The sequence below is a fragment of the Macaca fascicularis genome, chromosome 7, assembly GCF_037993035.2.
Source record: "Macaca fascicularis isolate 582-1 chromosome 7, T2T-MFA8v1.1".
Taxonomy (NCBI): Eukaryota; Metazoa; Chordata; class Mammalia; order Primates; family Cercopithecidae; genus Macaca; species Macaca fascicularis.
Genome location: NC_088381.1, coordinates 163,113,999 through 163,258,177, shown reverse-complemented (window position 1 = coordinate 163,258,177; position 144,179 = coordinate 163,113,999). Strand labels below are relative to the sequence as shown.

The following is a 144,179-nucleotide window of genomic DNA, read 5'->3' as shown; positions in this document are numbered from 1 at the left end:
TCCTCCAGTGAGATCTGGCCTTGTTGTCCGCAGATTGAGGGGCAACACAGCTGAGGCCACAATCTGTTATGGCCAGAAAGCTCTTGCAGGACAAAAGAAAGAGGACTGAGTGGGTGGTGGGGAGAGCCTGAGTTGCATCTCAGCCCCTCTGTTTAAAATGCTGGGCGCAGTGGCTCACGCCTGTAATCCCAGCACTTTGGGAGGCCAGGGCGGGCGGATCACAAGGTCAGAAGATAGAGACCATCCAGGCTAACACAGTGAAACCCCGTCTCTACTAAAAATACAAAAAATTAGCCGAGTGTGGTGGCACATGCCTGTAGTCCCAGCTGCTCCGGAGGTTGAGGCAGGAGAATCACTTGAACCCAGGAGGCGAAGGTTGCTGTGAGCCAAGACTGCACCATTGCACTCCAGCCTGGGTGACAGAGCGAGATTCTGTCTCAAAAATAATAATAATAATAAACTAAAATGATTAATTAGCGGGTTGCATCCTCCCTCCTGGCCTATTGGATGTGGCCTGTGAAAATACAAATATGGCGTTTTTTCTCGAATGCTTTCCTTCCAGCAATTGCCAAAAGCAGAGGGTGCACGTGTCCAGCACTTGTGATTGAAAGAGCCCTGGGTTGCAATGGTAGAATCAGGAGATCTAGATTTGATCTCCATCTTACATGGATCTCACTCTTGGTGAGAGCGTGGGCAGATGAGCTCTCTTGGGTACTATGTGGGAATGAAATCAACACCGTCTGCCTCACGTGGCTGCAGTCTGCTGCCTCCCCTCCCCAGCAAGCACTGCCCACTGATCCCAAGCCCACCTTGCAATTTGCTCCCAAGTGGAGCCCTTGCCTCAATCCGTGTGGGTGAGCGTAGGGAGAGGGTACAGCCCATTTGATGAGGAGCCCAAGGTGAGGTCTGGGAGTCTTGCCTCCTGGCAGAGAGGAGATGGGATGGAGCATTTCTCTGATACCTCGCCTTCCTTTAAAAAAAAAAAAAAAAAAAAGAGGCTGGGAGCAGTGGCTCACTCCTGTAATCCCTGTACTTTGGGAGGCCAAAGTGGGTGGATCACCTGAGGTCAAGAGTTCGAGACCAGCCTGGCCAACATGGAGAAACCCTGTCTCTAGTAAAAATACAAAAATTAGCCAGGCATGGTGGCAGGTGCCTGTAATCCCAGTTACTTGAAAGACTGAGGCAGAAAAATCACTTAAACTCGGGAGGCAGAGGTTGCAGTGAGCCGAGATCACACCACTGCACTCCAGCCTAGGAGACAAGAGCAAGACTCCATCTCAAAAAAATAAAAAAAAAGATATTTTCTTAGCCAAAGGGACTAGAAAATGGCAATTTTTTCTTCTGGTCTTGAAAAAATACATAAGCCCTCTGCTTGTTTCACCTTTCAGAAATGGTGGCATTTGACCATTGATGAGGGCAGCCTGTGAGACTATCATTTCAGATTGCTAAGCGCAGCTTTTCATTCCTGCATGGAGCTTTGTTCTCCTGGGGCACAATGGCCTGGCCACTCTAATGCTCTTATTCTGATACCTGTTGAACAGGTTCTTCCAGCCCCTGAAAGAATTCTTGAGAGGTGGCTCCAACAATGACCATGCTCCTGCATTTCACTCGGGAGCCTTGCTGACAGGTTTCAGAGTGCCTGGTGCATACAGAGGTCAAAGAATCTTCATTACCAGATACATGCTAGACATGTTGCACTACCATCCACCTTTGGCCAAAGGCACAGTGAAGATGGCATCCTGAAAACACTACACCTGCCTGTGTGCCTTTCCAAACCTATAGGCCACCTTTGCACCCTTTGGCCCACCTAGCTTCCGGGATTTATTCCTTTGTTTAAATGGATAATGATTGTGAAGGATTCAGCCACTGCTCACTGTAAGAGCCCTTCTCTTCCTCTCTCTTCCTTCCTTCTTTCTTTCTTTCTCTTTCTTTCTTTCTTTCTTTCTTTCTTTCTTTCTTTCTTTCTTTCTTTCTTTCCTTTCTTTTTTTTCCTCTCTCTCTTCTCTCCTTTTTTCTATCCTTCTTTATTTTTCTTCTTTCTTTTTCTTCTCCTTTCTTTCTTCTTCCTCCTCCTTCTTCCTTCTTCTTCTTCATCCTCCTCCTTCTTCTTTTCTTCTTCCTTCTTCTTCACAGGGTCTCACTCTGTCACCCAGGTTGGAGTGCAGTGGCATGATCTCAGCTCACTGCAACCTCTGCCTCCCAGGCCCAAGCAGTCCTCCCACCTCAGCCTCCCAAGTAGTTGGGACCACAGGCACCACCACACACAACTAATTAGAGACATGATTTATAGGAAATCCTGTGGAATAGTGGGACGTGGTTAATAATTATCGTACCCATTTCACCAACAAATAAACTGAGGCTCAAAAAGATAACATCAGTCACTCAGGGTCGCAGAGCTGACTCAGCCAGGATTTGAAATCAGATCTTGCTGACTCTAGAACCTGTATTGTTTTAACTCCATCAATTTGTAGAATTTGAATTCTGTACCGGGGTGGGAGTTGGGGTGGACTTGTCTCTCATGCAGGCTGTGCTGCAGGGGATTCATGAGGAGGATCAGGGAACAGGCAGAATTGGAAGGGACGCCCTGGCTGGGCCTGAGCAGAGCACTGCTGGGTGGTGTCACCTACTTTACACTGCACTATGACATACTGACTTGGATTTGGTTGTTCTTTCAGTCCCAGGAATCCCCAAACCCGGAAAACATAGCAAACCCCCTAGAAGGAAATGTAACGAAAGAATCAATCAGTAGTAAAAAAAAGGAAAAAAGGAAACATGTGGACCACGTAGAAAGTTCACTATTTGTAGCACCTGGAAGTATTCAATCCTCAGATGACCTAGAAGAAGACACTAGCGACCACTGCATTCCTTCCAGGTATTTTATTCATCTCTTTTCACGCTTAAGGTGGAGCTGGAGAGTTACAGAGTCATTTGCAGTTTCAGATTTGATGGGGTGGGAGGTGCAGGCATGGGATTGGACAGCAAGGGAAACACAGCTTCATGTACAGTCCTCATTCTCTACACCTGGGTTCCCCCACCCACCCTCACCATTACCAGACCTCATGAGGAGCAAAATGGGAAGGATGGGAAGCTTGCCTTCTCTCCTCACTCTTCAAACCTTTGAGTGGAAGCTGGCAGTGAGCAGTGGATGGCTGAACCATAGGTAGGCACTGGGGTGAACGCGGTAGACTTGGAGCCTCTGTTGGCTGCCTCTGGCCCCCAGACAACTGCAGTTGAGCAAACTTCACTTTATAAGCATCTCAGTGACTTCAAGCGTATCCACCTTTCCACAAAGGAGATCTGTGTCGTCTGGCACGTGGAAGCCGGACATCCTATTAACCTTATGGCTTCTTCCACAATTCCCGTTCCAAGGAAGTAGGGATGCTTGATCTAGCTTGGGAGAAGTAGGGAGCAGGGAGGATAATGAGATTTAACTGATCTACAGGAATCTCATAGCACGCCTCTGCTCTGTCACTCCAAGGCCACCAGATGAGCCAGATTCGTCCCTGGGAAAATGTGTAACTGCTGAAAATCAGAAGACCCTGGTCTCTCCCCTCTCTCATCATCACAATAGTCAGCCAGTGTTTATCAAGCCCTTACTGTGTCCAGGCACTTCACACTCATTTTCTCATTCATTCTCATGTCACCTATAGACACATTGGTGGGACTGTGCCTCATATGGCAGACAAAGAAGGTCTGGGGCCAGCTAACTTTCCCAGCTTAGGAGATGGCAGAGCTAGGGAGTCTTGGACTCAGATGTGTCCCACTCCACAGTACACATTCTTTTTGTGCCCTCTTGTTGCCTGTGATGATGTGAGTAATGCAAGCTGCAGCAGAACATTATTGAGATATGCATTTGGGGAGGGGCAGGGAGAAGCCCATACAGACAGAGCCAGAGGAGTTGCTGGCAGGTGCCTGGCTTTCCACCTCCCTCTGCCTTGCTTCTGTGCCTGGACCTTGGGGAAACAGAGGCAGGGGAAGGAGGGCCAAGGCACAACAGAAGGCTGCTGCCCATTTGGCCTTTGACTCCCAGCGTGCCTGTCCCTGCCCCTGGGTGTGACTGTCTAGCAGTCATCTATGATCTTCACATGTCGCTGGGCTCTGCTGTCAGTGCCGGTGAACGCTTTGGACAAACAGCCCAGGGGATCTGCCCAATTGTTCAGCTTCTCCCTAAACAGGTTAGTTCTCAAAGAATCCTTGAGCAGCCACTATGCAATGGAGTCTGCTAGGCCTGGGGACTTCAGGAGAGGGAGAAAGAGGTCAGCCACAGGGGTTGAAGGCAGGGCTCCATCCTTCAAGGAAATATGACGTCACCCTCCATTCTGCTAGGACTGGGTGGAACATGAAAAGTGCAAGGCAAGCATTCCCACTTGCACATTCTGGACCTCAGAGGCAGGTAGGGAGAGTCGGGGCAGCCTGGTCTAGGCCCAGGTCTGACTAATTATAGAGAACCTCTGGTGAGTCCCAACACATCGGGATGCTTGGGTTACTTACTGATCCAAATGCTATGATTTTTAAGACTATGTGGCTTGCTTTCTATTTAAAATCCTGACTTCATGTTTTCTTGTAGATGAGGGCCCAATGTGTGTGTCACTAATATCCATCCTATTCGTAAGCACTCTCCAACCCAAGTAGGGGTATTAGATAAAATCTCTCATTTCTGTCCCTGGGTGTGAAGTCGTCGCTCTTGCCCAAATCCATATGTGGAAGCCCCAGGATGGGGGTGACCGTACAACTGAGCCATGAAGAGCTCCAGGTGGTACCAATTGAAAACGTGTGTTTGTTTTTCAGGACTAGTCACAGTGACTCCAGCATTTACATTCGACGACATACTAATAGGTCTTCGGAATCGGTTAGTATGTGAATTTCTTCTTTTTCCGCACGGCCCCTGCTAATCAATTCCTTTCCATCCTTCCTCCTCCCCAGCCCAGAGCTTTGAAATTACTGACGTGCAACAGCTATACTTTTGGATAGAAGACAAGCAAATTGAAACCTTGTCATTAAGCACAGTCCAATCGGATGTCCGGTTTGGGCAATAAGGGATGTAAATAAAGTGATGATTTTAAAGCCCAAAGGCCTCTTTGTTACAAAAACGTATCCAAAACGCCCTGCCTGGACCCCCCCGCACCCCCTGCACACACACCCAGAAAGATCACATTCAAAGACAGAGGTGCAACATGAGTGGAGGTCCGATGAACACTCTCATGTGCTTAGTACCAGATGTGTTAGAACCCGGAGCAGCACACCCCAATTCGGGTTCCGGGTGGTGGGGATTCTCTTGTTCACAAGGGAGGGGCTTGGGGGAGGAAGTAGAGGAATGTATATTGTGTAGTGCTTTGATTTTGGATCTAGATGCTGACAGTATTGAGAAATGCACGGCATGCTCGGCTTTGTGTGTTTAAAATCGTTTTATTTTCTGTTTCAGAGATTTCATCTTTACTAATTGGGTTGCGGGGGTTTTGTTTATAAATTTCACTGTAGGATCATTTTAGCTATGTTCAGTTGAGGAACGCAGCAGATCTGGATGACAGAAGAAACCGAATGTTAACCAGGTTGGTGGCTTTACTTCGGGTTTTGTGGGGGTTGTAATAAAATGTTTCTCCATTCTGCAGCCTGCCTTACAGGGGTGGTTCTTCTCCCACTGCTTTGTTGATAACAGTATTAATAATTTGGGATAATGCAAGGAAATAACTATTCCAGAGAAAATGATGTAAATTGAATAGGAGTAGAAAGGAAAAGTAGATATTAATTAACACTGATGGGCAGGGCCCGGTTCTGAAAATGAGTCAGTTTAAAGACGGGTCTGGGTTCTGAGCCTGCTGCTTTGTTTACATGAGTGGTGTACGGTGTAGGGTGGTTTAGTGGTATAAGGTAGTTAGCAAAGGGAGGGTCAGGCAGGAGAAGAGGTGGTGGTCTCGTGAGGCTATGTCCCCTCCCCCGCAATGCTATAGTCCCTGACGCCTGTCTGTTCACTGTCGCCACTGCAGGTACAATACTCAGAAGCTCACTGAGCTGATTTTACAGTTTTATGGCATCAGAGCAGACATGAAGAGGGAAAGCAAACATGCCAGGAAGTCTATGAAAGTATTTCTTGCTGTCGGAGAACTGCTGGCCTAGCCTAATGTTGCTGAATTGCTGGAAACCTGCCCATTTAAAACATAGGGAACCAGAAAAACTTCTCAAACTCTTACAATTCTGAGACATCCCCATTCCTGTTGAAGTCATAGAATTGCTTTATGTTTCTATTTTTAAAAAGTTTTATTTACTCACCACAGATTTGAATTGGCTTGGAAGGATTTAGATTACTGGAATTGGAAGCCTCTGTCTGAATATTACCCAACACCCAAGAGTGTGGTCCTTAGAACCCCATCCCTCTGGCTGCTAAAAAAGAAGCAAGACAGCTCCTTTCCCCTGCCATGAAATGGAAATACTAATTCAAGTTTTCAACTAGGCTGGACGTGCTCATAGGAAAATAATCCTTTTTGCTCTTATGAGATAGAGATGTTGAAAATAGAACCTATAGAGTTGAGAAATGCAGGCATGTTTTCAGTTTTCTACATTGAGCATTTCTTACCTTTACAATAAAAAATATGGTTTAGGCTGCATGTGGTGGCTCATGCCTGTAATCCCAGCACTTTGGAGGCAAGGAGGGAGGACTGCTTGAGGCCAGGAGTTTGAGACCAGGAGTTTGAGACCAGTCTGGGCAACACAGAGAAACCCTGTCTCTATAAAAAGTATGTAGTTTAAATTGTTTCTGTGGACAGCTTTTTTAAAAATACCATCATGTGGGTATTTATCATTCAGTATGTAGATGGCGGCAGATGTTTAATCCCACTCTGCCCCTCACTCCTGCTATCAGGGGATAGTACTGGGACAAGTGGTTTTAGCCTCTCATAATCTCCATTACATGGCACGAAACCCCCTAAGAAGCTTACACTGCAGGCTTCTCTACATGCAGCTCCAAGCAGAGGCTCCAGCCCCAGCTCATGGTCCCCACCTCACCCTTTCCTCTGGAAACTCAGGTCTGGGGTTGGTTTCCGCCATCTTCTGTGCTTCATTATTATCCGCCAGGCAAAACCTTCTGGGCTTGCCTGTTGTCCACCAGGCAAAACCAAAATGGCATTTTAACACTACCGCCTATAAAATAAAAGCAGGAAGGTAAATCTGACTGAAATCAAATCTAGTAATTATTTTATTTTATTTTATTTTATTTGAGACGGAGTTTTGCTCTTTTTGCCCAGGCTGGAGTGCAATGGCACAATCTCAGCTCACTGCAACCTCCGCCTCCCGGGTTCAAGCGATTTTCCTGCCCCAGCCTCCCGAGTAGTTGGGATTACAGGCGTGCACCACCATGCCTGGCTAATTTTGTTTTGTTTTTTTTTTTAGTAGAGACGGGGTTTCTCCATGTTGGTCAGGCTGGTCTTGAACTCCCGACCTCAGGTGATCCCCAACCTCAGCCTCCCAAAGTGCTGGGGTTACAGGCATGAGCCACCGCACCCGGCCCCTAGTAATTATTTTAAAGGTAATATTCCAAAGCCAAAACAAAACTGTGGGGAATGGGAGAGGTCTTTGTTTCTTTCTTTCTGATAGATGATTTAAAATGATCTGCTATCAGGGATGCTTCATCCCTTAGATGACCCATGGGGTTCCCTCTGTTACTAACAAACAGCGGCGAACCATCAGTATCTAACTCCATGCCACTCTCTGAGAGCACTGTGGCATCAAGAAAGGTGTCCCAGGAGACCTGGCCTAGGTGCCAGCTCTGTCGCCAAGTAATCCCGTGGCCTTGGGCAAGTCACTCCACCCAAAAGCCTCAGTGTGTCCATCTGCAGAATGGCGCTGCTAGCTCCTCCCACCTGATGTTATGGAGATGAACAGAGTGTGTGCAAAAGCTTGAGGGGCTTCCTTGTTGGCCCAACCCACTGGCTTGGGTCAGCACACACAGGTGGGGCCTACCTGGACCTGGTGCTGGGGAGCCTTCAGGTCGTCAGGCAGGGAGTGGGGGCCGGGAAGAGACTGGGTGGGGTCCACCTTCCTGGGAACTTGCTTGGTAACTGCCTTTCCTCTGTGTTCCTTCTGTAGGAAGGCCAACAGCTCAGGAGAAGCCATGTCACTGGGGAGCCACAGCCCGCAGAGCGACTCTCTGACACAGCTTGTCCAGCAGCCGGATATGATGTATTTTATTCTCTTCCTGTGGCTCCTGGTGTACTGCTTGCTGCTGTTCCCACAACTGGATGTTAACAGACTCTGATACGTGTGTCTGGATAATAAAAAAGACAGGACCCTGACCGGGGCGGGGTACTTCATTTTATTTTGGGTTCTGGGTGGGGTACTTCTACAGACAGTTGAGGACCTCCGAGGAAACTTAGACGCCCTTTCTCACTATTGTGGTTTTTGTGTTTTTTTTTTTTTTTCCCAGGTTTCCTTTTTTTTCTGGACGACGTGAGCATGCTTTTTTCTTTGGCTGTGTACTCAAAACTCAGGCATGCAGCTGGATCCGTAGGTGGGGTTTTGTCCTTGGGTGCCTTGCTGGGTCGGATAGGAAGCATCATTGGTGATCATTAGCCTGCCTGGATCTTAGCGCACCCCACATGCAGGTTCACATCCTAGATGAACTAGGATTCAGATGAAGGGCTGCTTGATGAGAAAGAGGGTGGGTGCCCAGGCAGAGCCCCAGCTGGGAAGAAAGCTGCCACATTTTCCTCCAAGCATGGATGTTTGAGAGAAGGTACTGGGGTCCATGCCCCTGTTGCAGTCCAGTAACTGGTTGCATTCACTGGGGGAAATCTGAGCAACCGGCTCTGTGCAAGCACATCTGGGAATGGCAGAATCCAGGGAGCAAGGTGAAAGCTGTGTTGAGAGCCACAGTGTGCTCTTTTTCACCCTGGTTTTTTTTTGTTGTTGTTGTTGTTGCTGTTTTGTTTGTTTGAGGGGAGATGCATTTGAAATTCAGTTTTCCATTGATTGGATTGAGATAGAGCCATGATTTTCAAACCAGATCCTCAAGGCCCAGCGGGGCCCTGTAAAAGCCATGAGGAGTGGCTGGGCTGGAATCAGCTCCCACCGGTGCTGGAGCTGGGTGGTGCGGCAACTTCCTACCCGCCAAAGCTTTGGTGCACACCTCCCTCAGAATGCACGTCTTGGCACGGGCATCCTTTGTGGTCACTTGTAATGGGTTTCTTGAAGAGGCTTTCTGGACAGTACTCTGGGAGCAGGCCAGCACAGGAGGTTTGTGAAAGAAGGTAGGCATCTCTAGCACCCCTGCCCTCCGTCTTCTTCAGCCCCGGGCTCTCTCCACTCTCTCCTTCCTGCCAAGACTCTGGTCTGTGGCGAATCTCTGCATCAGTTCCTCCTCCTCTTGCTCTCGCGTTCAGAAAGCACGTACCAGGCAACCCTTATAAAATCACGAACGAGTCAGGAGGGGACTCAGAGAGCATCTTGTCTAGCTGAACCCAGGGAGACAGAGCAGCATGACCAAGATCATGCAGCTAACCGGGGGCAGACTTGCGGTGAGCACACGGGCACCTGATGTCCCCTTGTAGGAAACTTCCACCGGGCACCCCCGTGTCCTGAGAAAAAGATAAAATGACTAGATTAAAATGTCCACATTCAAACAAAACCAAAAATTTTAGACCAACTGTCGGCGTTTGTTTTGTTCTTGTATTTTTCCCATGAGGAAGTCTTATTCACCTTCAAGCTCATCCCCGATTCCTTCTGAAATACCCTTGACGGCTGCAACAGCTTGTCATTTGACATACCAGCGTCATTCTTACTCCAGGAATCACGTTTCTTTCTTTGCTAGCCAAGGACTTGCTCATTTCAAGCAGTGGGTTTCAAGTTCACAGAATTCCAGCATGGCCAGAAGAATTTACATAGCACATCTGAGTCGATGACAGCCCAAATCTGGCCTCTAAACCAGTCTGATTATAGTCTGTCTCCCCTCCTGAAAGAACTTCAGCCTTCCAAGCAGAAGGCTGTTGGGAGCTTGGAGCGATTCCATCTGGAAGGCCAAGAGCCCTGTGGAAAATGAGCTAATTAATGAGCTCCCTGGCATCAATGAAAGCACAAAGGTACAGATAATAAAGATTATGTGTGTGATAGTTTATAACCCTGGGCACCATGCAGTCCTCGCCTAAATTAGATGCTCAAAGAGCCCGGGAAGAGCCGACCAAAATGTGAATCATTTCATTTTATGGGTCTAGACCTTGTTCAGAAAAACCTCTGCAGGATTCTTTTCTCACCTATTACAACTTGTAATATTGTTTAAAACATCCACTGGCAAGATGCCTAAAAGTCGTTTGGTTCAGGTTGGCAGTCAACTGATTTTTTGAAAAGGAAAAAGAAATCTCATTTGAGTATGGGCTTCTATGGATGAAGGTGGATATAGAAAATGGATGTGGAAGTCTGCAGGACAAACCACCCCATTGCTTGTAATTTTTTTTTTAATTTAAAAGAAACGCAATAAGGCTTTTAACAAGAACTAGCAGTCCCCTAAGTCTTGCTGCTTAGAAGTAACCACTTTCACCTGTCTTATGTTTGCATTTCTACATAACGTGCTTACGCCTATGTTTTAATTAATTTAGAAACAGCTACTGGCTTGCTATCACAGTAGATGAGGATTTCACTCTTACCATACCGTATTTTGGTTTTCCAGTATAGCTAGATCACATCATTTCATACATTTCTATTAGGTGTTGACATTACCTGGAGCACTTAAGGATTGTTGACTCCCAAGCCCAGCAGTGTGTTATGGTTACATGTCCTCCTTTCTCCTCCAAATGTCCCCCTTAATTTGTTATTCTCTCTCTTTACTTTTCTTTTCTTTTCCTTTTTTTTTTTTTTTTTTTTTTGGTGTGGCACATTAATAACTTCCTGAGGAAGAGAACATGGGAAGTAAATATGGTTGTAAATATTTTGAGATTTTTGCATGACTTAAAATGTCTGTATTCTGCCCTTAACAGAAATGTGGCTGAGCATAGAATGACAGGTGGAAAATAATACTCTCTCCTAACGCCTCCCAAGCGTGCTGGTGTTGAGATTTCTGATACCATTCTGAGTCCCATACCTTTACATGTGACTTAGGTTTTTTATCCACCCTCCCTGGAAACATTTAAGATCTCTTTATTCTTGGTGTTCTGAACTGTCATGATGGTGTCATATCCTGGGTGTTAAACCTTGTGCTGGGGCTTCATGGGAAATTTCTTAAAGTTTATTGTGATTACTTACATTTTTTTCTTTCTGGACCACCTATTATTTCAATGTTGGACCCTCCCCTACCCCCAGGCTGATGCTGTAAGTTTTATCTTTTCTGTTTTTCATCTGTTTCCGATCTGCTTTCAGGAAGAATTATTCATTTTTATCTTCCCAATCTGAAGGTTGTATTGAAGTTTTATTTTCCAAATTAACAAAACCTTTGGTCATTGTTTTCTAGTGTCCCTTTCTTGATGTATGAATGCAGATTTTGTCTTTCTGTGGATGTTAATGATTGTGTTTTGAGGGGAAGTTCTTTTTCTGCTCCTGTGTTGCCCTCATTTCCTCTGAATTCCCTTTATTTTGGTTGATCTCAGTCTCTGTCTTTCACGTTGTAAATTTTTCTCAAATATCTGGTGATCCTGTGGATCTGTTCATGTTTAAGAGTGAGGCATCCTGGCTGGGCGCGGTGGCTCACGCCTGTAATCCCAGCACTTTGGGAAGCCAAGATGGGCAGATCATGAGGTCAGGAGATTGAGACCTTCCTGGCTAATACGGTGAAACCCTGTCTCTATTAAAAATACCAAAAAATTAGCCGGGCATGGTGGTGGGCGCCTATAGTCCCAGCTACTCAGGAGACTGAGGCAGGAGAATGGGATGAAGCCGGGAGGCAGAGCTTGCAGTGAGCCAAGATGGCGCCATTGCACTATAGCCTGGGCGACTGAGTGAGACTCCGTCTCAAAAAAAAAAAAAAAAAAAAAGTAGTGAGGGGCATCCAAAAGCTGATTGGAAGCTGTGTGTGACAACTGGTGAGCTTTTCCACTAGGGTCACCAGGTGGGCACCTGGACTCATCATTGGAGAACGCTGCATGTCAATATTTGCACGTGTTTTCTCTGGGGCTCATTCTGTTTCTTTAGAGATGTTCCCACTACTCTCTGGGAAACAGGGCCATACACAGGGCTGCTTTTAGCCTATGCTGAACCCTCATGTTGTTTCAAAAACAGTGTCCCATCTGGGCAGAAGCCCCCATGAGCACTTGGCTTGACTGGCAGAAGACACCTTTTGCCCCTTCCTCCAGACCTACCCAGCCCTGAGCTTGGACAATGCTTGAAGAACAATGAAAAGGCTAGATTTTTAACTCTTGATTGCCCCCTTTAGCCAGCTGCCTCTGTGCAATGCACAAACTGTAGGACCATATCCAGAGACCCTGGTCTATACTCAGTGTGCCCGAGTTCTGACTACTGAGCAGGCAGCCTCATTACCCGTGAATATTTAGACTTTCATTGAGTTGCTTCCACCTTTGCTGTGTCTGGTGTCCCTGAGTTGGAGCTGCTCTGATTTCTCCATAGAGTAGGAGCACAGTGGTCATCTGGCTGCATGGGAAGGACAGGGGACCTCTGAGCCAACAAATGCCCTGGTCTTCAGCCCCATGTCTCACCCCATCCCTCCCATTCCAATCCCCAAGCCTCTCCTGGAAGCCACAGGGCATCTCTGCTGACCACTCTGTGGCCTCCCCTCTGCAGGCATGTGGTTTTAGGATCCCCCGCCCTGCTCACTTCTCCATCAGTTCCATTCTTGCATCGATAGGTTGCTAGCTCTTGCTTACTGTTCTTTTCGGTATCCCTCTGTGTTCATGGTTGTATTAATATAACTTTCATTCCTTTGCTCCTGTTTTCATGGGGTTTCATGAGGGAAGAAGTGGGCTCATGCATTCAGTATACCACCTTGATCCATAAACCCCATTTGAGTTTTCTCACTGGTTGCTTGGGGAGCTTGCTGCTCTGACTGGTCTGTGAACGTGCCCTGAGTCCAGCTGGGACTATAGCAACATCCATCCTGTTGAGCTGTGGCCTGCTAAGTGATTTTGTGTAATGCTGTGCCAAGTGCAGGAGAGGGTTAAATAGCGTGGGTAAGCTCTGCTGGAATGCCATGATTAGTTATTACCTTCCTTCGTTCCCCCTGGTTTTGCTGCCTATTTTCAGTAAATGATCTTAGATCTCCTGCCTCCCCAAAGATACAGTCTATGTGGTCCTCTTTATCTTGCTTCATTTAAGAAACAGAAAACTAGCTAGGCACAGTAGTGGCTCACACCTATAATCCCAGCACTTTGGGAGGCCAAGGCAGGAGGATCGCTTGAGGCCAGGAATTCAAGACGAGCCTGCACAACATAGCAAGACTCCATCTCTACAAAAAGTTAAATTTAAATTAGCGGGGTGTGGTGGCATACACTTGTAGTCCCAGCTGCTCAGGAGGATGAGGCAGGAGAATTGTTCGAGCCCAGGACTTTGAGGTTACTATGAGCTATGATCCTGCTATTTCACTCCAGCCTGAGTGACACAGCAAGACCCTATCTCAAAAATAAAGAAATAAGTAGTCCACACAGGTGTTTGCCAGCAAACAAATAGCGTGGATTCTCTGTTGAGCGTGGCCAACATTTCCTCGTCAAAGTTTGTATCTTGCCATAGTTGTTGATTGGGCTGTCGGGGCTTCCTGGTCAGACCTGACCTTTGTGGGGAGATGTTCTCCCACCAAGGCTGGGAAGCAGGACACTCTTGCTGCCCCTTGGGCAGCCACCCAGAACATGGGCTTCTCCGTTTCTGTGGTTCAGCATAGTACCCCCCACCCTCTTCCCATGCAGTGCATGCCTGCTCTTTGTCAGGATGGAACAGAGGGAAGGCAGAGGCACTGGGGGCAGCCTGTGTAGTTGATCTCTGTAAGTCATAGGCTGTTCAGAAACCTCAGGAATTATGTAAGCGTTCAGTGCCTCATTTAAGAGATGAAAAACTGAAGATTAGAAAGAGGAAACGACTGGTCGCCCTGCTAGTTGATGACCTCCAGATAGCCATCTTCATTCCCAGTTAAGTTTACTACAAAACTGCAGCCTCAGCTGCTGCAGCTAACCTCCCCAACCCCCATCGCTAGGGACTCAGAACACCATGGAGGCTCTCCAACAAAAGTCAGAATTAGCAAGTACAGATGTGTCTTACGACAATGTCAGAATCCATCATGGCTGCTTTGGCGAGGAGCTGTTCTTCCGTGGTCATGCCATTGGAAGGCAGTTGTATGACAAGAATGCTTTCACATGAGCTCCAATTTTCTTAACTCTCCAAAAGAACTTCAGAAGCCTCTAGAGTTTTGAGACATGGCCTCTCTCTCCCTTCTGCTTGGAGACACCTTCCTGGGGGATCTCCACTGCATTCCCCGCCTATATTCCTCTGTGGAGCCTTGTACCCTCAGGTCCCAGAAATGGGCTGCGTGGGAGCTTCCAGTCAGCCTGGTATCTCGGGACCTTCTCAACCGGGAAATGAGACTGCACAAAACTCTGCGAGGCCCAGGTGTGTTATTTCTCTTTCCCTGACATTGCATAATCACTGCTGACACAGCATTTGGGGAAGATTTAACATCTTGGGCCAGCAATTGCCATCTGGAACTGTCCCCAAATAGCAGGTTGTTCTGTCCCATCCAACCATCCAACTGGTGAGGGGGCCACCCTAATGACAAGGTCCAGGATCTGGGTTCAGTGGTGGAAGGCTGGGAGCTGGCGTGGGCGTTATCGTTCTTCTTCGCTGAAAATTGCTATGGCTCTTTTCCCCTAACAGCCAGTGTGGGAGAGCCAAACATGAGATACAAGCATCCCCTTGAGCTCCACAGATCTTGTGCCTTGCTCTCATCAGGCATTTCCTTGGAGAATAGCAGTCAGCAGCTCATGAAAGTGAGCCCGGTGCACAGACTTTGCATGGACTCTGCACAGGTTCCATTTCCATCGTGTGCAGACACCTGTATCTTTGGGCTCCACGTGAGCATCTGCCCTCTTCACTCTGATTTTTTTTTAAGAGATGGCATCTTACTCTGTCACTGAGGCTGGAGTGCAGTGGTGTGATCACAGCTCACTGCAGCCTGAAACTCCTGGGCTCAGGCAATCCTTCTGCCTCAGCCTCCCAAGTAGCTGGTACTACAGGTGCATGCCACCACGCCCACCTAATTTTTTATCTTTTATAGATACAAGTCTCTGTTGCGCAGGCTGGTCTCAAACTCCTGGCCTCAAGTGATCCTCCTGCCTTGGCCTCCGAAAATGCTGAGATTATAGGCATGAGCCACTGTGCCTGGCCTTCACGCTGATTTTTTTAAGAGCCCTACAGTCACCTTCACATCTTGTCATTTCTCTACCATTGTGTGTGAGACGGGGCATGGAGTGAGCTTGGTCAGGTGTGGGTCAACAGCCTGGAGACCCAGAGCTGCTGGTTTCCCGAGAGCCCCAAAAGTTATCAGAGTTTCTGAGCTGAGTGTCTGCAGTTGCCAGCCCCCACAATGCTGGGAATACTGGCTTCTTTGTGTTTAGAACTTATTCTGAGAACCTTGATGAGAACACATCAAGCAAGCAGTTCCTCCCAGCCAGGGCTGGAGCAACATGCCAAAAAACATTCTTGTCTATGGGAAAAAGACAACCAGTATTTTGTGCTGTTTGACCAAGATGTTTTTAAATATACACATGCCTCAACAATCCCTGGCCTCAATCGCACTGCTAATTTGTTTAAATCCCTGACACTCAGATGTCAAGACTAGCTTCATCTAGCAGCATTCTCTTTAAAGGAACCGTGTTTTTTTTTTTTGTTTTCATTTTAATCACTGCCTTCTTCTCTGGGAGGTATTGTGGGCTGGAGAAAGAAGTCAGGTTTGGGAGTCAGACAGATTTAGATTGGAGTCCCAGCTGTCACCAGATCTCTGGGTGATCTTGGCGAACTAAATTCTGAGCTTCTGTGCATTATAGGCATTCAGCATATATTTGTTGAATCAAAAATACTTTTCTTGAAAGTTTATGAAGTTGTACAACGCCCAGCAGCCCCCTTTTCTCTTTCCTTCCTCTCGAAGCAAGCATTGACTATACCTCTTTCCCTAACCCTCAGTTTACCATAGCTTCTTCCAACCTCTCTCTAATCCATTACCTTTTTCTGACCTACCCTGTCTCAAATCTAACTCAGGCCTTTTTGCAAGAGGAAGTTTAAGCCATTGTTTACTCATTAACTCACTTGACCCTTAGAACAATTGTGGGAGGTGTTTATTTCAGAAAGAAAGCTAAAGCACAGGACAGAAAAATAACAAGGTCATAGTGCGAACTAGTAAGTAGCAGAACCGAGAGCATAGGACTCTTATTTTCAAACATTGGTTTGCACTCTAAAATTCACTGCAGTTGCAAATTCGCAACCAAAATGGCTGCCTGGAAAGGGTCTTTTGCAATAAAATCTCAGTGTCCAACATCAAAGACAGTTCTTCAGGGTTTTCAATTAACTGTACATCCTGCCCCCAGCTGCTCATCTCTGCACCTCTAACAGGTACTTCTCAGAGTAGGAAATTGGGCTTTCTCCTTCAAAAAGAAAAGTAGAGAAGGCCTGAGGACAGTGTAATTAAAATGGAGAGGTAGACACCACGAATTGCTTGGATGAATTCATAACTGATTGGTCTCTGAGGCAGGGATTATTATTGTATTTTAAGCTTAAAAGTAGTGATTTTTGCATTGTTACAAAAACCAAAATAGCAAAATATCATTTGATACTTGTATTCTGTTTGCAACAGCTACCACTTCCTTTAGCCCCAACAAAAATCAATAGGTGCGCATTCTCTACAAGTCCATGCTGTGAGAAAGAACAGTCCCAGAATGCCAGTATCGCTAAATGTCATGCAAGGATTTAGACACTTTTTAAAAGGAAACTCTGGGAGTGCCTGTTGTCTGGAGAGTTGACATTGTCCAAAGCAGGCCAACACTGGTGTGGGTATGGAGAACCCACGTCCCAGCTCTGGCTCACCTGCAGATGCCTTGAATTTACCTCTCTGGGTTGCAAGTGGGAAGACTTCTTTTAAAAGTCCTTTCTAGGTTTCAAAATCCAAAGGTTACCAAGGTAGTTTTTATTTGTCTCAATAAGTGGCCTATTTGCTTAAAGCAAGTGTACCTCTGTATATAACCCCAAAGCTTAGGGCAGTGCTTCTTGGCTTTAGTATCTGAGAAAGGTGCCTTTGGGAAGAGTTTGGTCAAACAGAAAGTAGTCTGAATCTTAAAGGTTTGGGATGAATGTTTGAAGTAGAATCTGGGAAATCTGCTTCCTAGGCCTGTTAGAACTACATTGGTCTCCTTAGATTACGTCAGCATCTGAGGCAGTTTCCTAAGGGGATTTCTTTTCAATTCAAAAGTTCAGCTGCAGGAATAGACAGCTGTACAGGACTAGATCTTCCCATCTCTCATCTTTTCCCCTTCCCCGAGTAACGACTCAGAAAGGCTCCCGAAATTCTACTCAGAATCGGAGCCGTTCGCATTCCAACAAGGATCCCTTAAGCCAAAGGCTGGCGTGTTTGTGTAGAATGTCCCTGGGGTAGGGGCGGTAGCTGGGGGGAGGGAATGTGGTGCAGGGGACACCTGCCCTCTGCCCTTGAAATTGCACCGTAAGATGCTGCCTGTGTCACTCACAGCGGTGCTGATACTACCCGCCAAAGACAAATTGTGAACACGGAAAAATGGTCGCTCCCTGCTGTACATCCTCAGGACAAACTACTAAACTTGGAGACAGGAGATTGTTGAGACCATATTGTACTGGTTGGTGATCGGTGTTTCATTTTGGGGGAGTCTGGTCTACTGAGCAGATTTAATGTTTCTGTATTGTCATGGCAGGGCTTAATTGACTATGTCTGAAAGCTTTTACTGAGAGTTCTAAGAAAACTATTGAGGAAAATGAAATGTTATTTTGTAGTAAAAGGATTATTTTTGTCTATTTAGTATATACATAGCTGTAGCTTTGTAAAAAAAAATCTTTGAAAAAATATATTAATGTGCCGTCTTATTTATTGATTACTGTAAATTAAGATACAAATGGCTATTTGCATAATTTATACCTGTGGGAAATTAACTGGAGTATTTGTTTTTTGACTGTTTTCTATTAAGGAATATTAGGCTTGGTGCTATGATGAATGATCTTGTAAAATTATATGTATTCTTAAGAAAATTTTTGAATATAATTTCTTGAACTGACCATTTCATTGATAATACTTAATTCCGTGTGTGTTTGTGCTTTTGACAACCAGAAATTACACTATTTTTTTCAACAAATAGTCGCAACAAATAACACTTTTGCCAGGGCTGAAACGAAGCCAGTTGGCTTTAGAGTGGTAGAGATTGTAGAGAAGGTGCCCTTTTTAAACTGCATTAATTGCCTTAAGCCTTTGTAATGCTCCGAGAAGTAGTAGTAATAGTAGTAGTAGTTGCTCTGCAGCTCTGGAGTGGGACTGCCTCGATCTGAATCCTAGATCTGTCTTTCACTAGTTCTGGGACCTCTAGGAAGTTACCATAGTAGCCAGGGGTCCTCAGAAGACAGAGCCTGAGCCAAAGCTGATACGATGATTGCGTCATTTGAGGGCAGAGGGGATGCAACCAAGGGCAGCAGGAGTGAGATGAGGACAGAGGGAGAGCAAATAAAAGGTGGTGCAACAAATATTTATGACACACTTACTTGGCATCAGCACTGTTCTGGTTGCTGCAAATGTAATAGGAAACCAAAACAAGGTTCTTATCCCCCCCGAGCTGACCGTCTAGTGAGAAAAGGCAGACAGAAGCAAAATGGTAAGATGCATAGTATGTCGTCCGTGCTATAAGAAAAAGCAGGGAGGGAAGGTAGATTGGGGATGGACAGTGAGGTGCTGCCAGGCTCATACAGCAGCCAGGAAAGACCTCTTTGAGCAACAGACATTTGACTAAAGACCTAAAAGAGCCTCAGGGACAGATCCTTCGAATGCCTGGGGCAAGAGTTTTCTAAGCAAAGGGAGCAGCCAGTGCAAAGGCACTGAGGCAGGATCATGGCTGGAGTTTTTAAGGGACAGCAAAGAGCCTGGTTTGGTGAATGCACAGTGAGTGAGAGGAGAGAGGCCAGGTAGGGCCTTGTAGGATGTGGTAAGGACTTTGGCCTTTACCAGGAGTGAGCTGGGATCTACTGGAGAGTTTTGAGCACGTGTCAGCTTACACTTGAGCAGGCTAACCCCGGCTGCCATAATGAGAATAAACTCCAGGGAACAAGGGCGGAACACAGAGGCCAGCCGGAAGTCCATTTCAACAGTCCAGGAGAGATGACAATGGCACAGGTGGGTGCAGCGGAAGTGGGGCACAGTGATTGCATTCTGAATGTATTTTGAAAGTGGACCCTCTGGATTTGCAAATGGATTGGCTATAGAGTGTAAGAGAAAAAGGACTGAGAAATGCTCCAAGGTTTTGGCCTGAGCATCTGGGAGAATAAAGATGCCATAGGCTGATGGGGAAATGGGGAGAAGCAGATTGTGGGGAAGACCCGGAATTCCTGAATCTGAGCATGTTAAGTTTGAGTTGCCCGTTCCTCATCTCCTTTCCTTCTCCCTGTCCAAGGGTACTCGGGCTGTGGCATTGAAGTGCCCTGAGGTGACTGTGCCTTTGTCCTCACTGGTAGGGCCCAGCCCCCATGGCCCCTTAGCTGCTCTGCTGCTGTGCCATGATTGCCTGGGCTTGGGCATCTCTGACCGGTTTTGGAATCTCAGGTCCAGTGTACCATGAGGCCATTCCCATGGCATCTGTGGAGCCCCCAGACTTATCTCTCCCCGACCAGTCCCACTCTGACATGCCACCCCGAAGTGGGTCTCCCGACCATTCTCCCTGCCGTATTTGCATTTTAAATCTTTTGGATACAGATACCAGGAGGCCCTTCACAAATCTTCCTGGATGTACAGAGCCTTCACCCTGCTTGAATGGAGAAAAAGAGAAAATACGGGGAGAAAATACATCAGACGATCTGGCCACATTAAAAAGGGAATGGCAGGCTGCATGACAGGAAGATAAATCCTGTACTGAAATTGCCAAAGCCTGTAAACAGCTGAGCATAATCATATTTCAACTTGGTGGTATATTACTTTGGAGGGAGTGGTTATGCCATAAAAAGCTCAAAGTGTGAAGATGGGGTGCTATTTTGTTTCCACTAATTGCTTCCACGTTTCAGATTAATTTCAGTGACATGTGACAGCCCAAAAAAGCAATGGTTTAAATACCAATAAATTTTATTTTTATCTTAAGAGACAGACAGTCCTGCTTGGCACAGCAGCACCCCTGTCCTTCTCACCACTCCCAGTGCTCTGGCTGTGCCATCCTTAGACAATCGTCCTTGTCTTTATGGTCCAAAATGGTGTCTGTACATCCAGACCACACATCCATATTCCCTGCTGCAGAATGGAAGAGAGGCAGCAGTGGGCGGCCCCTGCCTTCTCAGAGTTCCCAGAAGAACCCTCACAACACATGGGCTCTCATCTCCTTGTCCGAGCTAAGCCACTGACCACAGTTGCTATGGAGTAAGGAAATGTGTCCTTGGTCCAAACACATAGATCTTGCTTCTCTCCCATCTTCACCTTCTCCCAAGCACGTCCTTCCTCCGTTCCCAGCCTGGGCACTCCTTCAGCTCCAACCTCTGCTAAATGAATTACAAGTGAGAAGGGCTGTTGGTTGGGAGCAGGCATCCAGCAGCCTTGGTGACATTTGCCTAAGTCCTGGTTGTCAGGGGTTGGGCCAGATGTGGGCAGCTTGTTCCTTATACATACCTGTATGGAAGGCCTGCAGGGGGTCTGGGGCTTAGAAATGGGAATGAGATCAAATCCATCCTCTGAGGGAGTTCACCCTGAGCAACTACCATTTCTTTTTCTTTTTTCTTCTTCTTCTTTTTTTTTTTTGAGACAATGCCTCACCCTATTGCTCAGGCTGGAGTGTAATGGCATGATCATAGCTCATTGCAGCCTTCAACTCCTTAGCTCAAGGGAACCTCCTGCCTCAGCCTCCTGAGTAGCTGGGGCTACAGGTGTGCACTACCTGCCAGGCTCACAGCTACCCATTCCTGAGCACTCTCCCAGGCGCTAGGCTATGAACATACTACACTATCACAAGACTCCCACAGTGAGTTTTGTGGTGGGTGGTTGCATCCTATCCATGAGAAGATTGAGACTGGAAGGAAGGAATGAATGAAGACAGTGCAGACAGAGTTGGAATAGGAACTTGGGGCCACTGGAATCTTTCTGGCACACCATTCTTCCTTCTGTGTCCCCAGAAGTGGCCCCCAAGAGAATGTGACCTGGGCCATGGGATCTGCAGCTGCTTCTGGTGGGCAGCGCTCAGAGAGACCCACAGGGCAAAAATGACTGCCAGGGTTCCAGTCTGAGGCCTGTGTCCTGCCATGTGGAAGAAAGCTGGACAGGGGAGCTTCCTTTGCCACCCTGACTCAGGGGTTCATTCTTTTAGGACCTCTGAAAAGTCTCAACATTCCCAGCCCTCAGTTCCCTCAACACTGAATACAAATCATAACAGTCCCCCTAGGCAAAAGAACTCCATAGACATTTCTGGAAAAAAAAATGGCAAACAGGCATATGAAAAGTCCTCAATGTCAGTGATCATCAGAAAAATGCAAATGAAAACTATAATGAGATAACATCTCACCCCAGTTAAAATGGCTTTAATCCAAAAGACAGGCAATAAGGAACATGGGTGAGGATGCAGAGAAGAGGGAACCCTTGTATGCTGTTGGTGAGAATGTAAATTAGTACAGCCACTATGGAGAATGGTTTGGAGGTTCCTCAAAAAACTAACAATAGGACCGGGCATGGTGGCTCACGCCTGTAATCCCAGCACTTTGAGAGGCCGAGGCGGGTGGATCACTTGATCCAGCCTGGCCAACGAAGACAGACAATGAAAACCTGTCTCTACTAAAAATACAAAAGTTAGCCAAGTGTGGTGGCACACACCTGTAATCTCAGCCACTCAGGAGGCTAAGGTAGGAGAATCACTTGAACCTGGGAGGCGGAGGTTACAGTGAGCCAAGATTGCGCCATTGCACTCCAGCCTAGGCAACAGAGTGAGACTGTCTCAAAAAAAATTAAAAAAATAAAAAATAAACCTAACAATAGAGCTACCATATGATCCAGCAATCCCACTCCCAAGTATATACCTAAAAGAATATAAATCAATATACTGAAGAGATCTCTGCACTCCCGTGTTTATTACAGCACTGTTCACAACAGCCAAGATTTGGAGGCAACCTAAGTGTCCATCAACAGATGAATGGAGAAAGGAAATGTGGTACATATGCACAATGTAAAACTATTCCACCATAAAAAAAGAATGAGATCCTATCATTTGCAACAACATGGATGGAATTGGAGGACATTATGTGAAATAATCCAGGCATAGAAAGACAAACTTCTCATGTTCTCACTTATTTGTGGCGGCTAAAAATCAAAACAATTGAACTTATGGAGATAAAGACCAGAAAGATGGCTACCAGAGGCTGGGAAGGGTAATAGTGGAGGGCTTGGGGATGGTTAATGGGTACAAATATATAGTTAGATAGAATGAATAAGATCTAGTATTTGATAGCACAACAGGATGACTACAATAATTTATTGTATATTTAAAAAAAACAAAGAGTATAATTGGAAGGTTCATAACATTAAAAAAAATGCGTGAGGGGATGGATACCCCATTCACCCTGAGGTGATTATTATACATTATATGCCTGTGTCAAAATATCTCATGTACCCCATAAATATATACACTGACTAGTACCCATACACATTTAAAAATTTTAAGTAACCAAATTAAACATCTAGAGATTAAAGCTTAAAAGAAATAGTCCCCCTGCGAGGACTGAAACGAGCTACTGTCTATAAAAATACCCAATACATAGCGTAAGCACTAATGTTCATGGAATTAGAACAGCATCATCCTTTCATTCCCTCTTAAGTCCTAAAGCTCCAATTACCTTTTCTTAGAATTCCATCCCCTCCCCAATCCAATTTTCATCATTTGCAGACTTTTTTGGTGCCAGGGCCATAACCCTGGAAACGCCTGTGTAGCCTTGAATTTTCCAGACAGACAACATGTATCCACAGTGCAATCCTCCCTGGCCCAACTGCCGTAATGGGACATGAAGCCTTGGTGCAATGCATGCATGGGGGCTGCCTGCACCCACAGAGTAAGAACCTTATGTGAAGTCATCTATCCTGCCTGGGCTAAAGATTGGCCCATTTGTGGTGACCACAGAAAAAACTAGAGGCTGAATATAGTTGTTTGCCCAATCCTTATAGGTAAGTTGTATATTTTGGGGTGGGAGTATGGGATGGGGAAGGTTGGCTTTCAAATCACTTTGGTGCCATTTTGTGTGGAATTCTTTGCTAAAAAGTATTAGCTCAGTCCTTGGAGACTCTGGGAGGATCCCAGGTGATGCTTGCAAAGGACTCTCCATCCGAAGACAGAACTTGCCTAGGACTCTATTGGAACCATGACCATCTGGGGACAGAGTTTCTTAAAATTAAAAACAATTGAACTTAACGGAGATAGACAGTAGAATGATGGTTACTAGAGGTTGGGGAGATGAATGGAGGAGGGGAGGAAGTGAGGATGGTTAATGGGTACGAAAGTATAGTTAGATAGAATGGGGAAAAGTCTGATTTGGTTCAGTCCTGTCTAGCGCCTTGCCAATGCTGGATGATGCCAGCTCACTGAAGCCAGGCATTCACTGTCTGTCTAGAAAAGCTAGACATGGTACTGTTTGTCTAGAAAATTCAAAGCCCACAAGGAGAAACTCTAAAACAGGACCCCCTAAACTATGCAATGAAGGGCTTAAAAAAAAAAAAAGTGTTTCCAATCTGTCACAGACCAACACTTTGTAAAATACAACAAAATTTACCTGAAAATTTTGAAATTAAAAAATGACATAAAAATATGAGTCCCAAATCTTTATTTTTAGGTTCAGTGTACATGCAATGATACCCTTAACGTCCCCCAAAAGGGTCTAAATGCTTGGTTTCCTTTCCTTTCCATTTTTTTTTCTTTTTTGTGACAGTCTCGCTCTGTTGCCCAGGCTGGATTGCAATGGTGCAATTACGGCTCACTGCAGGCTTGACCTCCTGGGCTCAAGTGATTCTCCCACCTCAGCCTCCAGAGTAGCTGAGACTACAGGCACGCCTGGCTACTTTTTTTTTTTTTTTTTTTTTTTTTTGAGACGGAGTCTCGCTCTGTCCCCCAGGCTGGAGTGCAGTGGCACAATCTGGGCTCACTGCAAGCTCCACCTCCTGGGTTCACGCCATTCTCCTGCCTCAGCCTCCCGAGTAACTGGGACTACAGGTGCTCGCCACCACGCCTGGCTAGTTTTTTGTATTTTTAGTAGAGACAGGGTTTCACCGTGTTAGCCAGGATGGTCTCAATCTCCTGCCCTACTGATCTGCCCGCCTCAGCTTCTCAAAGTGCTGGGATTACAGGCGTGAGCCACTGCGCCCAGCCACGCCTGGCTATTTTTAAATTTTTTTTTGTAGAGACAGGGTCTCACTATGTTTGGTCTTGATCTTGTGGACTCAAGCAATCCTCCCACCTCAGCCTCCCAAAGTGCTGGGATTACAGGAGTGAGCCACCATGCCTGGCTCAGTGCCACTGCACCAATCTCAATTTTTGAACTTATCTTGTAGAAGCCCAAGGACCCACAGCAGCCCAGAGACCACATTTTAAGTGGCATTGCCTTGAACCACCTGTACTTTCTTCCTTCTAAAGGGAAAGACTAATCTTTGTTTTTTGTTTTAAGACAATCAGAATAATTGTTAATTATGTATTATGGACAAGTCACTACTTATCTAAACTTCTATCTCAGCTTATTGGTCTACTTTCTGATAATTCCCAGTTTTCTATCAAAGGATATGAGACACTTGCAAATATGTGGTCTAATTTTGTTTTGATAATATCCCTTTAAGGTTATAGAGGCATGTGATATTCCTGATTTTACTGATGGTACAACTGGACCAAGAAAGGTCATTTGACAATGATGATGGTAATGACAGTGATGACGATGGTGATGATAGTGATAATGATAGGGATGATGGCAATGATAGTGATGAAGATGGTAATGATGGAATGATGGCAGTGATGATATGATGATAATGATGGGGATGATGATAGTGATGATGGTGATGATAGTGATGAGGATGGTAATGGTGGTAATGGTAATGATAGGAATGATGGTGGTGATAGTGATGATGATGGTGATGATAGTGATGATGGTGATAATGATGGTGATGATAGTGATGATGATCATGATGGTGATGATAATCATGATGATGGTGGAGGTGATGGTGATTATAGTGATGATGATGATGGTGATGATAGTAATATGGTAATGATGGTGATGATGTTGGTGATGGTGATGACAGTGATAGTGATGATTGTGATCATTGTGATGGTGGTGGTGATAGTGATGATAGTGATGGTGATGATGGTGGTGATGATAGTGATGATGATGGTGATGATGGTGATAATAATTGTGATGATGGTGGAGGTGATGGTGATTATAGTGATGATGATGATGATGGTGATAGTGATATGGTAATGATGGTGATGATGTTGGTGATGGTGATGATAGTGATAGTGATGATTGTGATCATTGTGATGGTGGTGGTGATGATGATAGCGATGATGATGGTGATAGTGATAGTGATGATGATTGTGATAATTGTGATGGTGGTGATGATGATAGTGATGATGATGGTGATGGTGATGATGGTGGTATTGAATATGGGGAGGAGGATGCAAAGGAAGAGGCATTCTCACTACAGCCACTCTTGAGTTGGCTAGCAACAGGCCCCTTCCCACCTCATTTGACTTACCAAATGCCCTTGAAAGTGGCTAATGATTCACAGGAACTTTATCCCAAATAGCCTTAACCAGTTCAGCTGTGAGCCTCCTTCGCTGACCACAGCTCTGGCAAGCAGGCCAGTCTACCACTAGAGAAATTACTCCTGCTAGGCAAAGACACTGCCTAGGGTCTGTGACTTCTTGGAATACAGGATATTCTTCCCAATGCCACAGTGGATGCAGGCGAATGCCTGGCTTCAGTCAGCTGGCATCTTCCAGCATCATCAAGGCACCAGACAGTACTGAACCAAATTAGGCTTCTCCCCACATTTCAAACACTTGGGAGCCCTGGACACAAATTGGTGAGGGAGGGAATCCCTAAACGTCCTCCTGTGTGCAGCATGTGGAATGAGAACCGGCACTGCACTCCAAGGACCAATGAGACAGGTGCTTTGTACCTCACACCAGGGATGGACACCCCATCACACAGATGCTATGGGAAAATAGTTGGTTTTTCTAAATCCATCAAGAAATAAATGCTCACTTTTGCTGTCTGTGTGGTACATGGGATAAAAGTCCAGGCTGCCCTCCCACTCCTGCACATTATATTATTTGTATTTTAAAGTTATTATTAACAGCCAGGTCATCCCTGGATCTGTGGGCCTGGGAGACATAGTCTCTACCTCAGTCAGGGGTGACATTCAACTGCAAGTTACAGAAACCTGACTACACTGGCTTCTCCACATAGGGCTTAATTTTCTTATTTATTTATTTGGAGACAAGGTCTTTGTTGCCAAGGCTGGAGTGAAATTGCATGATCATGGCTCACTGCAGCCTCAAGCTCCCAGGCTTAAGTGATCTTCCCACCTCAGCCTTATAAGTAGCTGGGACCACAGGCTTGGACCACCACACCCAGCTAATTTTTTTCTTTATAATTTGTAGAGGCAGGGTCTCACTATGTTGCCCAGGCTGGTGTCGAACTTCTGGGCTCAAGCAATCCTCCCGCCATGGCCTCCCAAAGTAATGAAAACCTCCTCCTGGCTGGGCACTGTGGCTCACACCTATAATCCCATCAGTTTAGGAGGCCAAGGAGGTAGGATCAGGGGAATGTGGGCCCCTGCCAACTTTAATTTCCTCCAACAGGTGATTGAAGGTCCTGGGGACTCGTGTCACCAGTGTCTCAAGTTCTTCTGACTTCCGTCTTCTGCTTTCCTCCTCACGTTCTCTTCTGATCCAAAGACAGCTTCTGCACCCCAGCCCCACATTCCTGTGGCAGGGAAGCTACAAGAAGAATATAAAATAGAAAGTTGGTAGATCTTCATATGAGTCCCATTGGCCAGCGCTAGAGAACAGGGTCACCCCTTGGGCCGTGAGGGACGTAGGGAAATGCAGTTCTTTAAGTTCTCCCACTAAGAAACAAAAAGGCTCTCTGTTAATAAAACGGAAGGAGAGAATGAATAGTGGAGAAGCAGATAGTAGCTCCGGTCTCTCATTCATCTTGGGAAATGGAATTACCTCATTATTTTCCTGATAGAATGACCATTTATTAAGTGTTAGAAACCAGAACATTCATCAGATCTGTGATGTTCATTTTATTCTTCAATCTTTGCGATAACCCTGAAGACAGATTACCACCCCAATTTTACAGATGAAGAAATGGAGGCTGATGAACGTCTTGTCCAAGGCTACCCATAGGCAATAGGTTACAAGGTCTAAATTTTAACCCTGATCTCTCTGTCCCTAAAAATCTAACTTTCCACTATAACTCAACAGACATCTTGATTATCACCTCAGAGGAAGGTATCAACAAAAACAGTCAAACTTTGGAAAATATTTAAAGAGATTTATTCTGAGCCAAATAGAAATGACCTTGGCCCATGACACAGCACTTAGGAGATCCTGAGAACATGTGCCCAAGGCGGTCAGGGTGCAGCTTGGTTTTATAGACTTTAGGGAGACATGAGACTTCAATCAAATACATTTAAGTTAGCTGGGCATGGTGGCGGGCGCCTGTAATCCCAGCTACTTGGGAGGCTGAGGCAGGAGAATTGCTTGAACCCAGGAGGCAGAGGTTGCAGTGAGCTGAGATGGTGCCACTGTACTCCTGCCCGGGCAATAGAGCAATACTCCATCTCGAAAAATAAAAAATTAAACTAAAATAAAATAAACAAATATATTTAAGAAACACTTTAGTTTGATCAAGAAAGGTGGGACAACTTGAAGGCGAGGGGCTTCCAGGTTATAGGTAAATTTAAAGTTTTCCTAATCGGGAATTGGTTGAAAGAGTTATCAATAGAGACCAAAGTTTTATCATGGAGATGAAGCCTTCACATTAGCAGGCTTCCTGGAGAATGGTTGTAAATGTTTGCTGGAGAATAGATTGAACACGTTTCCAATCAGATTTAAGGTCTGTGTTGATGTTAATGCTGGAGAAGTATAATGAGGCATGTCGGACCCCAACTTCCCCTCATGAACCAGTATTTCGGGTAAAATGTTAAGAGTGCCCTGGCCTAGGAGGAAGTCCATTCAGAGGGCAGAACTACAGAACTGTGTTTCCCCACCTGCCTTGCAGCCCCAGGGTGGCCCTGTTCTCTGGCATTAACCAACAGGGCTTACATGAAAGTCTACCAGACTTTCTAATTCCTAAAGAATTTGTGTAAACCAAAAATATTTTTGGTTTACAAAGGGCTGATGCTGAGAGGTTTTCATGCTGAAAATTCTTCTTCCAAATCCAGCATCCTTTGTAATCGGATTGTGTTCCTCTGCTTTGTCTCGCGGGTGAACTCATGGATATAAACCATCTGGTATTCACACTCAGATGGCTGTCTGCTTTATTTTGGATTCTGCAGTTTTGTAGCAAAAGTTCTACAAACACAAGTGCTGGAAAGCTCACCTTTCTGTCTTTCTCGGGGTCCAGAGGGCTTGGCAGGGCTGAACGCTGCAGGCATTTTCTCATCAGATTTGGGTATTGTTCTTGAAGCGTTAGAATCTCAAATCTGGTCCTCCACCTCTTCCTGCCATTTTACAAGCAGCCCCATATCCTTTCATTTATTTAATTTTGGGGGAGGGGGAATTTATAGCATTTAATTATATAAATGGAATAAACAAACCAACCCCTGGCATTGTGATGATGGAAATGTTCTCCATTTTTATTGCATCAATGTCAAGTGTGATACTGCATTGCGATACTGCATGATAGTTTTATAAAATGTTACCTTTGGGGAAAAGTGAGTAAAGGGTACACAGAGTGTCTCTGTATTATTACTTACAACTACATGTAAATTTACAATTATCTCAAAATAAAAAGTTTAACTGTGAAAGACACTGTTAAGAGATCGATGAAAAGACAGGCCACAGACTAGGAGAAGGTATTTGAGAAAAACCGGATAAAGGACTTATATCCAAAATATACAAAGAGCTCTCAAACTCAGTAGGAAAACAACAACCCAATAAAAAGCAGGAAAAAGATCTGAAGAGACACTAACAAAGATCTGCAAATGAACAATAAAGACATGAAAAGATGGCCAACATTATATATCCACAGTGACTTGTCAATTCAAAACAACAATGAGATACCACTATGCACCTAGTGGAATGGCTAAAATCCAAAACGCTGACATCACCAAATCTTGTTGGGGATGTGGAGCAACAGAAACTCTGATTTATTGCTGGTAGGAATGCAAAATAGTACAACCACTTGGAAACCAGTTTGGTAATTTCTTACAAAACTAAACATACTCACCATATGATCTCACAATCATGCTCCTGGCATTTTCCCAAATGAATTGAAAACTGATGTCCACACAAAAATGTGTACTTGAATGCTTTTAGCAGCTTTATTTAATTGCCAAATTTGAAAGCAACCAAGATGTCCTTTGATAGTTGAATAGATAAGCAAACTATGGTATACTCATGCAATAAAATATTATCAGCAATAGAAATAAATGAACTATCAGGCCATGAAAATACAGGAAGGAACCTTAAATGCATACTGCTAAATGTAAAAAGCCAGTCTGAAAAGGCTACATATTGTCTCATTCCAACTATATGATATTCTGGAAAAGGCAAAACCATGGCCAGGCGCAGTGGCTGTCACCTATAATCCCAGTGCTTTGGGAGGCCAAGGTGGGAGGATCATTTGAGCCCAGGAGTTTTGAGGCTGCAGGGAACTGTGATACTGCCACTGCACTCTAGCCTGGGTAACAGAGCGACACCCTATCTCTTAAAAAAATTGTTTTTAAAAAAGGAAAAGGCAATACTAAAAAAAAAGGCAAGACAAAAAAAGGCAAGACTAAAAAAATCAGTGGTTGCCAAGGTTCACCAGGGAAGAATGAATAGGCGGAGCGTAGAGAATGTTTAGGGCAGTAAAAACTATTCTGTATGAAACTGTCATGGCAGATACGTCATTATGCATTGTCACAACCCCTAGAACCATGCAACACCAAGATTGAATCCTAATAAAAATTATGGACTTTAGTTAATAATATCTATGGACTTCAGTTAATAACATATCAATACTGATTCATCAATTGTAACAAATGTTCCACACTAATGCTAGATGTTAGTAACAGGCGAACTGTGAGTGGGGTCGCGGAGCATATTGGAACTCTCTGTACTTTGGTGCTCAATTTTTTGTAAACTGAAACTGTTCTAAAAAATGAAGTCAGGCCGGCTGCGGTGGCTCATGCCTATAATCCCAGCACTTTGGGAGGCCAAGGTGGGCAGATCACCTGAGGTCAGGAGTTCGAGACCAGCCTGGCCAACATGGTGAAACCCCATCTCTACTAAAACTACAAAACTTAGCCAGGCATGGTGGCAGGCACCTGTAATCCCAGCTACTTGGGAGGCTGAGGTAGGAGAATCGCTTGAACCTGGGAGGCGGAAGGTTGCAGTGAGCCGAGATTGCACCACTGCACTCCAGTCTGGGCTACAGAGCGAGACCTCATCTCAAAAAAAAAAAAAGTCTATTTTTTTTTCTAAGTTTAATTTCAAAAGAGAGAGAGAGAGAGTCATGACTATAATAGGAAGTTACTACAGAGTTATCTAAAGGGTTAGAGGGGTCCAGCTTTGCCTAGTGCGAGGATATGAACAGTCAAGTCACCTAAGAGAAAGTATAAATCATAAATAAATACAAGGGCTACAATGGCAACTAAAGAAATGTAAGTTACTTTACACATTTTTTAATTGACAAATTATAAAGTGAGGTACAACTTACACATGCAAAATTAGCATACAATTTCAGACACCAGCCACCTGGTGTTCACCAAGCTGTGAAGGACGCAATATGAAAATACCAACTGGTGGCATTCTACTTGATAAACTTGTCCACTCGTCAGTGCGGTGAGCGGGCGCCATGGAGGTGTTGATGCCTTTTGACCAGATCATTCTAGAAATCTAAAGATGTTTCCTGAAGACCTAATTCAATCAAAGTTTAAAATTTACTGTGGAACATTGTTCCCAAAATACGGTCTGTTGTCTCTAATACATTGATAATATTCTTTAAAGTGGATGGGAGGAGATGTTACAAAGCAAAAGAGACTTCTAAGACATCATAACCAGCCAAGTGTGGTGGCAGGCACTTGTGATCCCAGCTACTCAGGAGATTGAGATGGAAAGTTTGAGACCAGCCTGGGCAAAATAGTGAAGACCCCATTTCTAAAAAATAAAAAATAAACAACTTTAAAAGACAGAACCAAATGTAATTTATGGACTTTGGCCCCTGATTTGAATAACTATAAAAAGACATTTATTTAGACATATGGATAAATTTTAATATAGACTAGAAATTAGATGATATTAATGAATTATTAACTTTATGTGTGAAAATGGCAGATGATAAAGCAAAAAAGGGATTATCAGAGATGCATTTTGATGTATTCATGGGTAAGCTGGCATGCTAAAAATAATCCAAATTTTATGTTATGTATATTTCACAACAACTAAAGAAACCCAGGAAAAAAATATAGTGGGTGGGAAGTGAAGATGGGGGAGAGAGGAAACAGGATTGGCAAATGTTGGTAATGGTTGAAGACTTGTGATGGATAAACTAAAGTTCATTATACCTTTTTTTTGTATACTTGAAATTTTCCATAATAAAAAGTTTAAAAATATCCTGTGATGGCGGATTACTAGTTGTATCTTGTGAACTATGCTAGATATTTAGCTCAGCCCTAGTCTCCTGCAAAGACTATTTCCCAGTGTTTCTTGCAGCTCAGTGTGGCCATGTGACTAGGTTCTGACCAATAAGATGTTGAGTGAAAATGATGTGTCCTACTCATGAACCTTGCTGTTGAAATGACTGTACACATATTCCTTTGGTCTTTGCCATTTTCCCACATCTAATCTCCCAAGGTCAGAAACACTGGGAAAGGAACTATCGAACCCTGACCTTTTTGTTGCCCCGTAATCTCAGAAACTTATTCTTTACTACATATAAATTAGACTGAGAGATATTTCATCTCTCCTGTCCTACATTAGAACCAATTTCTATGACTACATCAAGTGGTCATTCATTCAAAAGACACTCACTGAATGCCCCATGCACATGGAGACTGTCAATAGCTTATTTTATGTCTGGTAAATCAGGATGAAATCCATGAACTTCACAGCCACAAGGTGAGAGCTTCTTTAGGAATTTATTTAGCCACTTGGTCACTTAATATAGATTATGGAGAAGCGGTATTCAGTGTCTACTATGTGCCAAGCACTGTGCTGGATCTGGGGGAAACATATGAATAAGATATTGTTTCCCTCTTTTTAAAGATCTTGTAGTCTGGTGTTTAATTTTTACCAAATTGAGGACAGAAATATATGTATTACTGATGGAAAAATAGCAGAGCAATACAAAACCAATGACAATTCTATTATTTCTGATTAGATGCAAAATTCTGAATCCCAACAAATTTTTACCTGCTTCCATCTAGCAAGGAAACTGAAAAGGATGAAGTAAATATTCTAAATTTTTTAACTGCCAAAACATTATAACAACAAAAATATTTTAAAGAAAAAAAAATTCACTAGTAATCATTTAACATATATATATATACACACACACACACAATTTTAATTTTTCCATTTAATTCAATCCTTGTTTTATCTATGTATAATTTTTAGAAAGTCTAACAGAGAATAGATACAAGATTATATTCTGAGTTCGGTCCAACTGAACTGAGGGAGTCCACTGAGGGGTCCGACTGAGGGAGCTCAGTCATAAGCATTTTTCCATATCTCTAAATAGATTGCATACATATTCTAATGGCTACAGGATGTCAAATGATTCTAATATTATATTTTACTTAGTCACTTAATATTTATTATTTAAGTTGTTTGAATATTTTACAATAAAAAAGGCTGTAACAAATGACCTCATGAATTTGACTTTTTCCTTTTACATTATTTCTTAACAAAAACAGAGCAGTTCAAAAGAAGGATTATCTTTATTTTTCCTACCAAGTTGATTTCCAAAAGACTAGCAATTATCATTACTATGAATGTTAACAGTTTCAACAGAACTTTATCAGATTTGGGCACTTACATTTTTGGTTAATTTAGAAAATATATTTTAGAAATACATTTGCAAAATAATAACCTTTTTTTTTTTTTTTTTTTTTTTGCCTTTTTAAAGATGACAAGTGGGAGGGTTGACCTCTCTATTTATAAGTTGGCTGCCCTTACAGGAAATATAAATGTCCTTTGCACGGTTCATCTATTGAGGTCTTGAAGATTTCATTGTATCTCTGGCTTCCAATGTCTTCAATTACTTATATCAATTGCTTTTAATAACAATACAATATTTAGGGAAACACTTTAATAACATTTTCTAGCAACTTATAGCTTACAGGAAAAAACAGGGCAAGTCTCATAGTTTTTAATATGCTTCTTCAAAAAGCATGACCTGATTAATTGCCAGAATGTTAATAATTTTGCATGATACATGAAATACAAGAGTGGACCACAGTGAAATAGATAGCTCCATCTACTGTAAATACTTTGAATTGGATAGCTCCAGCTTTTGTCTTTACGGACTTTCATAATGAATTCAGAAGTTTTGTAAGTGATGTCATGCTCAGAGCCTTTTGCTAGACTCTGAGGGATATACATATAATTAACATGAGGATGCTGCCCTCAAGGAGCTCCTAGGTGAGCAGTCTGAGGGCAGCCCCTAGTCCGGGCTGACGTTTGGTGATCTGCTGACTTTATGCTGACTCAGAAAAGCCAAGGTTTTAGAGTGTAAAAGAGTTACTCTGCTTTACCTAAAACTATAATCATTGGAGTGGGATACAATTAAGCGATGAGTGGGGGAAGGACGTTTGGAAAGTGTTAGAGAGATGGGCAGGAAAATGGAAACGCAGGGGAAAGGGCAAGGAGAGGCCAGTGGTGCTCCCATTTATCCCAGGCTGACCACCATTGGAAGGCAAGGAAAGGGCCTTCCGTTTCCTTGAAGGACCAGGTCATTTGTTTATAGCAGTTGTGCCTAGCACAGGCCAGATTTCATTTTCTGAACTAAGAGAACTTTCAAGGAACTTTTGTCTGGTAGATGAAATGGATACTCAAGAAAAACTATACCCTGTGATAAGTGTTAGAATAAAAGTATATGTAGTGTGCCTTGGAAGCAGAGAGAAGGAAGAAATTCTTTCTGCTGCAGGGAGTGGGGTCTGGAGCAAGTACGGTATCAGGTCACAGAAAGGGGCAACCTGCCAAAGGAGGAGACCAGTTGAGATAAACACTGAAGAACGGCAGGATTTCTAGGGCACAGAAAGAGGAAGGGCATTGTGGGCAAGGGGGAAAGCATGAACAACTGCATGGAGGTGCAAAATTTCGTCATGTGTAGGAAACAGTGCAGCCCGATGCAGCTAAATCTTAGTAAGGTGTTAGAAGGCTAACTTCTTAGCAATGCAAGAAGTTACATAAGCAGGAACCAGCATCTGAAAACTTTGAACTCGAGAGTAAAAAGTCTGCAGACACTGGGGAGCCATTGAGAGGTTTGATACAGGGCAGGGACAGGAGAGCAGTCACCTGGGGCAATAGCCTTTGCTTGCAACAAAGGAGAGGGTGGATGGTAGCAGGTTAGGACTGCAGGTTAGAGAGACGGAAAATGGAGAAATAGAGGACCAGAACCAGGCAATAACAATACAAAGAGGAGGAAACAGAATCACAAGAGAGAGTTCAAATTCACCCGTGGGATGCACCATACTGAGCCACGAACTGGACTTGGGCAGCACTTTTAACCAAGATATGAGATTCAGGAGAAGAAATGATCAAGTGATTACGATCCATCTGTTGATACAATATATGGCACATAAAAAGTGCCCTATCTGCTAGGTGTGGTGGCATACACCTATAGTCCCAGCTACTCAGGAGGCTGAAGCAGGAGGATTGCTTGAGTCCAGGAGTTCGAGGCTGTAGTACACGATTATCGTGCCTGTGAATAAGCACTGCACTCCAGCCCCGGCCACACAGTGAGACCCCATCTCTAAAGGAAAAAAAATGCTCTCTCCATGTTATTTATCATTACTGCATCACTACTATTATTATTTATCTCAAAAACTAAGTCATCTTTTGCTAATTTTTTTAAAATAGATAACGTTTAGGAAAGTTATATAATTAGATTTCTTTATATTAAGCAAACTACCAGAGATCACTAAAAAAAACTGGTTTACTGATTTTAAGATCATTAACCCTTAGAAAAAAGCCTTTGTAACTTGTGCCTAAGATTCTCTGAGAGACTAGAGTCACAATGGAGAATAAGTCCAAATGTGTGACCCTGGGAAGCTCACAGTCCAGTGGGAGGGCAGGGGACAGAGGTAAACTAGGGGTCATAACATCCTACCCTCCCACTGGACACACTAGGGCTTATGCTCCAGTATGTTCCCAGTCTCCTGGGCAGTCTTAGAGCATGACCAGTGCTCCAAAGATGTTTGTTGAAGAATGAAGGAATGAATTACTGGAACAAGAATAATTAAATATTCAAAAAGAGGCCGGGCGCGGTGGCTCAAGCCTGTAATCCCAGCACTTTGGGAGGCCGAGACGGGTGGATCACGAGGTCAGGAGATCGAGACCATCCTGGCTAACCTGGTGAAACCCCGTCTGTACTAAAAAATACAAAAAACCAGCCGGGCAAGGTGGCGGGCGCCTGTAGTCCCAGCTACTCGGGAGGCTGAGGCAGGAGAATGGCGTAAACCCAGGAGGCGGAGCTTGCAGTGAGCTGAGATCCGGCCACTGCACTCCAGCCTGGGTGACAGAGCAAGACTCCGTCTCAAAAAAAAAAAAAATAAATAAATAAATAAATAAATAAATAAATATTCAAAAAGAATCTTTCTTTTGAATTAAACATAATGAGTTTAATGTGACTCAGAAAGTGGCCAAATGATCCAGCCATGGGATAAGCAGAATGACTCTGACAGACACTTAGATACTAGAATCTACAATGAACAAGGGTGAGTCAGTATCCTACCCAGAGGCAGCTGAAGTGAAGCCACCGCACTCTCCCTCTCCTGAGTAGTTTTCTCAACTGTAGACTCATCAAAGAGATTTTGGTTGAAGGACAGTTTGGCTGAGTAGATGCTATAGGAAGTGTCAAAATTGAAGTTAACCTTAAAATGGTAAACATAGGTTCAAATGTTCATTCTGAAAGGTGAGCGTGAAAAGGTTATATAGGGACTGTGGGTTGAGTTTCATATTTTGCAAACCAGGAAGGCAGGCAGCCTTTCAGAAAGGGTATGAGACAATGCAAAGTCCAGGTTAGCCAGTGACCAGGTAAGGTGGAAGCTTGGTAATTACCTGCTTGCCTTGGCCAATCTTGAAAGATTAATGATAATTTACAAAGATAAAATATATCTTATAATGAACTCTTTTTCCTTATGGTTAATAGAAATAACAGGGTATCTCCTAATGTTTCGGATCATTTTGTACCTGCAGATAATCAAAGAGCAACCAAACTGATGATAAAATGTGTCCTTTACTGCATACACACAAGTTTCAAACTTTTGTGAACAACCCTCTAGTAAAAGATGTGTAAGGCAGAGATGCACAGGAAGGTTAAGTTGCAGGTAAGGTAGCACAAAAAACAAGCATTTTTAGTAGATTCAGGGTATCACCATGTTGGCCAGGCTGGTCTCGAACTCCTGACCTCAAGTGATCTGCCCACTTCGGCCTCCCAAAGTACTGGGATTGCAGGCATGAGCCACAGTGCCTGGGCAAGACTGTTAATCTTAATTATGATGAAGAAGGCCCTTGGTCAGATTTCCAAGCTCTAATGTTGTACCCTAGTTGCATCTTCTACTTTCTAGAAGATAAAGTCTTTGGGGCCTTGCAACCACAACTGTAAAAAAGGAGAGTAGGTCAGGTGCCCTGGCTCATGCCTATAATCCCAGCACTTTGGGAGGCTGAGGCAGGTGGATCACGAGGTCAGGAGATTGAGACCATCCTGGCTAACACGGTGAAACCCCATCTCTACTAAAAATACAAAAAATTAGCCGGGCGTGGTGGCGGGCACCTGTAGTCCCAGCTACTTGGGAGGCTGAGGCAGGAGAATCACTTGAACTCAGGAGGCGGAGCTTGCAGTGAGCCGAGATCGCACCACTGCACTCCAGCCTGGGCGACAGAGTGAGACTCCATCTCAGAAAAACAAAAGAGAGTAAACCATTCACACTTTTACTGCCCAAATGTCTCTGATTCAGCTATTTCTCTCTCCCATTAAGACTGTCCTCAAAGCTGCTACTACATCTTTTGCACCAGGAGTCCCCCACTTCTAGGTCATTGACTGTACCAGTCCATGGTCCGTTCAAAACTGAGTACAGCAGGAGCTGAGTGGCAAATGAGCAAACATTAATACCTGTATTAGTCAAGGTTCTTTAGAGGGACAGAACTAATAGGATATATATATATATACACACTAGTATTAACACATGGTTAGAAGGTCCCACAATAGGCTATCTGCAAGCTGAGGAGCAAGGAAGCCAGTCTGAGTCCCAAAGCTCAAGAACTTGGAGTCTGATGTTTGAGGGCAGGAAGCATCCATCATGGGAGAAAGATATAAGCGGGGAGGCAAAGCCAGTCTAGCCTTCTCACGTTTTTCTGCCTGCTTTTATATTCTGGCCATGCTGGCAGCTGATTAGATGGTGCCCACCCAGATTAAGGGTGGGTCTGCCTTTCCCAGCCCACTGACTCAAATGTTAATCTCATTTGGCAACACCCTCACAGACACAACCAGGATCAATACTTTGCCTCCTTCAATCCAATCAAGTTGACATTCAGTATCAATAACATCACTCTACTTGAGCTCCACTTCCTGTCAGATCAGCAGCGGCATTAGTTCTCATAGGAGCGTGAACCCTATGGTGAACTGCACACGTGACAGATCGAGGTTGCACGCCCCTTATGAGTAATACTTCATGATCTGAGGTGGAACAGTTTCATCTGGAAACCACACTCCCCTCCCCTGTGAAAAAACTGTCTTCCACAAAGTGGTCCCCGGTACCAAAAAGTTTGGGGATCGCTGTTTTACACTATTGCAAACACACACCTCAATTTTGTTCTCCTCTATTTTCTACAGTGGCTGGAATTAACTTGCAAAAATGTAAATCTGATCATTCTACCTTTTGCTTGAACACCTTTCAATGGCTTTTCAGATGAAACAGCAAATCCTTAACATGATACGAGTTCCTTTGTGTTTTGGTGACGTTTTCCTTTCTCTCTCTTATCTCTTGCGCTGTGTTGGGTAAATACTGGACTTCTTTTTCAGTTCTTTGAATAAGTCAGACTTCCTTGCTTTTGGACTTTGGGCATGCTGTTCCTTCTACCCGGAACACTCTGTGCCCTTTACCTGGCTACTAGTACTGTAGGTCTCAGTGCTACAGGTAGATTCTTTACTTAGGAAGACCTTCCTTGACCCTATGGACTACATTAGAGTCCCCTAATTATGTGGCCCCATATCCATCCATGTGCATTTGCTATCATAGCAATCATCAAACTTTATTGATACTGTCATTTTGCTCCTGCTGTACTGTGAATTCTATGAGCATACGGACCACATCTTATTTTTTCAACTTTGTAGCTCTAGCCCCTAAAATAATTTCTCACACAAAGGAAGTGCTCAATGAATATATATTGAACAAATCAGAAAAAATATTTTAACAGGTGACCCTCAGAATTCCCCCAGGAAAGGAACTCTCTTGGGGGAAGTATTCCCTTAAAGCTGATCAGGGTGGGTGAGGCCTTGCTAGTTTGGGATGTTAGCAGGCACTGACAACTGTCCAAGGAAGAGGGCACCCCTTAGTATTTGAATGAAAAGGCTGAATTTATTGTTTGCTTAAGAAGAAGATCTGTACTTACAAGGCACAGTATGTTAGTCCATTTTGCATCGTTATAAAGAAATACCCGAAGCTGGGCAATACATAAAGGAAAGAGGTTTAACTGGCTCACAGATCTGCAGGCTGTACAAACATGGCATCAGCATCTGCTTGGCTCTGGTGAGGCCTCAGGGAGCTTTCAGCCATGGTGGGAGATGACGAGGGAGCCAGTGTATCACACAGTGACAGCAGAATAAAGAGAGGGAGAAGAGGGATGTCTTCAACTCTTTTACACAACCAGATCTCATGTGAACTAAGAACTCAGTCATCACCAAAGGGATGGTGCTAAACCGTTTGTGAAGGATCCACCTCCATGATCCAATCACCTCCTACCAGGCCCCACCTCCAACATGCAGATTACATTTCAGCATGAGATTTGGAGAGGACATACATCCAAACTATATCATTCCACCCCTGAACCCCATAGTCTCATGTCCTTCTTACATTTAAAAATACAATCATGCCTTTGCAATAGCTCCCCAAAGTCTTACTTGTTCCAGCATTAACTCAAAAGTCCCTAGACCCAAGTCTCATCTGGAGAGCCATTCTTTCACCTATGAGTCTGTGAAATAAAAACCAAGTTATTTACTTCCAAGATACAATGGTGGTACCCAGATGCTGGTTAAATACTCCCATTCCAGAAAAGAGAACTCCGCTAAAAGAAAGGGGCTACAGGCCCCATCCAAGTCTAAAACCCAGCAGGGAAGTCATTAAATCTTAAAGCTTCAAAATAATCTCCTTTGACTCTGTGTCCCACATTCAGGGCACACGGGCACAAGGAGTGAGCTCCCAAGGCTTTGGGCAGTTCTACCCTGTGGCTTTGCAGGGTGCAGCCCCCATGGCTGCTCTCATGGATTGGAGTTGAGTGCCTGCAGCTTTTCCACACTGAGTTTGCAAGCTGCTGGTGCCTCTACCACTCTGGGGTCTGGAGGGCAACAGCCTACTTCCCACAGTTCCACTAGGCAGTTCCCTGGGGGGGACTCCATGTTCAGGCTCCAACCCCACATTTCCCTTTGGTGCTTCCTTATTAGAGGCTTTCCATGAGGGCTCTGGCCCTGCAGCAGGCTTTTGCCTGGGCACACCCAGGCTTTCTCATACATCTTCTGGCATCTAGGTGGAAGTTGCCAAGCCTCCTTCACTCCTGCATTCTGTCCACCTGCTGGCTTAACACCACGTGGAAGCCATCAAGGCTTATGGTGGCTTCTGCTCTCCAAAGCAATAACCCAAGCTATACCTGGAGCCCCTTGAGCTACAGCTGTAGCTGGAGTGGCCAGGATACCAGGAGTAGCGTCCTGAGGCTGTGCTGGGCAGAAGTGTCTTGGGCCTGGCCCCTGAAACCATTCCTTCCTCCTAGGTCTCTGGGCATTTGAAAGGGCTGCCTCGAAGATTTTTGGAAGGCTGCCGAGGCCTTTTCCCCATTGTCTTGGATATTAGCACTTGGCTCCCTTTTATTCATGCAAATCTCTCTAGCAAGTGGTTAGATTCATCTGCTAAAAACACTTTTCCCTTCTTTACCACATGACCAGGTTGCACATTTTCCAAATTTTTACACTCTGGTTTCCTTTTAAATCTAAGTTCCAACTTAAGTCATTTCTTTGCTCCCATATCTGATAGTAGGTTGTCAGAAGCAGTCACACCACTTCTTGGATGCTTTGCTGCTTAGAAATTTCTTCTGCCAAATAACCTAAGTCACCACTCTTAATTTCCACCTTCCACAGATTCCTAGGATGTGGACACAATGCAACCAAGCTCTTTGCTAGGATGTAACATAGAACATCTTCACTCCAATTCCCAATAACTTCCTCATTTCCATCTGAGACCTCCTCAGCCTGGCCTTCACTGTCCGTATCTCTATCAGCATTTTGGTCATAACCACTTTACCAGTCTCTACGAAGTTCCAAACTTTCCCTCATCTTTCTGTCTTCTTCTGAGCCTTCCAAACTCTTCCAACCTCTGCCTGTTACCCAGCTCCAAAGGTACTTCTACAATTTCAACTGTCTTTATAGTAATGCCCACTCCTTAGTACTGATCTTTTGTATTAGTCCATTTTTGCCTTGCTAAAAAGAAATACTTGAGGCTGGGTAATTTATAAAGAAAAAGGTTGGGAGTGGGGAGGGATGGCATTGGGAGTTATACCTGATGTAAATGATGAGCTGATGGGTGCTGACGAGTTGATGGGTGCAGCACACCAACATGGCACAAGTATACATATGTAACAAACCTGCACGTTGTGCACATGTACCCCAGAACTTAAAGTATAATAAAAAAAAAAAAAAAGAAAAAGAAAAAGGTTTAACTGGATCACAGTTCTGCAGGGTGTACAAGCATGATGCCAGCATCTAGTGGGCTTCTGGTGAGGCCTCAGAGAGCTTTCGATCAGTGCAGAAGGTGAAGGGAAGCCAGTGTATCACATGGTGAGAGTGGGAACAAGAGAGGGAGAAGGGGGAGGTCCCAAACTCTTTTAAACAACCAGATTTCACATGAACCAACTGAGAACTCACTCATCACCCAGGGAATGGGTAAACCATTCATGAGGAACCCACCCCCATGATCCAATCACCTCCCACCAAGCCCCACCTCCAACACTGGGAATCACATTTCAACATGAGATTGGGAGGGGACAAACATCCAAACTGTATCATACAGTCTTTCTAATTAAAGCTGCTGCATAGTGTCCCATTACATGGATGCACCACAAGTTGTTTTCCATTTGCCAACTGATAGATACTGGGGTTGTTTCCAGTTTTTGGCTTCATTTCTTTTAGGTAAATGTCTAGGAGGAGGAATGCTAGGTGTGATGGTTAATATTAGTCATCAACTTGACTGGATTGGGAATGCCTAGGTGACTGGTGACACACTGTTTCTGGGTGTGTCCACAACTCATGGTGTGTCCATGAGTTGTTTCCAGAGGAGACTGGCATGTCAGTCAGTGGACTGAAAGAGAAAGACCAGCCCTCAATGTGGGTGGGCACCATCCAATCACATTAGGATGTGCCTAGAATAAAGCAGGTGGGAGAAAAGGGACATTCAGCTTGCTTGGCTTTCCTTTTGTGCTCTCTCACGCTTCTGGAGCAAGAAGACTTTTCTTCTTCTCGTCCTTGGACATCAGACTCCAGGTTCTTCCACCTTTGGGCTCTGGGACTTACACTAGCAGCCTCCCAGGGACTCTCGGACCTTCAGCCTCAGAATGGGGGCTGTAAGTGTTGGCTTCCCTGGTTCTGAGGCTTTCACACTTGGACTGAGTTACACTATTGAGGGCTTCTCTCATTTTCCAGCTTGCCTGTGGGACTTCATCTTTGTGAACATGGAACCAATTCTCCCTAATAAATTCACTTTCATACACATACAAACACACTCATATATCTATATACACATATGTATATGTATATACACAAATATTGTATATCTATGTAGACATGTATATATGTATATCCACACACGTTCATGTGTATATCCACACATACACGTGTATGTGTATATCACACACAAGTGTCTGTGTACATCCACGCACACATGTATATATGTATATCTACATATATACATGTACATCTACATATATGTATATACATGTAGCTCTACATCTACGTATACACGTATACATGTAGATCTACATCTACATGCATGTGTATACATATATGTATATACATAGATGTAGATCTATGTATATGTGTATATATATATGAGTATCAGGGTTCTCCAGAGAGACAATATACTAGGTTATATGGAAAGTATATCTTAACTTGATAAGAAACCGCCAAACTGTTTTCCACAGTGGTTATAGCATCTGCATTCCCATCGGCAACGTATGTGAGTTCCAGCTGTACTATACCCTTGTCAGCACTTGATAAGGTTGTAACCATAATTGGTCCAGTGCCCAGTGCATTCGGCAAGTCAACATGTGGAGACACCAGGCTGCAGCAGAGAGGTTTAATCATTGGGTCACAGAACAAGGAGACAGGAGGGAACCTCAAATCCATCTCCCTAAGGAGCTTGGGGTAGGGTTTTTTAGGGTTTTGGAGTGGGCCGCAGGGCAGAGATCATTCCCTGGTTGAACAGTACAGGTTGAAGTCATAGGGCAGGAGATGAGGAAGCTGTCTTCTCATGCTGATCCTGCACTTCAAACTGCTTGTGGAATTCAAGGTCTGAAAAACATCTTAACTGATCCTTAAACAAACACCTTATGATTTTAATGTCAGAGATTCTGTCTTTAGGAACAATCGGGATGAAAATCAACTGTTAAATAGTCATGATCCTAAAGTTGAAAATCCTATCGGTAGGAACAACTGGGGAGGCAACTGGTCAGTAACTAGAGTGCTGTGTGGCTTTCAGCAACTGATAAATCAAAGGGCAGCCTGATTAATGCTAATTTTTTTTTTTTTTTGGTCATATGAATAAGATGATATCTACTAGATTCCTTTTTTGTAAAGTTCTTGTTTTTTAAATAAGAATTTCATGGGGAGATGCTTTGAACCTATGTAAGTATCTCATTCCTCATTCAATTATTCCCCACTAGATTTAGCAAACATTGATATTTCTTGTCTGATGATTGCCAAATGGTGATTTTCCAATTCTGTAACTAAGTACCCCCATTTTTCTAAGAGAAAGATAATTGTGTTTAAAAAAATTTTTTTTCTTGTCTCTTTTTCCCCTTTTCTCTACTTTCTACTTAGTTCCTTAGAAATGCAATTATAATCTTTACCTTCCCTTCACCAGACACTCCCTACAGGGCAAGCTTATCTAACCATGTGCTTACTCAGAAGCTTCTGAGCCAGAAATCTCTCCCACCAGGACACTGCCTAGAGAGACAACAGTCAATTTACAACCTAAAGTATGCCCGCTAGGAAACTCTGTCCCACTTGGAGAGCATCTTAGACAATGGCCACTTTACAGTCTAGTTCTGCCTGCCATGGTGCCAGCTCAAACACCCAGTAGATAAAGCTCCAGCGAGAGTCATATAGACCCTCACCTGCTTGCCCCCTCCCCTGCATGCCATTCATGCCAAGTCCCATCTTAAAAGCCCCTGCTTTCTGCCCCAAAAGCAAATCAGTACCCTCAAGGCAGGAACCTGCATATTTCTCCCTATGTTAAGCTTTGGAATAAAAAGTCACTTTCTTTATAGCAGACCTTACTCTTGTTAATGGCGCTCTGCAAGCAGTGGGCTACTGAACCTGACTGGGTTACAATTCCATTCTTTTTTCAAAATGTATTATTGAATTATATTCTAAAGAGGAGCTCTTTATTGCCATTTATTTTTTAAAGAAGTGTGGACTCATGGATTCCATTTGAACCCATGGGATATAATCTCCTGCTATTATGATTTTGATGTTCAAATTGTCCTAGATTTGGCCAACAGGAGCCTCTTCAAGCTGATTGCTTTGTCCTTTTGAACTGTCTCCACCATTTCTTGAGCATTTCCACACTTTCTAGCACAAGATGTTCCAGTCTCATACTGTACTTTGTCTGGCCCAATCCTAAAATCAGTCATTTCTCTAAAGAGCCCTGTTTCCTTTTCATGGAGAATGGTGTTTAGAGCTAGGTGTTAGGTGTTCTTTTGGCTAATGTGGTGTTGCTGCACCAAGGCCTTCCCACTGGTTAGGCCTAGGAAATATATGTACATACATTGATAAGCGTGTGTGTGTGTATGTGTGTGTGTGTATATATCTGACTGTGGAAAAATTACACACCCTATTCCCTCACTCTCAACAATTAACAAAGAAGACTTCGGTGACCAAATGTCGGGGGGTGTTTCCCCACACACCAAGCAAGCAATCGATTCTGTAGCAGACACCAACTGGGTGTCCTCCAATTCCCTTCTAACCTGGAGATAGCATCAGATCCTACAGGTTGAGGCTCACTCCCCAAGACACCCCCAACAACTGCCCCACTCTGTCTCTGGCCACTGACCAGTCCCAAGTCTGGGCCTCCAGAACTTCTGACAGGCTTCAAGTTGTTGTTCCCATGACCCCCTCTTAGGTTAGATTAATTTGCTAGAGCAGCTCACTGAACTCAGCGAGACACTTATGTTTACAAAGGATATTACAAACAATATAGAAGAAAAGATAAATAGGATGAGGTATGGGAGAAGGGGCTCAAACCTTTCATGCCTTCCCTGGGTGCACCACCCTCCCAGGAACCTCCTGGTGTTCAGCTATCTAGAAGCTCTCCAACCCTGTCTTTATGGGTTTTTATACAGGCTTCATTAGATAAGGCATGACTGATTAAACTGTTGGCCACTGGTGGTAACTTGACCTTCAACCCTTCTCCTCTCCAAGAAGTTGGGGAGAGGCTGAAGGTCTAACCCTCTGAGCCTGCCTTGGTCTTTCTGATGACCAACCCCATCCTAAAACTACCTAGGGGCTCCCAGCCACCAGCCAACTCACCAGCATACAAAAGACATCACTTTGGTGTTTGTAAGGAATTTAGGAGTTGTACACCAGAAAATGAGGTCAAAGACCAAATATATATTTCAAAATCTCATACACACAAAATATATACATACACACTTTTACATTTATATTTATTTTTATATCTACATGTATTAAGAACCATGATTTTACACGAATATCTCCAATTCCAATCCAATCACACAAACTTCTTGCTTTTCTTATCTCTGTACTTGTAACTCCCTTCTCCAACAGGGAGAAATCTGGCTCCCATTACCCTCAATATAGTTTTTCTTTGTGTAGTTCTCCTGTATGTAATCAGCTGTCTGGCCTTGCAGGGTTGCTGCCCCACCTTCCTTGTTTGGGCTTGGACTCCCCACTGAGCTGACAGCCCAGTCCAATATGGGAGTGGCTATATTCTCCCATGTAGATGGAAAAGCAGACAGAACAAGTTAGTAGAGATACATAGAAAACAATCACAGAGGAGGGGCACAGAGGAGGGCACCTTTTGGGTTCCTGGAAGCTTTCCAATGACTGGTTCTAGTTTTTGCTAAGATGTGGCTGTATTCCTATTCTTGGCTTTTGTGGGAAGCACCTACATCATTATGATAAATTCTCTCTTTTTGGTTGCACTAGTTCAGGTTGGTTTCTGTTACTTGCAAACAGAGAGTCTTAAAGGTATATTTAAATCCTGGCTTGTTCTACAAAAAATAAACCAAATTGTGGAAATAATCAGGGCTAAGGGAAAATAAAAATTAGCCCATAGAAAATGCATACCACATGGTACTATACTGTTGCTTAACATGGGCTGAAATATTGGCTCTAAGATTTCTAGTGATCCAAACAAAGTGTGAAACAATATCCCTTACAAGATTTTATGTCTCTGGATTTAAAACAAACCAGCAAGTGAAGCATGAATAGACCATTAGAACGGACACAGAGTCCAGAAGTGAACTGCTCAATAAATGACTGTGTAGCCACGTGGACAAAAAAATTAATTTGGATCCATACCTCACCCTATATATTAAATCGATTCCAAATGGATCAACATTTAATTCCAAAAGACTTAAAGTCTAAATGTCCATCAACAGAGAATTGCTAAATTATGGTATGGATATACCTGCAATAATATATTAAGGAGGTTGAAAAAAAACAGCAAGGAGCTCTGTATGTATCACTATAAACATGTCCTCTGGATACATTAAGTGAAAAACACAAGGTGGAGTAAATATGTACGGCATGCTGGCATTTTTCTAAACAAGGAACACAGAGAATATGTCTTGGCTTGTATACACATAAACATTTTGAAGAATGAGGAGGAAACAGTGGTCACCTATTTGTGACACTAGGACAGGTGTGAGGGAGGTCTTTTTCCACTGTGTATCTTTTATAGGCTTTCTGATAAATGAACAATATGGATGTACTACTTATTTTAAAAATACAAACTGAAATTGATAAAAATCAGATAAACCGGCCGGGCACGGTGGCTCATGCCTGTAATCCCAGCACTCTGGGAGGCCGAGGCAGGTCCGGAGTTTGGGACCAGCCTAGCCAACATGGTGAAACCCCATCTCTACTGAAAATACAAAAATTATCTGGGTGTGGGGGCATACGCCTGTAACCCAGCTACTCGGGAGGCGGAGGCAGAAGAATCGCTTAAACCCAGGAGGCAGAGGTGGCAGTGAGCCGAGATTGCACCATTGCCCTCCAGCCTGGGCGACAAGAGCGAAACTCTGCTTCAAAAAAAAAATAAAAATAAAAAGTCAAAAGTCAGGTAAACCTGCTGATGCAGCAAGCAGCCTGGCTAGTCTTGACAGATTGCAAGAGGACAACCAGAGGGGCTGAAGTTGTACCAGCCCACAAATTTCCACTGCCAGTAGAGGCCAGTGCCTACCCCCACACTGAGATGCTGTCCTTCTCATAAAGAATTATCTCCAGAAAGCCTTATATGTATGACTGGGGACTTAAAGGTATGACATGCTCACAGTGCTTGACATTTAAGAAACTATTTTTTTAATACATAGGTCTGCCAGGAGTATCCTACCTCCTAATTTTGCCCATGAATATGCTATCTTCAAGTGAAACTTTAAGCCAATTCATAGTAAATATATTATCAAAATTTTAGCACAGTAATGATTGAGCACACCAGCCTCAAAGCCAGACTACCTGGGTTCAAATCTCAGTTGTTCACTTACTGGCTACTTACTTGCTGGAAGTCATTCCACTACTTCATCTGTTAAAATAGGAAGCAGGCCGGGTACGGTGGCTCACGCCCCTAATCCCAGTACTTCGGGAGGCCAAGGCAGACCGATCACGAGGTCAAGAGATCCAGACCATCCTGGCCAACATGATGAAACCCCGTCTCTACTAAAAATAACAAAAATTAGCTGGGTGTGGTGACAGGCCCCTGTAATACTAGCTACTCAGGAGCCTTACGCAGGAGAATCACTTGAATCTGGGAGGCGGAGATTGCAGTGAGCCCATTGCAGTGAGCCCAGGTCCTGCCACTGCACTCCAGCCTGGCGACAGAGCGAGACTCTGTCTCAAAAGAAAAAAAAAAAAAAAAGGAAGCAGTTTCAGCACCTGTCTCTCACAATGTGCACACAGTTAAAGCACCTACCTTACAGGGTGCACGTGAGGATCACAGGCATGCAAGCCCTATATCAGCCTGTCCAATGGCAATATAATGCAGGCCACAGATGACATTTAAAATTCTGTAGGACCCACACTAAAAAATAAATAAAACTGATATTTTTATATATTTTGATATATTGATCTCAATATATCAAAAAACGTTTATCACTTCAACATGTAACAATTTTTTGAACATTATTTGGTAAAGAACGCATACACCTCGATTCGGACTAGCCATACTTTAAGTGCTCAGGAGCCATGCGGGGCTGGTGGCCCCAAACTGAACAGCACAGCCCAGGCAGCACCGGCGCAGAGTAGGTTCTGCTCACGCCCATGGGCTGAAAGCAACACGGTTGCAGTTGCTGTGAGCACACCTCACCTGGAGCAAACCGGCCTATCAGGGAGTCCACCGAACAGATGTCTACATTTGGGGATAAATTAAGACAATGTTCTTTAAGCCAGTCACTTATGTAACTCCCACCGATATTTTAACTCCTAGCTACGAGATGTGGTGGGTGGTTCCGACCTATGCAAATGATCAGTGTACATACAGAGGGCCACCGTCTATTTCTCATTATCTGGGGATCCCAGTTGGGGTGGGGGGGCGGAAGTGGGTGTTTGTTATTTCCCCAAATGCGAAGGCCCCTGCACCACTAACGCGGGGAAACGCAGGCGAGTGGGAAGGTACTTTAAAAAGGGGAGGGAGGTGCTCAGAGAGAAGCTAGGCTCTCTGGGGAACAATTACGGCCACGTTACGGTCTGTAGGTGCCAGAAGGGGCAACAATGGAGGCAGTCGAATTCCGAGAGCTGAGATAGTCAGCCAAACTTAGCCGGCCTCGGCCCGCGGGTTACCGAGGGCCCCAAAGACTCCAGGCCACTAGGGTCCAGTCTCGGCACTGGGCCGCAAACACCGCCTCGGCCTCGGCGCGCACACCCGCTGTCTCCCTGCTCCTGAATGGCTGGGGGGCCGGGATTAACCTTTCACCGCTGGGCCCTGTCCAATCACAGGCTCGCTCTCATGCCGCCACGGGGCGAGCGGAGCGTGGGGGCGCGGAGGGGCGGCGCGGGCGCCAGTGGGATTCTCCAAGCGGCTGTGCGCCGTTGCCGCGGGCCGTGCGCAGGCTGCGGGCCAGCCGGGCGCTGCGCAGTCTCCGCAGGGGCCGGCGGGAGGGGTCGAGGCGGAGGCGCGGCGCAGGCTGCTGCAGGCCCAGGTGAATGGAGTAACCTGACAGCGGGGACGAGGCAACGGCTAGCGCGAGGAAATGGCGGCGGGGGCGGCGGCGCCGGGCGGCTCCGGGAGGCCTGGGCTGTGACGCGCGCGCCGGAGCGGGGTCCGATGGTTCTCGAAGGCCCGCGGCGCCCCGTGCTGCAGGTGAGGCGGGCTCCCGCGGAGCAGCTTTGTGTCCGGGGCCGGGAGCGGCAAGCCCAGCCGCGCTCCCGCCTCCGCGCTGAGGCCCGCGTGCCGGCCATGGGCCCGGGCCGCGCGTCCGGGCCTGGCGGGTGCTGGTGGAGGGCGCGGCCTCGCTTGCCTCGTCGTCCCGCGCAGCGCGGCCTGTGGACCCGGTGTCTGCCCACCCCGGCGCCTCAGCGCGAGGCAGCCCTGGGAGACTCTCCGGACCTCCGTGGCGTGGTGGGGGACGCCGGCGCCTGCCCACTCCCCGGCCTGGCGAGGCCAGGGGGTTCTTGACAGGTCCCGTCACGCGCGCGAAAGTGGCGCAGGAACAGCGGAGGTGGAGACGCGCCCTGCCAGCCGGAGCACCCTGGGGCCCTCCTGTGATGGGGCCGCTGCGCCGCGCTCGGAGGGGACGAAGTCGGGCTCTAGGTCCCTCCCGGGAGGGTCCTGTGTGATTACTGTCAGGGGACCAGATCGGAGCCCGGGGGGGCGGGCGGGGCCGAGGCCATTCTTTTTCCTCTCCCCTCAGATGTTTTTGTGCCAACATGCCCAGACCCTGCGGAGGAGCCTTTCTTCAGGGTTTTTGATTTTGGGGAAATCAGAGTATGTTTTAAGTTAGCACATCAGATTTATGTAGATTGTCCAGAAAAGCTGAGTCGCCCTGATGGCTCTGCCTGGAGGTCAGAGCTAGCAAACCACTGAGTGTGTCCTTAGAATCCTGAAGATCTGCGGAAACGTGGAGATGAGTGGAGGGTCCTTGGTGTGTAGTGTTCACTCAGTGCTTTTGTGGAGAGAGTTGTGGTTAAAGGGACACGTTACTGGTCTACACGATAAGTAAGTGTTCTTAGGACTTTCAGATTTTAAAAACATTCATCTGATGAACGAGGATCACTTGGACGTCTATGCTTCTGTCTTCGAATATTCTGAATCTTTACAATCCTGATTGTCAGGTGTCTTCGTGGTGCTTGTCTTGAGTCAGTGGAAAAGGACTCAGGTTAGGAGTTAAGTAACTCGGAAAATATTGTTAAAAATGTGCTTTTAAAACAGGTTAGCTATGTTGAAAATGTATTGGTGTAAGCGTTAAGTTTTCTAAATAAAAATATACATCCTTACCAAAAAACTCAGTTTACTAAAAGATGGGTTCGGGATAAGCCAGGTCCTAAAGAATAGTAATTTTCGATATTATTGATATCTTTGGGAATTAGGTTCTGGAATAGCCGGTTTATTTTGCAAAGTCTACTTTAAGGCTACCTGTGGCACGTGTGTATTATATGTAATATGTGCTATATACATTCAAAACTTCATTTTAGGGCATATTCCATAAAACTCAATAGATTAAAAAAACAAAAAACTAAAGATTGCTTTTAACATGGTCACTGTAAACATTGATCATGGTAACATATGTTTATAGATTTACTCATGGCACCAAAATGCTGTTTTAAGAAAAGAACAGTTAGTCCATTTTTATGTGGGGAGAAAAGACATTTTCCTACAATCCTTTTTAGTGAGGGCCTGCTTTACTTTTTGTGCTTCCATCTCATGTTTGAAGGGTGAGCCCTGACTGCTGTATTTTGCCGGTGGCTCAGTGTGTGAGTTGGGTAACAGGGTGGTTTTGCTATTATTGAGCTTTATTGTCTTGGTTTTAGAAGACATTTTCTTTTGATGTGGCTCATGATTCTTATTTGACGGTGATTTTGTGGTGTCACATAGTGGGTTGTACAGTACTTGTAGTGCTACCTTCTATAGAGGGTGACTTGTGGCGTTGCGATGTTTTATTCTCTACCACTATCTGACATGTGAGGAGCTTGTTTCATTTGAGAAGGTAGGTATTTCGTAGACATTCTCTCACTTGCGACCCTACCATGTCGTGGTCACATTTCCACTTGCTCATGGCAAAGGAGATAAGGGAAACATGTTATTGAGTGCTTCCTTGTTATGTGCCAAGATGTTTCAGGTTCTACATACATTCTCTTCTAATCCTTACTGTGACCCTGCGATCAACTCAATATTGCCCTTGTTTTACAGGCGAGGAAACTAAAAGTCCCTGATTATTACTCCAAGTTAGGAATTTCGAAGTGGCAGAGCCGAGATCGAATCCTGGTTTGGTTTCAGAATCTTTGCAGGCACGCTCTTTGTATTGCATTACTGTTCCGAGTGGATTTCAGGGCTGCATCGCGTGTAGTGACTCCTCAGTTAAGACTTGCAGAATGAATGAAGCTGTGTCTAGCCTTAAATGTTCAGGTGAATGAATGGTTATTTGAATATTTCAGATAGTTGTTCTTTTTTTTATTTGGCATGGTAAAATATACATAACGTTGAACCATTTTAAGTGTACAGCTAGCTGGCATACAGTACATTCACATTGTTTTTAGTCATTACCAGCATCCATCTCCATACTTTTTCGTCTTTCCCAACTCAAACTGTTCTCATTAGCACTAACTCCTTTTTCCATCCTACCTTCAATGCCAGGGAACTACCATTCTATGTCCTGTCTCTGACTACTCGAGAAACCTCAAATAAGTGGAATCATACAGTATTTGTTCTTTTGTGTCTGGCTTTTTTCACCCAGCATAGTGTCTCCACAGCTCATCTGTGATGATTTAGATGTCAGAATTCCCTTCCTTGGAAAAGCTGAATGGTATTTCATTTTATGAATATACTGCATCTTGTTTATCCATTCATCTGTCCTTGGCCACCTGGGTGGCTTCCATCTTTTGGCTACTGTGAGTAATGGTGCTGTGAACATAGGTATACAAATAATTCATTGGGGTCCATGCTTTCTCTTCTTTTAGACATAACCTCAAAGTGGTCACATTGTTTCTTGATCATCAAAACACTAGACTAGACTCAGAATTTATTGCAGTATTAGTTTTCTCAGGGTTCCTTCAAACTGATAATTTCCTACAAAAAACGTCTCTCTGTCAGTAAAATCTAATCTCTCTGAAGCCCAGGATTTACTCCTTTTTATGATCTTAGTTCCTATCATAGTGTCTGGCAAGTGGGTATTCAAAAAACTGATCAAACGTGGAATGATGTGCTTTATTGAATGCCAGAGGAAGATATTGGTGAGATCTTTGTTTAATTTGTATAAAGAGAAAGTTGGAGCCAAGTGACTTGTTTTGTTTACCTTCTGCTGTGCTTTTTGGACATTCAAGAGCTTAGTTCATCCCAAAAGCCCAATGTATGTATTATACTAGCTCTTATTCACAGGTTTCTTTGCAATTTACCACTTGCCAAATGACTGTAGTCTTCTGAGGCAGCATTATTTTCTTGGTATTCCACCTCCTTAGCCTGTGGGGATTGGGCCTTTTGATTTTTTGATGGCTAGTTTTCAGTTCTTCCAAATTTCTGCTAAGACTCTAGTATTAGTACATTTATTTAATAGTTTATGATGTCTATTTTGAGAAAGGATTTGAAATGGTCTTATATTAGGAAAGTATTAGAGTACTATGAAAATGGTAAAGGTTGGTAGTATAGTATGTAGAGCAGAGAATCAGATGAATGATTGGGGCAAGGAAAGGTGAGTGCCTGCATGTAACTCACGTTGATTAATAAAAGGAAGCATACCAATTAGGAGAAGCAGATTTTTCTCTTGTATGAAGAGTAATCAGTCTTTTAAATTATTACATTAAATAGCATTAGCAATATATGGAGAAAATGTTTTACATTTTACAAATGATAGAGAAACATTTTTTCACATGCCATTTTAGAGAAACTGGATAAAAGCCTCAGGCATAATAGAAAAGCTTTAATAATACAGGTGTTCACTGTTCCAGTGGTTTGATTCATTAATTTCTTTCAGGTGGTGTCCCTCGAATATCAGTTGTCTCATTCAGGCTGTTGACAGATGCTGAATAACAATCCATTCAGGAATAAGCTCTCTGGACAACATGGGCAGTGAGGGTTTTCCAAGTAGGAATTCTCACCCAGTCTTTTTTTTTTTTTTTTTTTGAGACGGGGTCTCGCTGCATTGCCTAGGCTGGAGTGCAGTGGCGTGATCTCAGCTCACTGCAAGCTCCGCCTTCTGGGTTCTTGCCATTCTCCTGCCTCAGCCTCCGGAGTAGCTGGGACTACAGGCGCCCACCACCATGCCTGGCTAATTTTTTGTGTTTTTGGTAGAGATGGGGTTTCACCGTGTTTAGCCAGGGTGGTCTTGATCTCCTGACCTCGTGATCTGCCGGTCTTGGTCCCCCAAAGTGCTGGGATTACAGGCGTGAGCCACCGTACCTGGCCCTTTCACCCAGTTTTTAGGAACATGTGTTGATCTAAAAAGTAAGACTGCTTGTATCATGGTGTATACTTGATGAACTCATACAGAAAGAAAAACATTATTTTTGAGATGTAGCTGGTGAAATTGACATTTTCAGTTACGTAATAAAGCCTTTGTTAAAATAATTCTGAGTACAAAATGGCTTTCTCATCTAAAATTGTCAGTGAATTGTTGGTACTCCTTTAACACGCAGTGACCGCAATATACACTTTAAATAAGTGACTGAGAAGATGCCACAAAACATTGTCTGAGGATGTCAGCAAGACTGTTACTAGAAGTAAGACGTGACAGGCTTAAGTTTGGCCTTAGAGTTTTTTTTTTTTTTTTTTTGAGGCTTATAATAGCATTACATGTTCTTGACTGTGTTAAGGTTTATAGAATAGTAAGGATTATATTCTTCATGCATATTCATTACCAGACATGGTGCTTGGCATATAGGAGACACTCAGATTTGTTAAGTGAATAAGTTAATTTATAATACTTTTTGAAATATTTAGAAGCTAACACAGTTTTGTGGAGAATATTGCTTGCATATTAAGGCTTTTAAAAAGATTATTACTGTTATGTTTTTGGACAAATCTTGCTGCTTGGTCCTTTTTGCTTTGTGAGGTACGTATGATTGTGTGCACAGAAACGTTGCAGACTGAGGGAAGTGTTAAGAATCATAGGAGAAAATAGCTGTCAAAATTGGGAGTTTTACTGTATTGCAGACTTTCTCCTTGTTGGCGCAGACTACCTCTGTTGTGCTTGTTCTTTCTTTGACAGCTCAATGTATGCAATAAAGCAGGGATTTTAACAACACATTTGAACAATTCTTGAGGATTAGAAAATGAGGTCAGTTAACCAGTTCAGAATTAAAAAAAAAAACAAACCGTACTTAGAGAACTTGAATAATGAGAGAAGACTTTTAGTTTAAAAACTGATCTATGACATGATGTAGGAAGGTTCTTTGATTAAGAAGTTAGATAAATGACCCCGTTTGAAGGGAAAAAGAGAGGTAGTAGTCGTATTTAGTCCTCTGAGATATTTCGAGATTGCAGGATTTCTGTCTTTCCTCTTTTGGTAACATCCTGGGAGGTGAGATTAACATGATGAACGCACAGCCTGTCCTCCTCTTACGCATCCTGCTGCCCAGCCATCGCTGTCAGTTGCTCTGATTCATGATATTTTAAGCTCTTTCCACTTTGCAAAGTTGAATATTAGTGTTTTATCATAACTTTGTAGGGATACTTAAGAGCAAGTGTTTGGTGTCAGAGAGACCAGGGTTCAAATCCTGATTCTTCAACTTTATAACCAAGGAGCACTGGGCATATGGCACGTCTCTGAGTCTCAGCTTCCTTGTCTATAAACTGTCATAGTAGTGTTTGCCTCTTTTTTATTTTATTTATTTATTTTTTTTTTGAGAAGGAGTCTCGCGCTGTCGCCCAGGCTGGAATGCAGTGGCCGGATCTCAGCTCACTGCAAGCTCCGCCTCCCGGGTTTGCGCCATTCTCTTGCCTCAGCCTCCCGAGTAGCTGGGACTATAGGCGCCCGCCACCTCGCCCGGCTAGTTTTTGTTGTATTTTTTTAGTAGAGACGGGGTTTCACTGTGTTAGCCAGGATGGTCTTGATCTCCTGACCTCGTGATCCGCCCGTCTCCGCCTCCCGAAGTGCTGGGATTACAGGCTTGAGCCACCACGCCCGGCAGTGTTTGCCTCTTGAGGTTTTGAGGAAAAAAAAGGAGTTTCTTAAACTCTTATGATACACGACTGGCATTTGATAAAATTTAGGTGATATTTTTCTTTTAAGTGTGTGTATTAGAGAAAATTTTAACATGCAATAGTCTTAATGTGATTAGATTATATTGTGAGCCCCCAAATTATTAATATTGAAATGTGTGGTCTAGTAATACAATGGAGGATGAAGGAAAAGAGAGCTTGAGAACAATATTTTACAGACAAGTTTTCAAGGAGGATTATCTATACTGGTTCAGCTATCTTAATTGGTCTCTGTAGTAGTGATACCAAATGTAATAGTGCCTTAAATGTCTCTAACTTTCCATAAATAACACATTCTTCGTCTGCTATGCATGAATTAGCACATCATCTTTGAAACCATACTTCAATTCAGCATATAAAGCCAAGTGTTTTGTAAAAGAAACCTCAGGTTAGGTTTTATGTTTCCTTATGATTAGATTCAGGTTTTGGCACTGGGCATAGTGACTCACTCCTGTAATCTCAGCACTTTGGGAGGCCAAGGCAGGAGGATCTCTAGAACCTAGGAGTTTGAGGTAGCAGTGAGCTATGATCGTGCCACTGCACTCCAGTCTGGGCAACAGAGTGAGACTCTGTTCCCCTCTTTCCCTCAGCAAAAATAGATTCAAGTTTTGTACTTTTAGTAGGAAAACTACATGAGGTAGGTGTTGTCAGTTTGTCCCAATATTGGTGATCTTAGCTTTGTCACTTGGATTAAAGGGGTATCTATCAGGTTTTTCCACTGATAAAAATACCAGTCTTCATTTGTAATTAGTAGGTAATCTGCAGAAAAGCTTTCAGACTATGTAAATATTCTTTAGCAACTTTCACCCAGTGGTTTTAGCATCCATTAATGATTATTGCTTCAGTTACTAATGCGATGGTTAAAAATGGACTTTTCTGTCATTCCTTCTACATTTATTAGTTGACATTCAATAGAGTTTCACCTGAATTTTAAACCTAACAAAATACAATTTCTTTTTGTGTTGTTGTTGAGGCTGAGTCTTGCTCTGTCTCTCAGGCTGGAGGGCAGTGGCGTGATTGCACCTTACTGCAACCTCTGGCTCCTGGGTTCGAGCGATTCTCCTGCATCAGCCTCCTGAGTAGCTGGGACTACAGGTGCAAGCCACTACACCGGCTAATTTTTGTATATTTTTTAGTAGAGACAGGGTTTCATCATGTTGGCTAGGCTGATCTCGAACTCCTGACCTCAAGTGATTCAGCTGTCTCGGCCTCCCAAAGTGCCGGGATTACAGGCATGAGCCACTGTGCCCAGCCTACAAAATACAGTTTCTAAAATGAGAAACTAAAGTTGAGAAATAATATCTTGAGTTTTTGGGTTTTCCCAGTTAACACCTGTAACTTTAAAAACTTTAAAATTGTTTCTGAAACATCTTCAAGGTTAGAGTCAGATTAGTGTGCATTAATATGGAAGAGAATTTTATAGTGGTTGGAAGTGACCTAAGAAAACTAGGATGGGTATAGTCAGATAATATCGAAATTATCATTGTACTAACTGGTGCCTCTCTAGATTTGACAGTTTCTAGTTAGCCTTAAATTACTCGTTTGGGCTTGGGTGCCAAGGTCGAGGATATTAAGCTTGTTAAAATAATTTGGGTTGTTTAAAGTCTTTTAACTATAGAAAGTATCTAATTTGAGTGTTGTATTTGACTTATAAAAAGCTGCTTTAATTCAATAATTGTTAAGGTTAGATCAATAAAGCTTATTCTCAACTTTGAATTAATTAATAAAAAATTATTCATGGATACTTTCTTACATTCCAAACTATCTAGTCATTACAAATTTATAATAAGATGAAAATCAAACAAATCATAAACTATGTAATAGGAATGTAAGTATAGTATGAGATTATCTTTCAAAGATCTTAATACTCTTGAGGGAAATGGCAATAACAGCTGATACATGGGGCAGTAATATAATTAAGCCCATGATGATTTGGGTGGTATAGATAGCCCACGTGTGCTAAATGAGAGGGGAGGAAACTAAAGTGATAGAGGTTTTTAGGGAAAGTTGAGGGATGGGGTTTGTGAGAGGTGGCGAACTCTGTTGGTACACACTTGTTTTGGTGTTACAGGAAAGGCAGATAACATGAAATGTTGCACAGAAGCTATGATGATGGACTGCGTCACACTCTTGCCTAGACCTTTTAATATGTTTGCTTTCCTGTCTCAATAAACATCCATCTTAACTCTTATGTTCATTTTGTCTCTGGATTTGACCTCCCTTTAGTATTTAAGTATTCACGTTACGTATCTTAAAACAGCTTGACATAGAGAAAATTGTGGCTCCTTTTTCCCAATGGATGCTCTTTCTTGGTGTAAAGGCAGAGGATAGTCATGAATTGAATAAAATTCTAGCACTCGTTGCACAGCTTTAAGAGTAAAGTATGTGCCTGTAGTCCCAGCTACTCAGGAAGCTGAGATGGCAGGATCACTTGAGCCCAGGAGTTCGAGGCTGTAATGTGCTATGATGGTGCCTGTGAACAGCCACGGCACTCCAGCCTGGGCAACACAGTGAGACGCTGTCTCTAAAAAAAAAAAAAAGTGAAGTACAGAAACTTGGAATCAAATATCAGTCTTAAAACTCACCTTGAAAACTACTGATGTGTTAAGTATTTATGTCTCTTGAAACAAAACTGTAGGGCAAATGTCATTATAGGTAACTGGAGGGGAGGGGTGTGTATCTGCTGTTTTGATGTGTTGAAATGTCATCTTTCTGAGAAGTACTCCAAGCAGCAAGCGGACCTTTGGTTTACAGCCTAGAGACACTTCTTATATGGAGTTCTTTGGTGGGTGGAATTTGTTAAGATGGTATTTGACCTGTGTTCAGCTTCAATTTTGGACAAATCTAATTTTAGGCATGATTATGTTGAAATTTAAACATAATATATTTATGTTACAGATTTAGAGAAACCCAGAAGTTTATTTGGTTCAGATAGAGTAATGCATGAAAAGAAGGCTAATGAATTTGTGGTTTAAATTATAGATACTACGATACTGTAAAATATATATTTCGTCTGTCCTCTACCCTGTTCTTAGGCATACAAGGCCTGAAATCTTCAGAATCTCCAAAGTGATGTCTTTTTGTATGCTAATGTTTGACCTGTGGCTGGGAGCTCCGGGTAGCTTTAAAATCCCAGGGGCTGGTTACTGGAAAGACTAAGGCATGATTAGAGGTTTGGACTCAGACCCACCCTCCAACTTCTGGTGGAGAAGAGGGGTTGAAGGTTAATCATGCTCAGGTAATGAGTCTCCATAAAAACCCTAAGGGACAGAGTTTGGAGAGCTTCTGGAGAGTTGAACACATGGAGGTTCCTGGAGGGCAGTTTGTTCTGGGAGGGCTTGGAAGCTCTATACCCCTTCCCCATACCTCACCCTGTGCATGTCTTCATCTGGATCTTTGTAATATCCTTTACCTAATTAATTTATTTTTATTGAGATGGAGTCTCGCTGTGTTGACCAGGCTGGTCTCGAACTCTTGGCCTCAAGCGATTCTCCCATCTTAGGCTTCTGAAGTGCTGGGATTACAAGCGTGTGCCACTGCACCCAGCCTGTAATATCCTTTATAATAAACTGGTAAACATAAGTAAGTTTTTCCCCTAGGACTGTGAGCTGGTCTAGCAAGTTAAATCCTAGGAGGGCATTGTGGGAACCCCAGTTAATTGATTGGTCGGGAGCACTGGCAAAAAATAATCTGAGATTTGCAATTGACATGGAACGGTGGGGGAAGTCTTGAGGACTGGAGCCCTCAACCTGTGGGATCTGATGCTATCTCCAGGTAGATAATGTTGGAATTCAATTATCAGTAGAAGACACCCAGCTGGTGTCTGCTGCAGAATTGATTGCTTGCTTGTTGTTGGGGAGAAACCCCACACATATGGTCACAGAAATTTTATGTGTTGTGTGAGAACAGAGGAAAAACAGTTGGTGTGTGTTTTTTCCCACTGAGATACTCAGGTAAATGTTACCACATTTTGTGCCTTAACGGGGGAGGTTTTTACTTCATTCATTCATTCATTCATTCATTCTTGAGACAGGGTCTTACTCTGGAGTGCAGTGGTGTGATCATGGCTCACTGCAGCCTCCCCGGCTCAGGCGATTCCCCCACCTCAGCCTCCTGAGTAGTTGAGACTACAGGCAGACACCACCACACCTGGCTAATTTTTATATTTTTAGTAGAGATGGGGTTTTGCTATGTTTCCCAGGCTGGTCTCAGAATTCCTGGGCTCAAGTTATTTGCCCACCTTGGCCTCCCAAAGTGCTGGGTTTCTGGGTGTGAACCACTGCACACGGCTGGGAGGATGTTTTCATTACCTAAAACAGAATTGTATATCTCTAGCTTATCATCACACAAGTCATCCACAGTTTGAAAGTTTGTTTTCCAATTCCCAATTCTGCATGTTCAAATTGTAGGAAATTTAAAATGCTGAAAAGTTTAAAGGAAAAAATAAATTACTCATCCAAGTAATTCATCATTAATTTTTGGGTAAACTAACTTTCTCTCGCCTCTCCTTCCTGTCTTCCTTTTCTTTCTTATCCTCCCTCACTCCCTCCCTTTTTCCTTTCCTTTAGTTTTTAACTAAGACATAATCATAGTCTTACTGTAAATAAAAATGTTCTGCTTTTTCATTTAAAGCCATTGACACAGGATTTTTCTCAGTCACTTTACCAGCCAGAGACCTTTGGCTGGTGACACCCCCGTCCGGGCCTTGCTTGGCCACGCTACCCTCCCACTTGGCCTGCCTGGGCCACACCTGGCTTGCGCCCTGGCTCAGCTAGTGGCTAGGCCAGTCATGCCCCAGCCTACCTGTGTTACAGCTCATACCCACGTTCGGCGGTTCCTGAGTTCTTGTCCTGCATCCAGGAAGAATGAGGATATGCTGACAACTGAAGGGTGAAGAAGGCAGACATAAATTTTATTGAGCAATGAAACAGTTCTCAGCAGGAAGGGGATGTGGGGGTTGTTCTCCACCCGAAGTTGTGTAGTTTCTCCCCCAGTGTGGCTGGGTCCTGGGCTTTTACAGTCTCAGAATAGGGGAGTGCGTGCTGATTGGTTTGTAAGTATGCAAAAAAAAGTTAAATGCACCACTTGAAGGTGGGCATGACAGTGTAAAAAAACCAATTAGGGAAATGTAGGTCTATGTAAGATAGGTGAAGGGTGAGGATCAGTCAGAGGAAAGTGTGCCAAATGGGAAGACAGGTTCTCAATCCGGTCTCTGGATTTATCTGAGACTTGTAGTTCTCTTGAAAAACAAACAAAAAATATTGTGTGTCTTGACCTTCAGGCTTTAAACTGTCTTTGATTTGAAGGTGGGAGTTCACCGGGGACCCACCACTGTCTGCCTAGGCATTTGTCTGCCTGCTGCTGCTCTCACCGTAAGCATTTTTGTTCATTATAAACGTACCATTTTAAATGGCTGAATTGAATTTCACCATGTAAGATGAACCAGGGTTTACCAAACCATTCCCTCATTCATTGTTAGATACATAGATTGGTGGTGGGGAGTGTTTCTTAGCTCTTATAAATGGTAATGATGAAGGGAGCATTTCTATATGAAGTTTTTTTTTGTATGTGGTAATGACTAGGTTAATGTGCAGCGAATTTTAAGAATGACAAATGTAAAGTTCATACTCATAGTGTTAGGGTAAACTAAAAAATTACTTTTTAAAAAGACAAATGATAATTAAAAGTAAAAATATAAATAATTCTCTGTGTTTTGTATTTAAATATGTAAAGATACCAGTGTTTAAATTCTTGAAATTATTATTCATTTTTTTCTCTTTATTCTCTTAATCCTTGGTTTGACCTTAATCTTTTCATAGTCTATATTCACTAAATAGTAGTTGATAAAGCCTTGAAATACTTGTTTTATATACTGCGGATATGTTGGATATTTTCTTTTGATTTCTTTTTTATATTTTCAAAACCTCCATGATTGTTACTATTTCTTGTTTCTCTGTGGAACATTTTATTGCCGGAGAAACAATTCAGTGAAATAATGTTTTCAGTGATGTCTGTCCGCCCAGTAAATAGCACACAGTATCTTTTTTGTTTTTCAAGAGAACTAGTGAATACAAAATGTTTAAATTTACTTTACGTTATATACCATATTTTGTGATTTAATTGTGTTGATTTTCATCTTAATATAAATTCATAATGGCTAGCTTGTTTGGAATGTAGGGGAGGAAAACTTTTCCTCCACCCACTTAGGCTCTATTGCTGGGATCTGTGAATTAAACTAACAAAAGACATTAACAGGAGAAGAGGTCTATAGCTTGTATTGATGTTAAGATTTTTGTGTGCACAGGGGCTCAAAGAAAAGAAGTAAAATCCCAAAGAAACACTTAGATTTAGAGGCTCATGTACCGTCTTAACAAAGAGTGATAAATGGTGAAAGGACAAAGGAGGGGAAGTTTAGATTTCTAGGGTTGGTAAACTGGGGGAAGGTGATTAGACGGTGTACGGAGGAAACCAGTGGTCGAAAAGGGTTATTTATTAAGGTTTGTTTATGCACATTCATCTTGGTGCCATCTCTCTGTGCTGTGGTGACGATTGTTCTTGTTTTCTTCCTGGTGTAGAAGAAGGGGGAGTTTATGCCTTACTTTTAAGTAGAAAGAGGGAAGGTGTAGAACTTTTCCTGAATCTGTTGGTTCTTAATTGCCTTCAGCTCAAAATAATCAATATACCAAAGTGGCATAGTTGGGGGTAGCATCTCCTGATCCCCCCTATTCAGGAGTTTGTGGTTTTTCAGGTTAATCTGGCTATAAATTCTGTATAAAATCTTCTATGCATTATATGAGAATGCATTTTCTATGCCAAATCTTAGGGTTAATGAAACACTTTAGGTTTTCTTTAAGAGTTTCATAAAATTTTGAGAGTTTAATAATTATGCTTTAAAAAATGGATTCTAGGTAGAGGTACTATGGATTTTGTATGTTGCAAGCATTTTATTTTCTCTCTACCTAGTTTAAGATATTGTGTAATCCTCGTAATAGTCAGGTGTTTCTGTTTTACAGGCAAGGAAACAATGTTAGCAAGGTAGTGGAGTCTGGATTTAAACCTTGGTATTCTGACACTGAACTGCTTGCTGGCATTAAGATAATTTTTAAAAGAAAGATACGTACAAAGGAAAAAAAAAAAAGAGGCTGCTTCCTGTATCCCCAGTTGCCTTACTCAGTGCCTCCTGCATAGGTGGGTATACATGAGAACGGAGTGATAGTGTATAGATGTCACTGAAAACTCAGAATCAGTGTTTTGCGACAAATATGTACATTGAATACATGTTTATATGTATACGTAAGTATATATACAAATATAAATGTGTATATTAGTATTAAGAGGCAAGAGCATCAATTTGCTCATTAAGTTAGCTAAAAACATCTGAGACTTTTTCTCTTCTGCAACTTAGAAAAGGGAAGCAGGTAGGAGTTGTTTTCAGACAACTTGGATTCTATGTGTGAATTCATTTTCAGTGTGGCTGTTTGCCCACTTTCATTTTCATTTTTAAAAACTCCTCCAGGTAGTTGGACAACATATTTTAGGGCTTCTCCAGTATTTAAGTTCTAAGAAAGGGAATTTTATTATTTGGTATGAATACTATTTGAGAACTAGGCTATATTTAAAAAATAAAAAAGCTGGCCAGGCATGGTGACTGACGCCTGTAATCCCAGCACTTTGTGAGGCCGAGGCATGCAGATTGCAAGGTCAGGAGATCGAGACCATCCTGGCTAACATGGTGAAACCCCGTCTCTACTAAAAATACAAAAAATTAGCTGGGCGAGGTGGCGGACGCCTCTTAAGTCCCAGCTACTTGCGAGGCTGAGGCAGGAGAATGGTGTGAACCCGGGAGGTGGAGCTTGCAGTGAGCAGAGATTGCACCACTGCACTCCAGCCTGGGCGACAGAGTGAGACTCTATCTCAAAAAAAAATGAGTAAATAAATAAATAAAAATAAAATAAAAAATAAAAAAATTAAAATGCTAATGTTAGGGAAATACAATTAAAACCGAAATCTCCCAACCCAGAAAATTGCTCCACAAAGGTAGAAAAGAAAGAAAATAATGTTATTATCGAATGAACATTAAATCAGACTGCTGTGCACATCACAGGCAGTCACTAAAGGGATGGCAAAGACAGAAAGAAATCTTGCTGTTTTATATAACTAAATGGTTGCAATCCATTATATCCATATTTTCAAGATAAAATTGCTAATTTTTTTCACATTTTTATTACTAGAGGTAGGTTTTACACTTTGGAGTCAGGTGACAAATTAGGCCCATCTCCTCCTAGGAAACCAGGAGATTGAGTGTTATTTCCCTTGGTGATTACATTTCAGAGATGGCTTTCAGGTCCTTAGGAAACAGCCAAGTTAAAAGACTGGAGACTTAAATGCATATACATTGAAAGGGAGGGAGAAATAAATTCTGGAAAAGAAAAGGGGAAAGGGACCTCCTCCCTTTCCTTTGAATTAGCAGTATAAAATAAGTTGTTATTGTACTTGACATTCTACCTTTCTAATGTATGTATGGAATTGTCAATGGAAATAACTTGAATAACTTAGCAATAATTTTGTAATAGTTGAGTTACATTGAATTTTAAAGGATTATCAACTTAGTAATTTGATTATGGCATTTCTAGGAATGAGGTGAGTCTGAATTGGAAATCATCTCTAGAGGGTGACACAGGAGGACATGTTGGTGTGCATGGTGTTTGCATCCTGCTAGGTGGCGGTATAGAATGAAATTAAAAATTAAATGAAGTCTGAGGTAGCCTTAGAAAATAGAACCTTGGCTGGTTGCAGTGGCTCACACCTGTAATCTGCAGTGTTCAGTACAGCATGTTACTGTATTGAGTACTGTAGGCAGTTGTAACACAGTGGTATTTGGGTAATCTTACGGTACTACAGCACTTTGGGAGGCCGAGGTGGGAGGATCACTTGAGCCCAGGAGTTTGAGACCAACCTGGGAAACATGGGATACCTAGCTCTACAAAATAGAAGAAGAAAAATGAAAACACAAGCACTGCCATATTGGGAGGTAGGAAGATACACTCATATACAGCATGATACTGATTTATCATAGTGTTTAAGTATTTTTAAAGCCAAGTATTACTGAGGGAAAAGGTAATTTAATGCCAAGAGTTCTCTCTTCTGTCTAATTGAATTGTACTAACAAGTTTTTTTTCCTGTCTGTATTAGAACATAATATCCCAATTTTAAAGGGCAGTTCTTTTAGACATGCATTGTCTTATTGCCCAATAGATAAAGAATTTTATGAGGGATCTTAAAAAGTAGAACATTTCTTAAAGTTGGTTTTAAAAAATGAGTTGTCTCTTCTAAAATTTCTCTCTTGATTGTTTTTAGGTTACCTAGGGTATGAATTAATACAGACTTGGAAACTCTGAAAGAACTTAGAATCAGCATTTTGAGGTAAATATGTATATGCTAAAGTAGTGATAAGGTTGCCCCAGTGGGCTTTGTTGACTTCTTAGCAAAACAAATTTGTGTATGAAATGAGAAATTTAACCTCCATGAGAATGTCTTTTAGAGGACTGGAAGTAGTAAAAAGAGGCCACTGCCGATTTGTTTTTCCTGAGCTTATGGTAGTGGAGGCATTGCAGAAGGCTCAGACCTGAGAGCAAACCAAGTCTGGTGTCAAATCTAACAAAATCAGTATTTGTTGATCAAATTAAACTTTTTATATCTACATTTTATGCTTTCTAGTTTTCGATTTATGTCTTTTAGAGAGCCACCCCAAATTTAAATTTCTGCCCAACATTAGCATTCTTAACAGTGTTCTTGAATTTTTTTATTCATAAATGAATTCTATAAAAATGTATAGTGTAGATGTAACTGCTCTTCGAGTTTATATTTTTAATCTCATTTTGGGAAATTGGAATTGCTGATGAATTTCATACCTGTGTTAAAGAGTTACTACTGGGTTATTTGGATTTCTCAGCCAAGTCCTCTTCTGGTGACCTTCTTTATTTCTTTTGTATATGTGAATTTAGGAAATAGCAGCTAATTTTTTTCATTTTTCTATAAAGTACTATCTTTAGACTTTATTTATGAAATCTTTTTTTGAACTTTGCTCTAGCTTTGTATTTCTCCCAGATCTCTGGGAATTAGGCATGCTATTGTAGCTTATTCTCTTGTTCTTTGTTTTAGGGTAAGCCTTGGTATCCTAAAATAATCTAAATGCCTTTTGTTTAAAATTTAATTCAAAATAATGGCCTTTTATTCAACTCTTCATATCAATAGGGCTGTCTTGTAGATGTGTTTCTGTTCAGTTTACAGAAATCTTAAACTTGGCTATTTTTGCATTTATTTTTAGAGCAGAAGCTTGGGCATGCTGTGATTTTCCAATAAACTGCTATCACAATGTCAAAATGCAGTTCAGACAACAGCAACACAGAGATCTCAAACATTAAAACGGTAAATCTGTGATTCATCATGTGGAAAGAGGGAGAGAGTTTATTCTTGTCTTTCTTGTCTTTTGCTAAGTTACAGTCATGTATTGCTTAATGACTGGATATCTTCTGAGAAATGCATTGTTAGGTGATTTTGTCATTGTGTGAACATCATAGAGTGTACTTAATTAACATAAACCTACAGTATAGCCATTATACACCTAGGCTATATGGTATGACCTGTTTTTCCTAGGCTGCTAACCTATACAACGTGTTACTATATTGAGTACTGTAGGCAATTGTAACACAGTGGTATTTGTATATCTAAACATACCTAAGCATAGAAAAGGTACAGTAAAAATACAGTATCATAATTTTGTGGGACCACAGTCTTATATGGGGTCAGTCTCTAAAACATTGTTATTGGGTGCATGACTGTATTTCTAAGTGCATAATATGTGGAAACTGTGAAACAACCTCATTAGTTTCATGAGGGTAAGTTATTTGACCAGAAATTTAAAATTTGTAGTTGAAAAACAGTCATGTGGAGTTATTTTGGCTCTGCGAAAGCAGTTAATGGTAGCCAGTTTATCTGTGAAACTAGAACCTTTACCTGCCAGCAGGGATTCAGATCTTTTCATTAAGGCCAAGTTTAAAAAATCTGTTTAAACATGCCAAGAAAGTAAAAATTGGCAACATGATAGGTTTTCCTGTTTTTATATTACAGATTACCTATTGGATTTTTTAGTCTTGGATTTGTTTTCCCTAAATAGAAAGGGCGTTACTGGGGCCAGTTATTGTCCACTAAATGAATGAAAATTAATTTAAACATTGTAACCTTATGGAAAATGTAATTGGAAGGGTTAAATTGTTGTTCTTTATGTCCTTGTACATCCTCTCTCCTGCACTCATCTCTCAGGGCTGGTCGGAGTGGGATAGATGTGTGTTTCCAAACCGAATAGAAATATATCTTGATTTTGTTCTGTATATTGTTTTGTGGACATTCATGAGTCTCTAATTCAGTTTGTCAAATATTTACTTAAATGTATATACAAAATATTGTAGCAGGAAATTTAAGAGGTGCAAAGAATAAGACTCATGTCTTGTTCTTATGGAGCTGTGCTCCAGTAAAAGAATAATGTGTATGTTGTGTATGTGTGTCTGTGAATAGATGTAAAAATCTGTGATAGAAATTATGAAAGGCAAATAGAAGCTGTTTGAGGTTTTAGTGTCACTCAGGTGGACATTGTTTTCATTCTAACAACCTGCAGTTTTGTTTACCATGTCCTGGATGTGGTTCTGTACAGTGGGTAATACAGGTAAGGGTAAGATATGCAACTCCTGTATCCAAGGAAATTCTAGTCTAATTGGTTATATTTTAGTGAGAAAAGAGTTAAGAGAAATTATCTAAATAAGAATTCATATAAAATTACAGAAGTACATTTTATGGATTAAGACTATACCCCAAGCCTCTGTAATGTAACTGCTAGGATCACTTGGATTGAGCACATAGGATTGAAATACAGGATTAAACACTTACAGTTGGTCAGTCAGGGAGGATGCATAATATGCTGTAGGCTTTCAGCCAACAGGGATTACTCTTCTGTTGTGGAAGTTGCTGGTGAATGGTGGTGAGGCAGCAGTAGGATAGCATTCTAAGCCCGGTCAACAATCTGAACGTAAGGTTACAGGTGGCAGAGGTCAGGCAGTCATGAGTAGGGGACGGCACTTTTCAGAGTGCATTTGGGACTAGATATCACAGAGAGTAGTGCTTTGCTTAATTTCGTTTTTAAATATCAACTTTTTAATGAATTCCCTTCCAATAGTTTGTATTATTTTCTTACACATGGTTTTTTGTGAAAACTGATAGAAACCTTACTCTTTTCAGATATTTTTGGTTGCAGATGTTATTTCTGTATTTCTTTATTGTTTGATATTTATTTTTACCATGTAAGGTATCTATTTTCTCTTTACTTAGAGTCTAAATAATGATAAATGTATACCTTTCATTTCTCTGATTTTTTTTCACTTTTATTCTCAGATTGATTCTTAGAAACCAGCTACCTATCATTTTTTCTAAACCCTGTGAAAGTTGTGGGGTGGGGTGGGGCATTTATGAGAAATGTTGTGTTTGCTAAGAAAAAAAAAATCTCTGTCTTTTGAAATGCCAGGAACAGAGCCTGGACACTGAGTGAATTTGCAGCTTCTCCTTTGCCAAGCTCTTTACCTGCTGGTTTGTAGAAATAGGATTGACATACTTGAGTGAAGTTGGTGTCTTGAGGTGAAACCAGGCATGAGGAACCTTGGAGGTCCAGGGCTTATTTTCCAGATAGAATTTGTTGGTCTTGGGCCAGCTTCCCTGCCCTGCCTGTTTTCTCCTTTGTGGTTTTATGAAAGCGAAGGAGGAAACAGGCAGGCCAGGGAAGCGCTCTCTACCTCCCTCGCTCTCTTGTGCAGAGGGAGAACTGTTCAGATTTTTCCTCAATTTGTTTCTGAAACAAGCAGCTTTGCAGTTTCAAAAATAATTTACTGATAGCAGAAAGTGAAAAAAATACTCCTAAGGACAAGTAAGGTGAAAATTTTCGAAGTCTTAGAAGCTTCTTGGTAGAGCTCATCCCTGGTTTCTTGGTGTCTAAAGACCCTTGACTTTTACCTTACAAACAAAGCTTTTGACCTTGCTTGGGATCTGGCTGCAGTACTTGTTCATTATCTCAATATTTGTGGCCTGATGGCTTTCTGCTTTGGTCCCTGACTTTTTCCCTTTCCCTTTTCCTTCCCTTTCCCTTCCCCTTTTCCTTCCCCTTCTCCATTCCCTTCCCCTTTTTCTTTCCCTTTCCCCTTTCCTTCCCCTTTTCCTTCCCCATCCACATTCCCTTCTGCTGCTTCTTTCCCTTTCCCCTTTCCTTCCCCCTTTCCTTCCCCATCCCCATTCTCTTCCCCTTTTTCTTTAGCTTTCTGCTTCCCCTTTTTCCTTCCCCTTCCCCATTTCCTTCCCCTTTTTCTTTTTCTTTTCCCTTTCCCTTCCCCTTCCCATTTTCCTTTTTCTTTCCCCTTTCCCTTCACCTTCTTCCACTTTCCTTTCCCCTTCCCCTTCCTCTTTCCCTTTTCTTTCCTTTTCTCCTTTCCCTTCCTTTCCCTTTTTCCTTCCTTCCTTCTTCTTTCCCTTCTTTCCTTTTTTTTCTTTCTGTTCATATCTGTTCTTTGCTTTCCTCTTCTCTTTTCTACCTATACCTTTTATAGGAAGTGATAATAGTGATTTAGAGAGTGTCATTTGGTTTGCTTTTATCCCAGAATATTCAACTCAAGCTAGCTTGGACAGTTAAGGAATTTGTTGGCTCAGTTAATTGGAAAGTCCCTTGTTAGGCTGGGCTTTGAGATTGGTTGATCCAGCAGTTTATTGATGTCATCAGTGACCCAGGTTCTTTATTTTTGCCGTCTGCAGTACTGGTTTCATCCTAAGGCTGGGTGTTTTCATGGGTCTGCGTAGTGTAATTGCAGCAGCAAATGGGGCTAATAATTTCATGAGTCATATTTAGAGGGAAAGAAAGACAACTGCTTCTCTTCAACTATCAAATGAAAGTTCTAAATTTTTTGCTGTTGGATGAGCATGAACCAATTCCTCTGGCCAAGAGTAAGTTGTGTGCCCATCAGCTTAGGTTTGGGTGACTGGCAGATGGCAGAAAATAAGAAACTAGAGACTAGGCAGCATAGTGAGACCCTGTCTCTACAAAAAATTAAAAAATTAGCCAGTTGTGGTGATGCACACCTGTGGTCCCAGCTACTTGTGAGGTTGAAGCTGCAGTGAACCATCGTTGCACCTCTGTACTCAGCCTGAGTGATGAGTGAGTCTCAGTCTTGGTGAAAAAAAAAAAAAGAAAAAAAGAAACTGGATCCTTGAAGACTTCAGTGAGCCACTGTTTGATTGAGACCAAGCAGAGTTGAGCATGGCTATTACCTGTAGAGGAAATGGAGTATTTCCTCTAATCACCTGTCCTTGTGCTTTTGAATACATAAAGGAATGAAGTATTTATTTATATTTGAGCAGAAAATGAAAAAGATTTATATTGGAAGAATAGGACAAAAATATGTACTGTACCCATTTTACCTCCTTGCTTTATCAGCTCTGTGTGTGTGTGTGCGCGCGTGTCTGTGTATCTACATGTAGATTCTTTTCTGTACCATTTGAGAATAAGTTACATGTATCATAGGTCTTTACCCCTAAGTACTTCAGTGTATGTTTCCTAACAATAAGGGTATTGTCTTACATAGCCACAGTGAGTTATATCAACTTCAGGGAATTTTAACATTGCTGTTACCTCATTTTAAAAATGGATTCAATAATGTCCTTTATGAATGAGATCACTATTTATGTTCTTTGCAACATTATTCATAATAGCCAAAATATTGAAACAATATAAGTGTCCATCCACAGATGAATGGGTAAAGAAATTGGAATATACAAACACACATGGAGGAATATTATTCAGCGCTAAAAAGAAGGAAATCCTGCCATCTGCAATAATGCAGATGAACCTGGAGGACATAATACTAAGGATAATAAGCCAGGCACAGAAAACCAGATACTGCATGATGTCACATGGGAATTGACAAAAGTAGAATTCTTACAGAGTAAAAGAGAAGAGGTAGAATATGGGGAAAATGGGTAGATGTTGGTGAAAGGGTACAGAGTTTCAGTTACATGGAATGAGTAAGTTCTAGAGATCCAGCATACAGCATGGGATCCATAGTGGATAACAGTGTATGGAATACTTGAATTTGCTGAGAGAATAGATCTGAATAATTCTCACTACACCAAAAAATTGTAGCTATGTGAAGAGATGGATATGTTAGTTAGCTTGACTATAGTTTACTGCATATATGTGTGTCAAAACATCACAACAGTATACCTCCAATATTTTCCGTTTTCCATTTCTGGCGTTTTTCTCCTTCAGATAGGATCCAGTCTAAGTTCAGGTATTACATGTAGTTGTCATGTTTCTTTATAGTCTCTTTGTCTTTTAGATTCAGAGGGTATGTGTGTGTTTTTTTATTACACGGGTATATTGCATACTGGTAGGAATTGGACTTCTAGTGTACACGTTACCCAAATAGTGAACATTGTACCCAATGGATAGTTTTTCAGCCGTGTGCCCCTTTATCACCTTCCTCCCTTTGGAGTTCCCGCTGTCTGTTATTTCCATCTTTATGTCCATGTGTATCCATATAGTCTTGTTAATCTGGAACATTTTCGTAGTTTTTCTTTGTATTTTATGGCATTGATGTTTTTGAAGAATACCCTCCCCAGCTTTAAAACATAAAACATTCCTAATTTATTTTTAGACTATTTTTCTACAGTTATTTATTGTTATTACTAATGTTATCTATATGAGAAGAAATGGTGACAGTTGTAGGGAGGAGGGAGTGCTGCCGGTTCCTGGACATACCTGGTTTCTGGAAGTAGGAGAAGATGTGTTGGGTATTTACATCACGGCCCTCTTTTCTCCTTTGTTTTATATTTTCATCCACCATCAGGACTTAGACTTGTTTCTTGGTACCTTTTACTGTGTCTTTAATAAGTCTAGGATTAGCATTTGGGTTGGGTGAAAGTGAAGGGTCAGGTTTAAAGTCCTAGACAGTATGCAGTCTGTAGTCATGAAGGAGAATTGTAGAGGTATCACGAGAGTGGATTCCAGGTGGGAAGGTCAGTGATGGGACCCGCAGGTCTTAGCCTTGGGCCTTCAGAGTGGCCTCTTGATCTCAGACATTTTTGTAAAATAGACTTCCATATAGGGTTCTTGGCAGTTGTATTAAGAAAAAAGTTTAACTGATGAGCCTGCAAGTCCTGAGTTCTTGCTGAATTTGGGAAAGTGGGTACTAGGCTTGGGTACTAGGGTGAAAGAAATGGCTCTTGGGGCTTTGATTCAGCAGAGATTTAGCAGATTATTTTTCATGAAGAACATAGTTCTCTTTGATCCAGGGAAATTATGGGTTAATATTATCTCATAAAGTACTCTGTGGTGCTTTGCTTGTTCCCTTCTGGAAAGATGATGAGCATGATTGTGCTGTTAGGCCCACAGATGTGCTGTCTTACTGGGCTCTCAGCTCCTGCAGTGGGGTGCCCCTGCACTGCTTACTTGAGATAATACTTTATGGTCGCTGAATGTTGAATTCTTGTCAACAGAACTAATTTCTCAAATTAGAATTCAGTATTGTGCTTCTGTATAAGAGACCCCACACTTGAGACTTCTTGTTGAAATAGTTGCAACAACTTAAGTTGTGTGTTCTACTTAACACGTCCGGAGATTCAAAAGTTTTGGTTGTTAAGTAACAAAGAACTGAATTCTCTCTTCCAGTTTCATAGAGTAATAGCAATGAACACTCCAAAGCAGTGCAAGAGAGGAAATTTCCTTCTGTGGGGCGAGGAATTCCTGCTGACAGTAAAGCCAGTGGTAGGCTTTCACACAGATATTTGAATCCCTGACCCTCTGTTTGAAGGTTAGGAATTTTAAAGATTCAGTTTTTATCATTTTACATAGTCAAATTTATCTGTGGGAAAAACTATATGAAATATAGAAAATGCTTAGATACCATGAAAAAAATTTTATTTCACAGAGTGGTGTCATTTGTTTTAATTTATCTAGGATATGTATAATTTTAAAGATATATATTTAAATAGTTGGTCAGTTGTTCATTTATAATAGGTTGTCAATTGAGAAAAAGGCCTTCTGTGTTCATGGGCTATTGATAAAGTGACAATTTAGCAGGTGTCTAAATCTTTCCTCGTGCAGGCACGTGCTAAGTGCCTTCCATACATTATCATTTTATCAATAACGTCATAGAATATACAAAAATGTTCAAAATATATTTATATATTTACATATTTTATATATGTACATGTATTTAACAAGGCATCATACTTTACATATTTTAAAGGTTTATAATGGACATTGTTCTATGTCAGGAAATATAGATATGTGTTATAATTTTAATGGATTCAAAGTATTCAATTACAGAGTCATACCATAATTTATGTAGCTTATTTTTTACTAGTAGATTTTAAAGTTATTTCTTATTTTTAAGTAATAATGCAACAACAAATATTCATGTCCATCTCTTTGTGCAGTTGCCTGATTCATTCTTTAAGACAAGTTTCTAGATGTAGAATCACTGGGTAAGGTACAGAATGCTTGACTCCTAAAATGATCCTCTTAGATCAAGAAAAAGTTAAAACAATTATAGGAAGAATTTGAATGACTCGTAGGAATGATATTCTGATGTTTCTCTTGTTTCTGTGCTTTCTTGTGTTTTTAACCCTGCATGGTTGTGTAATGGTATTCTTTTTCCCTTTTGTAGTAAGCTGTGCTAGAACAAAAATGCAATGAAAGAAACACTGGATGAATGAAAAGCCCTGCTTTGCAACCCCTCAGCATGGCAGGCCTGCAGCTCATGACCCCTGCTTCCTCACCAATGGGTCCTTTCTTTGGACTGCCATGGCAACAAGAAGCAATTCATGATAACATTTATACGCCAAGAAAATATCAGGTACTAATGCGAACACTAATACTGGAGCATTCTTCACTAAAATGGAATAAATTAGCATATAGTTGACACAACTTATATAAAACTCATTTACCCTTTCAAGCCTCCCACTTCTGATTAATTTTCTCATTCAAAATACTTTTATTCTTAATAGTCCTTTTCTTTTCTAACATCTGCTGGGTAATTGGATTTGATAGTTGTATTTGTGAAGTTTCTTTTTTCCCCCTCTGAAAACCTCACTGTTCTTTAATATTCACTTGGATGTGTCTGTCCTAGTGAGCTGGGTAGAAACCTAGATTAGTTTGCAAATGTCCAGCCATGAACTGGCAGAACCACGATTACTCTAAGTTTAGTTATTCATGTTATTCTAGAGAATTATTCTGTGTATACAAAAATAATGCTTAAAGAAAGGGTAAATGCCATTTCAACACATATTTACACAATACAGCATATATAGCAGCAGGCATTTTATTCCTCTTGAGTTATTCTTGTATAAAGATGTAGACTGTGGGGTTTTTTTCGTAAATTTATTGGAGGAAGATTTTAGAGAATAGTGAAATTTCCTGATTTAAAATAAAATCCAATTTTATAAATTTTGTACTTAGGTAAGAAGTGCATAACTTTTTTTTCACCATGTTTCTAGGTTGAACTGCTCGAAGCAGCTCTGGATCATAATACCATCGTCTGTTTAAACACTGGCTCAGGGAAGACATTTATTGCAGTACTACTCACTAAAGAGCTGTCCTATCAGATCAGGGGAGACTTCAACAGAAATGGAAAAAGGACGGTGTTCTTGGTCAACTCTGGTAATAAAAAATTATTTCATCAAGTTGTGCAGGGGAAATTGGATGGGATTTTATGTTTAAACAGATTTTCTTTGTGTTTCTTAAGTTAAATTATTGAAGAAAGTTTGACAGATAATGTACTCATTTAATCTCTTCTGGCAGAAATTGTTTTGTCCTATGTCTTTTTGGTGTTTCTCTTAAATGTTCTGGTTCTGTATTTCGTTTGAATGGATTGCTTTTGGAACATAAACGTTGGAACATATGTACATTAGAACATAATCTAAGTTGTTACATTTATTTTTGCTCTTGATGTTTTAGCTTCACCAAGTATGTCAAAAGGTGCTTAATTATGGATAGTTAACTTTTGTACTTACGATTTTGCTATGTCAGTTGTATTAATAGAAAGAAAGTTACATGCTGCTTAGAAATTAGATATTCAGTTAAGAGTTTAAAATACTAATTTTTATATGCTTGGATTATATATAAAAATAAAAAATATAAAATGTGAACCTAAGCTGGTAGGGTCCTAATATATTCATGTGACTGCTCTTTTTTTTAGATTGTCTCAGTATAACGATATGCTTTAAATACATGTTAGACTGTCTTGTTTCCATCTGGTTTTATTGAAGAAAACAGGAGGGTGGCTTAGAGGAAGTCAGCTGTGAAGAAGAAAGGTGGTATAGGGTTCTCTGAAGCAAGTGACAAAAAGTGAAGTGGCAAGTCTAGTAGGTGCCATTTTTTTGGAGGATAACCTTGGAACTGTGGTTTTAAAGAGGCTATTAAAAACATTGTTGGTTGGGTCTAATATAATAATAAGGATTTCTGTAGACTGTTAATCATTAGTAGTCCAGAGAGCCAAGTAGACAATATTTCTCGTATTTACATGGAGTGTTATATTTGTAATTAGCAAACCAGGTTGCTCAACAAGTGTCAGCTGTCAGAACTCATTCAGATCTCAAGGTTGGGGAATACTCAAACCTAGAAGTAAATGCATCTTGGACAAAAGAGAGATGGAACCAAGAGTTTACTAAGCACCAGGTAAGACTTGTAGAGAAATTTCACTTTATAAATCCCTACAAGTTCTTGACTTGGTTTGTAAGATTATCTGTAGCCTTGGTTGTCTAATTTAGATTTGAAAACTAATTTCCTGTACTTAATCAACCTAGAAACTAGTCCTGATGTACTCTATCTTACTTTAAGTCTTACCTTAAAACCGAATAAAGGCTGGGCACGGTGGCTGCCACCTGTAATCCCAGTACTTTGGGAGGCTGAGGTGGGCGGATCACCAGAGATGAGGAGTTCAAGACGAGCCTAAGCAATATGGTGAAACCCCGTCTCTACTAAAAATACAAAAATTAGCTGGGCGTGGTGGTGTGCACCTGTAGTCCCAGCTACTCAGGAGGCTGAGACAGGAGAATTGCTTGAACCTGGAAGGTGGAGTTTGCAGTGAGCTGAGATCACGCCATGCACTCCAGCCCAGGTGACAGCGAGACTCTGTCTCAAAACAAACAAACAAACAAAACTAATAAATTACTAATTTTTATTGCTCTTAACTTTGTAGAAAAGAAATAGCTTTCAGTATGATCTGCTTGCTTGAAAAACACAAATTCCTATGACCTATTTCCAACTTGCTGATAATGCGCTTTCAAAAAATTTACTCTTGAGTTAAATGTCTTGAAACTGGAGAAGTTTGTTGCTTGAGGTGTTTAGGGCTTTGACAGAAACTCCCTCTAACTGAATGTTTGCGTGTGGCCAGCGTGTGCTGGAGACTCCTCTAACTTACATGTTTCCATGTAGCCAGCATGTACTGGGGCTTTTGGTGTATTAGTCATTGGGGGATACACAGTGATTAAGAGGCACTTCCTCACTGAACTGAAACAGCCCAGCCTACTAGTGTGCTTCACATATTGGGATAAGTCCTCATTAATAAAGCACTTAAATATCCACATAATGATAGGCTACAAAAATAACATTTAGTCTGGGTTTTCTTGCAGAAAACCAAGTCAGTTCAGCAGAAAAAAAAATAAAAAGTGTGAATTGTTTTGTGATTTGCCTAAATTGACATATCTCATCAGTCATAATATGGCTGTGGGGATCTAAGAACCTGAAGTAAATTTGGATTTGTCATCAAGACATACTTTCCATTATCAAGATATTTTTTCTCTACTCTTTTCCCATGTTTTCCTGATTTCCTTCTTAGTACTGATATAAACAATTATATATATTTAGTATATTAGTTTTAATTTTGACTAATGAATTCCTTAATTCTCACCTATGATACAATGGCTCTATGATCTGATTTTATGTAAGTATATCCAGGCAGTGAATGCCATGTTTGTTTATTGATGTTGATTTTATTTTAGGTTCTTATTATGACTTGCTATGTCGCCTTGAATGTTTTGAAAAATGGTTACTTATCACTGTCAGACATTAACCTTTTGGTGTTTGATGAGTGTCATCTTGCAATCCTAGACCACCCCTATCGAGAAATTATGAAGGTAAGTTTTAGACCTAAGTCTTAGTAATTCTTTTTAAACTATTTAGTATAGGCAGTTTTTTTTTCTTTTTAGATTTCAAAAGCAATAATATTATCAATATTGGGAGTTTGGCTCCAGCGTATGAATGAATGAATATTAAATTAATGTTCATTTAAATCTAAAATAAACTTTAACATCATAATAGTAAATTCTATATGATTTTCATAGTGTATCTAATTGAGCCTTTTTGAAAAACAGATCTTTTAAACAAACTACAGTAATACTATGAGTAATTTTATGTTGTTCTTGGTATAGTGGCATTTCCACCAAACAAATTCTTTTTTAGTATTTGTGAGTGATTTTGATATGTTTTAATATGTGATGTCTCTCTTGTTGTGGCCTTGCAAAATGAAGTCTTTACTGTCAGTATCTTTCATTACATTAGCTCTGTGAAAATTGTCCAGCATGTCCTCGCATATTGGGACTAACTGCTTCCATTTTAAATGGGAAATGTGATCCAGAGGAATTGGAAGAAAAGATTCAGAAACTAGAGAAAATTCTTAAGAGTAATGCTGAAACTGCAACGGACCTGGTGGTCTTAGACAGGTATGCACTTCCAATTGACACGGCTTTAATGAGATTAGTTGAAAAAATATTAAGTCTTTGGTGTTTTTTGTAGTACCTTGCAGATAGTACCTATTTAAGTGAACAAATGGCAGTAAAAAGGAATGGGCAAGAGTAAGAATTCTCTATAAGTATTGTTACCTGTGAGTTCAAGAATCTAACCTTGTTTCCACAGAGTAGCAGACAGGCATTTCTGCCTTAAGAGATTATGCGTCAGCTCTTCTTATTTGCTGATGTTGCCAAGGACTGGGAACTTTGACAGTAAATTTATATTTTTTTCTGTCAATATGTGTGCTTTGTTGTTCTGTCCTAAATGTCTTACATGATGCTTTCAAAGAACATTAATTTATTTAGATAATTCAGCAGTATACTTTAAAACATTTGGAAATACCCCATTGTTTTCAAAATGGGTTGTGGATTACAGAGAAAGTTGCTGTTTGTTTTTCTAGGTTTGACTCTTTTTGAGGGTGTTTTACTATTTTGAGTTTCATTGAAAAGTGCGCGCGCGCGCGCACACACACACACACACACACACACACACACACACACACACAACCTTCATAACTGAAGTTGGTGGAACGGAGCCTTTACAAATTAGGAAAATGGCTTTTCAAATGTAACGAATTTGATTTATGTCAAAATGGCCTTCCGTTCTTACTAGATGTAGTCTTAAATAAGGCTAAAGATTACCTAGTGGTAGTTCTCAGGACAGTTACAATAAATAGAGAAGACTGATTTCTCAAGTTGTGGAGTTGAGTCAGATGTGGGTTTGAATACTAGCTCCGCTAATTGTAAGCTGTGTGACCTTGAGTGAGTCACTTATTTCCTTGAACTTGTAAAATGGCATTGACAGTGGTTTCATGGGATTCTTTGATGATCGATTCCATTAACATATAGAAAAATCTTGCAGTGTGCCTGGCATTTAGTAAGTATTTAAGGAAAGTTTTCTTTGGAGAGTGAGAAGGAAAAGTAACATTTGGAATCCTATCAAACTTAGGTATCCAAATGCCATATGAAATGCAAATCTTGTGACCTCTCGAACGGGCTGTGTCTGACTTCCTTGAGCCAACACTGATGGAGAAGTAGAAGGCTGTGCTTGTGCTTTTGTCTGCCTGAGTTAGAGTGCTTCACTTGTATTGCCTAAAGGTTTTCTGAGAAGTAGAAGTAGTAGAGCATTTAAGTAAGACTGATAAGCAATCTATTGATAAGCATTACCTAATTCTCCAAATAATGACTCTTTGGTTGAGTATAAATTCTGTTTTGGGTAAATAAGAACTATAGTATACATGTCTGTGCTAGATTTATTTTTCTTATTACAGTTATCATACGTGCTTTTAGGGCATTATGTGCCATTCTGGTTGTCATTTTTTATGAAAGACCCAAGGAATGATATTAGAAATGAATGAAAGTTGGGGGAGTTTTCCTTATGAGGATTTAAAAATACGTTAAAAGCGATATTTGCAAATACTAAAAATTTCACACAGATATGGAAATGGATAAATTGAATGATAAAACTCCCCATGATCTGTCTTGTCATTCTTCTTTCCGCCTCTGAGAAGTGATTGAGTTTCATGAGTATTTTGAACACCTGTGTTCCTCATTCTGGCAGATGCCTAAGGGGGCAAAAGATGGAAGTTTAAACCTAAAAAACAAAAGAAAGCAAACTGTAATAATAATGAAATCTGTTGGCAAATTTATTTGAATATCAGCCCCATGTAGTCATTCCTTGAGACCTAACAGGCAAACATAGTACAGATTGAGCATCCCTAATCTGAAAACGTGAAATTCAGAATGCTCCAAAATCTGAAACCTTTTGAGCGCTGGCGTGATGCCACAAGTGGAACATTTCATATCTGACCTTGTGATGAATTGAAGCCAAAATGCGGCCAAAACCTGTTTCATTCACAATATTATTTTAAAATAAGGTATAAAATTACCTTGAAGCTATAAGGTGTATATGAAACATAAATGAATTTCGTGTTTAGACTTGGGTCCCATCCTCAAGATACTTCATTATTTATATGCAGATATTCCAAAATCTGAAAAATATTGGAAATCCAAAACAGTTCAGGTCCCAAGCCTTTCAGATAAGGGCACTCAGCCTGTGCAGATAAATGTGAGTACCACTTTAGGAAGGCGTGTTGTGAGGCTGCCTTTTATACTGATTAGATATACAGACTGAAACTAGGAAGCTTCTTTTTGGAGTTAGGCATGTAAATGGAGCATAATGCTGTAGCAAGTTGTTTAGAAATGAAACAGAAGGTGTTCAGGGAGGCAGTAGGGTTTGGCTGAAAGGGCCCTCAGAGGAGGGCAGTCCTGAGTTTTGTTTAGACAGAATCATGTAATGTCTTTGAACCTTCATTTCCTCCATCATCCTCACTGTGTGTGGATTAAGTCAGAAGGTATGTAAATTCCCAGCATAATGCTTTGGAATGCAGTGGATGCTCATTTGTATTATTTTCTTTCCCCTCTTCTCCCCTTGCCTTTGAAAACATCTTTTAAACAATACTTGACTGGTTTATAAAATATATTATTTACTGTTGAGAAATACAGTAATATAGAAAAATAATAATTAAACACACCTAAAATCTCACCCCAGTGCCAACATTCTGGCTTTTTTTTTTTTTTTTTGTATCTATTCCCCTTTTCTTTGCTTTTTGAAAAATTAAAGTTGCATTCTCACTACTGCAGTATTGATACCTTTTGTTTCTTACGTTAAAGGTATACTTCTCAGCCATGTGAGATTGTGGTGGATTGTGGACCATTTACTGACAGAAGTGGGCTTTATGAAAGACTGCTGATGGAATTAGAAGAAGCACTTAATTTTATCAATGATTGTAATATATCTGTACATTCAAAAGAAAGAGATTCTACTTTAATTTCAAAACAGGTAAGCATATACTAAGTAGGTATAGTGATTGTATTTTGAAAGCTTTATTTTTAATATTGAAATGAAAATACGCCTCTAATGAGGCTCTTTTTTTACATTTTAGTTTAAGGTCTTAATCTTTTTATCTCCTTAGACATTTTTCATTGAACATACCATATTAGGTTGAGTTCATTGTTACCCAATGCACATTTGTATTAAGTGTAGACTTCCCCTATCTGAACTAGCATTCATGTCATGGTTATTTAAGTATAAGGAGTGAGTCCAATTTTTGTTTCTTTTTGGTCAGATGAGTTAGTTCCTGCTCAAACCCTTGAACTAAACAAATTCTTCCACAGTTTCCTAGTGTGTGTAACTATATTGTCTCTGAGTGGTAATGCGTTGAAAAGAGATGCCTTAGGACAGTGATCCTTCCATTGTGGGCCCCACATCCTCATCAGCAGCATCTGGGTGGGGTCCTCAGGACTGAATTTTACGGTTTGCAGAGTCTTCAGTTTGGAATTTCGACAAGCCCTGCAGTAATCTGATTCGTTAAAGCTTGAGAACCACTGCCCTAGAACTTTGCAACCATTTGTGAATGTTAACACTGTATTAAATATGGGTCTTAGTTTCTCTCCTAATGATTTTTTTTTCTGGAGCAGCAGTGCCCACATTTTTCTCAACCTTTGAATTCTTTCTTCCTTTCCTTTTCCCTTCCCTTTTCTTTCCTCTTTTCTTTCTTCCTTTCCTGTCTTTTTTTCCTCTCGCTCTCTTCCTCTCCTCTCCTCTCTTCTTTCTGTACCTCCCATCCCTCCCCCTCCTCCCCCACTCCTTCCCCTCCTCCCCGCCCTCCCCTCCCTGTCCCCCCTCCCCTCCCTGTCCCCCCCACTCCCCGTACTCTCCCTCCCCCTACTCTCCATCCCCCTACTCTCCCTCACCCTTCTCCTCCCTCCTCCTCCCCCTTCTCCCTCCTCTTCCTCCTCCTCCCTCTCTTCCTCTCCCCTCCTCCTCCCCCTTCCACTTCTCCCTCCCTGCTGTCCCTCTCCCTCTCTCCCTCTCTCTCTCTCCCTCTCCCTCTCCCTCTCCCTCGATTCCTCAGTTACACCCTGGCCGTGGATTAACTTTCAGCTCTCAGAGTTGTAAGACACAGCACTCTGGGAGGGTCCAGGATCAGAGTCTGAATTTAGCTGAGATGTTAACGTTGAGGAGCCCTGACCTTGTGATGGTATTTTCATTGAAATCGGGTAACAGGGGCTTTTGGAGAACTGTGACAGAGTGTGTGGAGGCTGCCCCAGTGCAGCTGTCCTATCTCCTCCTCCACTTCCAACTAATAAAGGCCTTTACTACTGTTAAGAAAGAAAGAGAGAGAGAAAGAAAGAAATTATAATAGAGACAGCTGTGCAGTGTTTTTACAATTTCACCGTGGCATCCAGAGGTGCTGACTGTAGATCGACCAAAATTCATCCGCAGTTTCTAGTCAGTATAGTGAAGAACATATAATACTGGGGGATATTGTACATAGATAAAGTTCAAGGAAAACTGTATTGCTCTTCCTTGATGCCTAAAGTTAAATTACTGTGCTACATATATGCAATTTGGCAGGAAGTAAATGACTCAGGTATAGTTCTAACTAATTACAGATCTAAAAATAGGCTTCATTAACCTCATACAATTGCATCTTTTAATTTGTGTTTGGTTATTTTATTGAAAAAAGGAGATGGTTCTAGGCATATACATATGAAATGAGCTCAAAAAGACTATTGGCCTCTCCCCCCACCTTCAAGGACTTAAGCTAAGGCTGAGTTACATTTAAGGAGTCATTTGAGAACAACTGAAATCCCAGTTAAACCCCATATGAAAATGCTACATTATTATTGTTTGGCATTAGGTTTTTTCTTTTCTTTTTTTTTGTAGATACTATCAGACTGTCGTGCCGTATTGGTAGTTCTGGGACCCTGGTGTGCAGATAAAGTGGCTGGAATGATGGTAAGAGAACTACAGAAATACATCAAACATGAGCAAGAGGAGCTGCACAGGAAATTTTTATTGTTTACAGACACTTTCCTAAGGAAAATACATGCACTATGTGAAGAGCACTTCTCACCTGCCTCACTTGACCTGAAATTTGTAACTCCTAAAGTAATCAAACTGCTCGAAATTTTACGCAAATATAAACCATATGAGCGACAGCAGTTTGAAAGTGTTGAGTGGTATAATAATAGGAATCAGGATAATTATGTGTCATGGAGTGATTCTGAGGATGATGATGAGGATGAAGAAATTGAAGAAAAAGAGAAGCCAGAGACAAATTTTCCTTCTCCTTTTACCAATATTTTATGTGGAATTATTTTTGTGGAAAGAAGATACACAGCAGTTGTCTTAAACAGGTAAATCTCTAAGTTGACTCCTTTCACATGAGAACAGGGAGGCGTCCTGTGTTGTGATGTGATGCGCTGCAGCAGCTGTGAGAGCTAGCATGAGGGTTATGTAAGTGTCCTTGACTTGGCGCCATCATTGCTGATATGTCATGCTGTCCTGGGATTGACGGAGAGGATGTTTTCCCAGAAGGCTGCTTTTCACATGGCTGATACTTTTTTTTCTTAAAGGATGCTAATCCATTCTAATCTACCTAAAATAGAGGACAATTATGGTCTTTAAAAAAATCTGTGTGCATTTAAGTAAAGCATTGTTTTATATTCAGTTTTAGATTCAATTTAGGTATTTATTAATCCTTAACTGTGTGTTAGACATTGTGTTAAGCATTTCACACCAAGTGTTCCCCTCAGGTAGTCTTAGGATAAATTTTATCTGGGTATTGTGACTAATTTTTTAATGTTGATTTTTTTTCTCTTAAAAATATTGATTCAACTTTTCAAGGCCAGGTTGGGCATGATGGGTTGTGCCTGTAATTCCAGCACTTTGTGAGCCTGAGGCAGGTAGATTGTTTGAGTTCACAAGGGGCAACACGGCGAAACCCTGTCTCTAGAAAAATTACAAAAATTAGCCGGTGGTGGTGTATGCCTGTAGTCCCAGCTACTTGGGAGGCTGTGGTGGGAGGATGGGTTGAGTCTGGGAAGCAGAGGTTGCAGTGAGCTGAGATGGCACCACAGCACTCCAGCCTGGGCAACAGAGCCAGACCTTGTCTCAAAAAATAAAGTTTTCAAGGCCACAGTGAAGAAAGTTTAGAACAATTGAATTTATTTTGCGTTGGTTCATAGACTGCATATTAAAATTTTGTGAATCAAAAGAGAATAAGAATGTTAGGGAAAGTTCTAAGATTATTAGCAAAGGTGATAATGAATCCAAATTTTAGGCTGTGGATTCCTGCTCTTTCTCCCTTCTTCAATGAAAGATTTTTTTCTAATTTGGAACCAGCCAGGGAGCTGTACTTCAGATTTCTGTCAGATGGTCACTTAATGTATGGTCTTTTTGGTTTGTGGATACTCTTTTTTTTTTTCCTGCCAAAAAACGTCCTTATTTTGTACTTAAATCAATTTACTTTTCTATGAGGTCCATTAATTGGCCACAGTTGATCCCTAACTTTTCTGCAAGTAGTGATCTCGTAGGAAAAACTAAGCTTTGTTTCCTAAAGTAATTTGGGATTTTTTTTCTTTTTCTTTTTCTTCGCGCGCGTGTGTGTGTGTGTATATGTGCGCGCGCACGCGCTTGTGCTTGCGCTTAACTGCTTCTGAATGTTTAGGGGTTTTAAAAACTTTTTTGAATAACGAGAAATTGGACTCAAGGGTAGTCATCTGGCAGTTTTTAGTCTGGTAATTTTCATAGTCATTGAGCCTGATCCTTCTGATGAATACAAAGGAAAATAACTTTAGGGACCAAATTACATTTAAATCAGAAGTTGTAGTTGGAAGGGGACCTCACTGACTATATAATCCAACCCACTTATTTTTGTGAAAATGAGAAAGAGCCTCAGGAGAGAGAGAGAGATTTGCTATAAGTTAAATTGCTAGTCAATGGCAGAGACAATTCTAGAATCCTAATATCCTGACTCCTAGTGTCCAGTTCTTTCTATCATAGTAATGCCCCTGGGCGTCACAGAACACTAGAAACCGGTGCTTTACAAGAGGAAGATTGCCAGGAGACGGACCTGGGAGAGCGTGACTAAGGAGGGATTATTTCTTAGAGCAGGGTAAAGCATTTTGGGAGTCAAAAAAGTTTAATGCTGGCGCAGTTCTAAGCCTAGTTATGGACATACTCCCCGTCTCCATTTAGGATTGTATAAGGATTAAATAAATTTTCTGGGGCTTGGAGAGAAGAAATGGGGGTGTATTTTCCACCTTCCCCCTGTTTTCTACATGTATTTTTATGTAAAGATGTGCCAGTTTTTATTGAAGGAATATTAGCCTGAAAAGGTTTATCCAGAATCAGTCAAGTTACTTCCTATTGACTTTAAGGATCAGATTAATTGTGATCAACTTTCATAAAATGTGACTGGAATTTAGTGCTGTATGATGAATCAAGAGTGGTCTGAGGGTTGACTTTATGAGCAGCTAATTAAATATACAATAGACGTCTTGTTCCAGTAAGCTTTTTAATAAGCTTAGAAAAACTTCCTGAAATCCAGATTCTTTCCTTCCATCAGTTTAATGGGAGGAAAAACCCTTCTTTAGTGAATAGTTTCATGGGCATATAAGCTATTATAATGTACATGCAGTTTTCTGCTCTCCTAATTAAAAAAATAAATCACAGCCACTTCTATGTGTAGTGTAGGTATGTGCACAGTCTTATGTTTATGGGTTTCTTTGTACCTTATATTTACATAGGGGTTTGTAAGTTACTTTTATATATATTTAAGACGTATTCACAACACTCCATGGGGGAGGAAAGTAGATGTTCTTTCCATATTACAGATGAAGAAAACAAGCATCAGTGTGTGACCTTCCCCAAATTACACACATATCAAGTGGCAGAAAATGGCTTCCAGTCTCAAGTCTAGTATTCTTTTCACCGTGGAATATACTAGTATTGTGTGATATTGGCATTGGACAAACGTGGGTTCACATCCTGTCTCTACCCCCCTCCCTTTTTTCCTAATAACTTTATTTTGGAAGAATTTTAGATTTACAGAAAAGTTGGGAAAATGATACAGAGAGTTCTCATATGCCCCTCACTTAGTTTCCCCCATTGATGTTATCTCCTGTCACTGTCACAACTAAGAAAACTTAACATTGACCCATTACTATTAACTCCAGACTTTATTTGGATTTTGACAGTTTTTCTACTAATGTCCTCTTTTTTAAAAAAATTATTTTTATTTTTTTCTAACCACTAGACAGTATGGAATAATGTCTTCTTTAATCCAAGGTGTCATATCATATTTACTTGTCAGTATCTGCCCAGTTTCCTCTGGTCTGTCACAGTTTTCACAGTTTCTGTCTTGTTTTTGATGACCTCGACAGTCTTCAGGAGTACTGGTCAGGTGTTCGGTGAATGCCCCTCCATTTGGGTTTTTCTTATGTTCTTGAAGTTGGACTGGGGTGATCGGAGATGGAAGAATACCATGGAGGTGACCTGCCCTTCTAGTCACTTTATATCAGGGGCTGTCATGGTATCAACCATGAAACATCACTCATCAATGGATTGTGACAGTGTTTGTCTGCTTTCTCTACTGTAAAGTTACACTTTTTCCCTTTTCTTACTCTATTTGGAAGGAAGTCTCCAAGTCTAGCCCATCCTGGTATGGAGGGATTAATCTCCACTTGCTGGAGAGGGGTGTATCTATATATATTTAATGGAATTCTTCTGTAAGGAAAACTTGTCTAGTTTATCCTATTTATGTAACTGTCTACTTATATTTATTAATTGAATCATATATTTCAATTGGTGGTTTCATGTTTATTTTATAATTTGGGCCATAATCCAATACTATGTTATTTATTTGTTACTCAAATTGTTCCAACGGTGGCCACTGGGAGCTCTTTGAGGATAGCTCCCATGTTCCTTTGACATACCTTCATCCTTTGGTTTTTGAGCACTTTCTTTGTGATACCACGGGGTGCTCTGGGCTCTTGTATTTCTCCCTGCCTGGCCCTAGAATCAGCCATTTTGCCAAGGAGACTCGGTTTCTTTTCTACCCACTTTTTGGATGTATATTTTGTGAAAGTTATTTAACTTTTAAGTCTCAGTATGTTCATTCGTAAAATGGAAATAATACCTCCCTCTTTTACTGGCTTGTTTGTAAGAGACTTTGTATTAAAAATGGCAGTTTTATCACCTGGCACACAGTAGGTGCTAATTCTTCAGCTGCTTATGCATGCATATAGGGGGTGCAGTATCAGTATGCTATTATGTAACTGTCAGTGATCTTTTTTTAGTGAGATCATAGAGGAATTATATTTGGTTTTCTCACATTGACAAGAAAGTATAAGGTGTAAGGGACACTGTTAAAGGAATTGTTGATAATGTATTTCAAGAACCTGGCAGAAATTTCAAATGATGGGTTTATATCTTTGAATTTCTTTTCCTCCTATGGTTGTCAGCATTAGTTAGCATGTTTATTCAGATCACAATTTTCTGTAATACATCTGCTAGTTTTCTGAAACTACCATACATATTTCCTATTTTTGGTTATGTTATTTTCAGTCTAATTGGGGAGGCAATGTACATATACACACAAAGTGTAGGCTATGGACTGGTGCCAGACTTTACCTCTGTCATGAGTTAAGTACAGATTGAGAAGAAGCATTTATAAACTCTTAGAGCAGTTTGACAGTAATTTTATACCTGCTGAATACAATAAAATTGATGCTTGAATTTTAATGCTTTTTAAGTTTCATTTTCTTAGTCGTTCACTTTTATGAAATTCTACAAAACTGTTTGTCTCTGATGGATTGGAAATTTAAGAAGACAACCTGGTTCTCTGCTGCAGATCATTTCAGAAACACTGTGCATTAGGGAAGAGTATACTTGATCAAACAGCTTGCTGGTGAACAGCTTGTATAAACTCAGTGTAAAAACCAAAAGAAACAAATAATACTTTGTCTTATGTTTTCTGTGGTGTTGCGAGCTCTTTAAGCAGTTTGCAGTGTCCACTGTCCTCTGGGAGTTCACATGTGACTGCCTGGCTTTGTTTTCCCTGAAGCCTGTAACTTTGTCATGGGTACTGGTTACGCATGGCCGAGATTCACCAAGTAGAGAAATATATTTTTCTCTCTAAGCATTATTAGCATAGGTATATCCCATGTAATTATTGCTTACAAGAGATTTTATTTACTGTGCTTGTTGTCTCTTCTGTTCTCTGTGGTTTTGATGTGGGTTTCATTAAGGAAAAATGAATTGACTGTTGTTGCCTCTATTTCTTAGCTAATTGAAGTCTGCCAAATGGATAATTTATAATTTTGGCAAAGTAAAATACATTCTTTGCCTAATTAACAGTAACTTAAAATACATTCTAAATCTCCATTATATTCAAATTGATGCTTATTTATATAAAACTTGAAAGTATGTATTATTTCTAAGGTGATTTATTTTGTATTGTAGACTTTTGGGCATGCTATTTGTTTGCATGTAACACTGCTTTCTGTTACATCTTAAGTTTATTAAAATAATTGAACACACCTTGGAACATAATAAGGGAGCCTCTGATTCTGAGTATTTAAGTACTTGAACTGTAGAACTTGAACTACAAGCTGTAGTTTGTAGACTTCCAAACTAACCTAGACACGCAAGTGTTGTGCTTATTGGGATCAAGAGAGATTCTGGATGGCCACTTCCAGCTCTTTAATATTAGTCTGTTTCATGTATTTTTTTTAAAGAATGATTCAACTTAAAAATGCAATTTTCTATTTGGAATTTATACTATGTAGTATGACTTCAGAGAAACCATGTGGAATCGCTTATATCAGGTGTGGAACCATTTATCCCGTGTGCTGAGTTTTTGAATGTGGATATTTCCAAAATAGCTGTAATGGCAGCACTAACTGTTAACCTTCTGCACCCGTGTAATGTGATCCCGTCCTGTAGCTCTTTGCCATTTCTTAGCTAGAAGGCCAGCTTTCAGTCACAGGCACTCTGGGTTAATACAGAGGAGCAGGCAGGAAGAGAGAGCTCAGGAATCTCCTCTTTCATGACAGGGAAGGGTGGGGGATGCCTTGCCATTTCTGTGCCCCATCCTATGCTGTGCAGAATTTTGCTCAGTGGCCTGGGGACCACAAAGCATCAGGAATTGAGAGGATACAACATTTCTTTCCCATGGGCTCTTCTTCTAATGATATCAGGTGGTAGGATAAGAGGAAAAGAAATTGCAGCTGGAACTCTTTTGTTACATTTGTGGGGGGTGAAGGTTTCCTTTGGTGTTGGGCTCACTGGTCCTTTCTGTATAAGCACAGCAGGGCCTGTTGCTGAAGCTGTGCATGGTCTAGAGAAGGGTGTTGAGTTGGGAGAGGAGCGAGTGGAACTGGTAGAGGGATGAGTCGAGCTTTTTTCATTGGACGTCCTGTTCCGAGGCCAAGATCTGTGAGGATGCATGTTTCTCTCTGACTAGCTCAGTCTCATCCTGGGCCACATTTCTATTAAGTCACCATTGCCAAATCAGCTGTTGGAGGTAATGTGACCATTTCATTTGTCAGTACAAACCAATCTTGTATTTGGCATTATAAGTACTTGGTCAACAGATCTATGTGGTGAAGAGTGACAGTGATTTCTGTTTAAGCAAGTTGGGGAAAAAAGGACCAAGACCGTTTTGTTAGGTATGTTGACAAAAAATACATGTACTTCCATTTTAAAGGAGACTTTAAAAACAAAAGTTTATTTTCTCTCAGCAACGTTTAACTTCCAAATGTGTGTACTTTTTTTAGATTGATAAAGGAAGCTGGCAAACAAGATCCTGAGCTGGCTTATATCAGTAGCAATTTTATAACTGGACATGGCATTGGGAAGAATCAGCCTCGCAACAAGCAGATGGAAGCAGAATTCAGAAAACAGGAAGAGGTAACTTAAAATAAGTGTACAATAACAGTTTTCAGGACATATACAGACACAGTGCCCATAGGGTCTCCCTTTTTTCAGAGTTCCCCAGAATTATTATTATTTTTTGTATTAGGGAATACTTCTTCATATATTAGAGCAGCTGTCCACATGAGGTAGCTGTATAGTGATTTATGTGCTCAGAATTAGAATAGCTATCTGGCAAACCAAATTTGTGTCTTAATTGCCATCACCCAACTTATTTTCTGTGATTGGATTGATGTCACACAACTGCATTTCATGGAAAGACAAAGCATGTATGACTTTAACTCTTGTACATTCCATATGACTATGAATTAACAAACTGAAATCTTTTCCTAGAAAGTGTTTTCTTTTTTTCATTTAAAGGCCTATTTTGTTTGAATTCTTAAAAAAAACAGCGCTATATTTTGTAGATTTTAGCTTAAATGTTGTTGTGCTTTTTAAGGTCTTAATACAGGAAACAGCATTGTAAAGATGCTAAAACCTAATACCATGTTCTGGCTTGTACACAAAAACCTGTTTAAAGTTTATTATTTAACTTAAAATTAGCAGAATAATTCCTGTTGAAGGCCTTTTCTACATTGTAGCTGTTTGATAATCTCCAAGTTTGGAGAGTCCAGGAGCCAGTCTAATAGATCTAACTGTCTGAAAACTAGCTTATATTACCATTTAATTTATCCTGAATTCGTTAAATCAGCTTCTTTGTCCAGGTTTCCATGCATCCTGAGTTTTCAGTGATACTGTCATCTTCTTTAGCCTGGCCTTAAGGATTTAGAAGGCCCAAGAGCATGTGTGTCAGAAATAACAGTTGTCATTTACTTTTAGTATGTTTTTTTTTTTTGTTTTGGAAATTTTCTTAGAAGTGCTTTTCTTGGTGGATTTTTTTTTTCAGGTACTTAGGAAATTTCGAGCACATGAGACCAACCTGCTTATTGCAACAAGTATTGTAGAAGAGGGTGTTGATATACCAAAATGCAACTTGGTGGTTCGTTTTGATTTGCCCACAGAATATCGATCCTATGTTCAATCTAAAGGAAGAGCAAGGGCACCCATCTCTAATTATATAATGTTAGCAGATACAGACAAAATGAAAAGTTTTGAAGAAGACCTTAAAACCTACAAAGCTATTGAAAAGGTAAGATCAACAGATTAATATATGCTGGCAGATTGGGAAAAAAAATTAATATGGTTTATTTGTTATTCTTTGTATCCATAGAAACAGATAATGAGTTTTATCTACAGGCAATAATCTCAAAAGAGATGTACCCTGTGTACATTGTAAGGAAGTTGAGAATGATTACAAAGACCCAGCAGTGTTATACAAAGTGTTTGAAAGGGCACAATAAGATAACAGTGAAAATGGTCATCACATACGTTATTGGGGATGAATGTCTGGGAAATTGCATTGTAAATATGGACAGTAACTGTTGACTGCTTACGTTATTGAGTGATTGGAAAATGATGACATGGTAGTTACATTCAGAAAGACTGACAGTCATGTGTACGTGTGTGTGTGTGTGTGTGTGTGTGTGTATGTAGGCACGGTACAGTATAGACTTTGTACCATATGGGGAGGGTCTCCATATTATTGGAACTGGGAGGCATTTATTGGAAGAAGGTGTCTGCAGCAGGTGACTTTGGAGTATTGAAGTATGTTTAGGAGAGAGAGATATTTTCAAGAGAGTTTTTTCTGTAGGTACAGAGGCAGACAGCATGCGGCAAAGAAGATGTGTTTTCATCATAAGTTCTGTTTTTCAAATGTTCAGATCTTGAGAAACAAGTGTTCCAAGTCGGTTGATACTGGTGAGACTGACATTGATCCTGTCGTGGATGATGATGACGTTTTCCCACCATATGTGTTGAGGCCTGACGATGGTGGTCCACGAGTCACAATCAACACGGCCATTGGACACATCAATAGGTATGGCATCATATCATTTGTGTGGAAAACCTGGGAATATTGCACAGTTTAAGTCTAAACCTGTACATTTTGTATTGTTTATATTTTGCGGTTACCAGTCTTCTCTTAGACGGGCCATATTTTCGATAAAGAAAAGTTACTTTTTTCATTTTTTTTAATCAAAAGGCAAAAACAGTATTGTGCAGCAATAAAAGTTCAGTATTCCTTGGCAAGGCTAACATGATGAAGGCATTTTAAATTAGGTTTAATTTAATTTTATAATTCTCACCAATTTTTTTCTAAATCCTGAAATTTTTTGTTTCGTGCCATAACCATTGGGTAATGTTGAATTTTCCCCTAGCAATAAAGTAACATTGTATTTTTGGGTACATTGTAATTTACTTTGTCCAGAACTGATAAAATTTCTAGGAGCCAAGAAGAGCAGATTCTTTGCTGGATTATATATCAGGATAATTTCTATTCAGAGACGAAATAAAAGAGCAAGTATAAGATTTTCTTTGTAACCTTTTATTTTGAAACAATTTCAAACTTTAAAGTGTGCAAGAATACTAGAATTCGCATATGCCCTTCACCTAGACACCAAGAGAGACTCATTCAGTTTCATGAGAATGTTCTTTGTAGCCAAAGAATCCACCTTAGTGTCAGGAGTTGTCCTCATGCCCTGTTGTCACATCTTCCTAAATCTCCTTCAATCTAGAACCGTTCTTTAGTTTCTCCTTGACTTTAATGACCTTGAAACTTTGGAAGATGATAGGCCGTCATTTTGTAGTCTGACTCTCAGTCTGGGTTTGTCTGATATTTTCTCATGATGAGACCCAGGTTACACGTTTTTGGGCAGCACGTCACTGAAATGATGGTGTCTTCTCCTCATCCCAGTTTACCAAGTTGCACACCATGTTGATTTGTGTCCTTTCCGGTGGTAACTTAGATCACTTGAGTGACGTCTGCCAGTTTTCTCTACTGTAAAGTTCCCTTTCACCTCTTTTATTATTAGTAAATATTTCATGGGGAGATACGTTGTATAAAAATGTATTCCTCTTCCAAGTTTGATTCATTAGTGTAAGCATTCTTTGATATTTCTGGCCCAAATTGATTATTACTATGATGGCTACTAACTCCATTATTTCTGTATTTATTAGTTGGCATTCTACCATCCATTTCTTCTCTCCATTTATTCATTCTTATATTATCATTTTTTAATGTCAACGTGAACTTATGGACTCCTGTTTTATTTAATGGGTTATAATCTGTCATTATCATTTACTGTTTGTTTTGATGTTAAAATTGTTTCATATTTGGCCAGTGGGAACCCCTTAAAGCTAGTTTCTGTGTCTTTTTAACATCTCACTATTATTCGTTGAACACTTCCTTGTTTTATGGCACAAGACATTCTAGACTGCCCTAGCCTTGATGTTGGCAATTTCCTTAAATTTAGTGGAGAATGAGTTGTGGTTAGAAACCAAGAACTGGATACTAAATTTATTCATTGCTACCGAGGTGTTGCTGCTGCCAGGCTTTTGAGTGGACAGAGCTAGAATGTTTGTTTGTTCATGTTTACATCTGTATTTGTTTCAGTGTCTTATCTGTTGATACCTGCATTTTCAGTGTGACGCTAGAGGTTTCATTCTAGATTTCCTCTTTTCTGTCTTTGTACCTCCTTTCTCTAATAGTCAGAAGTTTGGCTCCCATTGTCCTCAAAATAATTAGTGTTCAGTCTTCCTGTATGTAGCTAGTCTTCCTGCTCTGTAGGACTGCCCCTGTGGTCAGGTGCCCTTGCTGCACAGGTCACAACCTCACAGGGCTGCTGCCCATTCCAGCACCCTCCTGATGTGAGTCCTGTCCCAGCATCCCTTTCTGGGCTAGCTTTCTGCCCTGCTCCAACCTTCCCTAGTGCTCTTGCTCAGTGAGCTGCTAGTTCTGCTGTCCTTTTTGTGTCAGCACTGGGCTGTCCCGCCCTCTTCTGATGCCTTCCTTGCACGTGTGCTGGTAGTTGGTGGCAGATATAAGATGATTAAGGAGAAAACGTTGGCAGTGTGTTTTCTTACTGGATTCTGAACAATACTTTGTGCTCTATTATGGTAACACTCAACACATGTGGCTATCAAAATTCAATTTAAAATAAAATAAAAAATGGAGTTTCATAGTTGTACTTGTCACATTTCAAGTGCTCACCAGCCACTGCCCTGCTGGGCATCGAAGATATGGAACATGTTTGCAGAGTTCTGTTAGACAACACTGTTCTGTCTTGTTCAAAGTTTGAAGCAGTAAAGTTTAAATGCCACATATAAATACAAAATCAGTAGAGTGGAAGAGGCACATGACAAATCAAACTTGAGGTTGTAAATATCAATATTTTCTCAGTTGTATATTCAGCCTCAGACTTCCTTTTTCTTCACAGATACTGTGCTAGATTACCAAGTGATCCGTTTACTCATCTAGCTCCTAAATGCAGAACCCGAGAGTTGCCTGATGGTACATTTTATTCAACTCTTTACCTGCCAATTAACTCACCTCTTCGAGCCTCCATTGTTGTAAGTTTAGAAAAAGAAATGATTGTTATATTTTAAAATATGTCATTAGTGGATTTTTTTTCAGCTTTTCTAAGACTTGCAATTTATAGGGAAATTTGATTTTAAAATCTGCTTTCATGAGCAGGAGCCTTGTGTTGACAGACCAAAAATAAAAATAAAAACAAATTTACTTCAAAAGTAGATTTATAGATCACTTTTGTAGTCATCTACATGTTCATATTTGTAATAGACTGTCTAATTTACAGATACTTAGAACCGGACTAGGTGATCTCTGAAGTTTCTTCTAAGGTGTTACTAACATGCACATTTTTGACAGTCATTCAACTGTGGCTTAGACACTTAGAGTGATATAAAATGTATTATGCGTTGTCCTAGTTATTTTGTTGGTGACTCAAAAATCTGCTTTTTGTAATACTGTTCTTGGTCCCAGTACTGATTTCCAAATATTCCAAGATGACTAATTTCTATTGCACATAAAAAGCTGCTCAGTACTATTAATGTTACAGCTGTGTTTTGATAAATCTTTTTGTTACATATTTATTGATTAGTAAAAATAAGATACTTTAAAATCTTACTGAAATTTAAATTCATCAAAATTGTAAAATCTTAATTATGACTTAGTTTTTACTGGGCAGGACTTCTAAAGATGAACATTTCAAATATGGAGATTAGAATTTTTAAAAACTTGCTGGAATTTTTAAAAATAAAGAATTTTGTTTTGGCAAATTGAACTTTAAAGATGTTGGGGCAGTGATTTCATAGGTGTTTCATGTGCTAGAGGTAACATAGCAATGTGCATATACAATGGAAAGGTTTTTGTTATTTTCAGGGTCCACCAATGAGCTGTGTACGATTGGCTGAAAGAGTTGTAGCTCTCATTTGCTGTGAGAAACTGCACAAAATTGGTAAGGATGTTTGAAAAGCATATACAAATAAAAATAAATTGCAACTATTGTAAAAAAAAAAAAGCATATAGAGGACTTTATAGATCTCTAAGGATTTTGTAGAGCTATTCACTTGCTGCTCTTAGTGTGCTTTGGTGAATATAAATATAAGTGTTAGTAACTTGAAGATCCTACAGTGTTGTGGGAGCTCTTTATTTTCCATAGCTTAACTGTAAACAACTGTCATTTATTTGCTCTCTTTAATGACTCCTTTTAAATACATAAAGGTATTTTTGTAATTGTTGAATCATGCACCATGAACACTTGTGTTTTAATATATGAGTCTCTCAAGTTAGTCTATACTAGTACAGAAATCAATCCTTTTTTAAAAATGGACTCGGTTTCTTTTTTTTTTTCCCTCAATCCTGCTCCTTCTGTGTAAGTGAACCCATTTTCCATGGCCATTTTATTTAGCATTGATATGTGCTGATGTCATGTTTAGATGTTTTTGTTTCTGAGCCTTAGAACAGAATTTGCAGTCCTGCTCATATTGGTACATATGGATGCCAAAATAGACTTTGCCTGAAGTGTGAATCTGATTACATTTACATTGTGAAAGGCAAAGGTGCTTTAGTTTCCATGACTTTTCCAGGTCCTTCTAACATAGTTCTATTCTAGATTCTTTACTGATTAAATAGTTAAAATCTGGATTGTGTTAATTCTCTCTTTAAATTTCTTAGGGGAACTGGATGACCATTTGATGCCAGTTGGGAAAGAGACTGTTAAATATGAAGAAGAGCTTGATTTGCATGATGAAGAAGAGACCAGTGTTCCAGGAAGGCCAGGTTCCACGAAACGAAGGCAGTGCTACCCAAAAGCAGTTAGTATTGGTTAGAACAGAGTAAAAATCTAGCATTTCTGACTTTGTTTTCTGCTACATCACATCTCAGCTCCTCTGCTTGGCTGACTTCCCACACCCTTGCAGTTTGGCCCACTCTGGATCTCAGCTCCTTTCTCCAATTCACAGCTTCTCTCAGATCAGCGTCTTTCCTTCCTTATGTAGACTGTGTGCTCTTCCACTTCAGAGGTTGCTTTTATTTTTCTTCTCAAAAGGATTCTTGGACCCATCTCTCATATTCTATCCAGAATGAGGTTATTTGATTTAAATAGACATTCTTTGTTTCATTCATTTTAGTGGTGTGATTCTTGTTTTACTTATGATTTGGGGCTAAGACAGAAGAGGATTTGTATGATAAAATAAGCAAGTGAAAAGATGCCCTCTCAAGATGACAGGTACACTGGAAGGTAGAAGCACAAATATCTGTCAAGAGTTAGGATGTGGGCCATTGGGAATCAAAATAAGTTATTTCCATGGGCTGTTTCCAGCTCAATCTGTGGGCATCCTAGAGAGCTCACCCATGAAAGCATCTCTAAATCTGACTTCTAGTAATAGACATACTTGGCTGAAGTATTTATTTTAAAAATATTTGTTAATATTTTTACCTCATAAGAACCCCAAGCAAAAGCAGAATTTTGCTATGTGTAGTAGTCCCGCTTACCCTTGGAGGGTATGTTCCAAGACCCGCACTACTAAATGCAGTGGAAACTGCAGATAGTACCGATCCTCCAACAGCTCAACGTTGTTTCATTAGAACGTCGACGAGGAAAAAAAATTCATTCCCAGCCAGGGCCACTGTCTCTGTGTGGAGTTGGCACATTCTCCTCGTGTCTGCTTACTCCGGTTTCCTGCTACATCCCAAAGCTGTGCACATCAGGTGAACTGACATGTCTGCGCTGCCCCACTGTGAGTGAGCATGGGGATGCGTGTGCATGTGCCCTGCCACAGAGTGGTGTCCTCTCCGGGATGGGTTCCCGCACGGGGCCCTGAGCTGCCAGGATAGACTCTGGAACCCTTGGCCCTGAACTGGAATAAGTGGGTGAATAATCATCTTCCTTGTTTTTATTCATCTTTCTTAATTGTATCTATAGCTCACATTTCTTTTAATGCTTAACATTAAAAGTGTTTTTTTAATTTAGAAATTTGGTGATGTTTTTGTGATCAGAAATATGCTGGAAGAATTTAACTGGTTTATGTCAATTAGCCTGTGGGAAAATTGGTTTCTTTCTACCAATTGGTTGTTTCCCTTAGCCAGTTTCTAAGAATCTGCCACAGACATTAAGCGAGGACTTATAGCATATATTATGCTTTTAAAAATATGTTTATACATATTTATGATAGTTTAAGATATAAATTAGGCACAGTAATAACAAAATAGAACAATTGTAACCATATACTATAATAAAAGTTACGTGAATGTGGTCTCTCTCAAAATACTGTACTGTACACACCTATTACTGGACCGTGACTGACCTCAGGTTCTGAAGCCATGGGGGCTGCAGATAAGCAGGGACTGCTGTGCTTGTATCTCAGCTTAAATATGTGGTTCTTTGGTTTTACTTATGCAGTTTTACCGAGTATTTACTTTATACAATTTTGCATCCAGCTTAGCATTTTCAGGATTCAGAATCATGTCAGTTTTTTAAAAATCATGAATATTACCCATCTTCCCAAAATGCATGTTTCCCTCATACCAAATTTTCACATGAGACTAGTTTCATGTGATAAAGTCGTTAATGATAAGTGTTTCGAAAAGCATAGTATTGGCTGGGTGTGTGGTGGCTCACACTTGTGATCCCAGCATTTTGGGAGTCTGAGGCAGGAGGATCACTTGAGGTCAGGAATCCGAGACCAGCCTGGTCAACATGGTGAGACCTTGTCTCTACAAAAAAAGAAAAGCATAGCACTGCTTGGCATCCTGTTTAATTAATAGATACATTCTTTATTTTCTGATTCTCTGTTAAATATAACGGTCTCTTTTACCAGCATTTTTGTACCTTTTAACTACAGATGCAGTTCTTTTGCCACTGCACTCAGGAACTGCAAGACCATAATCTGAAGGATTGTGTTAATATTGAAAGCCTAGCAGCAATCTCCATTTAATTATGGTTCACTCACATAATGAGGTAGCCATTGCAAATGATGATATTGGTTCATATTGACTCTGACAGATATTCTCTTTATAGTAATGGGATAAAAATCAGGCTATCTCACAGACACACACATGCCCTAATATATACTAGTGTTGTGTGATTTTATTTGTATTGAAAAATATAAATGTATATATGTTTCTTTACATTTATACATTAAAAAGAGTCTAGGAAATTATACAGTATATCAAAATGTTAATAAAGGCTGTCTTTGAGTGATAGGATTATATGTAATTTTTTAAAAATTTGCCTAACTTTATTTTCTGATACTCTACAGTTAGTACTTAAAAAGCCCAAGGAAGAGATGAGTTTTCTTGTCAAAAGAAATAGATCAAATGAATAGTATTTTTAAAAAGGCCCTGCAGTGTTGAATTGTTTTATATATAATTTTGGTATTAGGTATATAGTCAACAGTGCATTATAGTGTATGTGAACTTGGGCCACTATCAGCAGCCCTGGCCTGAGATCCACTGACTTACCCCGCAGGGTTAAGTAATTAAGAGGTGTCATGCCTTGGGTATTTTCTTAGCTTTTTCTCACCAGCTTTTAGTAAAGCCAAAATTAGTTTTCTTGCTGACATCTGGAAAAGAGGCTAATATACTTGAGCATGACACTTAATTTTCCTTTCCACCTCTAGATTCCAGAGTGTTTGAGGGATAGTTATCCCAAACCTGATCAGCCCTGTTACCTGTATGTGATAGGAATGGTTTTAACTACACCTTTACCTGATGAACTCAACTTTAGAAGGCGGAAGCTCTACCCTCCTGAAGATACCACAAGATGCTTTGGAATACTGACAGCCAAACCCATACCTCAGGTAGATATTTCATAATGACTACTTATGTCAAAAACATCTTGCTTAGGAAAAGAAAAAAGAAAAAACTAGTAGAAAGTACCTTTTTTTACTACTCAGTATGTTTAATATTTAAAGATGAAGGTGCCTCTTCTATTTCTGCACTGGAAAGCATCATTTCTCTTCTGAAGTTAACTGTAATGGAATAAAATACCTGTTAATTTTGAGGGGTGCTTTATGTTTCCTTTTGCTAAGATTCCACATTTTCCTGTGTACACACGCTCTGGAGAGGTTACCATATCCATTGAGTTGAAGAAGTCTGGTTTCATGTTGTCTCTACAAATGCTTGAGTTGATTACAAGACTTCACCAGTATATATTCTCACATATTCTTCGGCTTGAAAAACCTGCACTAGAATTTAAACCTACAGACGCTGATTCAGCATACTGTGTTCTACCTCTTAATGTTGGTAAGAAAAAAATCTCTTACTTTGATGACTCTAAATTAGATACATATGCAGATATACAGCTTAGGTATGAAACTTATCTGTATCTTGTTTTAACAAGCTAAAGAATCGTTTTTCTCTTCTAAGTTAATGACTCCAGCACTTTGGATATTGACTTTAAATTCATGGAAGATATTGAGAAGTCTGAAGCTCGCATAGGCATTCCCAGTACAAAATATACAAAAGAAACACCCTTTGTTTTTAAATTAGAAGATTACCAAGATGCAGTTATCATTCCAAGGTAGGTATTTAAATGGAAAGAAAAATGATGGTGATACTTTGTTTTAAAAGATGCACTAGGTCGGGCTCAGTGGCTCATGCCTGCAATCACAGCACTTTGGGAGGCCAGGGCGGGTGGATTATGAGGTCAGGAGATCGAGACCATCCTGGCCAGCATGGTGAAGTCTCAACTAAAAATACAAAAAATTAGCCAGACGTGGCGGTGCACGCCTGTAGTCCCAGTTACTCGGGAGGCTTGAGGCAGGGCAATCACTTCAAGCTGGGAGGTGGAGATTGCAGCAAGGGGAGATCATGCCACTGCACTCCAAGACACAGCAAGACTCTCTCTCAAAGAAAAAACACTTATTCACGTGGGAATATAAGTGGGCTGTGACTTTAGCATTGTAATTACTAATAGGAAATATATTAGTTCGTCAGGCATGGTGATGCATGCTGTAATCATAGCTACTCGGGGCTGAGGTGGGAGGATTGCTTCAGTCCAGGATTTGTAGGCTGTGCAGTAAGCTGTGATCACACCACTGCACTCCAGCCTGGTCAACAGATCGGGGGAAGAAAAAGAAAGAAAAGAAAATATAGGTAATTTCTTAAGGTTGACCTGTTCTCTCCGGTTTACTTGCTTACAAAATAAAACCTAAAACATTATAGATAAGGAATTTTCCTTTGTAAAGGGTCAGATAATTTAATGTTGGTAGGCTTTCTTCTTAAAATCTCCATCCTTTTAGTCTCCAAAGTCTTACAGAATTTGATTATAATGATTTCATTTCTTAAAATTTTTATAAGGAATATTAAGCTCTATGAAAATAGTAAATCCAGAATGATTTTCTTTTCTATAAAAGTTTAGGGGATGGAGTTTTGGGGCAATAAAATACAGACAGTTTTCAAATAATTATAGTACTAGTTATAATTCATCTTTGATTTTTTTTTTCCTTTTTGCACCTCAAAACCATATTTTAGTTATCAGGACTATCGTAGTCATAGATGATGCAGTAATACGTTTTATATGACAAGTATCTTTAATGTTTAGCATTAGTAATATGCAAAGTATTTATTTGCATAGTGTACATTTTTTACACTGTTTATATTGATAAAATAGATATGTAAAGGTGCCATTTAGCTTCATGTGTTATCAAAATGTAGATATTTAGAACAAGAATAATAATAAAGTGGGACAATAATGTGTCTGTTTTTACTTAATAAAAATACAGTTGTTATATACTTGAAATATATTTGGAATAAAAATTTTTACTTATTTTTAATCTTTTGAATTCTTAATCATAATTTCCATACTAAAAACAGTTGTGTTTTGAGAACAGTTGATTTAAACCAAAAAGCAACTGATTATTTTTTTTCTTTTTTAGATATCGCAATTTTGATCAGCCTCATCGATTTTATGTAGCTGATGTGTACACTGATCTTACCCCACTCAGTAAATTTCCTTCCCCTGAGTATGAAACTTTTGCAGAATATTATAAAACAAAGTATAACCTTGACCTAACCAATCTCAACCAGCCACTGCTGGATGTGGACCATACATCTTCAAGGTAAGAAGCTTCAGAGATGACAGTTGGAATTGCACTTGAGGCATTCTTACCAGACATCACTAGACACGCAGAGGTTCACTGTCTGCCCGCCCACTCGTGGACTCTCTGAAATCAGGAGATGCTTTGCACACAAACTTGCCTAAGGGGTAGCCCAAGAGGCTGCAGTTTAAATGAGCTCTTCAGATGATTTTCGAGCACAGTGAAGTTGGAGAACCACTATGAATATGTATGCATTTTTGTGTGTTTGATAAAATTGTTTTGGAATTCTTACAGACTTAATCTTTTGACACCTCGACATTTGAATCAGAAGGGGAAAGCTCTTCCTTTAAGCAGTGCTGAGAAGAGGAAAGCCAAATGGGAAAGTCTGCAGAATAAACAGGTAATGATAGTTCATTGTACTAGCATAACTTAGTATTTGTTTGGGTATTAAAGATTATTAAAGATAAGTTTGAATTTTATCTTATCAAGTTTAATGCATGATTCGTTGATTTTTTTAGAAGTTACCTAATCCTCAGATTTTGTTTTGTTTTAATCAGTATTATTGTTGAATGTTATTTGAATGTTCTTTTTGGTAAGTATTGAGAGTTTTGTTTTTATACTTAGCCCATTAATATATCACAAAATCATTCTCATAAATCCTGTGATAAATCCCATTTGGGCTTAGGGATTATTTTTACAAATATTTTTTAAAATTTAAGTTTTACTAGCATTTATGATTTTCTTTATCCATTAGTGAAATTGGTCTTTTTTTTAAATTCTTTTGTGTGTGCGCTTTGTATTTATCTGTCCGTTTTTCCCCTTACTTGAAGATACTGGTTCCAGAACTCTGTGCTATACATCCGATTCCAGCATCACTGTGGAGAAAAGCAGTTTGTCTCCCCAGCATCCTTTATCGCCTTCACTGCCTTTTGACTGCAGAGGAGCTGAGAGCCCAGACTGCCAGCGATGCTGGCGTGGGAGTCAGATCACTTCCTGCGGATTTTAGGTATGCCTGTGCAGTCGGCCAGAAAGAACACAGATCATGAGATCCTGGTTGCAGAAGAACAGACTTCAGTTAAAATTGTATATAACATAATTCTTAGTAGAAAGAAAATATAGATATCGTTTGTTCTTGTCAAGTCTCAGAGGGAGATGAGAATCTGAGGTCAGAAATAACCATTACTACTTAAGCCGTAACAGTTGGAGTGAGAATGAATTTGTTTTTTGTTACTGCATCAGCATTTTCAATCTGTTTTTGTTTTAAAAATCCAAACATATGTTAAAAACAATAACCTTAGAATGTTCTTTGTCTTCATTATTTTCTTCCCATTGGTAAAATCTCTGCATTCTAAAAAAACTATTGGCTTAAGCACTCACATTAATTTTGGTTATCCAATTGGCAATATCACGACTGTTCTAGGGACTGAAGGAATTTTAAAATATAATAGGAATAACCACAGTATTTATTGAGTAGTTACTACAGGGCCAAACACTAGCTTAAATGCTGTACCCTGTGTCAATTAGCTCATTTAATCATTAAGACAGTGCTGTGAGATAGGAATTGTTAGCCCTTTTCTCAGGTGCAGAAGCTGAGGCACAGAGAGTTTATGTAAGTTGCCCAAAGTTACTCAGTGGGTTAACCAGAGTGCCTGGGATTCCAACCCATGAAGCTAGGCCCCAGGTCCTGCAGGATGCCTGCAAGCTTCATGACATTCTTAACTACCACACCTAGAGTCTAGGGCCGGGGATTAGCAGTAGAGACATGGTTTTCTACATTGTGTACATTTCTACAGAGTGTACACCTCTTGATCCCGATTTGAAGAAATGTGCATTGTAGTCAGTCAAGGAGCTTCTGCTTTGTTGAATTAAACGTTTATTTGAGAGGGTACATCTTGGCTTACAAGGAATTCTACATTGTGCAGAATTCCAAATAATGTTAAATTCTGGCTTGGAAACTTACTTCTCTTCTAAAGTTTAGGAGTACATTTTTGGGATCTTTGTTTTTGTTTTTAAATTCAAATTGCTGTTGCTCTCAGCCTAGCTGTCTCGAAGAATCTGATATAAAGTTATAAAAATGTCTTTGCAGATACCCTAACTTAGACTTCGGGTGGAAAAAATCTATCGACAGCAAATCTTTCATCTCAATTTCTAACTCCTCTTCAGCGGAAAATGATAATTACTGTAAGCACAGCACAATTGTCCCTGAAAATGCTGCACATCAAGGTGCTAATAGAACCTCCTCTCTAGAAAATCATGACCAAATGTCTGTGAACTGCAGAACGTTGCTCAGCGAGTCCCCTGGTAAGCTCCATGTTGAAGTTTCAGCAGATCTTACAGCAATTAATGGTCTTTCTTACAATCAAAATCTCGCCAATGGCAGTTATGACTTAGCTAACAGAGACTTTTGCCAAGGAAATCAGCTGAATTACTACAAGCAGGAAATACCCGTGCAACCAACTACCTCATATTCCATTCAGAATTTATACAATTATGAGAACCAGCCCAGCGATGAATGTACTCTCCTGAGTAATAAATACCTTGATGGAAATGCTAACAAATCTACCTCAGATGGAAGTCCCATGATGGCCGTAATGCCTGGTACGACAGACGCTATTCAAGTGCTCAAGGGCAGGATGGATTCTGAGCAGAGCCCTTCTATTGGGTACTCCTCAAGGACTCTTGGCCCCAATCCTGGACTTATTCTTCAGGCTTTGACTCTGTCAAACGCTAGTGATGGATTTAACCTGGAGCGGCTTGAAATGCTTGGCGACTCCTTTTTAAAGCATGCCATCACCACGTATCTGTTTTGCACTTACCCTGATGCTCATGAGGGCCGCCTTTCATATATGAGAAGCAAAAAGGTAAGAGGTGATTTTTTTATTTTGAGCAGTTAATTATTCAGTGTGCCTGAAAGTGGTTTGCAGCGTTGGATAATCTCAGAGGATGAGAACGTATCATGCTCAGAAATTGCTGCACTGGCTGAGCACAGCTGCTCCCTTGTTCTAGCAGGGCCAGCGAAAGCCTGTGGCAGAACTACCTGGCAGTAGATGACTATTGCTTTACATCGACCCCACACTCAAGTTTTGGGGCTTGGCTGATCTCCATGCATCTTACTTTTTTATTGAAATTCAGTTCAAAGGAAACTATGCAGGAGTGTACACCTCTTGATCCCGATTTGAAGAAATGTGCATTGTAGTCAGTCAAGGAGCTTCTGCTTTGTTGAATTAAACGTTTATTTGAGAGGGTACATCTTGGCTTACAAGGCGTACAGACAGGAGTAAGACGCAAGTCTTGTGGAGGGGCTCATCTCCAAAGTTTTGGAGAGTGGAGGGGAGAGAGTAGCAACAGGCTTCACAGAGCTTGACTGCTGTCCAGTGTGAAGAGGGTGACACCGGAGTTGTGAGTAATAAACGCTCCATAGCTCCGAGGAAGAGCGGGCTCTTAAGCTCAGCATGGACTGAGACTTAAGAAAAGGAATGAAGGTAAGATAGTCAAGTTATGGTGGGAAAAAATGGAAAAAGAAGTGTCACCAGGCAACATGAGCCTCCTGGACAAATACCTTAGAGAGCTGCCGATCACTTGCAGCACTTAGAAGGAAGGAAGGAGCATCACTGTTGAATCAAGGATGGCATCAATGGAGGAGGCAAGTTGACAGTGCATAAGCAAAGTGAACAGATGGCAGAGCATGTCAGTGTCAGGGAAGCAGCCGTGGCAGCAGTCGGAAGTGTGGAAATACCTGAGAAAAGGCTTGAAAAGGCAGGTATGGTGAAGCTGTGTCGTGGAAGGCCTTGAATGCTGGGCTGAGGAGTTTGCACGTGTTTTGAGTGTTGTAGGCACTGTTGAAGGAATTTGGAGCAAGGAACTATTAATAAAGTGGTAGTTTAAAATGATTAATCTGGTAGCAGAATGTAGTGTGAGTTGAAAAGCAAATCCAAACCAACAGCAGAAGCAGAAAATGTTATAGAACTAGAGTTCTGGTAGAGAGGAAGGGGCTGAGGTGAGTGAGAAGAAATAATTTTAGCTAACAGTTTAAAAGTGCTTACTCTGCACTACTCTAAAAGGTAATCGTATACACACACACGTACACACACATGTACACACACACACATATATACATATATATAAGCCTAATTTAATTTTTACAATTCTGAGAGGTGGAAACTTTAATTTTCCCCATTTTATAGGTGAAGATAGGCTAGAGAAGTTAGCTTGCCCAAGGTCACTTGGCAAGCAAGTGGCAGAGCTTGGGTTGAATCCAGACAGCCTGGCTTTGGAGACCTTGCTCTTCCCCATCACACTAGCCGCTTGGGATAGAACTATCACAACAGGCAGCACACCAAGCATTTCCCCGGTGTTCACTCGTTTACTCTTCTCTAAGCCTCTGGGAAAGAGCCGACACATCCCTGTTTTGCAGATGAGGGGACTCACACTTAGTCGAATGGGCTTCTGTCAGGTCACCTAACTGTTCATCCAGGAGAGTCGGGAGTGTGTCCGAGGTCTCCCAGGATGATCTTGAGGTGGACTGGAGGCACAGTCGTAACAACCATGTAAACTGGCAACTTGGGGGCAGGGGCAGTGGCAGTAGCAGGGAGGTAGGGAGAAATGTGGGAAGTCAAGGTTAGAGTTGAGGTTTTAGACCTCATGGAATATGAAGTGGAAATGTTCAGATAATTGAGGCTGTAGGATTCAGATATGGTTTTATAGAGTAGTCGCCATATGGAAGCTCTGAGAACGGATGAGATTTCCAAGAGGTCAAGAGGTGGTTGCAGGAAGAAAGTATCAGAGGCTTCGACAGGTGTGGCATAGGCAGTAGGATAGGATACTCTGTTAGCTAAGATAAGACAGAGGTGGCTTTCTATTACAAAACTTGTCCATTTGTCTGCTCAGAAACCTTCAACTTATTTCTGCAGAAAGAATGATCACTCCCTCAGCCTGCTGTTCAGGCCCTTTCAGCCCTGATGCGTTTTGGATCCTAAGCAGGTGGAAGCCCCTTGCAGCTCATTGGACAGACTCCATGCTCAGACCCCCAGCCTTGGGGCCCTTGCTCTGTCCTTCCTTCTGCAGAGTGCTCGCCCCCGTCTCTATGTGTCCAGAATTTTGCCCCATATCTGAGACCTTACGTAACTCTTTCTTCTTCATCCCGCCCACCGTTTCTGTCAACTTGGAATGTGATTTCCCTCCCGTGGGTCCACGTTGCACTTTATCCTCTTCTTGGCACTTGTGATGCTTTGTTCTCTTAGCTTGGAAAGGGAAGCTGGCAGTTACTTCAGCCTGCTACGTTTCAGGCAGAGAGGGAGAGTACTTTTGGCCATAGTGGTCACACGTGCACTCCTTTTCCCTGCCAGCCTGTGTGTCACGAGGACTGCCCCTCTGTCCTGCTGCTGTGATTCCCTCAGGGTTGCCCAGTCGAGGGCCTCTCACTTGGGGGGTGTCTATTAAACAATAGTTGAGTTACATGGGAAGAGGGCTAATGAAGTACTTAATGAACCCAGCTTTATGAAAATGAAAATGGGATTGACAATTCTAGACCCTAGTTTCCAAGTAATAACTTGACAGAAATGCAATAATGTGAGCAAATTAGGAAGGAGATAGAGGCATTAGGAAAAACAGACCGGAGTAGAGGATAGACAGTAAAGCTGTTCCATTAATATAAATAAACAGAAACCTTTTGGTTCATTTTTTTAAAAGCTGAATACAAGTGTCTTGAAATGCCTGTAAAACAAAGGAATAATATTTGAGAGAGCATTACAGTTGAAATCCCATTTGTGGCTTCCATTCTAGGAATGTAACATAGTTTCAGTTTTGTTTGGTGCCAGTTTTCACTTTGCAACTAGAGCTGATGGCATCCTCCCCCCATTTCATTGAAAATATTGTGACATCTTGACTTTTTATATGGGTTCTTTTCTACTTTGGTAATTCCAGTTAGCAGTTTGCATTTTATATCATCAGGTTGTATTTTCAAGGCTTTGATGTTGTCTGAATTGTTTCTTCTCAGTCATTCATAAAGAATTTGCATAGCTGTATACATTATTTTTTCTGCTCTGCATCTTATATTCAGAAATATTTGCACCAAAAAAGTATAGAATATGTGGGAATTTAATATTCTTTTTATAACATGAATGGGTAGAAAAACTGTAGAGCCCTTATACTTAATTGATGACCATATAATTAATTTATTAATTTGAGGAATATTTAACTGAGGATATGTTAATATGCCTTGAATGAATTCCAGCAGTGGTCATTTATGGATAAGTATCCTAATATTTTCTGCTAAAGGTCAGCAACTGTAATCTGTATCGCCTTGGAAAAAAGAAGGGACTGCCCAGCCGCATGGTGGTGTCAATATTTGATCCCCCTGTAAACTGGCTTCCTCCTGGTTATGTAGTAAATCAAGACAAAAGCAACACAGATAAATGGGAAAAAGATGAAATGGTAAGTTTGTGTGTGTGTGTGTGTGTGTGTGTGTAACTGGAGGGATTTACTTTTTGGTGAGCCAAAGAATTTTGTTTTATTAATTTTTTGTTTCATTTTCTTGGTGTGTTTATAATAGAGTAGATGTTTGATATATTTAATTCCTTTAAATACACTGTCTTTTCACTGAATTCAGAAATAGTGTTATAATTTTGATGGAGGCAAATTTCTATTTTTATTACTTCTTTTCCAAAGGCATAGAGTGTGTGATGTTTTGACTTTGAGTTTTGCTCTTTAAAAAAAAAATTTCACTTTGCTGTTATTACAATTTATCCTAGATCCTTAGCTCTGTTCAGTGATATGACTTTTCAGTGACCTGTGATCTCCAGTCTGTCTGTGAAATAATTAATTTCAATAAAATCTTGCTTTTGTAGCTCAGGGTTTTCTCAGTCAGGACTCCTGTGAACTTAAAAAAAAAATATATCATCCATAAAGATTGTTATTTTCTGGAAATAATTTAAATCTTGCCAGTGACTTAAGAAGACTCCACATATCAGCAACAGCTACTTCATTTTGTCTTGTCTTGAAGGCCACCAGAGGGCACTTGGGAGGGCCTCCGAGCTGCAGGAATCAGTGCGGTGGTGGTTGACTGGGGGAGTTCTAGTGCCTCTTCCAAAGTGAAAGGCAATGCTTCAGACAGTTTCATTTCCTGGAGATTTACTTTGCATTAAAGATAAATGGGCTCATTGTTACTTCATTTTTACTTCAGGCCAACAATGATAATGCCATTTTTTTCTTTCACAGGTTATATTTTTAAATATACATTTTCTTCGTGTCTTCTTTCTGATACGTGTATCTTATATATCTGCCTTTAAGTATTTCCAGGTAGCATGTTCTGTGACACTATTCAGATTTTTTATCTATTTATTGAGGATGTTTTTAACTCATGTAGTATTTGTCTTATTACAGAATTAGAACTTATTTGGAAAGCGTTAAGGGAATATTTTAATGCAAGTTAGGTCCAAACAATTATTTGTTACTAATTTAGAAATATGTAGAACCTTAGAGGAAAATACATAGATTTGGAACTTTAGAAATGGCATTGTATTTCTACGAATAACATTCCAATAACAGTCATCTTCTTTTATTAATACCGTTTCATAATGTATTTGGCTCTTTTTAAAAACTTGTAGCATAAAGGCGACATTGCCATGTCATACTGATTTTTTTTTTTAAGATACAACACAAAGTTCAATTTATTTTTCTTAATGTTTATGATGACACTTTGGTTATTGGAATTCATTAGAAATACTGTTCAGATTTTTATTTAGTAACTTATTTTTATTGAAATATAGGCCCTTGCATTATGTTGAAAAGATACTCTGTGGTTTTGGCTGGTTGCATTGCCGTTCTCCCTACCTTGCTCTGGCCCTTCAGCAAATGGGCTTAAGTGAAAACCTTTGCATGCTAAAACGCCTCTTGATAGAAGAAAGTATCAAAGTTGACTTGAATGATACAGGAAAGGATTTCATGTGGCTGTTTTTTCTTAAAAGGCTTGAAGTGCTCTTGAAAAACATTTTATGAGGTAGAACCCCACTCTTTTGTAGATGAAGAATCTGAAACCCAGAGGCACTAAAAAGGCTTTGCCCAGGATCACACAGTTTGTGATAAAAGTCAGCCCTTTGTGATTTTTGTGCTCTGCCACTTTTGGCTTATGGTAGCACCTTTCTAAAGATACAGAAAGTTTTTTTCAATTAAAAAAAAATGTATGATTTTTTAAAAATTGCAGTTTGGCCCTTTTTTTCTTAAGGACCAAACAGTAATCTAAAACATCTTCATAATGCCTTGGAAAGTATAAGGTTTTTAGCAGGAAATGTTCCTTGAGGTCTGCCACTATAGTTGCTTTTGGTGTTCTTCCTTATTCTTGAAAAGATGTTTTTTTCTTAATGAAAACAGTGAAAAGATAGTTACAGATATAGCCCGGCTTACTGCTATTTATTTTCAGACAAATATAGTGTTTATATCTTGAGTCTAGTTTAAAATGAAATATTTGTAGTATTTAAAAAAATGCCTGAAGGTTACAACATTTTTTGGTCAGAACACTCTGGAAAGTTGTTACAGTCAACATTGATGCACACCCTTCGCCTTCCCCCCTCACAAGTAAAGTTTTTTGGTTCTTTAAAAACTTGCATAACAGAAATTTGGCATTTTTCTAGGATTGCAAAAAAGTTACATCATTACTGAAATCTAGCCCATTATTAAGGTTGTCACTCACAAATAAGCTTTTGCCAAAGAAATTGGAATTAGCAAAGATCTTTTGACAGAAATTGGATTGTTGTGTTTCATGTTAGTCTAAATTTTCTTCCATTTTTGTCAGTTATGCTATAATCTGTTCCCCTGATTACTGTAGCTCAGAGTGGAGGGGAAAAGCATAATTTCTCAAATTCATAGCTTAGTGCAGTGATCACTTTTATTTTTTAAGCAAAGCTGTGTAGTTTTTTGTGGCAAGTATACTTCGAAGTGGAAATAGGGACAAAAACTTTATTATAAAATCCTATTGTACATTTTAAAAATTGATTTTATCTGTTTTTATATTATATGCTTAATTGCAAAGGTAATGCTTTTCTACATCTGGAATTTCATTTTATTAATTTGAAAATCAAATTACCACATTTTCAAATTTTGTCAGCAAAATTGAAGATCTGTGTGATCAGCATATGAGTGCTTTCATTGTGTGTCCTACCGGAGTTAGACTTCTTAGTTGAAGTTTTGCATTGTGGACATTAATTTTAACTTAATATCCATGTTCAAAATCCTTAACTTAAAGCTTCATACTGGATAAAGGTCATTTTATAACTTAGAAAACGAACATTCAAAGAACATGTTTTACTTTGTTTATATGATTAAATAACTTATTTTATGTTAATTGAAAACAAATGGCCATGATTTTAAAGTTGCCTTTTAGTATTTGTGGTTGTCATTTGAAATTATCCATAACCCTTGCTTTTATTGAGTTTCAAACCCTTTTAAAAACAGCAGCTATGTCTCCCCTCCTTCACCATTCCCCCTCGTTTCAGACAAAAGACTGCATGCTGGCGAATGGTAAACTGGATGAGGACTACGAGGAGGAGGATGAGGAGGAAGAGAGCCTGATGTGGAGGGCTCCGAAGGAAGAGGCTGACTATGAAGATGATTTCCTGGAGTATGATCAGGAACATATCAGATTTATAGATAATATGTTAATGGGGTCAGGAGCTTTTGTAAAGAAAATCTCTCTTTCTCCTTTTTCAACCACTGATTCTGCATATGAATGGAAAATGCCCAAAAAATCCTCCTTAGGTAGTATGCCATTTTCATCAGATTTTGAGGATTTTGACTACAGCTCTTGGGATGCAATGTGCTATCTGGATCCTAGCAAAGCTGTTGAAGAAGATGACTTTGTGGTGGGGTTCTGGAATCCATCAGAAGAAAACTGTGGTGTTGACACGGGAAAGCAGTCCATTTCTTACGACTTGCACACTGAGCAGTGTATTGCTGACAAAAGCATAGCGGACTGTGTGGAAGCCCTGCTGGGCTGCTATTTAACCAGCTGTGGGGAGAGGGCTGCTCAGCTTTTCCTCTGTTCACTGGGGCTGAAGGTGCTCCCGGTAATTAAAAGGACTGATCGGGAAAAGGCCCTGTGCCCTACTCGGGAGAATTTCAACAGCCAACAAAAGAACCTTTCAGTGAGCTGTGCTGCTGCTTCTATGGCCAGTTCACGCTCTTCTGTATTGAAAGACTTGGAATATGGTTGTTTGAAGATTCCACCAAGATGTATGTTTGATCATCCAGATGCAGATAAAACACTGAATCACCTTATATCGGGGTTTGAAAATTTTGAAAAGAAAATCAACTACAGATTCAAGAATAAGGCTTACCTTCTCCAGGCTTTTACACATGCCTCCTACCACTACAATACTATCACTGGTAAGGAGCCCACAACCAAACTGCATTTCTGGGAAAATGAGACTTTGTGTTTATCACATTGTGTTGGCCTTGTAAAAGGTGATCTATGCATGTACAGTGTTTGTGCTTAATATTCAAGGGATGGGGCGGGGAACAAAAGGAAAAGAAAGAGTTCTTTTCTTTATTATTTAGGGAGCACGTATTGCTTTATAACTTTGGTTTGTTGGGAGTATGGCTATCATATTATACCCTCATCAGTGTCATTTTATATGCTGCCTAATTAGAGAAATTTGAACCTTAGTATTTTGATGTGGTTTCCCCATTTTATCCTCCCCAGGTATCTTTCTCTTGCCCATTCAGTGCTGCTTTTGGTTTTTTATTTAGTTGTATATTCTGGATGTATTTCCACAGCCTTTTATTGTTCTTCTTGGACAAAAAGACTCCTCCTTTAGGGTCTTTTTAAAGATGGATAGAATAAAAGATTAACAGCAATGATTTCACAAGAAGGTTGCGTGGCCCTTGCTGTGACTCTGCTGTCATCTTCTACTTCTCACTGTGCTCTGTATTTCCCCCCGCTTTAATAGGCTGTCAACCCATTAGATTAGAAGGGAGAACAAGCCCCTCACACCCAAATCAGCTTCAGGTTGTGAAACACAGCTGAAGTTTACATTTCGATTTCTGTATTGGAGGTATAAGTGCCTGAATTCAGAATACCAAAGCAAAATATAAAATTTGTAGTTTGTATAATAAAAACAGTGTAGGTTAAGGTGATCAGCAAAATGTAAAAACCAAAAAGTGAAAAACTACCTGACTCTGGACTAGAAAGACTGATGAAACTAAAGCCTAATTTTCATTATGGAGGAAAAATGATACATGGCTTTCAACTACATTCTGCTGGAAGTTCCGAGACCTGGGTTCTCTCCTAGCACAGTCCCTGCTTCTTAACTTCTTGCTTATTCTGGGACAAGTCACCATCGGTCCCTGCCTCAGTTTCCTCAGGTGGATGTATTATTTTAATCACTGTGAGAAAATAGAGATGTTGATTTAACATGAATCAGTTTCACAAAATGACAACCAGTTTACCTGCCTTTGCTTCCTTTCACAGCTCTTCTTTCTCAATCTCTTGGTTTGTGGTAAATTCATTTCTATAATAGCTCACGTTAAGAAGAGAGTCTTCTTTTCCTGTCATCCTGTGTAACAAAAATAACACAGGAATAGCGAGGAATGGTGTCACTTATGCACACATTCCAGAGTGTGAATGAGACTTTAGCGATGGCAGTGCAGTGTAGCCACATGGAGAGGTGTGTGCGGCCCTGGTTTCACTTAAGTGACGATGTGTGAGGGAGACTCGAGAGGAACGCCCCAGCACCTACCTGCCCAGACAGCACAGTGCCAGAGAAAAGCGTTCAGTGATCACGATAGCGCCTGTGAGGTTTTGGTTTTTCCTTCTTAACAAGCATTTAGTCTTTTGACCCACTTGAAGATTTTATGACCCCAATTTATATAAGAAATGTACTTAATTTGCCATTAAAATTTAGTTTCCAGAGGCCTTTTAGTATGATATGTCAAATTTCCTTATTGAAGAATATATGTGTGAAAATGATTTAAATACAAATCTTCTTGGGATTTGGGGATCAGTTGCCTATGTGGGGATAGTGTAAATGCTTCTGCACAAGCTTACGGTTCCACTTTGGATCCCCTCAGATTGTTACCAGCGCTTAGAATTCCTAGGAGATGCGATTTTGGACTACCTCATAACCAAGCACCTTTATGAAGACCCGCGGCAGCACTCCCCGGGGGTCCTGACGGACCTGCGGTCTGCCCTGGTCAACAACACCATCTTTGCATCGCTGGCTGTAAAGTACGACTACCACAAATACTTCAAAGCTGTCTCTCCCGAGCTCTTCCACGTCATCGATGACTTTGTGCAGTTTCAGCTTGAGAAGAATGAAATGCAAGGAATGGATTCTGAGGTTAGTGCTGTTCAAAACGATGTTGAAAAAAGCGATCTGACTAGGGGTCTCAGTAATTTCAGAGTTCTGACTGCATAGTGGTCAAAAGGGACAGCGAGAGGTCAGGGGTGTGGGACCCAGTGTGCTGTGTTGTCTGGGAGCACTGAGTGAACTGCAGTTTGCAGGTAGGCCTCTTAAACTTGTCTGCCCCCACTGTGGACTGTGTGGTCATTCATGTGAAGAGAAGGAGCCAGGCCTTTCAGTTATGTGCCCTTCCCACACCTTCATGAAGGCTTCCAGCATTGAGGCATGACGAAGAAGTGGCCACCACTGCCGGACCCCAGGGCAGGTTTAGCTTTAGTAAAAGCCCAGTGTAGTTTATTCTTCCTTTTTAAAATGGATCAGAAATATTTGCTGATATCTCAGGGAAGCATCGTAAATATACATTCTGCTTCTACTTGAAGTGGGAAAATCTAGTTTAAAAAACAAACTTCTAAATTTTTGACCATTGGAATTTGGGAGGCTTCTGTTGTAAGTTCAGCCAAAGGCTCTCTGGTGACGGAGCTAATTCTAATGTGTTTGTGAGCTATTTTGAATTTTTGTAGGAAAGGATATTGCTTAGATCTTTCCAGTCTCTTACATTCATCTGCATACCTGTATCCCCCAGAGAGACTCTCATTTCCTCTTCTTCCAATTTCATTTCCTTTGATTTTCTTATTTTTGTAGATTTTCCTATAAGGAGTCAAGAAACACAGCCTTACACTAGTAGCTGTTTTAGTTGTCCTTGCTTTAATTTGTACCTTCCCCTTTTTAATTGCACCAAGCCTTTGTTGGGGAGTAGTGAATTTCTCTTTCTATGAGAAAAATTAAGAGTAGGTTTGAAGTCTAGCCACAGAGCCAAGTTCATGTCCTGCCAGCTGCCCAGATGTGCACCAGAGGAGTCAGAAGGCCCTGCTCTTACTTCACTGCGCCTCTGTGCTCTTGTCCAAGATGAATAGTCTGAGCTGGAGCGCGGCAGGCCGTGAGGCGAGAAGGTGGGACTAGCTCGTAGACTTCTAAGTGTTACCTAGTCTCATTCTTTAGAAATAGCTAAGCTTGAAATTTGAGGAATTAGCTAAAATTAGATGTAAGCTGTCTTTGGATGCCAGTGGGGCATATTGGTTTTGTTAGTTTTTGTTCATTCTTTTCCTTCCCTTTGTTTATATAAACATATGTATAGAAGTTACATGAACTGATTGGAAATGTCATGGTCTGGCATTTCTAACTTACTATTTGATCTTAAGAAAGTCTCTTTACCTCTCTGGGCCTCCGTTTCCTCAGCTGTAAAAAGAGAGAATTAAACTTGGTAAGTTTTAAAATTCCTTTCTATCAAAACCATAATATGTGAACAATAAGTCTGCTTTTTAAGTAATCAGCAGTATAAATGTATTATATAGAACTTTGTATGGCTAAACAACCTATTAGAAATTAGTATTTTCCCACTTTTTCTTTATTTCTTTCACAAATGATTTGTGTTGATTTTAGAAAAGTTAGTACAAGTAAATAAAAAGAAAATTAGTTAAATTTGCCTGATTATGCTACCTCAGAAATAACCAGTATTAACATTTTGGGATGAATTGTAGATGTATATAGATAAAAACATATCTAAAATGGAAAATGGAGTTCTGTTATCTATAGGATACTGTAACCTGTTCTTTTCACGTATAATATGTTGTGGCTGACTTTCCCTGTATTGATTGGTATCATGATGCTCAGGAGCCACATGCTAGTCAACACGTGGCTGATTTATTTAAATGGTTCTTTATGGCTGAGTAGTTAAGTAGTTTTTGGTTAGGATGTTTAATAACCGTGGATGTGATAAGTACGCTTATGTACTTAGTTACCTCCTTAAAATAAGTTCTTAGAGATACAATTGCTGCATCAAAGAATTGTGAACTTTTCAAAGGCTTTTGATATAGACGTATGATTTTATTTTATTAATTTGCATACCTGCTATGTCAGATACTCCGTTATAGTGAACACATATCTAGTGGCTTAATGAAGAGGGAACTTGGAGGAAAAAAATCTTTCAAGTAGAATTTCCCTGTTTCCCTACAATAGCGATTTCTGCTCCCCAAAGCAGCATACACCCTGTGCCAGCACCAGACCAATTAGTACTACTGAATGCTTGCCAAGCAGCTAGGGGGTAGAACTGTTTTAAAGTACAATTCTTTGATTATGAGTGAATTTGAATTTTTTTCATACTTTTATTGACTATTTCTAATTCTCTGTTAAAGTTGTTCAAATTTAGAAGTAATCTTTTTTCTTTGCTGGGTATAGAATAAGAAATGGGTTGGGGATTTTTTTCTTTTTTTCTTGAGAAGTTTGAAAATTTTTTTTAAAAGATAACATTTGTTTTACTATTACAATATAGTAGGCATACCATAAGTGGTATTTCCCCCCTTATTAAAGTCACAAAAGTCATATATCCAAGAAAAGAAACTACATTTGTGGACTGCCTGTAAAATGGCCTTTTTGCTTATAAGTCACTTTTCTCTCTGTAATAGCTTAGGAGATCCGAGGAGGATGAAGAGAAAGAAGAGGATATTGAAGTTCCAAAGGCCATGGGGGATATTTTTGAGTCGCTTGCTGGTGCCATTTACATGGATAGTGGGATGTCGCTGGAGACGGTCTGGCAGGTGTACTACCCCATGATGCGGCCACTCATAGGTATTGTTGGCTCCCTTTAGAAAGAAAAAAACCCACAACATTAAAAACAACTTCAAAGATATTATTCATATTATTCTTTCATTTTGATTGCAGAAAAGTTTTCTGCAAATGTACCCCGTTCCCCTGTGCGAGAATTGCTTGAAATGGAACCAGAAACTGCCAAATTTAGGTAAGCAAAAAATGTACATGGAAAAAAATTAAAACATCAAGGGGAAAAGTTCACAAAGATATTGTAAACTAATGATTCTGAAAAATATTTACACTGCGGCATGCTGTTGTCAGATTTCTATTTGTAATCTGATTGACTTCTCTTTTTTCTTTCTGTTTTTCTGAAATAATGCTGTAATAAAGACTAGATGGCAGCCCTGTCTGTCGGGGGTATGCAATTGCAGTAAGTCGTAACGCGTGTTTCCTTTGTGTGGTGTCAGCTTCTACATGGGACTCCTGGCCTGAGAGTGCACACTAAATGCTGATTGACAGTGATAATAAATACTCTGACTTCTAATTCAAGCTGTTTGGATTTTTTACAGCCCGGCTGAGAGAACTTACGACGGGAAGGTCAGAGTCACCGTGGAAGTAGTAGGAAAGGGGAAATTTAAAGGTGTTGGTCGAAGTTACAGGATTGCCAAATCTGCAGCAGCAAGAAGAGCCCTCCGAAGCCTCAAAGCTAATCAACCTCAGGTTCCCAATAGCTGAAATCCCTTTTTAAAATTCAAAACAAAAAACAAAAAAATTAAGGGGAAAATTATTTAAATCGGAAAGGATGACTTAAAGTTGATATTGAGTGGAATGAATTGAAGGCAGAATTTAAAGTTTGTTTGGTAACAAGATAGATAACAGAATAAAACATTTAACATATGTATAAAATTTTGGAACTAATTGTAGTTTTAGTTTTTTGCGCAAACACAATCTTGTCTTCTTTCCTCACTTCTGCTTTGTTTAAATCACAAGAGTGCTTTAATGATGACTTTTAGCAAGTGTTCAAAATAATTGACAGGTTTGTTTTTTTTTGTTTTTTTTTTTTGAGTTTTATTTATGTCAGCTTTGCTTAGTGTTAGAAGGCCATGGAGCTTCAACGGAACTCCAGCAGTCCTAGGATGATGTAGATTCTTCTCCATCTCTCCGTGTGTGCAGTGGTGCCAGTCCTGCAGTAGCTGATATGCTGAATAGAATGATAAGGTTTTCGAGAGGAGAAGTGCACCAGTGTTGTCTTTTCTTTCCATGTTATACTGTATAAGGTGATGTTCCTGGTCGCTGCCTGTTCCTGGTCATTGCACCTGATAGTAAGGGACAGATTTTTAATGAACATTGGCTGGCATGTTGGTGAATCACATTTTAGTTTTCCAATGCCACATAGTCTTGGATAAAAAAGGTTCTTGCCTTAAAAGTAAAACCTTCATGGATATTCTTTAATCTCTGATCTTTTTGGAACAAACTGTTTTACATTCCCTTCATTTTATTGTGCATTAGACGTTGAGACAGCGTGATACTTACAACTCACTAGTATAGTTGTAACTTATTATAGGATCATCCTAAAATTTCTGTCATACGTATACTGAAGACATTTTAAAAACCAGAATATGTAGTCTACGGATATTTTTTATCATAAAAATGATCTTTGGCTAAACACCCCATTTTACTAAAGACCTCCTGCTAGGTAGTTCCACTGATGGAAATGTTTATGGCAAATAATTTTGCCTTCTAGGCTATTGCTCTAACAAAATAAACCTTAGACATATCACACCTAAAATATGCTGCAGATTTTATAATTGATTGGTTACTTCTTTAAAGAAGCAAAACACAGAGCACCTTTACCCTTAGTCTCCTCACATAAATTTCTTACTGTACTTTTCATAATGTTGCATGCATATTTCACCTACCAAAGCTGTGCTGTTAATGCCATGAAAGTTTAACGTTTGCGATAAACTGCCGTAATTTTGATACATCTGTGATTTAGGTCATTAATTTAGATAAACTAGCTCATTATTTCCATCTTTGGAAAACGAAAAAAAAACTTTTAGGCATTTGCCTAAGTTTCTTTAATTAGACTTGTAGGCACTCTTCACTTAAATACCTCAGTTCTTCTTTTCTTTTGCATGCATTTTTCCCCTGTTTGGTGCTATGTTTATGTATTATGCTTGAAATTTTAATTTTTTTTTTTTTTTTGCACTGTAACTATAATACCTCTTAATTTACCTTTTTAAAAGCTGTGGGTCAGTCTTGCACTCCCATCAACATACCAGTAGAGGTTTGCTGCAATTTGCCCTGTTAATTATGCTTGAAGTTTAAGAAAGCTGAGCAGAGGTGTCTCGTATTTCCCAGCACATGATTCTGAAGTTGATGCTTCATGGAATGCTGCATTTATGTGTAAGTGACATTTGAATACTGTCCTTCCTGCTTTATCTGCATCATCCACCCACAGAGAAATGCCTCTGTGCGAGTGCACCCACAGAAAACTGTCAGCTCTGCTTTCTAAGGAACCCTGAGTGAGGGGGATGTTAAGCTTCTCCGGTGTTTTTTGTTATCTCCAATCTTAAACTTAAATTGAGATCTAAATTATTAAATGAGTTTTTGAGCAAATTAGTTTAGGTGACTTGTTTTAAAACTATTTCATTCTGATTTGGAACCTTAAGATGTCTATTTGATTTTTATAAAAACCTTAATGTAAGATATGGCCAGTTAAAACAAAGCAATTCTTGAATTATATAACTGTAAAAGTGCAGTTAACAAGTAAGGCTGGATGTGAATTTTATTGTGAGGGTGATTTGTGATCAAGTTTAATCACAAATCTCTTAATATTTATAAACTACCTGATGCCAGGAGCTTAGGGCTTTGCATTGTGTCTAATACATTGATTCCAATGTTACGGGATTCTCTTGATTCCTGGCACCAAAATCAGATTGTTTTCACAGTTACGATTCCCAGTGGGAGAAAAATGCCTCAATATATTTGTAACCTTAAGAAGAGTATTTTTTTGTTAATACTAAGATGTTCAGACTTAGACATGATTAGGTCATACATTCTCAGGGGTTGAAATTTCCTTCTACCATTCAAAATGTTTTATCAACAGCAAACTTCAGCTATTTCACTTTTTGTTGGAGAAAAATAGTGGATTTTAATTTGACTCACAGTTTGAAGCATTCTATGATCCCCTGGTTACTAAGTTAAAAAATAAAAAAGTACGAGTTAGACATATGAAATGGTTATGAACGCTTTTGTGCTGCTGATTTTTAATGCTGTAAAGTTTTCCTCTGTTTAGCTTGTTGAAATGTTTTGCATCTGTCAATTAAGAAAAAAAAAATCACTCTATGTTGCCCCACTTTAGAACCCTATGTGCCACCCTTCTGTTCCCGTGATTGCAACGTGAGACCGAATGTAATATGGAAAACCTACCAGTGGGGTGTGGTTGTGCTCTGAGCACATGTGTAAAGGACTGGGGAGGCGTATCTTGAAAAAGCAACTGCAGAAATTCCGTATGATGATTGTGTGCAAGTTAGTTGACATGAACCTTCATTTGTAAATTTTTAAAAATTTCTTTTATAATATACTTTCCGCAGTCCTAACTATGCTGCGTTTTATAATAGCTTTTTCCCTTCTGTTCTGTTCATGTAGCACAGATAAGCATTGCACTTGGTACCATGCTTTACCTCATTTCAAGAAAATATGCTTAACAGAGAGGAAAAAAATGTGGTTTGGCCTTGCTGCTCTTTTGATTTATGGAATTTGAAAATGATAATTGTAATGCCTGCAATGTGTCATATACTCGCACAACTTAAATAGGTCATTTTTGTCTGTGGCATTTTTACTGTTTGTCAAAGTATGAAAAAGATTTGTTAACTGAACTCTTATGTTTTTAAAATGTTTGTTATATTTGTTTTCTTTTTTCTTTTATATTACGTGAGGTGATGAAATGTAGAATGACCTCTAACACTCCTGTAATTGTCTTTTAAAATACTGATATTTTTATTTGTTAATAATACTTTGCCCTCAGAAAGATTCTAATACCCTGCCCTGACAACACGAGACTTGAGGCTCTTTGGTTCATGAGTCCAGGTGTTCCCCTGGCAGTCGGTGCCTTCAGTCGCTCCCTGGAGGCAGGTGGGGACTGCAGAGGGTCACTGGAATCCAGACTGAGCGCAGTTGATGCACAAGGCCCTGTTGATTTTTAAAGTATTGGATCTTGTTCTGTTAGGGTGTCTAATCCCTTTACACAAGATTTAAGCCACCAAACTGAGACCTTGATACCGTTTTTTAACTGCATCTGAAATTCTGTTAAGAGTCCTTAACCCATTTGCATTATCTGCGGAAGAGAAACTCCTGTCATGTATAATTCTTACCTATATGGTTGTTTTAATTACATTTGAATAATTATATTTTTCCAACCACTGATTACTTTTCAGGAATTTAATTATTTCCAGATGAATTTCTTTATTTTATATTGTACATGGAAAGTTTTAAAGATATGTTTAAGACCAAGACTATTAAAATGATTTTTAAAGTTGTTGGAGACGCCAATAGCAATATCTAGGAAATTTGCATTGAGACCATTGTATTTTCCACTAGCAGTGAAAATGATTTTTCACAACTAACTTGTAAATATATTTTAATCATTACTTGTTTTTTTGTTTCTAGTCCATTTTTATTTGGACATCAACCACAGACAATTTAAATTTTATAGATGCACTAAGAATTCACTGCAGCAGCAGGTTACATAGCAAAAATGCAAAAGTGAACAGGAAGTAAATTTCTGGCTTTTCTGCTGTAAATAGTGAAGGAAAATTACTAAATTCAAGTAAAACTAATGCATATAATTTGATTGACAATAAAATATTTACCATCACATGCTGCAGCTGTTTTTAAGGAACATGATGTCATTCATTCATACAGTAATCATGCTGCAGAAATGTGCAGTCTGCACCTTATGGATCACAATTACCTTGAGTTGTTTTTTTTTTGTAATAATTGTAGCCGAGTAAATCTCCAATAAAGTTATCGTCTGTTCACTTTGTGTCCTTGCATCTTTTTTCAATTCAAGTGGGTAATGACATTTAAATAGTGGGAGCCGAAACGATCTTTATAATGTTTTCATTCCATGGTGAATCATATGAAAATGCATATTTAATATAAAATTTTGTTTACCAAGTTCTGCTGCATGTCCCCCTGCAGAATTATATAGTAATAGAATTATATAGTAACAACTGTCTTTTTTGAAGACTTAATTCCAATCTGCTTTTTGGAAATTCTGTCACATTGATTGATGCATTCTAGGTCTTGGATTATTTAGATGATATGTTTGACACATTCTTTAGGTGAACTTGGCTTTTCTAAAATCAGGTGGACAGAATGTTCAGCTTCCAGATTTTTAGGACACATTTCCAATATTGTTAAGAAATAATTTTAGCCTTTTGACCCAATTTTTTTTTGTAACTCAGTAAACCAAGCACTAATACTAATCATGTGGTTGTAGGAACAAGATGGTAAGAAGTTTTTTAGAATGAGAAAACCTTTGTAAGTTTGAATTAGTCCCTTCCTTTCCTCTCTCTCTGACTGCCCTAAACTAGAGGAGGAAAAAGTATCTGTATTTTAATCCTGAGGAATTTGGGTAAGTGCTACATGCTTGTGTGTGTTGGTGTTACTGCCCTGAATTCTCTAGAGAGTTCAGGCCAAGCCTCAGGGCCACAGGTCCTTCCTGCCACCATTGACCCTACCCTCCAAGACAAGCAACTGCTCATGTCTGCAGCTGTCATGGCTAGCAAGAAAGAACACAGCCAGGCTGAATGTATCATTTTGCAGATTGCGATGTGGGTGAAAAGAATCCAGATGGGATTGAATTTTTGTGTGTGTGCAGATCCGTGAGCACATGTATGTTTTAGATGGAATGGTAAATGCTGGGTCCCAGCCAGCTCACGTCTGTGACCCTTGCAAAGATGCAAGGAGCAGAGAGATGTGCAGGTCGGGAGAGAGTGCTTTCTAACCGGTCTGCAAGGCAGTTTATGAACAACCCTTAGAGGGTTTTTTGGTGTGTATGTGGTAAAATACACATAAAGTTTACCATCTTAACCATTTTTAAGTGTACAGTTTAATGGCATAAAGTACATTCACGGTGTTTTGCAGTCCTCACCACCCTTCATCTCTAGAACATTTTCTTTTTTTTTTTTTTTTTGAGACGGAGTCTCGCTCTGTCACCCAGGCTGGAGTGCAGTGGCACAGTCTCAGCTCACTGCAAGCTCCGCCTCCCGGGTTCAAGGGATTCACCTGCCTCAGCCTCCCGAGTAGCTGGAACTACAGGCGCCCGCCACCACGCCCGGCTCATTTTTTGTATTTTTAGTAGAGAAGGGGTTTCACCATGTTAGCCAGCATAGTCTTGATCTCCTGACCTCGTGATCTGCCTGCCTCAGCCTCCCAAAGTGCTGGGATTATAGGTGTGAGCCACCGCACCTGGCCCACCTCCAGAACATTTTCTTTATCCCAAATTAAAACTCTACCCATTAAACACTAATACCCCTTTCCCTCCAAATCCCTGGCAACCTCATTCTACTCTCTCTGAATTTAATTTTTCTAAGTAGCTCATGTAAGTGGAATCTGGCAATGTTTGCCCTTTTGTGTCTGACTTCACTTAGCATAAGGTCTTCATGGTTCAGCCATACCATGGCACGTGTCAGAATTTGCTTTTTAAGGTGAATAATATCCCATTATTTGCATAGACCACATTTTGTTGATTCGTCTGCCAGTGGATATTTGGGGTTGCTTCTACCTTTCGGCTGTTGTGAACAGTGCTGCTGTAAACATTAGTGTAGACATAGCTGTTTGGGTCACTGCTTTCAGTTCTTTAGAGTATATACCCCAGAAGTAGAATTGCTGGATCATATGGTAATTCTGCTTAATTTTTAACATATTGTTTTCTATAGTGACTGCACTATTTTACTTCCCCACCAGTAGTGCACCAAGTTTCAGTTTCTTCACATCCTCACCAATACTTGTTTTATGTGTTTTTGATAAGATCCATCCTAATGGATGTAAAGTGGTATCTTATTGTGGTTTTGATTTACATTTCCCTAATGATTAGGGATGTTGAGCATCTTTTAATGGCTTATTGGCCATTTGTCTCTTTGGAAAATTACCTATTCAAGTCCTTTTTACCCATTCTTGAATTGGGTTTTTTTGTTGTTGAGTTTTAGAAGTTCTGTATATATTCTGGATAAGAGTTTTATAGTTGTAGCTCTTACATTGGGTCTTTGATCCATTTTGAGTTAGCTTTTCGTACAGATGCTTCTCTATTCATGATGGAGTTATGTCCCAGTAAACCTATCGTAAATTGAAAATATCTTAAGTGAAAAATGGATTTGGCCGGGCGCAGTGGCTCACACCTATAATCTCAGCACTTTGGAGGCCAAGGTGGGTGGATTGCTTGAGCTCAGGAGTTTGGACCAACCTGGGCAGCATGGCAAAAGCTCATCTCTACTAAAAATACAATTAGCTGGGTGTGGTGGCACACGCCTTTAGTCCCAGCTAATCAGGAGGCTGAGGTGGGAGATCACCTGAGCCTGGGGAGGTCAAGGCTGGGGTGAGCCATGATCATGCTACTGTACTCTAACCTGGGCAACAGAGTGAGACCCTGTTTCAAAAAAAGTTGTAACAAACCTTCACGTTGTGCACATGTACCCTAGAACTTAAAGTATTAAAAAAAAACACACACACACAAAGTTATTCAATCCACCCGACCTACTGAACATCATAGTTTTGCCTAGCCTATATAAATATGCTCAGAACACACATTAGCCTACACCTGGGCAAACACAAAGCCTGTTTTATTTTTATTTTTTTGAGATGGAGTCTTGCTCTGTCATCAGGCTGGAGTGCAGTGGTGCGATATTGGCTCACTGCAACCTCCACCTCCTGGGTTCAAGCAATACTCCTGCCTCAGCCTCCCGAGTAGCTGGGACTACAGGCGCCTGCCACCACGCCCGGCTATTTTTTGTATTATTGGTAGAGACGGGGTTTACTATGTTGGCCAGGATGGGCCTTGATCTCTTGACCTCAAGATCCGCCTGCCTCAGCCTCCCAAAGTGCTGGGATTACAGGTGTGAGCCACCGCGGGTGGTGGTGGGGGGACCGGCCGGGTCCTCAAAGTGTGGTTTCTGCTGGATGCATATCACTTCTGCACCATCAGAAAGTCAAGTCATTAAGCTGAACCATTGTGCATCGGGGACTCACTCTCTGTGGTATAAGGTAATGGTCCAGCCTCATTCTTTTGCATGTGAATGTCCAGTTTCTCCAGCACCATTTGTTGAACGCTCACACTTCTCTAGTGCTCTGCTATTGAAATGGTGCTCTGCAAACAGTCCCTCCACCCATCTCAGCTGCCCAAATGAAAAGCTTACCAAGGGTCATCCTTGGTTCCTGTCCTTCCCTCGTGTCTTGCATCCTATCAGTCGTCTGTCAGCAAATTCTGCTGATTTGGCCTCCTAGATAAAGCATAACCCCCTTTCCACTGCCAGCACCCTGATCGAACAACCATTGCTTTTACCTGGACTATGTCACAGTCTCCTAACGGGTCTTCCTGCTTCCACCCTTTTCCCCTCTGATCTATTTTCCACATTGTAGCCAGAATAATCTAGTTAAAATAGAAATCAAAATAGATCTAAACTCCTCCCATGGCCTACAAAGCCTATGTGATCTGGCCCCTCCATGACTGAGTCCTCTCAGTGTGCTTTAGTCATGAGTGTCTTGCTGGTTTCACTGAGCACTAAGCCCATCCTAGTACAGAGTTCATGGGAGGCTCTGGGGTCAGACTTTCTGTGTGTGAAGCCTTCTCTGTCACTTGACTGTGTGACCTTGGACAAAACGCTTTGTCTCTGTGCACTCCTCTACAATAGTGATGATAGTAATAACTGGAACCCAGAGGGTGGTCATGAGGATTCAGTGAAAGGATAGAGGGAAGGCGTTTGGTGCAGAGCTGGCATCCAGAAAACACGCATCTTTTTTTTTTTTTTTTTTTTTTTGAGACGGAGTCTCTCTCTGTCGCCCAGGCTGGAGTGCAGTGGCCGGATCTCGGCTCACTGCAAGCTCTGCCTCCCGGGTTTATGCCATTCTCCTGCCTCAGCCTCCCGAGTAGCTGGGACTACAGGCGCCCGCCACCTCGCCTGGCTAGTTTTTTTGTATTTTTTCTTTTAGTAGACACGGGGTTTCACTATGTTAGCCAGGATGGTCTTGATCTCCTGACCTCGTGATCCGCCCGTCTCGGCCTCCCAAAGTGCTGGGATTACAGGCTTGAGCCACCGCGCCCGGCCAACATGCATCTTTAATTCAAATGTGTTAGCATGGTTGGCTCCTATCATTCAGGGTCCCATTCAACTACGGCTCAGAGGACAGCCCTTATTAACATAAGGTAGCCCCCCATAACTATCATGGATTTAACATTGCACTCTATCACTTTGTCTCTAGCTATCCCCCACACGATACTAGCAAGGATGCTCCATGAGGGTAGGACCTCGTCCTGCTTCCTGCCATAGGTAGTACTGAGCACACAGCCCAAATTTGACAAAATGAATATATGGTCAGTTCTCTAACCCGTGGCTGAACCAAACTTAAAGAACATTGTATCACCACAGGACCAAAAATGATTTTTTATTTTGCGTCTCTCACCCTAAAGCCAACCATTTTCAGAAGTTAGCTTTGGAGGTCTGCAATCACCTTCAGGGTGCTGGGTGGAGAGGAGCCAGGAGCAACATAGACACGTGTGTGGACATTATCCCTTTACACATTTACTCAAAACCTATGCTGAGCTCTGTTCCCCTGCCTGATTCATACCTCCCTGACCTTGCTTGTAGGCCCCCACAGTTTGGATTAGGCGTTCACACTTACTCATCCCGACCTTTGGGCCTGAGCTCTCAAAGCTCCAGTTTATCTGCACATTCTCCCCAACTTTGGAAATTGATCACAACCTAGTGCCACTGTAGTCAGTCACCTCGCCCTTCCCTGGATCAGGGAGAGAGGGTCTGGAGAACTTTATAGTTCAATCTCAATAGTATAGGTAGTAAGCTTTTAATTTTTTTTTAATTTAATTTTTTTTGAGGCAGGGTCTCACTTTGTCACCCAGACTGGAGTGCAATGGCGCGAACACGGCTCACTGCAACCTGAACGTCCTGGCTCAAGTGAACTACCTCAGCCCTCCAAGTAGCTGGGACTACAGGTGTGCACCACGACACACAGCTAATTTTTGTAGTATTTGTAGAGACAGGGTTTCACTAAGTCGTCCAGGCTGGTCTCGAACTCCTGGAGTCAAGCCATCTGCCCACCTTGGCCTCCCAAAGTGCTGGGATTACAGGAGTAAGCTTTTTTTTAAAGAATATTTTTTCCCTATTGGAACTACAACCACAGGGTTAAAATAAAAACACCTAAAAATGTACAAAAAGCTCTACCATGAAAGTATTTCTCTTTATGTAGTACTTTTCCCCAAAGGCAACCAACATTACTTAGTTTCTTTGAGTATTTTTTTCAGACATTTTACACAAATAAGTGACTGGCTATGTCCCTACTGCATTTACATGGTAACACAATCAGTACGCTTCTATTGCTTTTTTAGCTAACATATTTGAGAATATTCCATATCAAATCTGTCTAGGATTTTTTTCTTTATAATTGAGGTTAAAACATATAGTAATATGCATAAAGTGCACTAATCTTAATACATGTAGCTCAGTGACTTTTTACGTGTGTATATGTATCTGTGGACACACACTTGTAAAGCCAACTGTTTCTTTGTAACATTCACATACTATTTTGTTGTATGGAGGTTCCCTCATTGGTTTAGCTTATTCTCTGCTAGGTATTTGTAATGTTCTCACAGTAATTTGTTAGGAGCAAAGGTGTAGCTAGTACCCTCACACATACTTCCTTGTGCATATGGAGGAACACCATGTATCTTGGGCACTAATTCAGGTTCCTAATCCTGAAGTCCAAAACACACTGAAAATCAAGTTTCCAGAGCTTACTTGGCAGCGACACCTGACTTAGACTGAGTTGAGCCTATGTATAGTCTCTATCCCATTTAGCGTGGCTAATCGTAGGTTTGGCAACAGCAATATTAGCATGTCTCCTTACTGGTCCTGCTGCAGACGCTGCTGGGGCTGTCACATAATAGAGAGCTGACACACTGAATTACTTTTCTAAAATTCAGAAAATTCTGAATTGCCAAACACATTGGTCTCGAGGCAAGGATTTCATATAGGGACTTGCAGCCCACCTAAGATCTGTCAAACACGTAATAAGTGCCATGTCTGTGCTCAATGTTTTATCAGTTTTATGCCATTTACTCCTCAAAGCAATTATGAAAATGGTTGTTTTTGGAGGAATGTGGCTCGTAGAGATTCTGATTGAGTACTAGAGTCGGGTCACCTGGTTTCCAGCACTGTGGGATTTGGGCAAGTTACTTAACCTACTTTAGTCTCATAACCTTGCCTTTGCTATGAGGAGCCAAGAGTCATTTGGATTAAGTGAGAGTTCATGTAAAACACTGGGCGCAGTGTCCTGACAGTTGTCCATGACAAGCGCTAGTGGTCACTACAGTCCTCGCTTTAGAGATGGGCAAAATGAGGTATGGAAAAGTGAAGTAGTTTGCCTGAGATCCCAGTAAGAGGGCTGTGCCTTGAACCCATGTCCACCCAAAACAGAAGCATTTGAACCATCATCCAAGAATTTCCCGGTTTATGTGGGTCTTTTGAAAGAAAGGTGGTGGAATTAAAATATGTCTGCACGTAGATCTTTCATGTTAAGAAGAAAACCAGATGGTGACTTCTCTAGCCAACATAGGCACCAGTTGCAGGCCTTCTTTGTTTTGTATGTGACCCTAGTATCATTTCTGTTTTTCAAAGGAGGAAAAGACTCATCACACTCTTCCTCACTGGAGGAGAACTGAAGGTGGGACCTACGCTTACTCTGTTCCCTATGTCCCCTTAGCCTGAACTGTTAGTGACTCACCCAATGGTCATTTCAAGGCTGTGTGCACCAGTCCTGGTAAGATAAACCATGGGCATGTCACTTTAAATAATGCTCTGCCAAACCCCACTTGCCAAAGCAAGTGTTGGCTTTAACCTCTTTGCTTTTTTCCGTCCTGTTTTTGCAGTCCCTTTTTTTGAAGAAAAAGAAGCGCTCCTTTACCTCAGTAAAACCACTCCCGTTATGCCGTAGAGCATCACGGTAGCAGGATGGAAAAAAGGGGGAGGTTTATCCAGTCGTGCCGCCAGGAGACAAAGTGACTTTAGGAAGCTAGTGGTCTCTTCCACTCAGTAAGTGATGCCGAGGCTTCAAGTTCTGTACTAGTTTTGTGTGTCCAGGTGTCAACCCCTGACAGTTGCAGAGAATGTAATTCACGAAGTTCTTCTCCCCAGAGGAGTTGCACCCCACCCTCTCAGGGCAATGGGCATTGTCTTCCTAATGACCCCACATCTGCACCTCTCTATGTGCTGTGGACTCCGCCTGAGACACTCCCTTCCCTCCCCCTCCCACCACCTTTCCTTATCCAGTCCTGCCCAGTCCTGCCCATCCTCCCACACCCTGCCTCACCCTCAGCCTGAGCCTGTCCTCTGGTCCCTGCTACAGTCCCTGGCCCTTCTCACAACACATCTCGCCCTGTTGACACCATCTCTTCACATGTCTGGGAGCCACTGGAATACAAGGGTCGTGCCAGTCACCACTGCACCCAGACGCTGCTCCACTGCAGAAGAACCTCAGTCAGTGTGGATCTCAGAGCACTGGCTTGTGCGTTATCATGCGCTGACGTGGTGGAGGGCAGGGGGCAACCAGGGGAGTAGAGAGGATGGGGACATTTTCTGTTTTTTGTTTTTTGGTTTCTTTTAATAATGTTTGCAGCAAGGGGCGTGGGATCTGGGGCCCTTCTGAATGTTGGTGTGTGGCGGTCCCTCGTGCAGGGCAGTGTGGCAGGGGGTGGGGGCATCTCCTGGTTAGTCTGACACAGTAAACTGGGACGAGAGGGCTTGGTGGAGAAAGGTCCAGAAAAGTCCGTGCTTTTCCTAAAGATTTGGTTTGAACGGACGCTACAAATCCCGTAGCTGACCTTTTCTCTTTGTGCTTTGACTACTAGGTAACTCAGTTCACCTGTTCACATTCTTCTGGAACAATGAGTAACGTGGCGTTCCTGGCTTTGTTACAGACATTTACGTCCTACTGGGGAAGATAGGCCACAAGTCCACCTATAATTATCAATATGGTTTGGCTCTGTGTCCCCACCCAAATCTCATCTGGAATTGTAATCCCCATAATGCCCACATGTCAAGGGAGGGACCAGGTAGGAGGTGATTGGATCATGGGGGTGTTTTCCCCCATGCTGTTCTCGTGATGGTGAGTTGAGATCTCACGAGATCTGATTATTTTATAAAAATAGGCAGTTTTCCCTGCTCTTGCTCACACTCCTCGCTCCCGCCATCATGTGAAGAAGGTCCTTGCTTCCCCTTTGACTTCTGCCATGATTGTAAGTTTCCTGAGGCCTCCCCAGCCACGTGGAACTGTGAGTCAATTAAACCTCTTTCTTTTATATGCAGTCTTGGGTATTTCTTTATAGCAGTGTGAAAACAGACTAATACAGTTATCCTATGGGAATAAAATCCAGTGTTTTCAGTAGTAGTACTCTCTCATTTTCCCCTTGCCCCATTCCCCTAACTGTCCATGCTCTCCTGTTACGGCATCTGTGCTGTTATGGTGGTTGTGTTGTTGCCATCCCATTCCTCTTGGACCAAACACACGGATATTCATTGGTTCAGTTTATGAGGCAGTGACTAAGTATTGGGCATGAAGTGGACCTAGGGGAGCCAGGTGGTTCGTAAGGAGGCAGAAAGCACTCTATGATCACAGCTTTGAACTCTGCAGCTCCCTGTGCTGCCAGATCCCAGTGGGCCGACCTGTTAGAGGGGAACAGCCCCGGTTCACACACTGTTCTGTGAAGAGAGGCAAAATGACAGCCCGCCAGCTCTCATGCAACAGGGGGCATTGTGCTCTTAGATTTCTCCCATTGAGAGCACAGGCTCAATTGTGGGCAGACAGTGGGACATAAGTGGCTTTTATGGGAAAGTGTTTGAGCTTTAAGTTTTCTTAAGAGCCTTAAGGCCCACTTTGGGTTTTGTTTGGTGGTGGTTTTTTTTTTTTAAAACTTCTATTTACCTTTTTGGAATAAAGGGCTGAATCAGTCCTCCCAAAAAGCCAGAATTCCAACTTGAGGTTATGTTTATAAATAGAAAATCTAGGTTTTCCAGAACTGAAGCTTGCTAAAGCCAATTTTGTTGACGAAGGGGAAGCACTGGCAACTCATGGTCTGAGCATTTCTAGGCATCTGGAACTCCTGCATCCCAGGACACTCTGACTTAACCCTCCTGTACCAAAGACACTGAAAGGAGCATCAGCTGGTGCCTGGGACCCTGCACCTGGAGTAGCCCTGGAACTCACTCCCCAGTCAAGTCATTCGCCTCTTGTAGCCTCCATCTCCTTCCTCATCTAGGAAATGCAGTTGGCCCCTAAGATCCACTAACAGAGTATAATACTCAAAGCCACAAAAATTCAATTTGTGAATGCAGAAGTATGGGAGATTTGGGCCAGACATGGTGGCTCACACTTGTCATCCCAGCACTTTGGGAGGCCGAGGTGGGAGGATCACTTGAGTTCAGGAGTTTGAGACCAACCTGGTCAACATGGTGAAACGCTGTCTCTACAAAAATTAGCTGAGTGTGATGGTGAGCGCCTGTAGTCCCAGCTATTCAGGAAGCTGAGGTGGGAGGATTGCTTGAGCCCAGGAGGCAGAGGTTGCTGTGAGCCAAGATTGCCCCACTGCACTCCAGCCTGGGGGACAGAGCCAGACTCAAGAAAAAATTTAAAAAGTAAGGGAGATTTGAATCATGTCTGGTTAAGACTATGTTCCTATAAGCTGGGGTTATGATCTTGCTGTTTTCCTGAACATATTTCTTCATTCATTCATTCACAAATAGCAACTCAGCATCCTCGATGATCAGGCACTGCAGAGTCAATGGGATTTAGTGCAATGGACATGTCTGTCACATGCATGGAAGCTTACGTCCTGGGGATCAGGGGGAGTGGAATGGGGAGACAGATCTTAAGGAAACCTGCTAGTTTTGGAGAATATTTGCCTTAAAGACAATAAGATAGGATGATATGACTGAGTGACAGGCACAGCCAGTGTAAATAATAATGATAAATAACAATGATTAAGTGCTCAGTGTTCTAAATACTTTTCTCTGTTTTGTATAAGAGTAGGTATTACTGTTATTCCCATTCTTCAGATGAGTAAAGACATGCAAGGATGTTAAACATATCCCTGAAAATGAATCATGAACCTCATTATATTCAGGACCCAAATTATGATGGGGAACATTGTGTATAGCCATATAATTTTAATCCAATGTCCCTTCTAATAAGGACTGACCAGGGTACACAGAAGAAGGTCGGAAGGTGAAGGGAACATTCACAGCTGGGGGTGATACTTGAGCTGCGTTTTGAGGGATGGGTAGGAGTTCTCCTTATGGTGTCTCACCATAGTAGTTGTTGGTTCATGGTGCCATGGAAATTGGTGGTCTCTTCAATAGACCAAATTATACTTTAAATGATGGGTCCAGAGATGCTCCTAAGATGTTGATCATGTAATTTGCCTATATCATAAAGACCTGAATACTTTTGATGAATTATTTAAGATATGTGATCACTATAAATCTTCAAAGTTTACTCACACATTTCAACCCAAAGTTACAATCTCAACATGCATAATGACATCCTGCAAACATTCTGAGGACTGGCTCGGCATTTCAGGCTCTATGTTTCTGGGTTGTAGTTTTAAACCTGTATTGCTCCCTGTGATCTAGATCTTGGTACCATTTCTGCACTCGGTAAAGCAGCGGCTGCCTTCTGTCTCAGCCCTGCCTACCCTTCCTTGATAGGTGAGTTAATCCTCTAATGTGGCGGTGGCTGCCTTACAGTGAAGTATTTGATTACCTCGTTATGAATTACGGTGAAGTGCCCTGGTGAAGGGTCGAAGGTATTTGAGATCCTTTGGGATCGAATGTGAGATATTACTAAAACGAGACTCCATTTTATAGGTGATAAATCTTGATATTGTAAGTTTAATACAGTTTGATGGTTGTAAATCCAGTGAATCTACTGCAGGAATTTGCTGTGCATTGCATTTATGAAATATTTAGTCAGGTGTTTCTAAAGGTACGGCTTTTCTCACAAGGTACTAACGTTTATGGGCTTAACAAGAAAGTTTCATACTGGTGTCAGATATGCTGCTGTTCAAGGCCCTTGGAAAAGAAAAACTATCGTAGTTTCTTTTTGTGTGTATTATAAGAAAGCTCTTTGATAACACTGAGATTCATGGCCAAGTCAAGAAGTAGATTTTTGTATATATGAGAATATATTTTAGGATAAGAAAATAGTAGGATAGAAGCAAATTTAAAGTGAGCTTTATTGCATGTGTAGACTGGAAAGATCAGAAAGGAGTTCACAAAGGGGGTTGGAATGGCCACGGCGTGGATGTTAAGGCAAGTGTACTTGATTGGTGGTCACATGTGTACTTGCTTTCTCTTGCTGTGTAACAAATTGCCACAAATTTAAAGGCTCAAAACACATTCATTATGTCACATTCTCTGTGGGTCATGAGTCTGGGCACAGCTGAGCTGGAGTCTTCCGCTTGGGATCTCACAAGGTTGCAATCAAGGTATTGCTGGGGCTGAGGTCTCCTCTGGGCCCGAGATCCTTCCAAGCTCAGGTTGTTCTTGGTAGAAACCATTTCCTTGTAAACGCAGAACTCCTGGAATCTTGCTTCTTCAAGACCAGCAGGAGAGCTGTTCTCTCACTTTAAATTTCCCTTTTCAGGGAAGGCCTGGATTCTCTGTCTTTTTTTTTTGTTGTTGAGATGGAGTCTTGCTATGTCACCCAGGCTAGAGTGCACTGGCACGATCTCAGCTCACTGCAAGCTCTGCCTCCTGGGTTCCCGCCATTCTCCTGCCTCAGCCTTCAGAGTAGCTGGGATTACAGGCGCCCGCCACCACGCCCGGCTAGTTTTTAGTATTTTTTAGTAGAGACGGGGTTTCACTGTGTTAGCCAGGATGGTCTCGATCTCCTGACCTCGTGATCTGCCCGTCTCGGCCTCCCAAAGTGCTGGGATTACCAGCGTGAGCCACTGCACCTGGCCTGGATTCTCTTTTAAAAGACTCACCTGATTCGGTCAGGCCTACTTAGGCAAATCTCCATTTTGATTAACTCCAACTCAACTGATTAGGGATCTTAATTACATCTGCAAAATTCTACCACCTTTGCCTTATAAGGTAACCTTACAATAGCAGGGACATCTCATATTCCCAAGTCCCGCCTGCACTCAAAGGGTGGACATGCAATGCATGCCTATCAGGGAGCAGGAATCTCGGGCCAGTTTAGATTCTGCCTGCCATGCTACAAATGTGACCTCAAACTCTTCGAGCTCTATTTTTGATGGCTGTCCAATGGGCATGGTAGTTCTTACCTGTCTTGGAGGGATGTCATCAGCTGCAATGAGATGACGTATTAGAAATCTGGGAGTAAGCTGAGAAGCCCCTGGTGCAGGCAGGAAGTACCTGGATAAAAGAGTAAGATGTAGGGTTGTTGCTAAGACTACATTTCTGCTTCAGCCCAAAGATACCACTGCATACACTGGGTGGATATAACGAGGAAGGCACCATGGACAAATATTCAATTGTCTTTCCTTTGATCAAAGAGTAGAGTGAGTAGGCACTGAACCTGCTTCTAGTTCACTCTTCATGACAGTTGCCTTTCCAGATTCCCGTATTCTCAACAATGGCACAGACGTCTTTTTTTGGATTAGAAATGGAAGCATTGCTCCATCATTGACGCCTTAGTTTCGTTCCCAAATATTTCTCAAGATCAGAAAGAGGATAATACTTTGATAATACTCAGAGTCATGGCCAAATCAAGAAGTAGATTTTTGTATATATGAGGATATATTTTGGGATAAGAAACTAGTAGGATAGAAGGAAATTTAAAGTGAGCTTATATTGGATGCGTAGACTGTAAATATCAGAAAGGAGGTCAACAATCCCATGCCTGACCATGCAAATGCCCTTCAGTGGAACCATGTTTTCCTCTGCTTCCTACGTACCCTGTGCTTCCCTGTACCTGCCTCCCCCAAATATTCCCCACGGATCACTTTCCATTTCGCAATTAATGTAGAACCCAATTGGAGGCAGGTAGGGAAAGACAATTTTTTAAACAGATGCTGTGGGTCGCTGGGAAGTTATTGGTCAAATAATATTTGGAGAACAGATAACTGCTTTTGCCATTGTAACCCAAGGTGCACGCAGCACAGCCGTAATTACAAATGCAGGGAAATGGAGGGAAAATCCATCTTATTTAAAAGTGTTTTAGTGTCAGCAAACACGTTGAGATGCCATTAAGAAAGTTTTTGTTAAGGACACGTTCGACTTGAGGTTTTTAATTTGTTTGAAGTAGTTTGCTAAAACAGAATTATATTGGAGTTTACATAAAAGTAGAGAATGACATGAAAAGTTTTAACTTAAGCAGCAAAATATAAAGGCTAATCTTATTTAAAAGTAATATGTATGTCTTGATTGAGTGCCCAGATACGTTCAACTGGGACTTTTTAGTGGAATCGGGTCTAAGCTGTTACACTGAGTTATACCGGGAAGGTTTTCCTGAGCTTATATAGCCAGACCTGAAATACTCTTGTGGCTGCATTTAATAAAGAAACGAAAGTCTTGAGTAAGGGGATATGATTTTTTATGACAGAAGGAATGCAAATAACTTTTAGTCTCATTGCCTTGACCGGGTTTGGTTTGATTTGATGGAGTTTAATAATGACTTATAACCTGTGCTGACAATATGCAGGCCCGCACAACGTCATTTAACTCATTTATTCTGCTTGCTGTAAAAACAAAGAGATGGCAAATAAATATATGGAACGTTCATTGTTTGTCAGAGGGCCCAAGCCAAGAGTTTTCAGTGACCTTTTAAAATATGGTCCCAGGCTAGTACTAAAATGTCTGTCACTCAGCACACACACTTGCACGCTCTGGCCTTTTAACCCATGCATCTTGTGTTTTTCTCTTTCAAATGGGTGTATGAATTTCCAATCAGCTGCAGCGATTTAGGCTTTTGCATTGGAGGATTACTGTAAATTGCAGCCTGACAATTACAATACGCAGGGCACTGGCGAGTTATTAATGGGTTCGCCTACTGATGGCTTTTCAGCGCAACCTCAGACCCGCTGAGCCGCGGTCTAATTGGATCCAGGGGTGGAGGCCCCTGCGGATGAGGATGGGGAGCGGGGCTCCCCGGGGCCCCGCCTCCAGCAGAGGAAGATATCAATTGATTATGGATGGCTCCTGTCCCCCATGTCGGATCTCTAATTCACCTCCTCCTTAATGACTTGTATTGGCTTAAGGGGCTCCGCATTATTTGACAGCGTCAAGCTCTGCTGACAAAGACCAGCAGGTGACTTTAATTGAGGACTTCTATTGCTAGAGATTTTATGCAAGACAGAGCAACAGTTCAACAGACACAAAAGAGGCCTGTTAAAAAAAAAAAATTCCGCGGCACTGCTGGGAGCAGACCTGGAGCGAGCTACTTTACTTTCGTTTAGTTTACAATATATATTTTTTTACCCCTTCAGTGGTGGCATCAAGAGGGAGACCCCCTCTCCAACTCCCCTACCCCTGGAAATTCTGCAGCCGTCTCTCCTCTCTTGGGTTTCAATATTTATCTTTAGGGATGAATTATGTCCAGGCATAAATTATGTTTGACACATCTTGATGCTGGGGGAAGAAATTAAATTTTTCACTGCTCTGAAAAACATTCCGCAGAACATATCACTCTCAGAGTGCATCCTGAAAAAACCAAGCGTGCTGTTTAGTTTTACAAAATTAAACGGACAGCCTGTCTGAAGCGTCGGAAGGGTTGGAGGATAATGATCAGTGAGTGAATGAAAGGAAAAAAAAAAAAAATGAAGGCTGATGGAATCGCAGACTTGGAGCCCCCAGATGAAGGAGGACTGAGCTGGGTCCAGCGAGAAAGCCCCCTCTGTGAGGGGAGGTTAGAAAGCTCTGCAGAGGCGCCGTTGTCGTTTGCGGGGGTGGCTGAGCCAGCTGAGGTATGTGCGGTCCAGAAGGCTGGGCAGCCAGAGTCTGTCTAGGGCCGCGCAGGACTGGATCCACCTCCTTGGCACTATATATGGGCAGTCCACCTTGATCTAAGGCCTGGGACGCTATGTCCTTTTTAACCTCAAGCCCACACTTTTACCTCACCCAACTTCTTACCATTACCCAAATATGCCAAGTATTTTTGTGCCTGCAATCTTTGCTCATGCTACTTTCTCTATCTGAATTTTCCTTCTCTCTCCCTCCTTTGTCTTGAAAACTCCTATTTGCCCCTCAAGACACAGTTTGGTCACCTCCTCCAGGAAGCTTTCCAGCTTTTCCCTCCCCATTCCCCGGACATTATGAACACAGCCCACACTCTCATCCACTGAACTGTACTGCCTGCCCCAGAGGGGTGAGGAAGCACTTGAATATCCAGAATGACCAACCAGAACACAGTTTGCACCCCGTGGAAGGTACTAAAGGTGTCCCAAAGTTTGAGAGGAGGGAGTGATGGTTTCTGGAGGAGGTGGTGGGGTAGAATCAGGAGGGCACCTTGGAAGGCAGATGGTCCCTCAGGCTGGGCAGGACTTTGGGGCCTTGGTGGGGGCAGGGGGTGCTCCAGGCAGAGTTCAGACTCAGGAAGTCGACTGGGTGCCAGTGCCAGATGGTTTAAGGCTGGGAATGTTGCCCAGAAGGACTGCTGATTTGAACTAATGATGCAATTGGGAAACCCAGGGTCTGATCAACTCAATAGCCTAGCTTAGTCTATATGTTATGAACAGGTTGGCAGATGTCCCAAAATGAGCTAGTCCATACATTGTTGTAGCTTCAACCTCTCTGCCCCTGGTCTGCAGAAATGCCTTCTCCTCCACCTGGCTAACACTGTCCAGCTCGCAAGACAGTGCCTCCTCTGGGAAGCCTTCCTGGATTCCTTACATTGGTCGACCTGGTCATTCCTCAGTGCACCTGTCACATGTTATCAGCCTTACTCTTTACATCCCTGGCGCCCCATGATAAGCCACTTGGGGGCAGATTCTGTGTCTGTGGGTTCTCTATTGCCCAGGATGGCCACAGTCTGCTACAGAATTAATAAGAAAGCAAAATGGAGGTGCTGGTTCCAAATAATTCTCTTTGTCTTCAACTTTGGGAAGCCGGGTTGCTTTGATTTGTTTTTTAAAAAAATTACAACTTGGCATTGTATACAGGTATCAAAATATCACAGGTACTCTCAAAATATATATAACTATTATGTGTCAGTAAAAACTTAAAAGTTGGAGCCGTTTCATGACTGTCTGTCGGGATCTTGTATAAGGTGTCTGGGCATGCTAGGGAAGATGGTCTTTGACTTTGGGGCACCTTCGGTGCACTGGGCTCTGTGTGGGGGTTGGTGGTTCCTGCCGCAGGGGGGACCCAGTTCAGCCAAGGACGTGGTGTACCCAGGCACACAGAGAGTGATACAATGGGAGAAACCCGCACCCAGGGCAGAGGCGAGGGCTTTCCGAAGGGTTTGACAAAGCAAAAGACGTGGGGCTCATATCAGAGAAGCCAGAGCAGCCCCCAAATCTGAAGGGGACGGTTGGGGATGGGAGAGTGGGCTGGATGGAGATGGGCTCCTGGGTCACTTCTGAGAGGAAGGAAAAGGTGAGGACTCCGTTCTGTCCCCCAGGGGGCTGGGACAATCTGAACTCCTGCTGTGCAAGGACCATTCTCAAGACACCACCTCCCTCAGCATCTAGTCCAGAGCCTGAAACAGGAGATTTTCCACACGTGATTTATGGAATGAATAAATGAATGAGTGTGGAACCTGTCGCGTGGATTATGAAGCCACATCTCCAGCCTGGCCTTTAAGCCTGGTCTTCCCAAGGCCTATCCAGCTCTTCCCTGAGCCCAGTGCCTGCAAGGGGCTCCCATTATTTCTACCACTTTTCCTGTTCGACTGGCGGTCCTGCTTTTCTCCATCTCTAGAAACCTCAGGCCACCTTCCCTGTCTGCCTTAGCCGTGGCTCTCCCCATGTCCCTCCACCGCCATGGCCTGGGTTCTGCCCTGCCTCTGACGATCTGGACCTCTGTTTCAGCTCCCAAGAGGTCACCCCATCCTCAGCTCTCCTCTCCTCCCAACCCTGTCTCATGCAGCTGCCAGAAGTTTCGCACAAAAAACATGGCTCAGATTATGCCAAATCCCCTGTCGTTTGATGGCACCTCCCCTTCCTCTGTGGCCCCCACCCCTCTGCCTGCCTCTTTGCCCAGTTCCTCAGCTAGTCCCCACAGCTGTCACCCTGCTCCATCCTTTCTCCTTCAGCCGTCTCTTCCCCAGACTCTACCCACACTGCACGTGGACCGCACAGCACTGGGCACCTCCGTTTGCTGCAGGACGTGGGCGAGCTACTTACACAGGGACTCTCAGTTCCTGTGTGGCTATGATGAGTAGGCTGGTTGGAGTGAATGGTCCGAGCTCTGCATAACGGAGACACGCAGAGCTTTGCAGTCAGGCAGGGCTGACTGGAGTCCCCACTGTGCCCCTTCTCACCTCCAAGGTGGCCACAGCCACAGCAGCACTGGCCTGAGCTCTCAGCAGTGCGCGCAGGGCCGGTGAAATAGACAAATCTGTCATTCTCTCGAATTCTGCATCTCATAGGTGATTATCTACCCTCCTGCCAGCTGTCCCGCAATCCCCAAGTGAGGGAAAGGGGTGCTGCTCTTGGCTGTGCCCTTATTTATTTTAGGGCTTCCTTGGATTCATTTTTCCCAAATGTCTTAGCCCTCGGGAGCCATGAACACCAACCAGAGCTGCCCAGAACTGCCAGGCCAGACTGGGAGATGATTGCTTGGCCGAGGCACAGCCAGGTCAGTTATTCCATGACTGAGCAGGCCTCTGGATGTCATCCTGGCTTTGGCCTGTTATCAGGAAGGGCTTCATTAGGGGAAGGCGGTCTGGCCAGGTTGTCAGGTTTGCTCTGCCGGGCATAACTCAGGCCTTGGCTGAGTCACCGCCCTAGACTCGGAGGGGCCCTTGGGCATCTTGAAGTCATCTGTGTCCCTTTGCTCGTCATCCTGGGGAGGGAATGGGAGAGAAGGGCAGGGGAGAGAAGCCAGCCTTCCTTGCTGCTCGGAAGCTCATGGAGGAGGGCTTTTGAACTTCAAGCTCCTTTCAAAGACACAGCTGTGATAGATGGACATTTTCTGGCCAAATGCAGCAGAAGTTGATCCTGCATTTCCAAGTGTCAGGCTGCAAAGAGTCAGGCTGGAAGCATGGAGAATAGGAAGAGGATGTGGTGGGGAAATTGGGTGGGAGGAAGAGAGGCTGGGGATTTAGTGGGGCAGAAGCTCACCCAGGAGGGTATGTGCCTGGAGGGTGGCACTGTCAGTGTGTCTGTCCCTACTGATGTCAGGCACAGGTGCGTCCCATGCATGAGCCAGGCTGGCCCCACCCAACAAGGCTCCAGTGAGAGGTGCCCAAGAAAAGAAATGACCTGGCAGGAGAGCTGGCAGCTGAAGCCGCAATCTCTCAGAGGGGTGTGGAGATGCAGCTCAGCCCCAGGCTGAACACGTTTTGGGGCCTGGGGGCTGTGATGAATGTTTCTTCTGCCCTCCTTAGGGGATGCCTGACTTGGGGCCTCCACCCTCCCCCTCAGGCTGCTGGAATTGTGGAATGTCAGAGCTATACAGGGCTTTCAGATCCTCCAGCACCAACCTTCCCACTCTTCTCCAGACCATTCTCTAAATGAGGAGACTGAGGGAAGTGAGCAGAGAGGGCAAGTGGCTCAGCTCCTGAGCCCCGCCTGCCTGACGGTGGAGACAAAGGAGCAGCTTGCTGGGAGTCTTGTACTTCATTCCACACACCTCTGTCGTCCTGTCTGCTGTTTTCCCTCATCTTCCGTGCTTTACATTTTTCTCCTCTGGAATCCTTCTGTTTCAGTCGCACCCTAAGCAAAAGGAAGAAGTAAGAACAGAGGGGATTTTCGAAAGCAGTGTGTACACAAGTGAACTAAATGGGAAGTGGGCGGGAGGATTGCAGGGAAGACCTTAGATGGTAGGGCCATCTCCTGTGTGGAGAGGGGAGAAGGAAGAAGAGGTGGTGTGAGGGTGGGGACCTGCAATGGTTGCAGGAGCTGAGATGGTGAGGAGGAGCCTAAGGAAGGAGTCTGGAGATCCAAGATCTTGTGGTGGCTGAGACACTTTAAATTTGGGGGGAATAATGTTGGATATAAATAAATAAATGATGATAATAATGATGGTCATAATGAAACGATGATGGGATGGTGATGGTGATGATGATGATGGTGATGGTGATGATGGTGTTGATGATAGTGGTGATGGTGATGATGGTGATGATGATAATGGTGATGGTGATAATGGTGTTGATGATAGTGGTGATGGTGATAATGGTGATCATAATGGTTGGTTGTGATGATGGTGATTGTGATGATGATGGTGATGATAATGGTGGTGATGGTGATGGTAGTGGTGATGGTGATGGTGATGATAGGGTGGTGGTGATGACGTGAGTGATAGTGATAATGGCCATTGTGATGGTGATTATGCTGGTGGTGATGGTGATGGTAACGTTGATGGTGGTGGTGGTAATGGTAATGGTGATTGTGATGGTAATGATGGCGATGGTGGTGATGGTGATGATAGGGTGGTGGTGGTGATGATGGTGAAAATGAATATGATGGTGGTGATGGTAATGATCATACGATGATGATAACAATAATGGGGGTGGCAATGATGATGGTGGTGATGATAATGATCATATTAACTGTAACATTGGATAAATTCTTTATCTTCATGGACCTTGGTTTCTGCATTTATAAGACGAAGAGGTGGAACTTTAGCCTCCTTCTCCTTCTGAGATTCTGTGATTCTAAGAAAGGATCAAAAGGATGTAGAAAAAATCTTTTAGAAAAGAAAGAAAAAGGATTGAGGGAAAACAGGCAAGTTAGGACCAAACAGGAGCAGAGGGGAAAAGTCTGTCCAGTCCCAAGACAAAAGAGCCCTCCTCTAAAGCCTCTCTCTTATCCCTGGGCTGGGAAGCCTGCCCCTACATTGCTGGGAAATGAGAGGAAGAGGCCTTTGAAGTGGGTTAACGGCAAGGGCCATGCCTGTGCTGACAGCACCTGATTTCCTAGCCCATGGAATCCTCACCTGCTAATTACATCTACCAGGCCTACCTCCATTGGGAATTCAGCTCCACAAAATCACCTCCCCACCTCCTAAAGGGTCTGGAGCAAATCATTAAAATATCAGGTTTCCAGCCCCTGGGGGATGAGTAGGTGCTAAAAAGAGGCCAAGCTGGATTTGTCAAAAACCAATCAGCTCTCACATGCAAATATCCCACTTGGTCCATGCAACTAACCTGGTGTTTAGGAGTGTGAGAGGTGGTGGGAGGGGATGCAGAGCTGGGCTCTGGGAAAGTGCTTAACCCCAGAGCACCAATTAGTTGCCCTATTTGTCCCCCAGGGCCAGACAGAGATGCAGGGAGCCCAGGAAGGGCCCAACAGTTATGCAGGATTAAGTCCAGATAAATTACTTAGTGAAGCACCTACAAGTTCAGCTCTCCACCCAGCCGCTGCAGTTGATGCTGACTTGGGTTTTCAGTTCGTAGCATGGAATCATTGTTGCTTGCCTCTTATAACCATCAAACGGGCCTCTGCTTACGGTAGAACTTGGAAGCAGCAAAGCACTGAGAAAATGCAATTCATCCATGTATTTCTTCAACCAAGAAAGTTTTTTAAAATTATTTTTATTTTATTTTATTTTATTTTGAGACAAGGTCTGGCTCTGTTGCCCAAGCTGAAGTGCAGTGCTGTGATCATAGCTCACCACAACCTGTCCCCCCTGGGATCAAGCAATCCTCCCACCTCAGCCTCCCAAGTAGCTGAGGCCAGAGATGCATGCCAACATGACTGGCTAAGTTTTTTGTTTGTTTGTTTTGTTTTGTTTTGTTTTTGTATTTTTGGTAGAGATGAGGTTTCATCTTGTTGCCCAGGCTGGTCTTGAACTTCTAGAGCTCAAACAATCCACGTACCTCAGCCTCCCAAAGTGGTGGGATTACAGGTGTGAGCCACTGCACCTGGCCAAATAAGTCTTTTTAGAGCAACGACTGTGTGCTGGCCCCAGGGAGGCTCCAGGAGCCTAACGCTCTGCTCTTGGCGGCCACATCCTCCTTCCTTTGGGTTCTCCCTGGGCCTCTGGACCCCAGCATAGGCTCACACATGGAGATATCCTCTGCCTGGCCCTGGATAAGGAGGCTCCCCAGGCTCTGTCCTGGGCATTCCTCTCCTCCCCTCTCCTCCCCTTCTTCTCTCTGGGTGACATCTTCTACTCCTATGGCCTTAATTACTCCAGTGGATCCTCAGATATAAGCTTCTAAGACAGAGAAATTTTTCTCATTTCCAGACCCCTATGTCTGTCCTGGACATCTCCCCATGGAGTCCTCCAACATCAATTCATTGAGAACTGATGGCCTTGCAGCCCCTCCAGAGCCATGCCTCCTCCTCCTGCTTCCTGGAGTAAAGGGCCCCACCGTCTTTCCAGTTGCCCAAGCTGGATACTGGGAGTCATGCCTGTCACCTTACTCATCATTTCCTTACTCCCTACCCAAGGATCCCCAGGCCTGGCCAATTCCTCCTCCATCACAGGCCTTGGTCTGGCCCTCGTCCTCCTCAGCCCAGCCAGAACTCACTCCCAGAGAGCTGCCTCTCTCCCTAGATTATGAAGCTGAGTCCTGCCGCTCTCCTGTGCCTGCTCAGTCTGTTCGGATCCCTTCCCTGTGAAGGGAGGACCCCAGAGGGGTCTTTCTAAGACCTAAGTCAGCTTTCACTACTCTTCCCTCCCAGGAGACCTCTGATCTCACAGGGCTATTTCCCTGAACAAGATTCTAGGGGAGCCACTCAACAGCCTGGGTTCCATGGAGTCTTTGCTGCTACAGGGCCATTGTCTGGGAGTTTCACCTCCTTACCAGTGTGAGAAAATTACTGAACACTCTAGGCCTCAGTTTTCTTACCTGTGAAATGGGAATAATGCATGCCTAGTGCACAAGATGGACTGGGGGTTCAAATGAGATAAGGTACATCCAGTTTTTCCACACTGGGTCATGGCTTTCTCAGGTGTGTTTGTGTCCAGCAAGCATGCCAGGGAGGACAGAAGATGCAGGGCAAGCATAGCCACTTTCTGTAATATCAGCTTTCCTCCATTCTTGGTGGGGAGTGGGAGACCAATATATCTTTATATTACACCCAGCATGGGGATGTGATGGAATCAAATGCAAATTTTGTGTCCATGTAAAAGACAAGCATGAGTCTAGCAGATGTTCTTGGTACCCTGTCCAGATCTCCTCACCCTGAACACTTCGGGGCTCACCACCCAGCTTCCAAACTTGGCAGCATCCTTTCTGTGTTTGAGGGCTTTCTTTGCTGCAGAAGCCCACTCTGCTCACCTCCATGCTGGCCAGGGAGGCTGGGAGATGAACAACCTCTGGCAGCAGCCTTCACCCACTGAGTGTTGGGAGTTGGGTGTATCAATACCTCACCTCCCTTGCTCGTAGGCTGGGGTGCATGGAGAACTCTGACTTGTGAGTGTTTCATTGACTGGAGCTCCCCAGCACAATTGGATGTCACTTGTCCACAGAGGTAATGACAACATAGTGGCTGTGACTTCCTGGCTGCTTTGCCTTCTTTTTCTCACTTTTCCACTCCTCTACTGGTATTTCCTGGAATCCTGCCTCCCCCACACATAAAATATCTGCACTGCATTCTGGTCTAAGAGTCTGCATTTGGGAGAATACCACTGAGACGTAAGCCATCTAGCAACAGAAGCAATAGAAAAACAGCCATAACAACACAAATAGCTGCCGATCAGCACGGGAATCGTTTTTCACGCGTTGTCTTCACTTCACACTCTCATTCTCATATGCACAGGTGCTGTTTATAGATGAGGAAGCTGAGGCTTAGGAAGGTTAAGCAACTTGCCTGAGGCCTCACAGTGAGAGAGTGCAGTCTGGGGTTCCTGCTCCTAGAGGAGCCTGGAACCCGTGCTTGAACCTCTAGCAAATGGCCATTTTGATCAGTGCACTTTGGTGGAACCTTCCAGAAGCATGATGCTGGGGAAAGCAGTGGGTGGACTGTAACCTAGGAGGTCTCCATGCTGATGCTGGGCTGACCAGGTGGCTGATGAGAAGTCTTATGTGTCCAGAAAATATCTAAGCCATTCCTCCCATCTCACCACTCTTTTAGAAACTCTGCTTTTTGACTGGGCTCACACCT

The 144,179-nt window shown here is 41.6% G+C and overlaps 2 protein-coding genes across 8 annotated transcripts in view; both read left to right on the top strand.

Annotated features, from left to right (window-relative positions):
• Window positions 1-11,422, top strand: part of CLMN (calmin) — a 136,180-nt gene extending 124,758 nt beyond the window's left edge. The window contains exons 10-14 of one of the 2 annotated variants that reach the window (XM_065549326.2): window positions 2,676-2,872; window positions 4,789-4,849; window positions 5,479-5,549; window positions 5,985-6,081; window positions 8,084-11,422. In XM_065549326.2, coding sequence (XP_065405398.1) covers window positions 2,676-2,872; window positions 4,789-4,849; window positions 5,479-5,549; window positions 5,985-6,081; window positions 8,084-8,248 — 591 coding nt within the window. In that variant the 3' untranslated portion in view covers window positions 8,249-11,422. Of the gene's footprint in view, window positions 1-2,675; window positions 2,873-4,788; window positions 4,850-5,478; window positions 5,550-5,984; window positions 6,082-8,079 lie in introns of both variants that reach the window. The other variant, XM_045396927.3, reaches the window with a different exon arrangement.
• A 37,860-nt stretch (window positions 11,423-49,282) lies between these two features.
• Window positions 49,283-120,750, top strand: DICER1 (dicer 1, ribonuclease III). 6 transcript variants are annotated; one of them, XM_065549322.1, is made up of 30 exons: window positions 49,283-49,582; window positions 64,988-65,053; window positions 65,958-66,058; window positions 72,387-72,528; window positions 73,387-73,575; window positions 74,216-74,378; window positions 75,265-75,395; window positions 76,721-76,855; window positions 77,280-77,440; window positions 80,180-80,348; window positions 82,239-82,711; window positions 89,138-89,270; window positions 90,181-90,423; window positions 91,055-91,209; window positions 93,608-93,740; window positions 94,570-94,645; window positions 95,365-95,504; window positions 98,310-98,489; window positions 98,721-98,934; window positions 99,058-99,211; window positions 100,569-100,751; window positions 101,025-101,130; window positions 101,561-101,736; window positions 102,817-103,591; window positions 107,007-107,162; window positions 110,219-111,107; window positions 112,791-113,059; window positions 115,585-115,747; window positions 115,841-115,916; window positions 116,278-120,750. In XM_065549322.1, the coding sequence occupies exons 5-30, from the start codon at window positions 73,432-73,434 to the stop codon at window positions 116,441-116,443; spliced, it is 5,763 nt and encodes a 1,920-aa protein (XP_065405394.1). In that variant the 5' UTR covers window positions 49,283-49,582; window positions 64,988-65,053; window positions 65,958-66,058; window positions 72,387-72,528; window positions 73,387-73,431; the 3' UTR covers window positions 116,444-120,750. The 6 variants fall into 6 exon arrangements, with proteins under 6 accessions (XP_065405394.1, XP_065405393.1, XP_065405395.1 ...); XM_065549321.1 differs by lacking the exon at window positions 72,387-72,528 and adding an exon at window positions 62,644-62,818; XM_065549323.1 differs by lacking the exon at window positions 72,387-72,528 and having other exon boundaries at window positions 49,283-49,421.
• Window positions 120,751-144,179: the final 23,429 nt, after the last annotated feature.

Excerpts from the sequence above, each read along its gene's own strand:
- DICER1 (XM_065549323.1), top strand. The coding sequence starts at position 73,432 with ATGAAAAGCCCTGCTTTGCAACCCCTCAGCATGGCAGGCCTGCAGCTC. Across the intron at positions 99,212-100,568 it reads GATGCAGTTATCATTCCAAG|ATATCGCAATTTTGATCAGC; the intron begins GTAGGTATTTAA and ends TTTCTTTTTTAG. Across the intron at positions 107,163-110,218 it reads AATGGGAAAAAGATGAAATG|ACAAAAGACTGCATGCTGGC; the intron begins GTAAGTTTGTGT and ends CCCTCGTTTCAG.